Genomic DNA, 109,695 nt, shown 5'->3' with positions numbered 1-109,695 from the left:
GGATAGATAGGATCAGGAATGAGTACATCAGAGTGACAGCACATGTTAGAGGTTCTGGAGATAAAGTCAGAGAGGCCAGACTGAGATGGTTTGGACATGTCCAGAGGACAGATAGTGAATATATTGGTAGAAGGATGCTGAGTTTTGAACTGCCAGGCAGGAGGCCTAGAGGAAGACCAAAGAGGAGGTTTATGGATGTAATGAGGGAGGACATGAAGGTAGTTGGTGTGAGAGAAGAGGATGCAGAAGACAGGGTTAGATGGAGACAACTGATTTGCTGTGGCGACCCCTGAAGGGAAAAGCCAAAAGGAAAAGAAGAAGACAAAATGTCTTACAGAATACCAGCCTTATCCAGTCCATTTTCTTCTTATGAAGCCCCATAGGAACAAAGAAATGTAGGTTTAGTCAGATTATGGGATTGGGAAGGACAAGCATGCTCATTGAACCCATGGGGTCCATAGCTCAGAATCAGGCTGTACTATTATTCTCTGTGCTTCGGCTGCTAAATGAATTGGATATACAAAAAAAAAAAAAAACACTCTCAAACCAGGGAATTTCAGCTAACTGTTTATGATTTCTGTCTTTTCAGGGACTATTGCACAAAGTGTATTTTTACTTTGTCCAGATATGTGGGTAGAGCAATAGTACACGCTGTGTGTGCACAAACTGATCACAAAGCTTAATGTCTTGGTCTGTCCATCAGCAGCTTCTTGCAGAGTGTGGACTCTTAAGTACATAACAACTGTCTTTTTTTCTGTGCACAGCTTTGATGATTTACAGCTTTTCCCCGGGCTTTGTTTTCTGATCGTGTGCTGTCTCCTAAAATGACCCTAAATAATTTTAAGCATTAATCTCCCTCAGCATTTCAACTTTTGTGCCTTATACAGTTTTAGTATGCAGCAGGAAGGTTTATTGTAAGTATTGATTGTCTGCCTTTCTATTTTCAGGGGTTTCTGGGCATTAACTCCACATTTGCAATTTACAAAAGAATCAACTGGACTTGCTTTAGGATGTTTGAAGATATTTTATATCTCATTCCAGAGTCTTCCTCCTGCTCAACACAGGATAGACAACTCCCCATAGTGCAGCTGACATCCAAAATGGTTGTGCATTTTGTGGTAAAAGCGTGAAATTTGGTATACTTATAGCCAAAGGCGTCCTAAAAAGATTTTGATATGGAGGCATCATGAATTTCCAACATGGCGCCCATGGCAGCCATTTTTCAAAATAGCCACCATCAAAAACTGTTTTCTTATGACTGATGGATACAATATGATATTTCAGACTTATTTACCATATATCTTACTTGGTAAATATATTTTGCATAATTGGAAATTGTCATTGAATATTCAAGATGGATGCCATTCGTCAAGATGGCAGCCATCACTTTTATCACTGTCTGATAATGTCAAGTCATTAGTAATTTTTTACGATGCAAAATTCAAATTTGGAACTTTGATATTGGCCAGAAGCTTCCTTCTACAACACAACTGATTCACAAACTGGTGACCACTGGTGACCTATGACCTTGTTTTCTTTCAAGATGGCAACCATATGGCCAAAATCTAAATTATAATTCCAAGAAAATAGAGCAATTATCTATTTTATTGGAATTAAAATTTTGATCCAATACATTCAAAAGTATGTAAAATGAAAACAACTGTGGTGGAAACTTTTTAATACAAAAAAATCATACAATAAATTAATAATTTAATTGAACCAAAGATCTGGATTGTTGTGTCTGTCAAATTATTCAGCGCTTGTGAAGGTGGCCCCAGGATGTCTCGAGGTCATGAAGACACTGCATGAAAATAATTACTGTTAGACCATATTTGGAAATGCTTGCATGACTGTCGGTATCCTTGGAAGAAGTTAGACACGACAGAAGCAGCTGGCCACATCATTTCATATACTGTACTTGAAATTAGAATATTTTTGCATGTTTCTGCACAGGGTCATCCAAAGAATGTCTGCAGCAGATATGTCCTCACAGGGTTCGCGTGACTGATTATATTATGTCATCAAATAGTTTTGTGAAACTGTCGACTTGATATTTTTGGTAACGTCTGGAGGTCATGACGTACCAACTGAAAGCCCGTAAAGAATTGGTTGAAAGCAGATGAGCCGAGGTTAATACCTCCCCCTAGTCACACCTTTAGGGTATAAATGGTGTGTGATTCTTTTCATATTTTGTACCTGGAACTCCGCTGCACCTCTCATCTGTGAAGTTTTTCCTGTACCCAGAATATTCTGTAACAACACCTCAATGGACCATTCATCGTCTCCAGAGCTCTCATCATGCTTAGATAAGTATTTGTTGAACTTGTCTGTTTGTTGAACTTGTCTGTCTGTTTGTTAAAATCATCGATGATATTATTGGACTTATACTCAACCTATTGATGATATCACTGTACTGCTACTCAACCTATGGATGATATTAGTCATCTTCAGATGACTGACCACCTCAGTATCCGCCGCAGAGGGTCACGGGGAGCCGGAGCCTATCTCGGCGGCATAGGGCATGAGGCGGGGGACACTCCGGGCACGACGCCAGTGCACCGCAGAGCACACACAAAGACATACAACCATGCACTACGGGCAATTTGGAATGGCCAATCAACTTGAAACCGGAGAACCCGGAGAGAACCCACGTTAGCCTCACATCTACTTGAGCTTTTGGGCTTGCACTAGGAGGTAGTGTGACTAAGCCACTGTGGCTCTGTAAAAGAATTGAGTAAGCAACAAAAAGCCACACTCTGTGTCCAAGACAGGCGCAGCACGCGGACGACCAACGCTCGGCGCGGGGGGACGTCGGGGGGTCTGGGGGAGGGAAATTTTTTAGAAAATGGGCTTTTCCTGCATTCTGAGGGCAAAATCTTCTGTTCCGTTTACCTACAAAAATACACTAAAGCCAACAGTTGAAGCTGAACTCTCTTTATTTCTGTCCTACTTTATGCAGGAGTGAATGTGAGATTCAACCATTGAAAACTTCATTCACTCTGTGAAGATACAGTCATACAAAATATTACTCAATGTTTACTTGTAAATTTTACTTAGACTAGAAGACATTTTAACTTTGACCACCACCAACACCATTGGTATGCCATAGTTTATTTTATTTTATTTTATTTAATTCAACAACATGATTTTTCATTTCAATTTAAAAAGGCATGAAAAATATCAAGCGAGGTGAAAACACATTTACATGCATCGCTGGTTATTCCTGCCGGTCATAGGGAACAAAAGTCTAAGACTACAAACAAGTATTGATAATATCTTTCATTGACCTTCTGATCGGTCTGTCACCCCTCCTCCCCTCTCTCAGCATTCACCATTTGTTTATTAATGAGGACTTTAACACAAACTCTTCTATAAAACACTGGATTCTTTTGATCGATGGTCCTCACCTTGTCGTACACCAATTCACGGGTTCAGCTTGTAAAAAACAATATTTTGTTTTTCATTGGACGAAAGGAGGTCATGACCCGAGTGCATTTTTAATGATTTTAATGATGTTCGGGTCACTTCAGCTAAATTCCGTCGGCATGCGGAAGTAGCAGCACTAGTGCCGTTCACTAGCGGAAGTAGCAGCGCTAGCACCACTCGCTAAAGGAAATAGCTAGCGACGCTCGCTAGCCGAAATAGCTTAGCGGAAATAGCGAGCGCCGCTCGCTAGCGGAAATAGCAAGCGCCGCTAGCAAGCGAAAAAGTAATAAGTTCTAGCCTTTTTCCGTAAAAATAAGAACGCCACTGTGGCTACACAGTCTAAAAACCTAGTAGCCAATCTGGAATTTACTTCGCCTATGGCGAAGTGGCGAATGGCTAGCGCAAGCCCAGAGCTTAGTTTATTTAGATGTAGTTAGAGAGCCGCACCTGAATGGACAGGATGTGCTTGTGCGAGAGAGCCAAGCCAAGGGTAACGGGGCTTTATATGACTTTCATATAGTTACCCAGATGGTGTATAGATTGCACAGGAATTAAATGGTACTGGATGAACGATCGGGCTAGGGCTTTGTTTTTTATCCGAACCTAGTTGTATCCCATACTTGAATGTGTTTCCTTGTAGTAAAAAGGTGGTAAAAGGATAATCCCTCGGCCTTTACTGCAAACATTGTTTTTCTTGTCTGAGAAAATGTCAAAGAAATTCCAACTTGTGAGTTTTGATGGTCAAGGACCATCAACTTCTTGTGCAGCTAGGACTAACTGGAAGCTCTGTCTTATATGCCAAGAACATACGGCAGAGGCATTGAGATGTCCTTTGCAGTCCAAGTGAGCAGACAAGGGGAGTGAATACACTTCGCTTGCAGAACACTTAATCCAGTTTAATGATCTTGGCCAGCTCCCTTCAACATTGCCAATTGGAAGACTGGATGAGGGTCATGGTATTGAAGCAGCGATGGTTGAGAACGAGGCTCAGTGTCATCAGACCTGCAGGTTGAAGTACAATGAAACTATGTTGAAAAGAGCAAAGAAGCGAGCATGCAGTGAAGGCCCTGATGAACAGTCCGAGTGCAAACTCAGAAGGTCCCAACCAAGTTGGGCTCCTGAGATGAGACAGGATATCTGTTTCTTCTGCAGACAGCCTGCTGGCAATGAAGGCCTTCATGAGGCTGCAACTTTTAAATTGGACAACCGGGTGCGCGCTGCTGCAACCGTGCTTCAAGACACAGAATTACTTGGGCGACTTAATAAGTGACATGGAAGTCCTTAGCAAGCCACCACTCCCAGATAGGTCTTCACTTGCTCCTTGCACACATGAGGAAGCTGACAGTCGCATGTTATTACACGTAGCCCATGCAGCAAAGAAAGGCCATCATAAAATTATGATTCAAACAGTTGATACTGATGTTGTGGTGCTGGCTGTGGCAGTGGCTCACACACTACAACCAGAGGATGAGCTTTGGTTGGCTTTTGGAACCGGAAAGAATGTCCGATACTTAGCAGCCCATGAAATTGCAGCAGGGCTAGGGCCTGAGAAAGCACACACGCTACCAGTGTTCCATGCATTGACAGGTTGTGACACTGTGTCAAGCTTTGTTGGCCATGGGAAAAAGACTGCGTGGGCTGCATGGGCTGCGTTTCCAGAGCTTACACATGCCCTGTTGAAAGTGTCTTCAGCCCCACATAACATACCAGAGGAGGTAATGGCCACAATTGAGAGGTTTATTATCCTACTCTATGGCTGAACAAGCACATGTACAGAAATAGATACGGCAAGGAGGTAGTTGTTTGCAAAAAGGCACAATGCACAATCAATCCCTCCGACCAAGGCTGCCCTAGAAGAGCATGTCAAGAGAGCAGTATACCAAGGAGGCCACGTGTGGGGTCAAGTTCTAGTGTCAACTCCAGAACTACCTTCACCGTGCAAATGGGGCTGGTCAAAGACATCTGAGGGGGACTATGAACCCTTCTGGACATGCTTACCAGATGCAGGCCAGTCCAGTTATGAACTTGTATCTTGCAAATGCAAGAAGGGTTGTGTTGGGCAATGCAAGTACAAAAAAGCTCAGTTACAGTGCACAGCCTCTGTTTCTGTGAAGGTGAATGTGATTAGTCTTCGATCCCTTTGATAGACCCTTTGTTTGGCCTCTCTTAATGAGTCTCGTGAGATGGAAGGAAGCTTCTTAGAAATTCTTAAGTTTCTAATTCAATTGCTGCATCAAGAAAAATGTATAATTCGACACAGTCTAACCAGTCTGAAAACATGGCGGCCATTTTGAATTTCTTATGAAAAGGTTAAATTATGCAGAGGCCACTTACCAAGTACTATGTATGGTAAATAAGTCTGAAATGTCATATTATATCCATCACTAATAAAAGAACAGTTGTTGCTGGTGGCCATTTTGAAAAATGGCTGCCATGGGCGCCATGTTGAGAATTCATGATGCCTCCATATCCAAATCTTTTTAGAACGCCTTTGGCTATATGTGTACCAAATTTCGTGCTTTTACCACAAAATGCACAATCCTTTTATATATTGGAGCTAAGCTGCTGCACTATCAGGACTAGAGTCAGCGATCCACCTGCACCCGAAAGACACAGACCTCTGCTTTGAGGACAGTCATGTACAGGATTTATCAGGGAAGACAGATGGTTTGAGAGAAAAGTTAATGAAGACATTTTTGTCAGCCTGGAGAAACCATCTCTGAACACATTAGGATGATGAAGACACCATCACTGACAGTAGATCAATGCAATATTAACCTCCACCCCCAGAAACTAAAACAACCATTCACAGAACTGAAGGAGACTCTTGGATGAGAGGTGAAACATCTTCAACCAACCTAAAGCAAGTCCAGTTGATTCTTCTTTTAAATGTTATTTTATATTCTTGCTCTTCTTGATTAACTTCGACATGGATGACCCAGAACCTACACAGACATAGATTAGAAACAAGGCAGTCAGAGACAGCAACATCCCGCAACACCCCTGGATTCAATATTTTACCCTCACCTACACATTTTTGTGCCTCTGGCTTCCTGAAAATGTCTCTTTTTGTTTTGTGATTGTATCTTAACAGTTTTCAGAGATGTATACCTAAAAAGTTATAAAAGTGAAAATTTGACCTTGACCTAGTTTTTAAGGTCAAGGTCATAATCTAATTTTCATCCCCCTTGCCTCCCTGAATATAACGCCTTTTGTTTTGTCTTTCTATCTTATCTGGTTCCTGAGATATGTGCAAAAAAATGTACAAAGTTGTCATTTTACTTTGACCTAGTTTGCTCAAGGTCAAGATCAAAGCACCAGCTGAATGGTAATGAAGAATGTCACCTTGTGCCCAAGGAGAATGAACAAAGGATTAAAGGAGATAGATCACGTTTTAGATCTTATCCGGTTCCTGAGACATGTGCAAAAAAAATGTGCAAAAGCTGAACTTTGACCTTGACCTAGTTTTCCCAAGTCAAGGTAATGTGCTTTTTGTTTCATCTTTCTGTCTGCAACAGTTGTGAAGATATTTGGTGGACAAAAGGGACGAATGGACTGACGGACGAACAAACGAACACAGAAAATTACAAGAAATCACCACATCGCGGGATGCAATAAAAAAATGTAGGTTGTCGTCTGCTGGTAGAAAATGGTACTGCATCTCAGATATCCCATTTACTGGACGTGTGATTAAATACAGTATGTAGGCCACAAATATGATACCAAGTTATTGTATATGAGATGACACACTACTGTAGTTTAACTAATAATGTGAGAATACTTATTGCTTAATAACACTCATGAGAAGATTTATTTTTCCTTAAGTGAGAATTAAAATGAAATGGAATGAAATGAAATTTACTTTATTGTACCCCGTAGGGGAAATTATCTTTCCACTCTACGCACACTTTCCACTTTCCTTCAAGACAATCTGTAACATTTTCTCCTCTTCTTTATTCTTTGACAAGCATATGCTGAAACAATCCGTGTGAGGGAGGAAGCGGTTGACTGGTAGACCTGTAATACTTATTTCTCCATCAAGAAACATTGTCTCCGGTCAATGAAACAAAAGTGACTCCTCCAGCAGTTTAAGGATATGAGATGAGAGCATATCTGTGTGTCAGAGACGAACAGACAGATTCTGTTAAGACCCGGCTTCACACAGAAATGGAGAGAGAGAGCAATGTCACTGCAATCTGCTGATCAACAACCATAGAAGGTTTTACTGACAGTCAACCAAGAGGAAGGAAACATGTTTATCTACAGATCTTTCTCACTTTCTGCCACACATTTGCCACCACCCTCCAAAACATTCTTTTTTCAAGTCTTTTACAAAAACAGGAAAAGTAACAAAACCAGTTCTCTTCTACAAAAGCCCAGGAAACCTATTTTCTTAAACACTGGTTAAATGTGAGTCACACATTTAAATGCAACAATTTCTGCCAAAAAAACAACAGTTTTTTCATCTAATTTTTATTCATGTGTTTTGTTTAAGCTCTTCTTGTTTTTGTCAAAGCCAGGTGATGACTTTTTTTATTTTATGAGTGAATATTTAAGCTTGTCCCTTTCCAGAGTTGCGCTCTTCTTAAATGTAGCCGCAAGAGGACAGAAGCCAGTGTCTTATTGTGCCGGTCCCAAGCCCGGATAAATACAGAGGGTTGTGTCAGGAAGGGCATCCGACGTAAAATATTTGCCAAATCAAAAATGCGAATCAAACCTACGACTTCCATACCGGATTGGTCGAGGCCCGGGTTAAACAACGACCGCCATCGGTGCTGTTGACCTACAGGGTGCCGATGGAAATTGGACTACTGTTGGTCGAAGAAGGAGAGGAGGAAAGTGTGTTAGTACGAAGAGAGAGAAGAGGAACACCAAGAGTATAGGACTGAGAGTAGGGACGATGAATGTTGGGACTATGACAGGAAAAGGTAGAGAGTTGGTTGACATGATGCAGAGGAGGAAGGTAGACATACTGTGTGTCCAGGAGACCAGGTGGAAAGGTAGCAAGGCTAGAAGTTTAGGAGCAGGGTTCAAGTTGTTCTATCATGGTGTAGATGGGACGAGAAATGGAGTAGGAGTTATCTTGAAGGAGGAGTTTGTTAGGAATGTCCTGGAGGTAAAAAGCGTGTCAGATAGAGTGATGAGTCTGAAGCTAGAAATAGAAGGTGTGATGTTCAATGTTGTTAGCGGGTATACTCCACAGGTAGGATGTGAGCTGGAGGAGAAGGAGAAATTCTGGTTGGACTTTGATAAGGTGATGCAGAGCATGCTTAGAAGTGAGAGAGTTGTCATTGGAGCAGACTTCAATGGACATGTTGGTGCAGGAAACAGAGGTGATGAGGAGGTGATGGGCAGGTTTGGTGTCCAGGAGAGGAACGCAGAAGGACAGATGGTGGTTGACTTTGAAAAGAGGATGGAAATGGCTATAGTGAATACTTTCTTCCAGAAGAGGCAGGAACATAGGGTGACCTTATTTTGAATTGTTTTCATCTTCATGCAGGTCTAAGCTTCACCTTTTCACAGCTCTATCACATTCCCTCTTAGAAGTTGTTGAAAATAAGAAGTCTATTTCACCTACTGAATTTATACCTCTTCTGTATTTCTCCTCTGCAGACTATGCAGGTAAATATATTGATGTAAGAAGTGGCAGTGATCACCAAATATATGGCCTTCACATGCAGCTTGCAGAACTGTAGCACCTATATGAGAACAGTGATAATAACGTGTCGAAGTAAGTTTAATCCCCGCTGCACCAATAAATGGTAGAAAGTGACCTACAGCTGGTGAGGGAGATAATCTACCGCTCCAATGCTCACAGATGCTGTGAAATCTGTGACAATCTTTCTGTCTGACTCACAGGATGCAGTTTGTGGTGAGCTGAGTTGTTGCTGCTTTGCGCTGTGGTAAACCATAAATGCGTACATGATAGTGAAGGTGTGACAAGGCTTCAATGGTTTCATTTGCATGAGCTCATAAATGTGTACCTGTTCAGGGCATTTTTTAACATACCGACTTCCTTTTGAATATTTTTTTAGAAATTCAACATCAATATTGTCATTAAGATGGGCCAATGTGTAACATTAGTCATGTGAGGAAAAAAGCGTGGGGAATAGAATATTGCACCAACGCATGCAAATGCCTCAATGAACCCAGGCGTGTTAAAAAAAAACCGCTTCGGGTTGATTTTAGTCTGGTTGACTAAGTTTATTATATCAGTGAACATCTACAAACGCATTAGTCTTAAAGGAGGGAAATGTGGTTTGCACCAATTTAGCTGTTAGCTTCTGAGAGAGAGAGAGAGAGAGTGTGTGTGTGTGTGTGTGTGTGTGTGTGTGTGTGTGTGTGTGTGTGTGTGTGTGTGTGTGTGTGTGTGTGTGTGTGTGTGTGTGTGTGTGTGTGTGTGTGTGTGTGTGTGTGTGTTAAAGCACTAGTGTCAAACTCAAGGTCCAGGGGCCAAATGTGGCCCTCCACATCATTATTTGCGGCCCTCGAAAGCATAAAAGGTCAGAGTATCTAAAAATAAATAGGTCAAAAGTGTGCTTTGACCAAAACTACATTTCCCATAATGCAGTAATAAATCCCATTTTAACTCTGACAAAAATGTTTTGAACAAAGTTAACGTCCTAACTTGTGTTTGATGTTATTTTTCTTTATTCATTGATAGTTTGATCCTTGATTGATGGATTTATGTGGGTTTAATAACCTGACGAATTAAAATGATTTATGTTATAACAGAGAAACAAACAAACGTGTTTTTTTCTGTTCAACTGTAATGTTTGTAACGTGAATAAGTAATAAAGTCAGAGTTATTTAACATTAAGGAGTAGTTAAATTTATTTTACATTACACTGAGTTACATTTAATTACATTTATAAGTCACATCTGGCCCTTTGAGGACAGCCATTAAACTGATGTGGCCCTCGGTGGAAATGAGTTCGACCCCCGTCTTAAACCAGGGAAGCAGACGGTTTCATCCATTTTTACATCCCTTTGATATCGCAACTTTATTGAAATGTAATAAAATACAACATTGTGTTTTTTTCCTACTGAGTTACAGAACGAAAAATATGTATTGCTCACTGACAAAGCCACCAATAACGGATTAAGCCTGTGTTAAAGGTGCCTCATCATTCGCCTCTTCACATGTCAGCTGTCCTGTGGAGTTCATTTATTTCTTTGGCTCTCTGAGCTCCAGCGGCCTGACGCTGCTCTCCTGCCATACGCTCCTCCCGCTGTCATCCACCGAGACTCGTTTTCCTCCAGCGACAGAGCGTCGGGCTTCTCAATCACTATTGGTCACTTGAACTGTCTGTCAAACCCATTCTGATGTATGATTGGTTCGTTTGGGAGCTGTCGTCCGCTTGGCCGTACCTGTCTCGCTGTGATTGGCTGACAGGGCTTCCTGCTCCACGCGTCGCTCCCGCCCCCTCATCCAGCTCCCCGAAAGGAGAGGAACCGCTTGAGCCGCATGTGGAACTTCCAATATGGTGCAGAAGCGGGCTGTTATGTGACTACTACGGATTATTTAGCTGCTTTTGTAGTTGGCAGGAAGTCCGATTAGAGAGGCTGGGATCACAGCCGGTGTTTTGGGGGTACGGAGCTCTCGGAAAGGTGGCGCAAGTGATTTCGGAAGTGGAGCGTGGCAGCTAGAGGGAGAAGGGGGGTCTTACGTGTCGGTAACAGATCGCCTGCTTCACTCGATCGCTCCGACCGGGCTGACGGAGAACATGGCGGAGCATCACGCGGTTCCCGAACACAAACACAAATCTTCACTGAACTCCGGAGCGTCGTACTCGGGGAATGGTCGCAGTAGCAGCGCGGCGGCGGCGGAGCGAGCACCCAGCGCCGGGGCTGGAGGAGGTCTGTCCGGCGGCCTGTCGCAGCCGGCCGGGTGGCAGTCCCTGCTGTCTTTCACCGTCCTGTTCCTGGCCTGGCTGGCCGGCTTCAGCTCCAGGCTGTTCGCTGTCATCCGCTTCGAGAGCATCATCCACGAGTTCGACCCCTGGTGAGTCCGTTAACCCATTTAAGTTTCCGGTCAAACATGTCCTCACCTGTGGGCATCGGACAGACCGTCCGGCGGGTGTTCGTCCATCGGGGGGACCTCCGGAGCTCAGCCCGCTTGTTTTCCAACGGTTTCCCCTCCGTCCTGCTAATGACAGCTGCAGTAGTTCATTCTGAAGTGATTCACGGTGAAGGTGCAGAGGGGTCACCGCGGAGGGGTCACCGCGGAGGGGTCACCGCGGAGGGGTCACCGCGGAGGGGTCACCGCGGGCCAGCGGTGACAGCTGCAGGTCACGTGGGGTGAACCCGGAAGCGGGCTGAAGCCCACGCTGACACTGATCCAGGAAGCTTCTGACAGTCCAAGTTAGCAGATTCTGCTGCATCGGATTTGATGATTTTTAAAATTTAACATCACGTTTATTCATAAAAGTGAAATCACACAATAATCACGTTGACACAAAAATCCAAAAGAGATTCACGACAAGAGAATTTTCAATAACACTGTGTGTTTTCTGAACAAAGAAACATCAAACGATTTAACAATTACCAAACTAAAAAAAAAACAACAGACAAAATTAAGAAAAATAAATATCCATTCTCCACAATCATCTCTTCTACAATCATCATGTCTTTTACTTTGTTGCTTAGTTTTTTCAATCTATAAAACTCTTGGTCTGTAAAAACTGGTTCACCACTTGTTTTACTTTTCATATAAAAGCTGACGCGATCCAGTGAGCAGCTTCTGCTGCAAGTCACTGTGTGTTTTGTACTTTTTCATGTTTCTGTTCACTTCTCATAACATAAACCTCAGAGTAGCGTCCTCACTGCTTGGCCAGTGAAATCTCCCAGAGAAATTATTCATTCTGTTTTTATTTGTCCTCCAAGGAAATATTTCCTGGCTCCATCCAGCATTGCATCACTGAAAGCGTTTAATGATTATTCTGGGAACAGCCCTGTGGATTAAACTGCCAGCTTCATGTCTCCATTTAACAAAAGAGAAAGAAGCCTTGAGAGCTTTGGCCAAACCAGAATCCTTCAGGTTTTTGTGTATCACTGTCTGAAACTCTAACATAACATGACATGCAGTGAATTTTTTTTTCTTCACACGCTGCATTATTGCTCTATCATTCTCTCATTGCTATCAGATTGGTAATGTCTGGTAAAGCAGATGAAGGGTGGGTGAAGGGATGTCAGCTTTATGTGTCTGTTTCCTCTGCTGGAGACCATCAGATGCAGAATATTCACAATTTCCTCAAGAAGGATCAATTATTGTTTCACATCTGGGAAAGTCATTTCTTGGTGGTGTCACAAAATTAACAAACTGCAAATATTTAATTTTTACATTAAAAGTGTGACATGTCACATGTTAATTACAGCACTTTAGCCAAGACATCTGCCTCACCTCATGTAAATGTCAGTTATAATTATGCTTACATAAAGTTGTTTCACAGTAGTTGCAGTATAAAGTAGCACAAAGTGAGTATATTCTTAATGGATTACCCTTGCTGTGTGTATGTCTGTGTGTTTACTTGCGTGTTTGTGTTTGCAAGAAGTTCTTGGAGAAACCCAAGGCTGGAGTTTGAACTCGCTGTGTTCTTTCAGATTTTAAATTCACAGGAGCAATCAGATTTTTGGAGGTCATGGAGGGAACATCAAGGGTTGTCAAGCATTCAGGAGGATGAAAGCAGCAGCTTTTACAGCCTTTTCAGATCGCTGTTTGATGACAGTTCCCTTATGTCCAAAGAAGAACTAACTAGTTATATCACTCTTCCGATATCCAGGTTGTTCTTTTTCTATCACCTCACACACTCTCTCTGATGTGCCTTTTTGATGTTGGTTAAGTCTTTTTTTTCTTCATAAAAGCTGGATCACGCTGTTGGTTCTGACAGCGAAGCAGCTCAGGAGTGGCATCAGGCAGCCGGCCGGTCGATGATTGGGAACGCTTTGAGGGTTTAGGGTCAGCTTGAACAGGCTGTGTTAATCATACATGGAACAGCATCGCAGAGAAACATCACACCTTCAGTGCGTACACGTGTGTGTAACTCACTGGAGGTTGATCTGTTGAGCTGGAACTCCAGACGGTTCCTGATCCACCTGTCATCTTGAGCTCAAAGCTGCCACCGTGTAGAATGGCTCCAGAAGAATACAGGCGGTGTAACCTGATGTCTACTGTAGTTGCATGAATGATCTGGTGAGAGTTACATGAATGATCAAAACAAGACACAACTATGGCTGAAGCGAATCAGAACCACTCTTCATTTGTCCGTATTATAATCGCATGTAACGCTGCCTTCTTACTGAGTGGCAGAGTGGATTGAATGTTTTTCCTCATCAAATCAGATCTTTTTTTAGATATTTGCTGTGATCAGCTCATGTCACATGAAATCTTTTCAATTCTGACTTTAGCCACAGTCATGTGATTTAAATTGAATGTGGAATAGAGTTTTGAAGTGATTACAATTCACTGCCCTGAAAGATTCATAATAAATAAAACCATAAAAGCTGACTTTGGTGACCTGATGTGACTGGCTAAAGTCAACAGACATTGTGCTGTGCATAATTAATTATATATAAGTTACGTAAACAATGATTCAGTATGAAAAGAACAGCAAAAGTCACGAGAACACACAAGCTACGTCTTTACTCCACCAACGAGAACAAGATCTGGTCTCACTGATGATGTATCCATCCGCCAACAGGTGGGAAAGAACGACATCCGGTCTCAGATGATGTTGTATCCATTCGCCAACTAGTGGTGGACGGCTCGTATCTTGGATTTTTCTCGTCTCGAACAAGAAAACAAAGCGACGGCTCGTATTTCAAATAACTTTTATGTCGAGTTAATCGTATCTTGAGGTACTACTGTATAATTTTATTAGTATAAAACACATAGTGAAAGAATGTTACACATCTCACAGCTCACTGTTCTTTCAACATAGAGGGGAATGCAGTCTTAAATATTTCATCAATGGGATGTCATATCTGAGGTCCAGCTTTTAATCGAGCTTTTTGAAGCCAGCTTTCTCCACCTTTTGGACTGGCATTACATGTGCTAAACAAATGGCGGCTGCTTTGGTGATGTTGTTCCTGCATTTCTCGTTTCTTATCATACGGAGAACGTCTCGCCAAAGATGCGGTGATGTCGTTTTTAAAGCAGGTTGCTTTGTTCAGTGCTGTGGTTAGCATTAACCGCTGAGCACTCCTCCAGCTTTTCCACACACCTCTTACTGGATCGGCTACTTCTGTCTGAGGTGGTAAAATATATGTTTTTCCTTGTTTTGTACCGTTTGTTCTTTTGTACCACAGCGTAGAAGTAATATTCAGTATGCAAGAGTACATGAAACACATAACATCGGAAGACCTCAGAATGAAATTTGTATACCTTATCAATACTTGTATCAGTTTATACTCTGATGAAGACCTTTTAGTTGTGTAGAGCAGTACTGTGACACGTCCATCTATTAGACTTTGGCAGGTTTTGGCGGTGCTGTCCTGTACTTCCTTGATGTAGTAGAGTTGATAAAGTTGCACACAGCGCTGCTGTACTGTTCTGACCGAAGTCCGCAAGAGTGAACTCTTATCAGTAGTGCTGGTGCCAGTGTTTCTGTCTCCATGTCACGATGGATGCTACAGTACTCGAGTACAAAGCTTTTTTTGATTTGCTCCCATTTGCCAAGTCACTGAAATTCGATGTTAACTGAACATTCTTGTTCATGTTTCAGGTTAATAGCGATTCATTTAGCAGAAAGTGTTTATTTCTTATCTAAGTTTTTATAGTAAAAAAAATTTGTAGTGTTTCTTGAATATTGTCCAGGTGAAGAAATGGGACTCTTGTTCAAAAGCTGAACAAAAGAATGTTGGCATGAGGCCGTTCTGGAGTGGAATTTTTAAATGGAATGCCAACAAATAGAAGACGTGTCGTAGATAACAGCACTGTTGCCATCGAGTGTGATATTTCGTATTTCACTGTGTTGAATGATGCTTCTAAAACAAATGTCATGACAACAACAACAACACAATAGCAATCTGTCCCCATTACATTGCGTCCTGTCTGTTCCTGTTTCTGGGGTGAGGAGCTCGCGTCGTGTCTCCAGTTCTTTGACTTCTAACTGCTCTTGGCTTCTGCGCAAATATTCAAATTGTGGAGCAACCAAATAATTTATTTTGTTATTGTTTTCAATTTATTTCCTTTGCTATCTCTGCTGCTGGCTAAAAGGTGAAACAACAACTGCTACTAGTTCTCTGTTTCATTTCCACAGAACCGAGAGGCTGAACAGGTGTAGCAGCACCTGATGAGAAAATGTGATGAGAGAAAAAATGACTTACAACTTCTCACCAGTGTGATCGTGCTCTTGCCTTCAGGACCGACAGGAATCAAAGCTCATACCTGCTGTGTTCACCGTTAACATTAACTCTCATGAGACTTGTGTGTGGGGAGTATTTTAGGAAATCCACACACCTCCAATAAAGATGCTTCAGTTGTCAGGAAAACTGACGACTGACTGTCTGAACAAAGCCCCTCTAGGTGAAACATTCTTCTACTAAAGTACCGCAGGAACTGTTGAATGGATTAAATGAATTCAGGACCCAGACTAATGTTAAACTCTGTATAAATGGACGTAACTTCTTCATTTGTTCAATACTGGTCTTTAGAGGGAATTGCCAAGCAAAGATCACAATGGATCCTGTCGTCTGTCAACTGCTGTTGAGCTCAAATGATGGAGCGAGTTAGAGCCATTCAATCTCTATTATTACAAGTTAGTTAGATGACAGTCAAAAGTTGTTGTGTTCGTCTCGCATACATTGTGCAGTAAAGTGGCGTCTGCCAGCGGTGTGGAGTCGGGCAGTGTTTTAGCCAATGATTTATGGGTACCAGTCTAGTCAGTGCTGCTGTCCCCCGCTGGGAGCCTTTAGCTGAGAACCCTGCTTGGTCACGGGAGTGATGGCGGTTTGTGCCCCGGGCCTGAAACCTGATTGTTCAGTACCAGTCAGTCAACCAGAAACCAGTGCTTTCCCTGGGCAATGGATCAAAATGTGTGACTTGGTCCTGTCTAAAACAGCTGAGAAGATCAAGGGTTGGGTGAAAGTCATTCATGTAGCCTATTCAGGGCAGGACTGCTACCCCCTTCGTCCACCATGCAGGTCAGTAGAAACACAGTGGAGCCATCTTTTGGGTCTGTTTTATTCGTCATGTGACAACAGTGGAGGTCTGAGGAAATACAAGGCAGAGATGCAGGTCCAATAGTGTCAAATATTTCCTGTTTCAGTTTGAACAAATAAACGGGACTGTAATGAAACATGATTCAACTATCATTGTGTCAGGAGGCCAGTTACCTCACGTTGTATACACATTCACATATATGGACATTTTGATCCAGTATAATTAGATTGCCTGTTATTGAAAGGTGCTTCTGTAATTTAGACCAGTCAGCTCTTTAAGTGTCCGCAGACGTGTTTTTAGGAGGCGGTGTTACCAGCTTTTGGAAGTTTGTCATTCGCCCGTGGCTGTTCGTTTGTCAGTAGTTTGTTTTTTGGTGTTTGTCAGTAGGTTGGTTTTTGAGCAGTATGACATGAACACTGCTTTATAGCCTTAGAAAGCAGGTATATTGTGTAGGATTCTTTTGGTGATTCCTCCTCCTGCTTCATGGTGAACTTATCTGTTCTTCATGTCTGCTATTCTCACTAACTTTGTGCCTCTACACTAAACATTGCTGCAATGTATTCTAAAGCTGCTGGCGTTTTCCTGTACGATTCTGTATGTCCTCTCTAACTCATCCAGTATTGAATATATTTGATGCCTACTTGGACATTACACAAACACAGTCATAAAGGGAGGGCTTAAACAGTTGAAAAAATTGATTTTAGTTGTTTGGTCAGAGCAAGCTGGTTGACAGCAGGAAGTCGTCCTCATTGTGGGCAACATCCCTTTTATTCAGGTTGCAAAATATTAATTTCAGTCCTAATGTTCACAATGGTGGACTGCACAGGGTTAGGAACTTTACTAATAAAGTTGAAAAACACACTTTATATTTAAGAGAATGCATACTTTAGTAATTAATTCATGTAATAAAAGATAGAATAGACAAGGATGACGGGAAACTGTTCTCTAACAGGTTCCTATAGCCTATGATTAATCAACTGTCTTTTTTTGGGAAGTACACTGTTAGAGGAAGATGTTGGTGAAGTTATCTCAATTTATCAGCGTGTGTGTGTGTGTGTGTGTGTGTGTGTGTGTGTGTGTGTGTGTGTGTATTAGCCTCTCAGTCGGTGAGGCTTCTATCACACTGTAGCCTAACAGTTCCTCTTCCTCTCTGCTTTGTGATCTACAACAACATGGCAACTCTTTTTTGGTTGAAATCTGTGTGTGTGTGTTTTTGTGTGCCATTTGCTGTGATTGGTGGCACTCTGGACGTTATTGACAATGGAACCAGATTTCAGTAGAAGCGTACTGTTAGACTGTGATGGTGCAACAGCTGGTCAATAAACCGAGAAGTCTCGTTTGACAGCTGATCGTTTCTTTTGTGTCTTTGTGTGTTTCTGTCTGATTGGTATTTCTCTCCTGTTTTGTTTATGTGTGATAATGACAAAAAATAAATCTGTATACTTTCATGGGTTGTGTTTCTAACAATAATTAGGAAACGGCACCAGCTCACTCTTGTTAACATGACATATTGACAACATGTTTAATTATGTCTCGATTCTTCACCCAACAGTCGAATCAAAACTATGTCTTTTGTGATGACTGCATTAGTTAGAATGGCTGTGATCAGATAGATGATGTACTATATTTTTTCTACCACCTCAGCATATTCCTTCTACATTCAGCAATTAGTCAGGATAGATGAAAACATCAAAAAGCCTGAATTTTAGGACATCAAGCCACAATGAAACTACCACTATGTATTTCTCAGTAGATTTTAGAGGTTGGTGTTTAGTCAACTGTGAGACACTCTGTTGTTTCACGTTGGTGTACTGTAGAGAAATCTCCCTGCAAAAAAAATGGTGTAGCATTTGTGTAGCAAAAAAATCAGTTTAGGAACCCAGACATTCTTCGTACTTGTCCATATGATTCGCTATAAACCCACATGGTTCATGAAGAGAGGCTGACTGCTTGTGGTTTAACAGGTTGTGATCATTTGCGTGAACCTGATGAGGTTTATATTACATCTCTGTAATGGATGGAGTGATGGTTCCTCAGGTTCATGGCCTAGATGTCATGAAGCTGTCATGAGGATATCCTGCTATGGTTCACCCTCTGTTTGTTCGTTGGATGTCTTGATTCACTGCCAACCTAAAAACGCGGACCTCAAACTTCTTTGTCGTCTGCCTCTACACCAAAAGCTGACAAGCTCACAACCGGCTTTGCACAAACAGGAAATCAAACCGCATGCCTGGTTTATTTAGCTGCATTTCCAAATTCATCAGTTTGATGTGACTGTGCTGAGCTTGCAGATTGGCCAACTTTGCATTAAAGAAAGTCTTCTATTACCATTTCAGACTATTTCCTATCTATGGGGAATCAGTGTTGTTGGTCCTTGTGTGCATAAGTAGTGGGGATTTGTCATGGTACATTTGTTGAATAAACAGATGTAATCTGACTGCAGGCTCTTTCCTCATTATTTCCATCTGTGCCTCATGAGGAGTCCCTACCAACGCCGTAAAGACACCAGTAGCACTTCAGATTTGTCTGGTTCAGGTCTGGTCTAGATCTGTGCTGATATGCTTTTATCTAGACCAGGGGGTCCAAACTGTTTTAAAGCAGGGTCAGATTTAGTAATGTGAATGTGTGTGAGTCCCTGATGACAATATTTAAAATAACAATCCACATAAATATTCAGTTACTTAGTGTTTTCATTCATATACAACAGTGAAGTTACCAAATGTAATATTTCAGATGTCACATCAGGAAAAAAGAGTCCTCTGAAATCCCACCAGAAACAAAGAGAAACTTTTCGAATGTCTCCTAGGTGGAAGTCACTTGGTCTTGATTTTAAGCAGTTCAAGTTCAGAACGGACAAAGTCAGCTCACACAAACCTGTGGAGCCATCAGGTCAACATGTTCTTTGTAAATGTGTGTGTATCTGATAACTTTTCCTCAACCAGCTGCTAGTAAGAAGACATGAGCTGCAGGTTTTGAGTTGCCATCAGAGGTGTCCAAACTGTTTCCCCTGAGGACCACGTGCAGAAAAATACATAGATGAACTGCTGGTTGACCACTATAGTTAGAATGAACATGAGTGATAAATTAACCTGCACCCCTGTGCTGCCCCCTCTACACATTTAGTCATAGCAAACTGAGAACTAGTTTTTTACACTGTTGTAAAAAGTAGTTCCCAGTGTGGCTCTGAAATTCCACACATTTGCTTGAAATGGTGTCAGGGTTGTGGCTCCTGCATGTTCAGGTGACAAGTTAGAACAAACTACGGTAATATTTAATTTATCAGAAGTTCTTTTCCGACTGGAAATGTTCACATACATTCTTTGCTAATGTCATCACAGGGACAGCATTTGTTTCATTCAAATAATAAACTGCACGTGTTTAAGTACCATGGTGAAAAGATGGAACCATCCTGACCACGAAAATGGAATCGTTTAGTTTCTTACAATCTGCACTTTATCCTTACTTGTTATGATGTTATGATGTTATGTTATGTTATGTTATGATGTTATTTCTCTGTTCGACTGATGACACCATGTGAAGACATGCACATTATGTCTGAATTACATAAAGACCCTTTTCACAGCAGACTTTTCGAGTTTTCACATTAGCAAAATCAGTTATTAATCATCACATTAATGTTGAAGTAAATGGAATTCAGCCATCTGATTAACACCTGCTGGTTCCACTGTGAAGTGGTAAAATGAACAGGATTGTTGTCAAACGTCTGTGTTTGTAGTTTTATACAGAACGGGAACCAAATCATTTTGAAATTGTTGGCAGATGACTGTTAGAGTCTGGGTTCTGTTTTTTCTGTGGTCTACTGAGGGGTGGCAGTAGCTCAATCCACTAAGTTGCGGGCTGGGGACTGGAGTGTGGTCGACTCAAGACCCGCTCGGAGACCACAATTTGGAGTGAGAACTGGTTGTTGGAAAGGTGCCAGTTCACCTCCTGGTACTGCTGAGGTGCCTTTGAGCAAGGCACCGTCCCCCCAAAAAGTTGCTCATTTGGGGGCACACCAGAAAGGAGCTGCCCGCCGTTCTACCGTATCCACACCTCTATTTGCATGGCTGCAGATCTCATGTGTGTGATCGCGCTTGGGTCTGTGTCTGTCGTGTCTGAAATATATATATACATATATATATTTACAGTGATCTCTCGTTACTCGAGGTTAATGCATTGTAGGATCACCCATGAAAAGCAATTTCTGGATATAGAGACAAACTCTTTATTTTATTATTTACGGTAATTTAAACGTTTGTGAACACTCCCCATACTGATATTAAACCATCTTCTATCTGTATTACTTTTTCCCACACTCTTATAGACTGTGTAAAGCAGTTTTGTGTTTCATGAAAGTGCGCTGCGTTCTGTGAGTCTCAGAACACGTGCGTGTCCACTGGGCTTGCGCTAGCCATTCGTCACGTCGCCATAGGCGTGTAAATTCCAGATTGGCGACAAAGTTTTTAGCCTGTGTAGCCACAGTGGTGTTCTTACTTTTAGGCTAAAACTTACAACTTTTTTGGACTCGCGAAAATCCCTTAGCGATGACAAACTTTTTCTCTCGCTATGCGCTGACGGAAATAGCCGAAGTGACCCGAACGCTCCCGATCATTAAATATGCACTCGGGTCATGACCTCCTCTCGTCCAATGAAAAACAAGGATTCTATTTTTACAAGCTAAACCCACGAATTGGTGTTAGACAAGGAGAGGACGATCGATCGAAAGAAAATGAGAATAGAGTGTTTCATAGTAGATTTTGTGTTTAAATTCTAATTGATCAACAAATGGTGAATGCTGAGAGGGGGTACGAGTGGTGACAGACCGATCAGAAGGTAAATGAAAGATATTATCAATACTTTTTTGTAGTCTTAGACTTTAAATCCCTATGACGGACAGGAATGACCAGCGATGCATGTAAATATGTTTTCACCTCACTTGCTATTTTTCATGTCTTTTTAAATTGAAATGAAAAATCATGTTATCGAATTAAAAAAACTAAACTAAACTATGGCATACCAATGGTGTTGGTGGTGGTCAAAGTTAATATGTCTTCTAGTCTAAGTAAAACTTACAAGTAAACACTGAGTAATATTTTGTATGACTATCTTCACATAGTGAATGCAAGTTTTCAATTGTTGAATGTCACATTTAGACCTGCATAAAGTAGGACAGAAATGAAGATAGTTAACTTGAACTGTTGACTTTAGTTTATTTTTGTAGGTAAACTGAACAGAAGATTTTGCCCCCAGAATGCACCAGAATGCAGGACAACAACCCCATTTTCTGAAAAATTTTCTGGGGGAGGACCCCCGGATCCCCCCTTGGGGGGGGGGGGTGTCCTCCCCACGCGCCCTTGCGACGAGCGTTGGTCGTTCACGTGCTGCATTGCTGTCTTGGACACAGAGTGTGGCGTTTTGTGGCTTACTCAGTTCTTTTACAATGACCCACAGTGGCTTCGTCATACTAGGTCCTAGTGCAAGCCCGGTGTCCACCGTACCTACTGAAAATCTGCGATGTAGTGAAGCAGTGCATCTTGGAGCACGAACAAGCGAGGGATTACTGCATTATAAGAGAGTGGAATATTAATTTCCCTGCTGAGATTATTAAAGCATAATTCTTCTTGTTCTTTTTCTTCTTAAACTGGTTTAATTTAATGTAAACTTGTCCGATGTGGGTGAAGGGAACAAGGAACATGTAGCTTGTTAACGTTAGCCAAGGGCTAATCAGCTCACTGGGTGATTCTTCCCTGTATTTCAGAGAGATGTACTGAACTAGACACAACTAGTGTACTGACTGAAGAGTGCTGGAGAAAATCTTTGTTTGGATTATGTTAAGTAAGTTTCTCAACAATATATACATCTACTTGGTGCATAAAGCCGAAGGGAATCCACATAAAAAGACATTGATTAATTGAACAAGTCCACGGTTAGAGAGTTTCTATGCAGCTTTGTTGTGTTGGCAGTCAAACTGTTCTGGGTGTTTTCGCTCATCTTCCATTCTTATGTAGTAACGATACTGAGGCAGTCACAATGAGCATATTTTTCACTGTGGTCTAAATGAGACTTTCCAGAATGTGGATGAAACATTCCTGACAGTATAGGTTCAGTCAGCCTGAAAAAGACCAGCAGAGCAGAGGAAGGTGAGATAGCTGTTCCAGTGCCGCAGTGACAAACTACAAAAGATTTATTCCCTTCTCATTCTGTTTCCTAAATATTCCTCCCCCATGTTCCTCTCATCAGAGCCATGTCAGAGAAATGTCACACTGATTGAATGCACAAACAATTGGAAACATAAAACTCCAGCCTGTGTTCGCAAATGATTGATATTATAATGCGACAAGAAATCAAGTCTCTGGCGGTCACAGCTAAATATTAACACAATTACACTTTCTTTGTCCCACTTTGTTCACTGTCAGAAGCAAACAAAGGAACTTGTTGGTGTTATGCTTTTCTTCTTCCCTCCTTTCCTCCTTTCTGTGTGAAATGAATCATCCCTCTATCCGGTCCAGCCCTCACTGTGGTGTCTGCTGCTCGCTAGTTCAATCCGTCCAGAGAGTTGCTCAAGCCGATTTCTAACCCAGCAATCCCTTCCGCCTCTTTAACTCTTCTGTTTTTGCTCTTTCCCTCTGTCTCTCGTCTTCCTCTCCTGTGGCCCATGTATCTCCATCTGTTCTCTTTTTGCGTTTTTTTCTTGTCCTTCCTATCACTGGGCTTGGCTGCCATCAGAGAAACGAGACCCATTAGCCAGGCTATGGCAGGAATGGCAAAGTGCACATACGGGGAGGTAGCAGTGTTCATTGTATTCTCTTTTGATGAAGACATTAGTGTGGTTTAAATCAGGATTGATCTGAGCTGCTGATTGGCTACTGCTGAGTTCTGGTACATGGCTAGCTTGACTGCAGAGAATGAACTGCAATATCTCAGGACAACAATGGGGGGTGTCGCTACGAGAAGCATTGCACTTTGAAAATGCTGCTGTAAATTGACATCGTAAAATTGTAAGAAGCATTATACATAACAATTCCATTAGGGCTTTCAGGACAAAAAGTGTACATTTATTTTTTGTCAGCTGAACAAGGCCAAGTCCCATAGATGCATCTGATTTGTAATACCAGATCACAGTAGAGCTCAGTTATATCGTGTTGGTGGCAAATACTTATTTTTGATTGGCAAACAGGTTAAAGTGGTACATCGAAACACTAACATTTATTTCTGGGCTTGCACTAGGAGGTAGTATGACAAAGCCACTGTGGCTCCGTGTAAAAGAATTGAGTAAGCCACAAAAAGCCACACTCTGTCCAAGACAGTGGCGCAGTGCGCGGACGACAGACGCTCGTTGCGGGGGCGTGGGGGGGGGGACACCCCCCCCTGGGGGAGTCCAGGGGGCCTCCCCCTGGAAATGTTTTAGAAAATGGGGTTGTTTTCCTGCATTCTGGAGCATTCTGAGGACAAAATCTTCTGTTTAGTTCACCTAGAAAAATACACTAAAGTCAACAGTTCAAGCTTAACTATCTTTATTTCTGTCCTACTTTATGCAGGTCAGGTATAAATGCGAGATTCAACAATTGAAAACTTGCATTCACTCTGTGAAGATACAGTCATACAAAATATTACTCAATGTTTACTTGTAAATTTTACTTAGACTAGAAGACATTTTAACTTTGACCACCACCAACACCATTGGTATGCCATAGTTTATTTTATTTTTTTTAATTCAACAACATGATTTTTCATTTCAATTTAAAAAGGCATGAAAAATAGAAAGCGAGGTGAATACATATTTACATGCATCGCTGGTCATTCCTGTCGGTCATAGCTATCAAAAGTCTAAGACTACAAACAAGTATTGATAATATCTTTCATTGACCTTCTGATCGGTCTGTCACCCCCCCCCCCCTCAGCATTCACCATTTGTTTATTAATGAGGACTTTAACACAAACTCTACTAGAAAACACTGGATTCTTTTGATCGATTGTCCTCACCTTGTTGTACACAAATTCGCGGGTTCAGCTTGTAAAAAAGCAATATTTTGTTTTTCATTGGTCGAGAGGAGGTCATGACCCGAGTGCATTTTTAATGATAGGGAGCGTTCAGGTCAGTTCGGCTATTTCCGTCGGCATGCTTCGGCTAAATTCCGTCGGCATGCGGAAATAGCGGCGCTAGCGCCGCTCGCTAGTGGAAATAGTGAGCGCGGCTCGCTAGCGGAAATAACGAGCGGGCTATTATTTTTAGCCTTTTTTCCGTAAAAATAAGAACGCCACTGTGGCTACAGAGTCTAAAAACCTTGTAGCCAATCTGGACTTTACTTCGCCTTTGGCGAAGTGGCGAATGGTTAGCGCAAGTCCAGTAAATTTACCAAAGACATGGTTCCATAGAGGACACTGAAGTGTTTTTCTGTGCAGGACTTGAGCCAAATTATACTGTATATGGACCTTGAGATAAATGTCATCATCAGATGGTATAGCTGCAGGCTTTTTGCAGACATCTTCGACCTTCAGTGATTTGTGTGCATTCCTGACAAGTTAGAGAATATATCAACACCTGACTGGAATGAGTCCTTTAAGTGTCTGCAGAAAGTACTGTCCACAGAGCTACCGTACATCCATTTAGAGCAGTGGTTCTTAACCTTGTTTGGGGGTACCGAACCCTGCCGGTTTCATATGCTCACTCACAGAACCCTTATTTAGTAAAAAAAAAATTTTTTTTTCACATTTAAGACATAAGTATATGTTTTACTGGTGTATTTAATGAATTGTGCATTAATTTCACCTTTTTCAAAGAACAAAACCAAGACAGTGCATGAACTCACATGAAATGACCCAAAGCAGTGTGACTTCTGTTGTTGTTATTGAGAGACCGGTTCAGATATGTGTGGCTTCACCTTGGCAAGTGCTACTCTTCTATCATTTTCACAGCAAAGTCTGTTTCTTTTTTTTTACATGCAGCTTGAGGAAGTGTTCCTTTATTTTTGCCAGTGTGAGACTAGAGTTGCTCAACTTGACATTGCAAATCCTGCAGAACGCTGACTCCCATCACGTTCTGTTATACAGTACATGTAAATTCACGTTGCACATATGCATCCGACCACTTTCTTTTTTTGTTCAACATAGTTACTATGTTTATATTAGTTACTGTTATAGTTACTACATAGTATTACATAGTTACTATTTATATTTTAATTTTATACTGTTTATATTCTAATTTTATACTGCTTATATTTTAATTTTTATACTGTTATATTTTTAATTTTTTACTGTTTATATTTTAGTTATAGTTTAGTATATAAGTCCTGTTAGTGCTGCATGTGTCTGTTAGTGTAGTGTATGTCTTGTGGTATGTCCTGTGATGTCAGTGTTTCTTTTTCTCCTGGTGTTTATCCAGTATTTATTCGTTATGTAATGCCTGAGCAGTGGATATGTACTATTTCCACCGGGATTAATAAAGTATCTACTATGAATTAAAATATTAAGAAAGCAATCAGATGACGTACCATCATGACAGGCATAAATTGACTACTGAGTGCGCAAAATCCCATGTAGCACAGGTAGGCTAATCGATGTAGTGTGATCACATGCAGCCAGTGATGGCTAAGGGGGTCATGTCATCACGAATTGACACAAAGTTTCAAACGTGCACAGTGATTTGTGTATGTTCGGCAAAAACACCTGACACGATGTGTCGGGTGTTTTGTCTTGATCTCCGTCTCCGCCGAACCCCTGAGACCGACTCACCGAACCCCTAGGGTTCAATCGAACCCAAGTTAAGAACCACTGGTCTAGAGTTTATTCAGTTCTCTAATGTGGCCTTGATGGACAAACCAGTTTTAATTCTGAAAAAAAATTATAGGCAAATCAGTTCAATGAAACTCTTTCTACAACTGTGGTGGACCTGACAGTTTGGGAGGGTTTCATCAGATAATTCGTCTAACTCGACCTGTACTCGACAGGAGGTGTCTGGGAAGAAGTTGTACGGGCTTCCCTCCTGAGACTGTTGCCCCCAAAACCCAGTCCTGGATAAGGGGCTGAAGATGGATGGATGGATGGATGGAATTCGTCCAACTCTGGAAACTGTTGACAGGACATGGCCTGTCATGTGTTTGTGAAATATATAATTTTTTTTGGGACAAGGCAAAAGAACTGGATAGTCTCATTGTTGAACTCATTGTCAAATGATAGTCATTTCAGCAATCATGTGAAGTCTCCCTTGGCTTTCTTGGTCATAGGTGAGCCAATGGCAATGATGAACCGAGCTGACTTTGATTATCCTCTGTTTCTTATCCAAGGTTGGTAGATTTTCCAGAAGTAGTGAACATTGTGTCATGGGAACCTGCGATGGTGATGGATTTTGTGAAAACTATAATAATCTTATTTTCTTTACTGCTTTTCTTATACTCTTTGGTCAACAATGATAAAATTGGGATGATTCCTGTCACGGTTTCCTAAATAATCAATTAATTAGCTCTGCTGTGGAAATTGCTCAGACAGTTTGAGCCTCCCTGTGGCCAATTAAGTCCTGGTAATGGAATCGAATCTCATTTAGCATTATCCCCAACTTAAATCTAACTTGTTTATGGGCTCCAATATACCTGTGCTTTTTGCCTTCATAGTGTCTTCATTTGTCTGAAGAATTCACGGCTCTGTGCCTCCCAATCCACTAACAGTTTAGCAGCTTTGAATACCAAAGTAAAAAGTGCTTGAGCCCCTCTTTTGGGGGAAGCTTTGTCAGCAGGTGTCTCTGAAATTCACATTCAACTTGAAAGACAATAACAAATAGGACAGTCAAACCCTCGGAAGTTCAACTTATAGAAACATATTGCCCTCATATAACATATAGGCCCCTGACCTATCATTTGGGAAGCAAAACTCCAGCCTTCACATTGACTGTATTTGCTTTAGCTACTCTAGTTGTCAACTGGCATCCTTTTGGACTGATACCCAGTGTGACCAAATTGACTTACATGTTCCACTTCAATCCATAATGGGAATTGTTTTGCTTTTGTTTGCCCCGTTATGGCACGGGTGTCACACAGCAACCTTGTAGAAGCATCGACCCGGCCTGCTGTGGTTCTGCTGCTGCAGCTCCGACTCATTTATTATTAGGAGTTTGACCTTAGTCTGAATGTGGGTGCTGTGTAGTACCGTCTGTATGTAGGCCAACAGAAAGGGAGTGGGTGAGCGGCCTGCTTATGCGGACACATTTTTATAGTCTCAGCAAAAGTTTTAGAGACTGTATATTAGTCTCAAAGGAATGATTCAATGACTCACATCAGTAATACAGCAAAAAGGCAATGCAGCCAATCAACCGCCAACACCCACCCACTCCCAGTCTGCCTCCATATTCATGGAGCTAGATTTCAGGGACCCCATTAAAAAGTACATGCACACACAAACACACCCCTCATGATTTTACAGGGCCACATACACCAGTCCTCAGGCCAAGGCTGCAGAGATATGAGTGAACACGGCCTCACTACTCAGCGAAAAATTTGACTGACTCATGCAGACATTTCAAAGACTTTAAGCCCAAATCAAATCCAGTCTCGATTATGAATAAGTAACAAATTTAGCAGTATGCAAAAAGGTATGTTTGTTTGCAATGGTAAACATTAGTTTTGATGATATCTGGCTGACATTTGTTGTGTCATTTCCGGTCAAAAGCTTTATGATCAGTTTGCCTCTGAATAAATTCTGAAGTGTAAATGAACACATCTGAAAAATCTCTACTAGTTGAAATTCGCATCCTGTTGCAGTTATACACAGATCTACCTCAGGATGTGTGTAGGTCTTGTGCAGTACACAAAATTTCTGCCCTTAAGTTGTGTCCTGACAGAGTAGGGAACTGAAGACGATGTTTACACTGTATGAGGTGAGGATTGGTGGATGTAGTGGGGAGGTTAATGCCCACTAGATTTATTTATACTGCAGTAATTATTGCCTTCTGTAGAATTTGCTAATGATGTATCTGGAGGCGTGTTGGGATCTGTATTTACTGTGTGATGGTGTGATGCTATTCAGCAATCAGGATTGATGGTAGTAACAACATCCATAAAAAATCTGCTAATGCTTGCATAAGATCCTGGGTACTGGTTAGTTGACCCCGTTTTAGAATGTGTTCCATGCAGATCTGGCCATTGCCCCAATTTTTTTACACCGCAGTATTTTTTTTTTTCATTCACCACCTACCCAGTAGTGATATTACGTGAATCTCCTCGTTCAAGATTTCTCTATTTAAGAGCTATACGTTTATTTATGGTCGTTATAAAGAACTCTGGTGAGTTTACCAGTCTGCATGTTGAGAAAGCCAAGCTTAAGATATTCTTAAATGCTGACTTGCAGCTTTACATGGTTTTCACATCTGATGTTTCCATTCAAAGAACTGTTGCACACAAAACTGGGCAAGTAAAAAAGGAACAGTGAAAACGCTTTTAGAACCTCTCAGCGTACTTTAATTTAATTAATACATTCCCCGTTGTGTGCCCTCACGAGGTGTCCATAAAACAGTGTGAATCACACACAGTCACACACCTCTGCTGATGTTATTTTGTTATCACTCAAAACCAAAGTACATGCAAAGCAGATGACAGGAATTTCATAAAATGTAATTCATTATCAGGAACTGAGAAAAAGTGACATCCAACCTGGAATTATCTTTTTATGAGGTGGATGTGGGAGCTCATTAATATTGATGAGGATGGCTACATAAAGGTGAATCCACAATGCGAGACAAGAAAAAAAAAATTTGCGAAAGTTTTTTTTTTCTGTGATTGATCATAGCGAGACATCATTCATGCACGCAGCCTCGTGTTACAGATATGTGAGTCAGTGTGTTGTTGTAGACAGGGGTATGACAGAGTTGTTGGAAACTGCATTTTCAAACCTTAGGAATGTGGTGAAGTTGATTTGTTTGAGGCCATTATGTTTCAGCAGCTACCATTCTTTTTTCTGTGTCATATTTTAGATGTTATATGTTTAGATGTTGATCTGTTTTTATGGCAATAACCTTGGCTGTAAAAACTGTTGTGGTTTCTTGTTTTGGACTCAAGAAATGAACGTAAGTTAAAAAAAAAACTTGTTAAGGATGTCCGACACTTTGAAAAGCTGTACAGTATTTTCCTCACTGTAAGACGCACCTAAAAGCCTTATATTTTCTCAATTTCTTATAATCCAATGTGCCTTGTCTATTTTAAAACTTTTTTCATATATAATTCATTGAAGATGAGTTCCCAGATGCGCCTTATAATCCAGTGCGCCTTATAGTGCGGAATATACTGTATTTTGTATGCACTTGTGTTTAATGTGCGCTTTGTTGTAGGAACTTACACAGAACATCTTTGCCACAGAAGGATAAAGTCAGCTGGTGGACGTGCACTGTGTCATACACATGATGAGGTCAATGGGCTGTACTTTTAGCATAAGCTGTGTGAATAACCCATCATTCATCAGTGTGTTGTGTGTCTACAGTAAATGATAGCTTGCTGAGCTGGTCTGTCTCACCCCCTCTGATCCGTTCTAAAGGCACTCAGATGTGTTGAGCAGCTGGTTGGAGAAGAAGAAGAAGAAGAAGAAGAAGTACACTTTATTAATCCCCGGAGGGAAATTACACAGTCACTCAGTTATATGGTCTTTGTGTTAGTTTTTAACGGCAGTCAGTGTATACACAGGCCCCGTGAAACACAGCACACAGGGGGGTCTGTAAGCATGCAGTTAGCGTTAGTACACACATCAAACATCACACATAGGGAGGCAGAGTGACGGGCAGCGGCTTCAGGAACGCGCCCCAATTGAGCAGCTTGTAGGGGGGACGGTGCCTTGCTCAAGGGCACCTCGGCAGTGGCTGGGAGGTGAGCTGACACCTCCCACCGTCAGCTCACACTCCCTCCGAAGATGTCCTGGCGGGAGCGGGATTCGATCCGCCGATGGTTGGGGCGATCTGTCTACAGGACATCTGCTCTACCGCTGAGCCACTGCCGCCCCAAGAGAAGCAAAAGCAACTCATGAAATAATCATCATGATTGCAATGAGCTGAGACGGCGTTGTTGTCAGGCTGTTAGTGCTTCTGACTGACCAACCAGCACTGCCGAAAACACCACACCAAGCCTGTGAATTAGACTTCCATTAAGTCACAGCATTTCTGTAAATTCTGTTGTCCATAAGTTTGTGCATGTAGACAATTCAATGAAAGGTAAGTTGGAAGGTCCTGGAGGTTATTCACCCAATTATACATTGGGGTTTTAGGCAAATGGTTTCATCAGTAGTTTGCAGTAAATAAATCTCGGTATCAATCAATCAAGTTTTATTTATATAGCGCTTAATCATGGAAACAGACATTTCAATAATAGTTTAAATAGTTCAGTTTAACTGAAGTAGTCTTTCCACAATTTTTCTACTTCAGTCTCAATAATATATGAATGCAATCACTCACAGTCACACACATTTAGAATGTTGTCAGCAAAAACACTGTGCCAACATTCATCGACTTGATTTAGCAGTAGAGTCCTGAAGTTGTTGTTTTTTGTCTTCTGTCAAGGCCAAACTTGTTTGATCTTCAGAATGTTTACCACTGCTGACTCAAAAGCACAAGAACTGTCATCTCCAGTTTCTTAGAACATCCACATAATTGTTGGTATGCTGTTCTATGAAGCCATGAAACCAAGTGGCATCTTTTGGGGCTTGCGTATCATTAGTATGCCTGGAGGAGGAAAAGTGTATTTGAAGAAGGCAGCTGGTAAACCCCAGAAGATTCCAGAGCTGTAGGTCTATCTGAGGAATGGGCTAAAATCTCTCAGGAAGTAAAAGCATTTGCATAATGTTTGCAGCGCATAGAACTCAGTTGTTATTGTTTTATAACTCTGTTCTTGATCACCCTTGACCCAAATTAAGCTGGTCACTGGTGCCAACTGCAGTCCCGTAACCATTAGACAACATCTGTCAGAGAAGGGTTTAAGAACAAAAAACGTCTTCAAAGACCTCGTCTCCTTCAGCGTTAGGAGTTTGCATGAGAGCACCAAACATGGGGCATTGAAGGGTGGAAGAAAGTTTTATTCTCTGATGCAAAAGAATTTAACCTTGATGGTCTTGATGGCTTCCAGCATTACTGACATGACCAGATCCACCTGAAATGTTTTTTACATGGCACAGTGGAGGGGGCGCCATCATGATCTGGGGGGCAAATGGTTTTATCAGTAGTTTGCAATAAATAAATCTTAGTAATAGTTTAAATAGTTCAGTTCAACTCAAGTTTTTTTCTTCCACATGGAGCTTCAGGTTAGGCAGAGGCATCAAAACGGCAGCTGGCTATGTGGAGATGTTGTAGGGGGCATCCCTTGTGACTGATGTCTGTGTAGTAATGACTGGGTTCTTCAACAGGACAACGCTGCAGTTCCAAGGACTTCTCCCAGAGAAATAAAATCACCCTTTTGAATCATCCTGTATGATCTAAATCCAGCTGAGAACAAGGAAAGATTACAAAAATGGACACCAGTTCCAGACCGTGGATGTCCTCTGTGAAGCCATCTTCACTTCTTGAAGCAACATTTCCACTAGCCTTGCAATTTTTCAGCTGGTTTTAAACTTTTGATCAGGTCTGTATGTACAGTAATTCGTCACTTATTAGCACTTCAAGATGCGCGGCTTCACTACAACGCGGGTTTTTAGTAGGTTGTCACGTGATACTGTACGCCTATGCTATTGGCTGACAGCATCCATGTGCGCGCTGCTTCCCGAGAATCACGGAACGCAGGGCAGTTCCGTGTATTAAACAAACACTTTTCTTTAATACAAAGTGTTTTAAATAGTCTATAAAAGTGTGGGGAAAGGTAATACAGATATAAGGTGGTTTAATATCAATATGGGGAGGGTTGATAAACGTTTAAATTACTGTAAGTAATAAAATTGTCGCTATATCGCAGAATTTTGTTTTTCACGGGTGGTCCTGGAATGCATTAACCGCGAGTAACGAGCGATTGCTGTATATATAAATATCAAAATACCTATCGCCTATCTAAAGTAGTGGTTCTCAACTGGTCTGGCTTAGGACCCAAAATTACCCCTTAATGACAAGCCGTGATCCAAATCAAAGAAAATAAAAATCATACTTCTGACTCTGACTTGTTGATACCTACAGCATTCAATTGTCCAGTTTATTAATGGTGGATATTTCTACTCATCAAAATTTTCAACATTTACCTAAATGACCATATCAGTTTAAATGGTTGACTTAGACTGGTTTGTTAATTTTTCTACAAAGTTCTACAGAGCTTGGCTTTAAAAGCTTTTTAAAAAGTTTTAGAAAAAGTTTTAAAGTTTTCTCAAATTAAACTTTGCTTGGACCAGACTTTGCCACTTTCAAAGCAACGTAACAGTAGCAAGCAGCCTTTCTCAGCTACCTGGCAAGTACCAGCAGACAGACCTAAGCTACCGACCAGCTGGGGAAGATGACTGAACACGAACATGTAGCAGCTATCTAGCCTGAGTGCTTTTTTTATTTTGTTTTTTTTTCCTCAAGAGTTGTTGAAGACTAACACAGAGCTATGAAGTGCCAGAAGTGAAAACACCATTTGGATGATTACCTCCATCAGCCAGAGTTTGTTGTAACACAGTGACTCTTTGTTTTTTATTTTTATCCTGTGTTACATTACATATCGACATCAAATTGGTTCAGAGATGCTAGAATGATAAAGCTGTAACATGACTATTGTGAGTTTACATGAAGCAGTGGCACGCATCAAACTGGATGTTGGCCCAGTGATGTCCCGAAACTAAACCAGTACACTCATCAGAGGTTGTAAACATTGTCTGATTTGGGGGAATGGTTTACAGTTCTGAACAAGGCAGTCACAGACTACAACATCCCGCAACACCCCTGAATTCAAAATTTTACCCTGACCTACTTGCATAAGTCAAAGATCAAAGCTAGTTCTCTGATCTACTATCATTGATCAAAACAGTAGCTCTTATCTATGGTCTTACACTGGTCTCACACTGGTCTTCTACCTTGTCTTATCCGGTTCCTGAGTGTATAAAAATTGAAATTTGACCTTGACCTTGTTTTCTCAAGATCAAGGTCACCATCTCATTTTCATCCCCTTTGCTGCCCGAGTGATGTGCTTTTTGTTTCATCTTTCTATCTGCAATGGTTGCGAAGATATTTGGTGGACGAACGGACGAACACTGACAATTATAATACATGACCGCTTTGAAGCGGGATGTAATGAATAGCTCCACATCACGACCTAGAAAATATCATAGGTTTTTGTTTCAGTTGAACATTGTGGCCATGAAAGCATGGTGGGTTCTGATTGTCCACTGTGAAGTTTTTACAACTGTACTGTCAACCAGTCTTTGTCCACTTTCACATATGTCACATTTGTATCCTGGGTTGATCAGAGGTCAATATGTAGTTACAGTGATAGCACCGACTGTCGTCAACAGGAAGTAAATTCTGTTAGTGCTTGATCATGAAATTTTCCTTATGTGGTCTCCCTGTCATATACAGGAAGAGTTTGTACAACTATTTATCTTTAAAGAATGAATTGGTTTGTCTTTAAATTTTCTTGTCCCCCAGTGGCCATAATTATTTATAGTTAATCCATCCATGAAGATTGCAGTTTTTAAGACAAGATCTTCAGGGAGTTCTTGATCAATTCAGCTTAAGGTTTTAGGCTTTGTACTCAAGTCCTTCACCACACAGAAACAAATTGGGTATTTTCATTGTGATCTAGATAAATCCTTAGTGCTCTAGCTCAGGACATTTTTAAGTGCGGCACTGACATAATATTGAACGGAGCAGATCAGTTCAGATCAATCAAAGGAATCAGCCTCACCTGATGAAAAGAGAGGAACAATGACCACACAGCTGAGCTTCGTATAAAAAGCCTTTTCCTGTTTCCAAACTGACTTGAAATGTAGAGAATCAGACCATGAAATAGACGACTGACTCGAGCGACTCTGAGAAGGAGATACATGGTTTGCTTGATTTTAGCCTTAAAAAATTTGTTATCTGAGCACAAAGCAGCAGCTGTTTACAAAACCATTTCTCACCACCTTCAGTGGTTTTTTGTAGGTTTAGAGTTTTTGTTTGTACCAAATAGAAGCTGTGCCCCTCTTGTGGTATATTCCTACTAGCTACAAGACTTGTCTTTTGTAGAACTGTATATGTAGGTTTTGCTTCAGTGGACACATTAAATTCCTAACATTATTTTCACAAGTATGACCCTATAGCTTGCTGGCTGCATCTGAGGTGGAGTAACAGAGGATTTTGAATTCACGGTACTTTTTTTAGCCCATTAATATAGCTTTTGTAGCAAAGGCGAAACTGTGGTTGATTATGTGATTTATAGCCATACTCAACAATAGATGTTAGTTTCTATTTAGTTGACTCTTGTGCAGTCATCCCAATTTTGTCAGAACACTCGCCTGTCACTTTATAATTTTTTTGGAGTAACCCTCATATTTTAATAAAGATTAAAGACACCTTTATTAGTCCCTCATAGGGGAATTTTTTTTTCACTCTTGAGAGTATCATTACACCCATATATATACAGTATAGAGTACAGGCTCGAACGAACATGCACGCACGCACGCACGCACGCACACACACACACACACACACACACACATACACACACACACACACACACACACACAAGGGGCCTTTAAGGCATGCAAATGATGGTGAGAGGTAGAGTGGTAGGCAGCTCTCTTGTGTTGGCACGGTGGCGTCGTGATTAGCACTTCTGCCTCACAGCAAGAAGGTCAGGGGTTCAAACCCCGTCATTTCCAATGTGGCCTTTCTGTGAAGAGTTTGCATTTCTCTCCGTGTCTGAATGGGTTTTCTCCGGGTTCTCCGGTTTCCCCCCATTATCAGGAAAAACATGCATCTCGGTCATGTTGGACCGCAGTGTCAGTGTCGGCGCGCCCGGGGTGCAGCGGCTCTGGACCAACTATCCATCTGGTCTTGAAATTTCGTTGTACCATCTCTGTGTGTGTATAATGACAATAAAGAAAGTTTGACTTTGACTTTTGACTTTGGTGCATCCAAATGATCAGCTTATAAAGGGGACATTGCCTTGCTCAAGGGTACCTCAGCAGTGCTCCGAGTGTGAACTGGCACCTCTTCACTGCTATCTCACACTCTGAAATTTTTTGCCCGAAACGAGTCTTAAACTGGCCACCCTCAGGTCCCCAGCCCAAGACCTAGTGGACTGAGTTACTGCCACCCTGAGCTTCAACAAACTGTTTGACTTATTTTAGCTCTGCATTGGGGAACTTGTATAGATTTCATAAGAGGATTAGTGTCTGCTCATCACCGAACATTGTCCTCGTTCCTGGGCTCAGATCAATCCTCCCCCCCCCACTCAACACTTTGTATCAGTGGCTTTAATTAAAATCTCCAGAACAGTTTTGCTCCTGGGTCTCTCCAGTTCCCGTTTCTGTTGTCTGCTAAATGACACTCGTGTACAAACACTTGTGCCGTAATTGATATTTCAATAAACAAAAAACCCAGTTTATCTGAATGGCATTTCCATTTTCTTGCCGTGAAGTATTCTGTGAGTTGTGTCTGTCCTTCCCATACTCCACAGACTCTGATCACATTCCTTTTCCTCCCACATGGGTGGAAAATAATCACTTGTTGGCAAACTTACAATTCTAAGCCAAGTAATTTAATTCTGATAACGTAGACTCATTTACTACTATAGTACTTTTTGTTTCCAAGGCTAAAAAACAAACAAACTTGGGTTGTACTGTATTGGCTTTTTAAACTGAAGGTTTCCAAACGTAATTTTATACAAGTAGATGGTGTTGTGTTATGTTGAATTAAGTCCAAACATTCCAGAAGTCCAGCTTCTCAGTAAATATTCATCTACTCTCTGAAAGTGCACCGTATAATAATTACAGATTTATTTATATAATATTTAGTTAATTCTGTCAGTTACAATGGCCATCAAAGGAATGAATACATTACAATTCATAGCTGACACAAAATGTGGTATAAAGGTTCAAATGGATTTTTGTAACATGGTAGAATTATACCCAGGACAGAGCTCCAGTCACTTTTCATATGGTTGCATTGGTGTTCCTAGCTTGTTAATTGAGTTACATCCATTGGCACATTTTAAGTGTCACTTTTTATAGTTCCAAAATCCACTAGTAATTGTTTTGACATACATACATTTTTTTACATTAGAATAAATCTGTAAATTTCCTATCTTTTTGTAATTTACAAAATTCAAAAAGAAATTGTACAGTCCAATACTTTTTAATTTTCCAGTTTGGGATCAATAAAGTATATCAATTCAAAGACATAAGGTCTGGGTGAGCCTGGAATAAATGAACTCGAACAAATTCTAAAAATCCAAAGGGTCTTATAAAATGTTTGATTTAGTTTTAAAAATATTTTTTCTTTCTTCTTATTGACTATATGTGGAAGTGTTGTGAGTTTTATTTTATTTTTACTGCCTGTTGTGGACCAGAGAAAGGGACTTACAACTTGTTTGTGTTTAAAATATCAAACAATAATTTGTTAACTTACAAAAAGAATAATTTTCCACAATCCTAGTTTATGTACTGTTAATTATTTATGAAATGTCTTCTGTAAATCTGTTCTTGATTGGTGAGAGTTTTTAAAAATAATCCGATGAAAGCTAGTGTTTGTCGGCAACATGCATTTGCTGCTCCGCTTTAATGGGAAGTGTTTCTTTTTTTTTACTGTCAGAATACGCAATGCTTTATTACATTACAGTTTTGAGCAAATATCTTTTCATGCATGTTTTTTTTATGTGAAAGCCCCTGTGTTCATGCTGAATGGTATGTGTTTGTGGTGGAAGTGTGCTGTGAGTCTTCTGATGCCTCTTCCTGTCACATCCTGAAAGCTGTTTTTCTGCCTGCCTTTGTTTCTCTCCCACACACACACACACACACACACACACACACACACACACACACACACACATACACACGCCTTATGAAACCAGGAGGGAGCACCATCACCCGGGATGCTGCTGCCCTCCCTGTCCTTGGAAAGGTATTAGTCAGGTCATTAGAAGATGACACTATCTTTTCAGCTGACATGTTCAAAGACGACGCAGTAGAGGTCCGTGTGCACATGAGGAGGGAAGGTTTTAACAAAAATCCCATAATTAGAAATGTTAAAACGTACCGGACATTCTTTCTGCGGTCATCTGCATAGGATTCAGCAACCTGTCAGTTTCCCTCAAAAACAAAGCTTTCACCATCTATTTTCCTCCTGACTGTCTCATATATTTTGTATATAATTTTATAACCATTGTAGATACATGATTTACAAATCGTGTATTTATAATGTATGTTTGTATGTATGAACTGTATGTTCACTTCTATTTACTTAACTTCTTTACTTTGTATATTTATCTTATTTGTAGACTGTCTTTTCTATTCTTCCATTCTCTGTGACTACCTTCTGCTGCTGTAATATTGGAATTTTTCCCACTGTTGGACGAATAAATATTTATCTTATCCCAATTATTTTGTACAAATTGCTTAGTGGTAGTGTCCAAGAAAAATGCATTTTAATTAATTGAAACAAGAAAAATCGAACCAAATGGCCAATGGTCAAATCCTTTCAGCCCGAGCTGCTGCCCTGTTTGTTTTGCAAAGCCGTTGGAATTTAGTTTCACTCATCGTATTCCTTCAACATTGTATTCAGAATATCCCCCCACCCCCCCAGTACTGCAGGCATTCGGTGGTTGCTGCTTTCTTTTCCTAATGTTAGTGAATTGCTGTTCTGCATCCAGCAGCACAAGTGATTAATATGGACTGGTAGCACATGTGGGAGAGCACATGTCGGACTTGGTCGATGGAGCTCTGAAATCACAGAATTATTCACCATTATTACGTCCCGCGAAGCAGTGATGTGTTGTAAGTGTTTGTGTGTCTGTCCGTCCTACCGTCCACCAAATATCTTCAAAACCATTGCAGATAGAAAGACGAAAGAAAAAGCACAATACTCGGGCAGCAAAGGGGATGAAAATGAGATGATTACTTTGACTTTGAAAAACTAGGTCAAATTTTCACTTTTATACCTTTTTAGGTACAAATATCTGAAACCTGATGAGATCTAATCACACAAAAAAAAGCAACATTTTCAGGAGGCCAGAGGCACGAAAATGTGTAAGTCGGGGTAAAATGTTGAATTCAGGATCTTGCAGTCTCTGACTGCCTTGTTATCCAATTGGGGCCATATTCAACTGTTGCACTTAGTTTTGCCCCAACGACTCACATGCTAAGCTTGAAGTAGATCAGGTGATTGTTTCTGAAGCAGATGCATTACATGAATTCATAAACATAACACATACAGGTAGACATAGAGAGTCATCCCATAACACACACTATAAATGCATTTCTGTATCTAGCAGCAGGCTTTCGCACGTGATGACCAATCATGTTGTATTTTACAGTGTTGCGCCCTCTAGGGGACAGCAAAGGCTTTTCAGGAAGCCCACAGGTGTTTGTCTTCAAACAGATTTATCTCAGTACAATTAAGCTTTCAAACGTGCGTCTGAATGATTGTCAGACTTGAATTCATCTGGCTAACACACATTTAAGACAAGTTGACTGAGACTGATGGTGTGTTTTTCCGCAATGCTTTGTTTCCCAAGACACATCCAAGTTCTCATTCATTTAAAGTGCTGGATTTGGAACATCTGTCTTGTATTTTCCTTGTGGCAATATATTTAAGTGAAACACACAACAACTCTTTTTCTCACAGGTGATCTCAACAAATGCCTTCTAAATATCCTAGAGCCATTAGCTAAAAGTGCGTAATGTTTCCTGTCCTCAGCAGAACGATGCATCATTTTTGTTATTCATTATCTCCAAGGCATACTGATGTAAGTGAGACACTGAATTCAGGATGGATATTCCTCAACACCTTAGGATTACTTCTGTACTGTGTCACATCATCGATAAACACCAGTGACCCAGCGCCGCTGGCAGCCATGCATGTCCAGGCCATGTTTTACAGATGGTGTGATGTGCTTTGGATCATGAGCGGTACCATGCCTTTTCCAGAACTTCTTCACCTTCATTTAACCAAGAAGTCCCATTGAGATTAAAAAATTTTTTTTACAAGACAGACCTGTCTGCCATGCAAGTCAAAAAAGTGATTTATACACAGGTACAGACAAGTGAAAGATAAAAGCATTGAAACATTAAGACAGACAAATGTCAAACAGTAAAAGAAAAGAGTAAATTGTTAAAGGAAAAACAAACTCCTTCAGCCCATGCTCTTTGGTGTTCAATCAAATCTCTTTTGATGGAGCTGTTTCCACACCCATCACTAGAGGCTAGCAGAATGTGTGTGTGTGTGTGTGTGTGTGTGTGTGTGTGTGTGTGTGTGTGTGTGTGTGTGTGTGTGTGTGTGTGTGTGTGTGTGTGTGTGTGTGTGTGTGTGTGTGTGTGTGTGTGTGTGTGTGTGTGTGTGTGTGTCTGTCTGAACTTTTGTCATCATTACTCTCTCCATTTCCACATTTCTGGCATTGGTCTTCTTCTGCCTACTTTCTCAAGTAACAGATTAATGTTGTGTTGCTGTAAACAACTTGGTGTTCGGTGATATTGAAGTGACTTTATGTGTATGATAGCACGAGAAGTGTGAGAATGATTCTCTATACCAGTGGTTCTTAACCTTGTTGGAGGTACCGAACCCTGACGGTTTCATATGCTCACTCAACGAACCCTTCTTTAGTTAATTTTTTTTTTAATTTAAGGCATCATTTTATGTTTTACTGTTGTATTTAATCAATTGTGCATTAATGTCACCTTTTTCAAAGAACTAAACCAAGACAGTGCATGAACTCACATGAAATGACCTACCTGCAAATCAGTGACTTCTGCTGTTGTTAGAGAGACCAGTTCAGATATGCGTGGCTTCACCCCAAACCAAAACTCTGTTACTCTGATGTTATTTTTACAGCAAAGTCTGTTTCTGTTGTTTTCCATCAGCTTCAGGAAGTGTTCCTTTATTTTTGCCAGAGCCAGACTAGAGTTGCTCAACTTGACATTCAAATCATTCAGAACGCTGACTCCCATCAAGTTCTGTTATACAGTACATGTAAATTCGCGTTAATAATGGATTAAATTTATATGGCGCTTTTCTGGACACTCAGACGCTTTACATTGAGTAGAGAGTAGAGTAGAGTAGGACTTTATTCATCCCTTCAGGAGGGTCCATCAGGGAAATTAGTTTCTCCGTCACATTACACACAGCACAGTACGTACACAGAGAGAAAAGACACAGAGAAAGTAATGCCAACACCAAATAGAAAGAGTAATAAATAGTAACCCACCAGACAGAGAGAGTAATAAATAATAAATAACCTTCTAACTAAAGGAATATACAAAGACCTAAATGGGCTTAAATCGGCTTAGGAATAAAGGGCATGAATAAATAAACCTGGATAGGCATGGGCTGAATAATATATTGTATTAGTGTGAATATTGTTTACAATGTTTGGTGCACTGTTTTCGTCATCCGTCATCATCCAATCACATTGGATCCATTATTCATTCACTCTTCTTTCATACTTGGCGATGGTAGACTACGTGTGTAGCCAAACTGACGGAGGCGTGGCTGCCAATCTGCGCCTACGGCCCCTCCGACCACCACCAAAACAATCACACACATTCACACACCAGCGAGTGCCCCACTGCAGGCAAGGAGGGTAAAGTGTCTTGCCCAAGGACACAATGACAAATGACTCGGCGGGAGCGAGAATCGAACCACCGATCTTGAATCACTGACCTGCTATACCACTGAGTCCGACCACTTTCTTTTTTTGCTCAACATAGTTACTATGAATTAAAATATTAAGAAAGCAATCAGATGGCGTACCATCATGACAGGCATAAATCGACTACTGAGTGCGCAAAATCCCATGCAGCACAGGTAGGCTAATCGATGTAGCGTGATCACCTGCAGCCAGTGATGGTTGAGGGGGGCGTGTTATCACCAATTGACACGGTGTGTCAAATGTACACAGTGATTCGTGTGTGTTTGGCAAAAATACCCGACACATCATGTCGAGTGTTTTGTCTTGACCTCTATCTCCGCCGAACCCCTGAGAGCGACTCGGCGAACCCCTAGGGTTTGATCGAACCCAGGTTAAGAACCACTGCTCTATACTGTTGTACGTGCAGCAAACCAGTGGACCATAGCTACAGTGTAGAGCATATTTACTTTTTTTAACAGTTTGAAAACAGACTGAATAAAGACAAGTTAAACTACAGTATTTTTGGTGTAGCTGAAAAGAGCTTTCTTGCGTTTAATGAGCCTGGATCCTCCGGGTGAGACAGAAAGTTTTAGAACCCATCATCCACAGAGTCAAGTGGGGTTGGTGAGCGCTTCCTCTGTCGGCTGGCTCAACATTTTCCGTTAACTGTAGGCTCTCTGGAATTGTGAATGTGTTGGCACTTTTGTTTCCCCTCGTTTTTCTTGACAGGGACTGAGCCTCAAGAACGAGCATGGACACCTGCACATATAGCCTCAGTCTAACACTCCCTCCTGAGGGAGGAGAGCGAGCCATATGCTCCACCAATCCCTCTGTGTCACAAAGGAATAGTCTCTATTGAACACTTTAATACTCCTGGAAATCCATGGGGACCAGCAGATTAACTGCTGTGCATCAAAACAGTCTGTGTCTGAAGGCCCACGGCAAGATGCAGGATTTGTCCAACGGCAGCGCTTTATCTACCGCCTGTGTCACTAGAAGAGGAACTTACTTTTGTAAAAAAGAAAAAACAAGAACATACAGTCACAAACTGCAACATCCGGCAACACCCCTGAAAAATTTTACCTTGACCTACTTGCATGGGTCAAAGATCAATGCCCTGACTTACTTTCATAGGTCAAAGCACTAACTTTGATCTATGGTCTTACTTACACTGGCCTTCTCCCTCGTCTTTCTATCTTATCCAGTTCCTGAGAGTACAAAAGTTAAAATGTGACCTTGACCTGCACCACAGTTGAACAGATTTGCATGAGCCTCATGAACCATACCGAATGCACCAGTTTCTGTCCGTGGAAAACACTCACTGGTGTGCGAGGGACAACACCCTGAGATGAGGTCACAGTGGGCTGTTGGAACGCATCGGTGCTGAAGGACGACTGGTGGAAGTTGGTCGAACCGACAGTTTGTCACTGGAGTGAGATGCTACTATCCTCGGTTTTTGGTTTGGTGGTGTCCCATGTGTGACTCGTCTTTGTCTCCTTTCTACAGGTTCAACTACAGGTCGACCCACCACCTCACCACCAATGGGTTCTACGACTTCCTCAACTGGTTTGACGAAAGAGCCTGGTACCCTCTGGGTAGGATCGTAGGGGGCACGGTGAGTGTTCCTTTTGCTGGTGTGCGTGTGTGTGTGTGTGTGTGCTTTAAGCACACAGTCTGCATCATATGACACCTCAAAGAAATAAACCACAAGACTTAGTCTCTTCTAAAGTGTTCTGGTTCTCTACTGCTCTGTACTTGTAGAGTTTATTGAAATATGAACAGATTAAAGGTGGACAGGAAAGAGGACCTACTGGAATCCTACACAACTAGATCTAATGACATCCACCAACAGGTTGAATTAATTCTGTCTTAGGTTGCCTTCCTCTTTTGTTCCGTTGTTTGTCTGTGGGGTCAAGAAGTTAATCAAATATTTCATTGGATGAAGGGTTTTTTTCATTTATGTAAAAATACGTTCACATTTTTTTTACTGATTGAGAATAAACTCACATCTCAATTTGTATGCAGGAGATGAAAACATTAATATCTGTCGGTACTAAATCTTAATTCAGTTCCACTCATTGTCCTGTAATCAAATGGAAGGAACAGTTAACATGTTAACAAAATTATGAAAACGCTGCAATTTCATCTAAATCCCAGGTTAAATAAAATTATAATTCTGAGTACATTAGTATTAATCCTATCTAGATTTTTTTTTTTTAATAAATGGAGTTATGTGCTGTCAGACTGCTCTCCAGTATTTTAAATGCAGAAAACATGGTGTGCTGCTATGAATCGTAGTTCTCTGGTGACTCTACTTCATCGCTGGATATTCATTTGTTCTGTGTGGTTGTCCTCAATGTCATGAAAATTCATTGTTGCTTCTTTTTAAAAAAATAAGTTAGCGGGTTGTTAAGTGTTAACTTGTAAGTGTTGTTTTAAGTGCTTGTATTTAAGGTAATGATGCTGTCTGGTGAAATCCTTATTTCCTGTCCAGAAGCTGTGTGTCGTTGGTTTTTATCTCTACTGTAGTCGGTCATTCAAGCTGTTAATGGAGGCGGTTTTACAGTCACTGCAGTGGACTGTTGTTTCAAGCAGCATTTTCATTTGTTTTGAGCACCCGCCTACTTGAAGCTCCGGATCCTTTTCTCATCACATATGCATGAAGATTCGAGATAAATCTGAGTGTTTAATCTTCCTCGTTTTGGGGTTGCCTGAATAACTTTGGCTCTTTCCTGTTTCTAACCCTCAGGTGTACCCTGGTCTCATGGTCACGGCCGGCCTCATCCACTATGTGCTGAACCTGCTGCACATCACCGTCCACATCCGGGATGTGTGTGTGTTCCTGGCTCCGGTGTTCAGTGGCCTGACCTCCATCTCCACCTTCCTGCTGACGAGGGAGCTGTGGAACCAGGGCGCCGGCCTTCTAGCGGCCTGCTTCATCGCCATCGTCCCTGGCTACATCTCCCGTTCCGTTGCTGGGTCCTTCGACAATGAAGGCATTGCCATCTTTGCCCTGCAGTTCACCTACTACCTCTGGGTATGCATACTTAATGAGTCCTTGCATACTCTTCCATTGTGATAGTATTTATAACTGTTCTCTGTTAGAAAGTTAGAAAACCCCAAACCAAAACTCTGTTCTTCTATAATGACTCAGACGTGCTCTGTCTATGTGTGTAGGTACTTCATTCATTAGTGGCTGCTCACAGTCCAGAACAGCACGTCTGTGGGTTAAATGTTGTCTAAAGGGTTAACACGCTGCAGCTAAAAATCCTCATCCTCAGTCGTCTGAAGTGTTGGAGTATTGTAGACTGAGACCAAAGATGTGAAGCTCTGTGAGCTCTAAAAGGTAGGATGGGTTGCCTTCTATCCAATTAGGCTTAAATGTCTCGGCAGTAGTGCAGTTAAAGCAATTTCCTTTTGGGAAAACTCAAGATCCTGCTATGTGTGGATTCTAATGTATTGTTGTGTTGCTGAGGTTTGAGTCTACACCAGTTGTTGTTGGCTAGAGATTTTTAAGGAGCTACAAGACGAGAACATATGGCCCATTATCTCAGGCGTCTGGTGACATCTGGGACATCTGGCGACAGAGGTTAAGAGCATTTTCAGCAATTTAGCTTCAGTAAAATATAAATGATGAACACATTTAAAATGAAGCACTGGCAGATGCACACAAATGAAGAATAAATGCAATTTATAGTGAAAACCTAAATGGAAACAGGGCTCAGTGTTGAAAGAAATTTTCAGTGTCTCAGTCATGGAACACTAAGTCCTGAAAATGGTTTCTTTTGTTTGTCATCATGAACCAGTTTTTAGCGAGACTTCAGACAGGAGCATCAGATTATTGATCCAGGTGGATCAAGCATGTGACTATAGCAGCTGAGGTTATTGCAGATTAAGATTATGAACCAGGAAACGTCTACCGTCCCACTGATGATGCTCTGCAGACACTGATAATAGGTGGTCTGTTACCATAGCCTGGGTTAAAGATGAACATTATATTAAGCCTTTGCTCTAGATTATGGATTTTCTCCCTATGCAGACACACAGGTCCTGGAAATATGATTAGATCTGGGATGTGCTTAGACAGGAGAAGAGTATCTTGAACAAGTAAATGTTTCCCGGTGCCTTTTTCTCTCCTGGTGTCGACCCCGATCGTTCATTCTGTCCATTGGCTCCTTCCATCCATTTATTTATCCAATCTAAGCCAGCCAATAGGAGAGCCCCCAGCTGTGTCTGTGTGAAGTCAGTCCTCATCAGCCTCATTAGGCCCTTGTTAGCAGCAGCAGCGGTGTGCGTTACAGAGGAGGGTGAAGATGTGTGTAACACGGTGCTCTGCTTTCAGTTGGGTATTAAAGAGGGAAACAGGATAAATAATTCAGACGCTCGTGTTCGGTCTGCAGCAAGAGAGCAAATCCTCCAGGAGAGGATTGAGAATAGAACAGAGCAGCTGAGCTTAATGGAGGCAGTCTGTAAAGCTTTTCATGTGTGTGTGTGTATGTGTGTGTGTGTGTGTGTGTGTGTCCATGTTGTTGGTTAATGTTCTCCTCTACAAACTGCAGGTGAAGTCGGTGAAGACGGGATCTGTCTTCTGGACCATTGGATGCTGCCTCTCCTATTTCTACATGGTGAGACACAGACACGCACAATCATTCACCTGAAGTTGTTTACATGCGTGTTACTGTAGATGTTTGCCAACATCCATGTTGTCAACTGAAGCTCTGAAACTAGCCCTAAAGCCTGGGGTTCACCAAACTGATCCAGCAGCGGTGGAGACTGACTTAGGAAGCACATGAACACACTGCTGGTATCAAAACTTCAGCAGAACAACCTTGATGTCCTTGTGGTTGTGAGGGGGTGTTCTACATTGATCTATCGTGTTTGTCCATCACATCTCACTGATGCTTGATTGATTGGTGTCTGAGCCTAAATCAGCACCATTGAACTGTGTTCCTCAAACCCTTCCTGAAGCATTAATGGTTGACGATGGTTCCACCGGTGGAAAACCCAAGAACTACAACTGAGGCAAGCAAGAGTTTCATGTGTGGGGTCATATCCCGTTATGTTTTTGTAATTAGCTGTGGGCCAGTAGTTTTATAAGTCCTGTGGGCTCGTAGATGAACGTCCATATATTGTAAAGCAAAATGTGATTCAACAGACCAGGATGCATTCTTCCAATGCGCCGTGGTCCAGTTTGGATGCTCATGTGGCCATTGTTGGTGCTGTCGGTGGACAGGGTTCACACGTGGTCAAGAAGAATGTCGGAGTGTGCCCTCTTGAGCATAATCCTTGTTCTCTCTTCCCCACTTTGGATTCTCTCATTTACCATTAAAATTTTACACAGGCAATAAATTGGAGTGGTGTCTTTAGCTACAGAACTAAGCTACAGAGTCACACCATGCACTAAACGAAGAGAGACAGAAGCTTACATTGAAACACATGAAAATGTCCATCATGGCATCGCCCATTGATCCTCTGCAAATATGGCTGAAAACCATTTTCACTAGAAAAGAAAAGATCTTGAGCGCAGCCGTTCCCTCATCCACCTGTCAGTCATCCAGACGGCGATGAATCAGCCGTGAATCATTGGGACGGCGTGGACAGTAAGCTGGGATGTCTATTCTCCAGAAGCTGCCAGCCTCGCAGTGAAATGATACTCAAAAAATGATGGGTGCACAGCTTGAAAACAGTGTGTCTGTTGTTGTTAACGTGGGTGTGTGGTGTTAAATTATCTGCATGGCAGTTTAACTGTGTTGCTCATAATGATTTCACAGCTCTCAGGTGGGCTGCGCAGCGTTTTGGACGCAGTCAGCCTGTCTTTTTGCTCCAGTTTTATTATATTAATGTTTTATTCTAACTAGCAGTTTTATTAACATCTTGTGATTCACTGTGCTGTAAATTTTATGAACACAAGCCTGTGCTTCAAAACATCTCTTTACATCAATCATGCTGCCATGCGTGTGTTTCCGTGAGTGAAACCCTAAAAAGACTAATAATTCTTTGAAACATGGCCAGACACAAACTGTCCCTGGACCATCTGTATAATGAGTAATACAAAATAATATATGATGCATTATGCTGTAATTATGAATAGCAATAGAATATCCAGGGTAGTACATACACGACTGAAACTCACAGGTTACGTTAGTGGGTACATCTGTTAATTTGTTCGTTAAAACCAATAGCTAACCAGCTATTCTCAATGCATTAGGCTTGACATTGATCAAGAAGTTGAAAATGAGCATCAGAATGGGGAGTAAAGGCTTTAATTTCAAATTAATTTGAATTTGATGTGGTGGTGGTGGTGGAAAAGAAAAAATATCCAGCTGTGAGAGGCAGCTGTATGGATGAAACCGTCTTCCTGATGTGAGAGGTCAGAGGTGAAGGGGCAGACGGGTCTGAGGCGGTGGAGAGGCAACAGTCGGACAACGACGATGATGATGAAGATGACACCGGGTGCCACTCCTGTCAGCTGAGACCAGGACACTGAGGCTACAGTTGGCACAGATCAATCAAATTTGGACAATAGAAGATTGGAAAGACCTTCCCTGGTCTGATGGGGGGGGGGGGACTGGTGGCCGGTTCAAGACCCGTGTCAGGCAAAATAAATTTTGAGTGTGAACTGGCAGCAGAGTTATGCCAGCTCCCCTCCTGAGAATTGCTGAGGCGCCCTCGAGCAAGGCGTTCAGACTGCAGGCAAATTGGATTCCTTTCATATCCGATTTTGAACGCGGACTGTTTACACTGTTTTTAGCAAGTGTCCAAATGGGATCTTGCTCTGTTCAGAGTGGGGCCACATTGTTGGCCAAACTGACAGGTTGCCTTGGCAACAACGTCAGGGTGGAGACATCGCCCACGCTTCATAACGGGTGCTGGCTCTTGCGTCGCGTAGAGCGACATCACAGACAGTCAAAACCGATCGGTGCGTCTGGAGCTGCTCAGACTCACCAGATCTCCATAAAACACCTCTGGGATGTGGTGGAACAGGACGTTCACATCATTGGTGTGCAGACAACAAATCTACAGCAACTGTTGATGCTGTCATGTCAATGTAGACCAAACTGTCTGAGGAGAGTTTCCAACACCCTGTAAAAAGTAAGACACAAAGAATTAAGGTGGTTCAGAAGACAACGGGGTCCAACTCTTTACGCACCAGGTCTACCTGATAAAGTAGCCGTGAGTGTAATGTTCATCAGTACACTGTGTCTAAATGATACTTTAAAAAGTACCTGCAGTTGAGTCCCAAAATGTTTTTTTTATGGTAAAGCATTTCAAACTATCACTTAGTGATTCCAGCAAACACACAATAAATACATGCACCCTGTATAAATGACTATCCGGTATCTTGGTGCAGGTTGGTTACAAACAATGCAGCTCACTAAAAAAAAAAGAAAAAAGAAGATTGACAGTAAAGTCAGTGGAATGGAAATCCAGGCATTATTAATACAATGTTCTACAGGCAACAACATTCATTTTCACTCTACCACAGCACGGCGATGAAGTCACAGGGCAGGTGAAACCTGATTTATTCGTATCTTAACATTTTCATCAAACACACAGAGGGACATTAAGTCCTGTTAGGAGTAACTCATACATAAAGACAGGGTGTTTGAATGAAAGTTACAGAAAGACTTTGAGTTGAGTTGAGGTCTGTATAATGACTCCAAAGAGGAAGTGAGGTGTCATTTAATGCAGCTCTACAGTTCTTAGATACTCATTCTACAATTCTTATTGTGGATACCACACTATGATTTACATGGTTTCTAAAGTATGTTGGCCACCTGCTGACGTTGATTTGAATGCCCTCCAAATAAAATGCTATTGGTCATTAAACAAGTAAAGATTTATTCATGTGTATTTAACCTCCACTGAGTTTAGGGGACATCAGTCAGCCTTTATTTATATAGCGCTCAGTCACATCAGCAGACATTTCAAATCACTTTAACAGAGAAACCCGACAGGACCCTCCAGAGCATAAGCGACAGCGGCGGAGAAAATGTCCCTCATTGAGGAAGAAACTCCGGGCAGGACCGGGACATCCCTAAACCTCAAAGCCTTCTAAACCCTGGAGACCCCTGGAAGAAGACGAGTCATGCGTCCCCTACACCCCAACAGGCTGGAGTCTCCTCAGCAGACAGCATGAGCTCTCTAGTTTCCAGCATAGGTTATTTAGTTCAGCCCAGATCAACAGCTCTGTACTTTCAAGATTTCTCCGTCTCGAGGTCCGTTCCCTGAACGTTGGCTCACACAGGAAATCGTGTTTGGACCAGAGGAAATTCTTCTAGCACTGCTCCACCAAGCCCTGGGCAGTCTTCAGTGTCAGTGGGTGGAAGTAGCTTAACATTCTCCATATTCCTGAAATATACATCAATCATTGGGTTTCTGTCTTTAAGCCAGCAATCAAAATATAAAGTAACACATGCTAGCCTTGCCTAAATAAACAACATTCCAGCAATTGTCATTGTGAGTTAAATAAGGCTTGAAGGACAGCCTGTCTAAGCAGAGTGTGGTCCATTCTCTAGGACCCTGTTTCCAGCGTCTTTTTCCCACTACCTAGCTACCTAATGGAAAAGCCCTGCATTATTAACATACTTGTGTGTTTCGTGTAAGAAAGAAAACCGTGTTCAGCTTTTAGCTGTAGGGGCTTGTTGGCTGGTTACAGTATTGATCCTTTGGTGCAGAAAGTTCTGCACAGATTTGGCAGTGATCAAATCCCCACCAGTCAAGAAGCAACAATACACTGCTTACATGTGTGCTTACATGTATGTACAGATTAGCATGTGATCTGCAAGAACCCTCAATAGCATGAGTTTAAAGGACAATACTGCCTTCATTAACAAACTGTTTTGTCTGTTTTGCAGGTTTCAGCATGGGGGGGTTACGTGTTCATCATCAACCTTATTCCCCTTCATGTGTTTGTCCTACTTCTCATGCAGCGCTACAGTCGCAGAGTCTATATAGGTGAGATGCAGTACACACACACACACACACACACACACACACACACACACACACACACACACACCTTCACACACATGTAATAAAAACAGGTGAGTTGGGATTTTGCAATAATGCTCATTTGGCATTCAGTGCATTGCTTCCAGGGACAAACAGGGGCCAATGTAATTGCAGTCAGCAGCTCTACACACACGCACACACACACACACACACACACACACACACACACACACACACACACACACACACACACACACACACACACACACAGGAGGTATTTACTGTGTTTTAAAACCAAACTGTCCACATTGGTGGAGGCAGTTCCTCATCCTTGTCATACTTGCGTTGTGTGAACATTGTTACTGATTCTTAACATCCTCCACTAGCTGCTGATGTGATGAGACAGATCTCAGGCCTGTGCAGATCCTTCAGAGAAGGACACCAGGGACATGTGATGAAGTGAGATTAAGGAAGAGATGAGGCAGGAGAGAAGCGAGAAGGGTAAAAAGATGAAGGCTGCCTTTTAAAGAGCCTCGTCACACATCGGACCTCCTCACTGATCACGAACCAAACGGCCAGGGGCCCTCAGCTCCTCACTGATGTTAGAACATCACACCACTGTTTCAGATACGTGCTGTAAGGTTCAGAATCTTGTGTTGATAAAAATACATCAGGACTAGAAGAATGAAGAGCTAGGTGAGGTTAAACTGACAGAGAGAGCCTGCACTGAGCTCCGCTAGAACTTAGGAGAGGAGACGAGAGACGAGGCGGTGTTACTGGTGGATTCAGCTACCTCCAATAGGATGAGAACAGAATGAATAATTTAGCATTAGGCTTGCTTTCCTGTCTTCCTCCATTGGTATCCTCTTCCCTCCCTTCACCTGTGTGTCTCTCTGAAGACCAGCACTGTTTCCTCCGCCTGCAGCAACACAATAATTGAGTTAGCTGAAAGTTGTAACAGCGCTCTATCTCCTGTGATGCCAACCTTGTAGTCTGATTCTCCTCCTTTCTGTGTCCTCTTTGTCACACACCAACACCCTCTCGCCTTTCTGTTCTGTCCAATAAAGCAGAAATACCCTCATTCAATCAGAATTTCATTATTTCATATGCAGCATTTGCTCTGCTGCACAACAGAAAGCTTAGAATAGCAATTCCTCTGATGGGTCCCTCCGCTCTCCGTTCAGGTCATCGTATTGGTTAGTGTCTCGAGAGCCGTGAGCTCTAGCAAGGAAACACCTCATTCATTACCGACCTGTGCTGCCTGACATCTAATCTAATTATTAGATTGTACAATAAAGCCTTTATGTACAGCAAAAACATAGTTTTTTTAGTTTGGATATGTTTCCATCAGAAATGCATCTTTAGGTAATTACTCATAGTACAGAAATGGCCACATTATAGTTTATTTCATCCGTTAATTCTTTCCAACAAGTGAAAGTACAGTGGTGAGAAAATGTTTCAGCTCACCACATCCAGCACTTAACAGTTTCATTCACAAAGTGAATGTAAACCAACAGTAGGGATGGAAGCCATGGCGTTACGCTTGGATTATCTCTTTCATTTTGCGTGTTGTCTCCAGGTCTTTGAATGAACAACCACCAACAAATTAAGAAATATATCACTGAGTCTGTCATTTATCACTAATAGAGTGTTGCAGAATGAGATGTAGGTCATGTTGAACCAGTGTGTTTGTCCAGAAACTACGGTATTGGCCCGAATATAAGACGACCCTGATTATAAGACGACCCCCTTTTTTTCAAGACTCAAGTTGGAAAAAAGACTTTTTGAACACCAAATTTAATTTTCCTCCATCTCCGTACATTAAACTCTGTGACACCATATTTCATAGCCGCTTTGCAATTGTTTGAAGACTCTGCCTCATTTATCACCATCGTCTTGAAGTTTGCATCATAACTTCTCCTCAGCTGCCGGTTAACCTGACCGATTCGACCCACTTTTCTCCAGATTGTCGCTACGTTTCTCCATTTTGTTATCTCTTCTCTTATTTTGTTCCCTTTTCTTTCTTACCGCTAATTTTTATTTTTCTTCTTCGTGACAGGGGTTGCTTTCACCTGGGGATTTAAATTCAGCATTTGGTTTAAAGATATCTGGCGCCACCTAGCGTTGTGAATGGGTATAATGTCTAGACCCCGAATGTAAGACGACCCCCACTTTTTCAGTCTTATTTCAATGCAAACAACACCGTCTTGTATTCGGGCCAGTACGGTATAACAACACATTAATGAACCACTCTGTTGCTGGGTGACCTTTCTGTCATTAGGTAGAACATACATGTTGTATTTGAGTCAATGTCATGTAATCTCCTATTGACCCGCATACTTTGAATGAAACCTAATGTGTTGTAAAACATGTAATCTGTTTCCTCCTGTGTGACTTATGTTGATTAAAACTATCGTAACCTTTAGTTACATCCCGCTTCAAAGCGGTGATGTATTGTTATTGTCAGTGTTCGTGTGTTGGTCCGTTTGTCCGTCCACCAAATATCGTCACAACCGTTACAGATGGAAAGATGAAACAAAAAACACATTACTCGGGCAGCAAAGGGGTGAAAATGAGATGATGACCTTGACCTTGAGAAAATTAGGTCAAGGTCAAATTTCACCTTTTGTACATTCAGGAACCAGATAAGATAGAAAGACAAGGGAGAAGGCCAATGTGAGTGAGACCATAGATCAAAACTAGTGCTTGATCTATGAAAGTAGGTCAGAGCACTAGCGTCGTTCTACAGTCCGAGACATATTCTACCCTGAGATGAAAATTAGAACACTACCTTGACCTTGAAAAACTAGGTCAAGGTCACATTTTCACTGTTATCTGAAACCTCATGACAGATAGAATGCACCAGTTACATGTTGGACCGTGGATCTTTTATTAAATGAATTGAGGGGTGTCGTGGGATGCTGAAATCTCTGACTGCCTAGTTTAATCCTGAACCTTACCACCGGCTGTTCTTAGGTTTTCTAAGTTGTTTGCAAAATAACAGCGACACATTAATGTGGTTGTTAGTTCAGTCGATCTCTTGTGAGTACAAACCTCCACACACCTGAGGGTGAAAGCTGTCAAACAGTGCCAGCAGCCACGGAATAATGTTTAACAAATGTTAGTTTTATTGCAGGACGAATTTCATTGATCATTTACAATTAGACAGGTGCATCCAAAGGGACAACTCTGTGAGGGGGGTCGGTGAAGAGAAGTTTTTCACGGTGCAGATTGTGACACACACACAGTATTTTTCTTTTCAATCTAGCCTTTCCAATAATGTCCTCATCTTAGGAGGACGACAGTCCAGACACAAACCCATTGGGCTTCTGAATTGTAAAGGAAATGTAAAACTATCCAGTCTGGGACGCGTCACGAAAGGAATGCAGGGGAATAAGTGGACCGTGAGTCGTGTGCCCCCCCCCCCCCCTCCCCCAAGGGTCTCATCAGAATCTGAAGTGGTCTGCAAGCGTGTGTTGTTGTCCCAGAACAGTGTCTTCTTTAAAGGTGTGCACACATAGCTTGGTGTTTCACCAATAGTAATCATGTCTTCTCATTTAGAGCAGCGCTGTGGAGAGATTTGAGGTTTGATTCCATGCCTAGACATAAATTGGCAGAGGCTTCCTACCCCTGTGAACAGTCCCTCACGGTGGGATCTGCTGAGGCTTCAGGCTCCTCCGGTTATGTTGAGCATAACCACAGATGAAGACCGGAGACAGGAGGTCTGCATCTATTCCTTTACCCCACACGGAATACTGTTTCCATTTATTTACAAGTATGGTTTCTCACTGCAAAAATGTAATTATCTGTGAATTTATTGTAGAATCAGCTCTTCCACGAACGAACTCAGCTTAAACTTCATTTTAACAAAGCATAAAACACAAGATAGTGATACACGTCTGATCTAGGGAACACAATACGCATCTGATCTTGATCATAATAAGGATGTTCAGGTTGTTGAATGGAACTGACTTTGCTGCAGCAGCGCCGAACCAGCAGGGCTGGTTCCGAGTCTTTTGTTTCTGAGACCTGAGGGTTTGTTTGCCACCGTTTCCAGGTTTAGTGTTGATTGTGAGCTTTTTGTTTGCTTGTGAGTCCCAAGAGTGTAAAACGTTTAAACTCTGGCCCATAATCATTCTTTGACTGTCAGTTATGATCTGAGCTAAAGAGGCGTTTTGTTCTACTTCACTGCATCAGGGACTTTGTGAGCTTGAATTTACAAGAGTCAGAAAAGGACGGGGTTCGACAATTACTCCGGTTTTATGTTTGTCTCGTCTTATTCACTCTTTAACATGATTTTCATTCCTTCTTCAGCTCTTTATTGTTTTATATTCATGTCATGTGACCATGATGAAGCGTAGGAGCCTGTTATTTGTGCCTGACATGTGGTTTGTTTGAACCTCCTCCAGCCTACAGCACCTTCTACATCATTGGCCTGGTCCTGTCAATGCAGATCCCCTTTGTTGGCTTTCAGCCAATCAGGACTAGCGAACACATGGCGGCAGCAGGTTAGTAATCAATAACTTATGATCTGAGTGGAAAATACCACTGGAAGCTAGTAATGCATATTGCACACTTATAGAATAAGGATGAAGAGAACAGATGTTGAAATACTGGAGGTAAACTAGATGCAGTGCTGTGCTTTTTTATATTTCTTTTTAAAAATGTATGGACAAAAAATAGTGTTTGCTTTATGCAATTAAAGGAAAACAGCAAAAAAAAAAGAAAAAAGAAAATAGATGAACTTGCTGGGCAGAAAGTTGCACCGTCTGCACATCCTGATAAAAAAATAATCCAGTGAATTGATGATCAGAACAGATGTCAGGAACTTAATACCATTTTTTGCTTTTCTCTATATTTGCAAACAAACAAATATCTACCCCGTTTGCTCTGTGAATTCTGTATTTCTGAAGGAGTGTTTTTCTCCTGCAGGTGTGTTCGTGCTGCTTCAGGTCTACGCCTTCCTGCAGTACCTGAAGGACAGACTGACCAGGCAAGAGTTCCAAACTCTGTTCTTCCTGGGAGTCTCCGTTGCTGCTGGAGTCGTCTTCCTGTCGGTCATCTATCTCACGTACACAGGTCAGTTCACATCGCCGTCTGGATTGTGTTCAGCAGCAGGAATACTGAGTTGTCACCATCAGGAAACCATGCTGCAGCATTTGGTTTCTTCTCTCCACCATATGAAGCTGCATGTATACACTATGTACACTATACACTGTGTATATATGTATATGTATATATGTATGTATATATATGTATGTATATATAAATGTATATTCTGTATATATATATGTTCTATGACTCAGTATAGACTGAAACATTCACGATCATTGCAGACAGAAAATTTAGCGGTGGAGCTCTGATTTCTTCGTCCTCTTTCTTCAAACAAACTCTAATCAACAACGGGATGAGACTGAGCAGGTGGCGAACACAGAAAGACAGCCCTACATAAGCCCCCTACAGATGAACCCAGTTTGAACTAATTGTCCCAAATGCTTTTAGAATGAGCCCCAATTCCTGTCTGATCAGTTTCTCTTTTCAAGTATAGTTTGTGGAGACACACTATGGCATTTTTATCTTGTGTCTGCAGATTGAGAGACAGTAATTCTACTGAAGGACACACATTTCCACGTGTCACTGTAGCTCGGGATTCATTTCTTCTTCCAGCTTTTGCTGTCAGTAGAACAGCTTTAAATAATTCTGCTTCCTGTCTCTCGGGTTAACATTAGTGGGGATGTGTTGGACGCTTTAATAAAAGTCACTGGAGGTGTTGCTGGACACACAGTTTGATCCTCGCAGCATGAGTGTGTGATGTGTTCTCTGGAGGAACAGGAAGTCTCATGAACATGTGGGGTGTATTCATCGACAGGAGGAACATCACACAACCTGTCAGGTTTTTCATGGCTTAGGTTTGATAAAAAGCTTCTTTTCAGAATTTTATTAACAATATAAGAGTGGAAATGTCTTTGTATCAACAAACCCCATTAAAAGACTTAAACCATGCAAGTCTTGAATTATGAATTATTCTAGTTTCATTTTCAAAGTTGGAAACAGCTTGGCTCGGTAGAATTCCTCCTGAAACAGGAGAAACAGCTTGTTAAGAACTATTTTTAACTGCAGATTAATAATCAGCAAATGTTTCAGTACTTGAGTTTAAAGAAGCTGTAGCACATTTATTAAGGGAAATAAGGGAACATGTGAGTAACGTGTTTTCAGTGTTTGGGGGTGGCACAGATAGAGATCAATCATCTTTGATACCAGGGCTGCGTGATCAATCGTAATGAAAACGTGATCTGGATTCACATGTACACACGGTCTGATGTCGCTATCTGCCTCAGCCTAACACAACGTGGAATTACACAACGTGATTCAGAGAGGAGAGAGACAGAGGGCAGGGAATTTGAATATCCACATCCCATGATATTTAACTGTTGAAATGAGTGCGGTCATGGTAACGAGATCCTGTATTTAAAGGTCAATAATCAATTGAAGTAAAGCCACAGTAGCTGATGAGTAGAAGCAGCGATGCGTTGACACACACATCCATCATGTGTGCAGATCGGACCACCTGCTGCCTCATGGATTATTTTCCATGTTCTCATTTTTCATTGAGGCCGAGCTGACTGGACCTCATTAGAGCTGAACACACACGTTACAGACACAAAGGCATTGATGGAGGCAGCAATAACATTACACACAGCTCACATGTGCTACTGATGTGTGACGACCCTAAAGGAGTGTGTGTGTGTTTCACCTTCAGGGTATATCGCTCCGTGGAGTGGGCGTTTCTACTCCCTGTGGGACACTGGGTAAGTCTTGATGTATGTGCTGTACCTTTTGACTTGATTCAAACTGGACAAAAGTATTAGGACACCCCTCTAAATCTTGGAATTCAGGAGTTCCTTTTAGACCCTTTGACACAGGTGAATAAAATCAGCCCCCAATTTTTTAAAATATATGTGCCGTTATGTATTTATTTCATATATATATACACATTTTTAATTGTATGTTTTATAGTAGTGCTGTTATAAGATGTCATTAAAGTTCCTCTCAGAGTAAGAGCAGGGGTCCTACTACTTTTTTAAAAATACTGTGTTACTATCATTGTTATTACAGGTTGTAATCATATTTTTTTAAATCTATTTTTATATAAAATTATATAAATAAAAATAAATAAATAAAATTACAGGTCGTATTCATATATGAATAGGAACTCACTTGTTTGCACTTGTTTGTTATCAGCAAACCTCCAACAGCAGCCAACATGCTGTTAAAACACTTCCATAAGTATCCCTGGGAGCTCATGAACACCCGTTCTCTGAGGCGGTTCTCAGACCATCCAACGAGCATGTGGATGCAAGACCTGTGTTCAGGGGGTGTGTTTAACCCACTTTTGGGAAATGATCAGTTTTCCTTTAATTCTGGACCAACATTCTCAGCCGCTGTAACACTGTAAACCTCTCACTGAGCCCATGTATTTGAATTTGTACACACAACTATTATTGAAGAAGAAAGTCAGGTTTTGCTGCAGTGCAGTAAAAGTAATGAGGTCGTCTTGTGACCCAAGATGACTCACACCAGCCACAGCTGATTTTCATTCTGTTAAAGGGAAGAAAATGAACAGTAATGCTTTTTCATTTAGAGAAGTTTTACAATTGTGCCTTTTTTCCTCCCCTCACCATCATTATTCTTGTCTCTCCCCATCTTCCGTATTATCCACAGCTATGCCAAGATCCACATCCCCATCATAGCCTCCGTGTCTGAGCACCAGCCCACCACCTGGGTCTCCTTCTTCTTTGACCTTCACATCCTGGTCTGCACCTTCCCAGCAGGCCTCTGGTTTTGCATTAAGAACATTAATGATGAACGTGTCTTTGGTAAGAAATTCACAAGCCTATTGGCTTCTACCCGTCAGCCCCCCCTTTTTTTTTTTGATGTTGTAAATGTGATGAAGGTGTGAAGTCTGTTATATAATTATGGCCGGGGAAAAACCAAATGAATTAATAACGGTAATGGGTGATTTGTCTGTATTGTGTAGTTCTAATAGTGTAGCATCACACTGGATGATCCAGCTTTCTAGAGATTTAATGACTTCTGTATATTGTATTGAGGCCACAGAGACTTTTCAGTATTTTGACTTTCTGAACTTACTGAATCCTCTCTTGTCTTTGTGATGGACTGTTAGGACTCCTCGTAAAAACTTGAAGTGAAACAGCCCATGATGAACGCGTTGTTTGGCACTGCAGGCCTGCATTAACACAAAATCCTCCATCAAAACTTTCTCTGGAGCCATAAAATTCTCATTTCTCAGTGTAATAACTTTTTATGTGACTTGTTCTTATCCCTTTTGTTGGCAGCATCCGTGCTAAATGTACGTTTTAGTTGCAGTGAGCTGCAGCTCTGTTGTCTCTTTCTCTCTTTTGTCCAGAAGCGTCTCCCATCCTGTTAGAATCTCTCCATCGTGACCGTCCTGCTTTCCTGCTGCCTCATTATCTTCAGCCTCATGACCTACTCACTACTCTAGTTATCATTTGTGTGCTTTGTTTGCAAACCTGTTCACTAGGAAAACGAATTAAATTGACTTGAACAGTCGAGTATTTTGAGTGAAACAAATTGTGTCTCTAACACAGTGGTTCTTAACCTTGTTGGAGGTACCGAACCCTGCCGGTTTCATATGCTCTCACCGAACTAAAGATACTAAAGAGTTGGATACAAACTCTTTAGTATCTAACTGAAGACTTAGTATCTTTATTTAGAGACTAACTAAAGATACTGTTTAGTATCTAAACACTTAACTAAACACTACTCTCACCCCCCTCAACGTTTCATTTTTAAGATTTGCCCCAGGATACTCTAAATGAAGCAACAGTTTGTGATGATAATATTGTCTGCGTCTCCACGGTGATGCCCCTCCCCTTGTGTTGTGGAGTGGTTGGTATCAGACAGTAAACCAGAACCCCTCCCTTTGCCCGTGACCCTGGTGCATAAATTATAGCCCTTTTTCATGTGTCGCTCTATTGTTTCTATTTTTGTTGGGGTGAGGCAGTGCTACCCCAACCCCCCCCCCCCCGGGTAACGCTCTCCATCCGATGGGCCGTGCGTCCAGCAGGCGTCAGTGGCTGACAGTCTGTCGGTCGTCCTGCTGGACTGGAGTGAGGATCTGGATGTGGATGTTGTGGAGGAGACGGTTCTGTCAGGTCGTCCATGTCCTGACTGGAGCAGTGTTGCTTTACTCATTAACTCTTTCCTCTCCTGCAGTGGTTCAGCTGGTCTGGTTCAGCTTGTCTGCAAAACGAAAACAGATGAAAGCAAAAATGAAGCCGAGATTCTTTTATTATCATGATGCATAAAAATGCGGTTGGAGTCAGTGCTGTGACAAACTCTTGAATTAATCAGTGTGATGCTGGTGAACCCCTGTTCTGATTGTCAGCAACAATTCTGCCTGCAGAATAATGACTAATTCATGTCAGGGCTTTAATTGAACTACTGTAATTGATTCTTTGTAGATGATCTTTTTCTCTCTCTGTTGGATCCAAACCACAGTTCAACCTGCAACCCAAACAACATTCTGCATTGAACTGCTGATATTTCTGAGCTGCAGCTTGTTGTTAATGGTCAGGTGACACTGGTGCCGATGTGATGGATGTAGAGTGGGCTGAAGCTGGTTGGTGGTATCGTGAGTCTGATTTCAGAGTTGTGTCCTGGGCTGAATCACCCCTCACTTTTTTTTTGTACTTTTGATACTTGTCTGTCACCACATTAGAAATGATTTAACATACCCATGCTTGGTATGTTTATCTTCAGCATAACTTCAGCTATATGAAGAGTTTTTATTTCCCTATAACTTATTATATTGGTAAATTGGGGTAAAATAGACACAGTCAAATTCGGAAATGGAAAAGTTGTATTTTATTGCACATAAAAACCAAAAACCTGCTCATCAAATTGATTTTGAGCTCCATAAAGGTTGCCATAGGCTTCTAACATAATTATATACAGTTTGTGTCACTTATGCCACTCTTCAAGGGAGTTTTTCAAAATAAAACGTAAATCGTGCGCATTTTGCGACGTTTGCATCACATGACAAAATCATGTTACGTGTTTTCATCACGTGACAAAATGCACGAATTGCAAAACATCTTTACATCACGTGAATACATGCGTCCCCGCTTGTACGATGTCGACTACACGGACAGAAACACGGCGTCTGCCGTCTGACAATAAGGAGCCGTTTGAACCGTTTGTCATAGATCAAATGTAAACCATCATATCTCTGGTTTTCCAGGTCAATCGGCTCCAAATAAAAACCAGAAGACAGTTTCACGTCTCTACTGTCACGTAAACATGAGCGCAGGAATCCATATGACAGACTTTATTAAGAACGGTTTAAAAACGTAATGCGCTCTGATCACGCTGTAAGGGTTAAAGTGATGACAGACACTGTTAAACTTCAGACGAAGTCCCGATCGTCCGTCACGGATGATTTCCTTCTCATCTCTGTCTTTCTCTTCCACTCTCCTCTGAACAGTCGCCTTGTACGCCATCAGCGCCGTGTACTTTGCCGGCGTCATGGTGCGCCTGATGCTGACCCTGACCCCCGTGGTGTGCATGCTGTCGGCGGTGGCCTTCTCCAGCGTCTTCGAACACTACCTGGGAGACGACATGAAGAGGCAGAGCCCCCCCGCAGAGGACAGCAGCGACGAGGACGACAGGAAGAACGCTGGAAACCTCTACGACAAGGTGAGCCCCCGCTGTAACGGAGCGCGTGTTGGAGTTAGAGGATTTGTAAAAAGGAAAATATCATCTTTAGAACGAACACACAACATGGATGTGTCATGATCTTCTACACGGCTAACGGTGAAACAGAATGGAGCGGCTGTGATCCATATTTGCACAATCCTTTGTCATGTAAAAATGGTTTCTCTTCCCTTAAACGGGGGGGGGGGGGTCAATCTCATTTTCACCGAGGGCCACATCAGCATAAGGGCCAGATGTAACTAAATGTAACTCAGTGTAATGTAACTAAATGTAACTACTCCTTAATGTAACTAATAAATGTAACTAAATGTAACTCAGTGTAATGTAACTAAATGTAACTACTCCTTAATGTTAAATAACTGAATTTCTGACTGATTCTAGTTCCAAACATTACAGTTAGACAGAAAAAACATGTTTGTTTGTTTCTCTGTTCTAACATAAATCCTTTTCATTTGTCAGGTTATTAAACCCACAGAACTCCATCAATCAAGGATCAAACTATCAATCAATCAAGAAAAATAACACCAGACACAAGTTAGGACGTTAACTTTGTTCACAACGTTTAGTCAGAGCTCAAACTGGCTGAATTACTGCATTGTGGGAAATGTAGTTTTTGGCCAAAGCACACTTGACCTATTTATCTTTAGACACTCTGACGGGCCACATAAAATGATGTGGAGGGCCACATTTGGCCCCCGGGCCTTGAGTTTGACACGTGTGCCTTGAGTTCAGTCTCCCTCAGCTGTGTTTTCTCTGTAGTTTCACCACCTTTGCTGACGTGTGTTTTCAGGCGGGGAAGGTGCGTAAACACGTGTCGGAGCAGGAGAAGGCGGAGGAGGGGCTCGGCCCCAACATCAAGTCCATCGTCACCATGCTGATGCTGATGCTGCTCATGATGTTCGCCGTCCACTGCACCTGGGTCACCAGCAACGCCTACTCCAGCCCCAGCGTGGTGCTGGCCTCGTACAACCACGATGGGTGGGAACAACACAACATCATCCCGCATCCCACCGGCTCTTAGAACAACAGACTTGTTTGCTCACTACAATGAGGAATGAAACGTTCAGCAGTGGCTTAACGGCGCTCAGTAACCTGAGCTCTGTGTTGTTAACGCTCTTCACGCCTTCACCAAAAGGGACTAACAGTCAGTGGAACCTGAAGAAATGTTTTCTGTTAATCCAATGAGACTTTTGGCCCCTGGTCACAGGTGTATAAATGGCCCCCGTCTCCTACCTCACAAATTTTTTTGCATCTTTTATTTTGCTGTTAAACAGTTTTAAAGATGACACTAAAGCTCTTGATTGAACCTGTTTTCGTCTGTAGATGAAGACAAGCGGTCTGAATTCTGTACAAGCCTTCCTGCCACAGCAAATCCTCCCTGACACCCCCCCCCCCACACACACACACACAGATGTCACACAAAACGCTGAAGCGTAATATACTAAATGTAACAGACCAGCATCACATGGATAGGGGGAGTGCAGGCGTATAGCTGCTTTACAAATGTCAGCTTTTACTTGCTGTAGTCTATCACACAAACCATCACACTCTGCAAGTCGAGACTTCACCATGTCCGTGTTGATCTCTGTCATCCAGCTCCAGAAACATCCTGGACGACTTCAGGGAGGCCTACTACTGGCTGAGGCAGAACACGGACGAGCACGCCAGAGTGATGTCGTGGTGGGATTACGGCTACCAGATCGCAGGAATGGCTAACAGAACGACGCTGGTGGACAACAACACGTGGAACAACAGCCACATCGCGCTGGTGAGAGCCTCACACGCCCCCCAGGAGTTTAATCAGAGTCCAACTCCGTCTGAACAGACGTCTGACGGCTCTGCCATCAGTCAGGAGTTTGGTTTGGACAAATTATTCATCTGATGGAACACAGGAACTAATTAATGGATGAAGAGTCAAGAAGCTAATCTAACAGATTAAAGTAGTTTTAATCTTCCAGCAACAAAATAGAAATCAGCAGTGTTTAAATCTGGACGTGTCCCTTTAAAGATAAACAACTACACAATGCATCAGTTTCTGTGTCACGACTTCAAATCAATCAGTCAAACTTTATTTATAAAGGGCTTTTCATACAAATCTAGTAGCACAGTGAAAAAACCAAAAACAGTTTACACAAGAAATATCCCCCCTCTTCCCCAACACGCACGCACACACGCACACACGCAGGCACACACACACACACACACACACGCCACTTTGAAGTTAGGAGACCCCAGAGAGAAGTTAATAGATATGGAGATAAAAGATGACTGTATAGATTACAATTTCAGTAAATAAAAGTCATAAAAGAAATAAAAATGTTAGAGGCTTGACTAAAAACGTAAAAATAAATGAAAAAAATTCTATGAAAAAAACAGCCTAAAATGTTAAAATAAATAAATCTGTAATTAATAACATGAATAACAGTCAATTAAGAGCCAGACTAAAATGTTAAAAGTAGTAATAATTAAAAATGAAGTTAAATTATTCTCCTTTTCCACTATGTTAAAAGCCACACAAGTCTTAATCACATTCAAGGAAACATTTCATTTAACTTCCAGGACAGATGCTGGGTGTGTGGAGGAAAAAGACTGTGTGTGTGTGTGTGTGTGTGTGTGTGTGTGTGTGTGTGTGTGTGTGTGTGTGTGTGTGTGTGTGTGTGTGTGTGTGTGTGTGTGTGTGACCGTGTGTGTGTGTGACCGTGTGTGTGACCGTGTGTGTGTGACCTTTAGAACTGTGTGTTCATTTCTTAAGAAATCAGAATGATTCCAGCTTCCATCCTCCACATGGGGTCTCGTGTTCTTTCAGCTCCGTTTCGGTCTTTACCGCCTCCTGTGGGAAACATCTGTCCGTCTGTCAGCGAGGGCTGAAAGCCACTAAAAAGGTCCGTAAAGATGAGAGGAGCTGCAGATTCAGCAAAAAACTCTCTGTGGGTTAATCGTCATGACTCTCTGTCATCGTGTGTGGAAGATACAGGAGTACAAACACTGGAAATACAAAAAAAAACCCACTCTGGAAAGTTCTCCAGGGAAATCTGTTATGGCTGTTATTGTTCTTGTCTTGTTGGTGAGTTTTAATGATGCTTCCCTGCCTCTGCTCCCCCCGGTCCCATCATTACATCATATAACTGCAGGTACTGGGTTTGTTCCAGCCCCCATGTGGAACTCAGGGATTCAAAGTTATTTCTGTGATTATTGCTCCACCCAGTGGACACGCGTGTTCCTCACTGCATGACAGTGGCTCCACACGGAGGAGCTGGGGTCGTACATGATTAGTCCAGTTAAGGTCATTACTTCCTCGTCCAGCACGAGATCAGCACTGAAAGGTCAAAGGTTGCAGTGCCAGCACGTTGTTGCTGTTGGCGACGTGCACAGACGCATAAACTCAGACACTTTATGAATCAAAAAAAAAAAAAAAGGAAGTAAGGCTGATAAATGAGAAACGTCGTGAGCTTCTGAACAAACATGAAACTATTCAGAGAGAAAAGCGTTTTGTTTGTAATGATGATTTATCACAAGATAATCAGCTGATTGGTAGAACATAGAAGTGTTCTCCCCCGCTGCTGTCGAGCCCTAAACCCGCCGGGTGTTTGTGTTCCTGCAGGTGGGCAAAGCCATGTCCTCCAATGAGACGGCGGCCTACGAGATCATGAGGTCTCTGGATGTGGATTACGTCCTGATCATCTTCGGGGGGGTGATCGGTTACTCGGGTGACGACATCAACAAGTTCCTGTGGATGGTGCGCATCGCGGAGGGAGAGCACCCCCGCGACATCAGGGTGAGACGCGTCACATGACCTGTGTTTCAGCAGCAGCAGCTGGAGGGGTGCACAGGAGTGTTTGATGTGCTGTCTGGTTGGGGGGGCGGGGGGGAAATCAAAGATCAGTACCTGAATGTGCTTCGAGTTAAACTGCAGTGTGGATTTCAACCGTGGATCAAAGTGTGTCGCTCACCTCTTTCTTCCTCCTCGCGTCTTCCTGTCAAACCAGGAAAGCGACTACTTCACCCCCCAGGGAGAGTTCAGGGTGGATAAAGCCGGCTCCCCCACTCTACTCAACTGCCTTATGTACAAAATGTCTTATTACCGCTTCGGGGAGATGCAGGTACGTCTCCTTGAATGGTCACTCCTCTCTTTACTGACAACAGTTAATGTGAACGACCTCAGCGGGGCCTAAATGTAGGATTTGAAATGAATCCGTCTTCATTTTCTGTCCAGTTGGACTTTCGGACGCCTCCGGGCTTCGATCGAACGCGCAACGCCGAGATCGGTAACAAGGACATAAAGCTGAAGCACCTGGAGGAGGCCTTCACCTCCGAGCACTGGCTGGTCAGGATCTATAAGGTCAAGAAGCTGGAGAACAGAGACCGGCTGGAGCACAAGCTGAGAGGCGCCGACGCCACCAAGCAGAAGTACACCTCCAAAAAGGTACAGTAGGTCCAAAAAGGTACAGTAGGTCCAAAAAGGGACAGTAGGTCCAAAAAGGGACAGTAGGTCCAAAAAGGTACAGTAGGTCCAAAAAGGTACAGTAGGTCCAAAAAGGTACAGTAGGTCCAAAAAGGGACAGTAGGTCCAAAAAGGTACAGTAGGTCCAAAAAGGTACAGTAGGTCCAAAAAGGGACAGTAGGTCCAAAAAGGTACAGTAGGTCAAATTTTTAACTTTTTACACTCAGGAACCAGATAAGATAGATATTCAGGGAGGCAAGGGGAAGGAAATTAGATCACAAGTTTGACCTTGAAAAAGTAGGTCAAGGTCAAATTTTGTCTTTCATACCCTTTCAGGTACACATCTCTGAAACCTGATGAGATATAATCACAAAAATGTGTAGGTCAGGGTAAAATGTTGAAGTCAGGTGTGTCGCAGGATGTTACGGTCTCTGACTGCCTCGTTGGCTTCTGTGTTCAAAACTTTGAGTTTTGTAAAAGTTCAAACGGGGTCACCACTGGGGTCCTGACAGCCACGCGGCGTCAGACGGGATCGTGTGTGTGAACGCGGACCTTCACCTGGGCTTTGGTCTGTTTCTTTCCTCAGACGGCCAAGAGGAAGCGGGGGTACGTCAAGAACAAGCTGTCCCTCAAGAAGGGCAAGAAACTGACCAGGAAGTCTTTATAGAGCGTCTCCCCCAGCGTGACGGCACATCGAGGACGGAGAGGAACAGACTTTACACACAAACATCCAACAACAACAACAACAATCAGCAACCAATCCACGTCAATCCACCCGTCATCCCACACGCCCCCGCGTGGAGGTCCAGGAGCCGCAGCATCACCGAGGGGGGGGGCGTGGAGTGCCAGCTGACCTTTGACCTGATGAGGCAGCTCATCAGAGACCCTCTCCCCCCACACCAGTTTGATCCAAGGAACATTTTGTTTTCTAATTGAACTTGACAGGGGTAGGAGGGGGTAGGGGGGTGGGGGGTATCAGGGTCTGGCTTTGGGACTGCTCTATGCATGACACATCGCTCATCACCATTCGTTCAGATGCAGAGAACAGCCAGCAGGAGGTCGACCACTGGTGCTGAACCCTGATCGCACACGCACACACACACACACACACACACACACACACACACACACACGCACGCACGCACGCACGCACACACACACACACACACACGCACGCACGCACGCACACACACACACACACACGCACGCACACACACACACACACACACACGCGCACACACACACACACACACACACACACACACACACACACACACACACACACACACGCGCGCACCAGCTGAAAGAAGATCCCTTTATAATAACTGTGCTTGTTTCCGTGACTAGTCGAGCAGTACTACATGTCGGAGCACACACACACACACACACACACACACACACACACACACACACACACACACACACACACACACACACACGTTATGAAATAAGCTCAGTAATAGAATCCGCATCATGACTTCCTGGTTCTGCCTCTCTGTCCGGTGGAATCTTCAAACCTTGTTGGTTTTTCATTGGCTCCTCCCTTCATACGGTTTGAATTCACACAGTTTGCCTCTACACTGAGGAGCATTAGCCCTACAGCCCCCTGCCCCCCACCCCCCTTGAAGGCTTTTTATGAGCATGATTTACAGGAAGCCCGTGAGGAACAGAATGTCACACGTGAGGCAGTGTTGAGGCGTTTTTATGTCCTCTGATTTAACCTGGACATCAGACCCATCATCACCTAATAAAATAACAGGGAAACGACCAAAGTTGTAATGAAGGGCAGTCATCCGTGTGTGTGTGTGTGTGTGTGTGTGTGTGTGTGTGTGTGTGTGTGTGTGTGTGTGTGTGTGTGTGTGTGTGTGTGTGTGTGTGTGTGTGTGTGTGTGTGTGTGTGTGTGTGTGACCACTGCAGCAGCTCCTGGTGTGGAGCACAAGATCCATCAGTCTGTGATAAATGAAAGAACAAGGCTGAGGGAAGAGTGTGTTTCTGAGCTTCGGGGGGGGGACCTGAATGTAGACACATGAACCAGTAAACGCGTGTGTGTGTGTGTGCGGCAGCAGCAGAAGACTCCACACCAACCGCTCTCTTTCCTTCTAACTGTATTCATCTCCTGTCGTTTTAACGGTTACTTTAGTTTAAATCCATCTGATTCCATTTGATTTAAGCCATTTATTCCCTCTGTTGATTCTATCCTGTACTCAGAAACACGTCCATCCTGTGTGAGCCTCTGTCGGAGGAGAGGATGTCATTGGCCTTAACAGGAGAACTGAAATCACATATCGGTTCCAGAGCTGGACAGTTTATCAGTGTATTTATTCCAGGGGTGACGGGGGCCGCGATGAGTGAAGAGTTGTATCCTGTCACAAATGCAAGGGTTTTATTTGATTTTGTAAGTCGATGATTCTTCCATCAATTGTAATGATCTTGATGCAGGTGAGAGAATGAAACATGCCTTTTTGAATAAAGAGGTTGACATAAAGGTCTGGGTTTCACGTTTTTTTTAGCTCAGATTCATCTTGGTCCTTGTTTCCTTCCATTTTCCTCGGCTTTAAGGTGGGGGCTTCAAATCCTGGTGTCCACAGAAAACTCACTTTTAGGAATGAATTTTTATTTTTAAAAAAGTTGCCTTCCTGCGTTTCGAGGTAAATATATTTATCAACCCAACTCTGAAGGACTAACGAAGCAGTGAATGTAGCTCTTAGTAACACATCTGAAGATAAGAAATTAATTGGTTCCAGAAGAAATTTTGCAAGTAGAAAATTACATAAGTAGAGACGCGTTTTCCATGCAAATGCCCTAATCCGTTCCAAGCCCCCCAAAATTCAGACATAAATGTTTTTAAAGCATAAAAATGCATCAAAACATGTAACAAATACATGTTAAGATTAGATTATTACACAATAAATGAGAGTCGTGCATAACGTAAAAAACAGAATAGAATAAAGAATAAAAATGATGGTCATTTACCTTTTAACTGCTGTCCTCATTGTTTTTTGCCCTCTTTGGTTTATGCCCTCTTGCCCCACCATGAACAACAGAGTGAATTCCAGTCCTCCTTCTGAACTTCTCCAACCACCCACGTGATGCCTTAAACTCCTTAAACTTCCTTTAGTTTTAATAACGTGGTGATTGTAGATGCATTACGGACATATTCTTTGGAGAGATCAACCAAACGCATCCCTTTTTCAGGCTTTTCTATCATCTCTTGCTTTGTTTGTACGGACAAAAAAACTCTTTTCTTCATCTTTTCTTTTCCTCTTTTCTCCGTCACTTTCTTGGGGTCCATAGTGAATACTCTAAAAGTTAATATATTTACGTAAAACTATCAGAACACCTCATGGGTCGAGGGCCGAATGACGAGGACGCTGCATAGACACCTATGTAGCTCCACACAGAGGTCCCTCTCAGCCAATGGGATGCCAGGATGCTAGGTAATAGCCAATGGCAGAGCAGCTATAAGAATGTTGCGTTCAGGAACCTGTGGGAGCTGCGAGTATCAGCCCAAACTGTGTTTTTACCTTTCGTAACTCAACATTTCTTTCGTAACTAGAGGCAATATTTTCCTGTTGAGGCGTTTTGTAAGTAGAAAATTTCGTTTGTAGAGACATTCGTAAGTAGAGGTACCACTGTATTTTTCATATACTATATAATATTTATATACTATATATGTATATGATATACTGTATATTACTATGTACAATAATGCTGACATGACATAATGAAACATGATCTTTATCGTCTGGAGCAAGACAATGACCCCACAATGACCCCACAACCCAGACAGACCCACTGTCTGTTTACACACCCGCAAAAACATTCATCCAACAGTTGTAATATCTTTATCAGAAGTATTAAACTGTGCACTGACTTGGAAATATTCCAGTTTGTGTTTTTCCCATTTTAAGAAAAACAAGGTTCTGATGGCAAATTCCATATAAACGTATATAATAATAAAATATAAGTTCCTTTATATATATGGATAGGTCTGAAGTAATGGAAAAGATCTGATGCATTGAATGAAAAAATATTTCTGTATTACATTTTCTATTTACACTTTTATGAGACGGCCCTTTTGTGACCCAATAAGGTAATGTGTGTAGTCATTTTAATAGGTCCCTGAGGGTTAAAGATGAACTCCACAATTAGTGTCATCAGTTCGATAGCAGAACAAATGTGAACTACGGTTCCTTATGACTTCTGGTCTGAAGTTATGATGGTGAAAAATAACCCAAAAATATGTCCTGCAGAACATTATGTTCTCACAATGGAGAGCAGATATTATTCCTGGGAAACAAGACGCCATCATTTCATCCTGCATCAGTTTGGTCAGAATTAGTGGATTCATTCAGGCTAAAAATGCTAGGTAGTTCCCTCACGGTGTGACAGTTAAAAAACAGAGACATTTACCATTAAAGGATGTTGTACAGTTTATATCTCAAATGTTACCACCAATCTAAGAAATACACACAGTAAAAACAAATACACTTTGAACTCATGCAACTGCATTGACGACTATTCATAAACTACGGCTCCTGAGTGGAAGCTCCAGTAGATTCACACGTCACTGAACGTAGGCAGAACTTCTACGGCTGCAAACAGTTACGATGGACAGAGATGATGAACGGGTTTGGCTCCGGACGGGACGACGGGGACGAGGCAGGAGTTCTCAATCGGGGACGTCTGAGGCGACGTGGGCCACATCAAGGACCCCGAGGGGCCCGATTCTCAGAATCAATTTGTGTTGTAACTGTTCTCAATCTTCATCTTTTGGTCTTCTCCAATGTTATATATTACTATCTAGATTCAGTGGGAGTTTCTCAAACAAAGAGAATGTATCAGCTGATCCAGACATCCTGTGTCGTGATCACCAGCAAAACACGACCAAACGGGACAGTTTGTGTTCAGTATGTTTGTAGCGGAACATATTTCAGGATTTATAGTCGTTTATTAGTAATAGGATTTCAAATAATTGCTTTCATAGTCAACATATAATTAGGTGACAAATCCATAATTCCCTGATTGGTAAATAAACTGCATAGTGAGTTTGGAACAAAGCCGGCGTGGAGCTGCTCCTGTAGGGTCTACTCTGACTCGTCGACTTACCTGTGCCCCTTTACAGCACAAACGGAAGACGAGAGACGTGGTTCTCCAGTTTTAGTTTAAAAACACTGAGTGTCTGACTTTAAGATGATCCAGAGACATTCCTTTTAGATAACCACCACTCTGTTTTGTTGTCTGATTAAAAGCAAAGAATAACACCCAAACACCACCATAGAGTAAATCCACAGCTCCTCCAGCACAGATGACATCTTCAGACACCCCGGGGCTCAGAACTGATTGGAGACCTTCTTTACATCCTTTCTGACATGAGATCTTCACCATCTTCACTGTGAGCAGTGAGGGCTGCAGAGATTAAGTTCTTCACCATCTCATCTAAAGGCTAATGCTTTTAGCCGAGACAGAAAAAAAAAAAAAATAATTTTTTTCTGAGAGCTTCTGAACTACGCTGTGCTCGCTGTATGGAGAGATGGGCTCTTGTATTTTTACATTTCAAAGTCAGTCTTCATGTCTTCCTCTGCAGATAAGGGGGCTCCAGGAACGAGGCCCTCAGAAGCTCTGACAGACGTCCATCAGATGAGGATGAGAAGAGGAATGCTGACAATATTTTGGGGAGAGATGATCTTCTTTTGTAATACGTGGAGATGAAAGTCATCCCAGAACTTCTATCCTACTTCTACCACGACGGCTGTTTCACAGCGGACTAAAACGCATTGAACAGTAATATTGAGTACTGATGATTGGCAGTCAGTGAGCTGACATGTAAGAATACAGGAGGACAGGATGGACTCCATCCTGTATCAGTTCAGAATTTTAGCATGAATGTTTAAAGTGTCATTTCTGCCAGAGGTTGGTGACAGTCTGACGTTTCATCGGGGGCATTTAATCCTCCTCTTCCTCCTCATCCCCACCAAAGGACAGAAGGCTGTTATTTTTTACTTTCTTTCCAGACTTCTCCTCCTTCTTGTCCTCGTCTTCTTTCTCTCCTCCATCAGTCTTCTTCTTTTTGCTGGTGCTAGCGGTGATGCCCTGAAACTTGTCCGAGGACGAGCGCTTGGCGGGTTTCTTGAAGAGGATTTTACCATCAGGAGGAGCTTCATCATCTGTGAAAGTGATGGGGGAGTTTTCATTTCACACACTCGACACACACCATGCTTTAAAGTCAGGAGGAAATGTTTTGTGCATTTTTCAAACACTGTTCTTGTATACAAATCTCATTTCATATGTTTTCAGTGACTAAACAAGTTCTCAAGTTGAATTAAAATATACAATAATCCTAAAGACAGTTGTGGATTATATGAGAGATACTTTGCATTTTGATTACATCATCACTCTCCTTAAATGGCCCGTCATAGCAGCCTTAAACCTCCTTACCTGTGACCTCACCTGTTCATCAGCACGGGCGTTATAACGCTCACCTTTGTCTTTGTCGCCTTTGGAGCGCATTTCGTTCTTGATCTTCTTCACGTCGTCTTCGCTCAGGTCTCCACTCTTCATCACCACCACCTGAGGCAGCTCATCCTCTCGGTCACTCCCGCCATCATCATCATCATCGTCCGCGGTGGGCATCACCTGCCGCTGCAGAGGGAACATGAAGGCAGGCGTGACGTCACTACTGTCCCCCCGCATCAGCCCAGGTGTCCGGGTGCTAGCACAGTCACACGGTAGCCCCTACCTTCGTGTCGACGGTCGGTCCCTCCTTGAAGCCCACGTCATTTTTGAACTTCTTCAGGAAGGCCGGTTCCGCCGGCTTCACCCACGACACGCCGCTCGCCTTGTTTCTATTCATGTTCAGCACAAAGCGGCCTCCGGAGCGAACGGGCGGCAGCGTAACAGGCTCCGATCCACCAAAATACAGCGTACGTCATCAACAAGCGCTGCCGCTGGTCACGTGACTAAGAGTTCCTTGTGATTGGTGGATGTGGGAATCGGGAAGTGCAGTTGGAAATTGTGGGACCTTCAAAATAAGTTCGGTAAGGGAGTTGGAAGCAACAATTTATTACAATGTGGAAATCATCTCTAGTCCCAGACGAACATACGGAACGTCACAAAACGTTTTTAAAAGTTTATAGTGTTGAATGAAGGATAAATCATAAACGTGTCACCCCTCCCACACTCTTTCTGTCTCCATCGTCTTATTTTGAAAGACTGCGGTCCACTTCCTGTGTCGTCTGTCCTCTGGACTCCTGTCAGACCACCGCAGAGGGTATCCACTGCCGTACCGTCTGCTCGTCGGTTCAACATGACTTCCGGGTGTGTTTACGCAGTGGCGGCGGGGTTCCTGGGGGCTGCGGCCTCTTTGTGCGCCAAGCTGTCCCTCGGAGCGGACTACCTGAGAGTCATGTGTGAGTCTGGGCTCCGTGACCGGACCGGGAGTCCCGGTGGAGCCGCAGCCTGTGGCTGGGTGAGACCGACAACACAACAACACAACACAACAAAATAACAACACAACACAACAAAATAACAACACAACACAACAAACAAACAACACAACACAACAAACAAACAACACAACACAACAAACAACACAACAAACAACACAACACAACAAACAACACAACACAACAAACAACACAACAAACAACACAACAAACAACACAACACAACAAACAACACAACACAACAAACAACACAGCACAACACAACAAACAACACAACACAACAAACAACACAACACAAGAAACAACACAACAAACAACACAACACAATACACAACAAACAACACAACAAACAACACAATACACAACACAATACACAACAAACAACACAACAAACAAGGCGTCATTCTGTTTTCAGTTCGTTCAAGTATGAATCTTCTTCCTCTTTTCCTTTCGTCTTCTCCCTCCAGGGTCTCCACAGCCAATCAGTGTCCTCCATCTAGCCCTGTCTTCTCATCCTCTTCTCTCACACCAACTACCTTCATGTCCTCTTTCTCTACATCCATAAACCTCCTCTTTGGTCTTCCTCTAGGCCTCCTGCCTGGCAGTTCAGAACTCAGCATCCTTCTACACGCTTCTTCACCTCTTTTCCACACTCTCCATTGCTCTGGACTGTTGACCCTAAGTACTTCAAATCCTCCACCTTCTTGATCTCTTCTCCCTGTAACCTCACTCTTCCACTTGGGTCCCTCTCATTCACACACATGTACTCTGTCTTACTGCGGCTAACCTTCATTCCTCTCCTTTCCAGGACAACAGGTCTAATAATCTCTTTCTGCTTGGTCAGTTATATATTACTCTTTACTTTCCAAATTAAAATGACTACAGATTGTAATAAACAAACAATAATTCTTCTGTCATCTATATGATGTTTAGGTTTAATTACATCCTGCTTCAAAGTGGTTATGTATTGTAATTGTCAGTGTTTATGTATTCATCCGTCCACCAAATATCTTCACAACCGATGCAGGTAGAAAGATGAAACAAAAAGCACATTACTGGGGCGGCAAAGGGGATGAAAATGAGATGATGACCTTGACTTAAGAAACCAAGTCAAGGTAAAATTTCAACTTTTGTAAACTCAGGAACCGGATAAGATAGAAAGTCGAGGGAGAAGGCCAGTGTGAGTAAGACCATAGATCAAAGCTAGTGCTTTGATCAATGACAGTAGGTCAGAGCACTATCTTTGATCTTTGACCTATGCAAGGAAGTCAGGGTAAAATTTTGAATTCTGGGGTTCTAGTTGTTAATTGTTTCTAAAGATCAGCGTATGACTCCAGTTCTGACTGTATTTAGCCGTGATTGTAAAAGCTCAAATATAAGTGAAAATGGTACAAAAACAAGGTTTATATTTATTGTTTAAAATGTGATATGTTTCTTTCCATAAACACATTCATTCTGACCCCCTTGCCTGAACACAGGTCTGTTCTTCTGGCAATGGAACCAAATAAAGTTAACTGTTTTAACTGAACTCTGTTTAGAGACTTGCTGCCAGAGTAACGTTCAATAACCCCACATTTATAAACATGTATGAAGTTTACATGTTCCGTCTTATCCGTTTCAATTGAAGTCAATGTGCAGTGAAATAATCCCACTGTGTTTTATTAATTTTTCAGAAGGTCTTAACTACTAGTATGGAAGCGTACTTTGGAGTTACGCTTCCAGACTTCCTATCATGCTGTTCAAACTTTCTCTTGTCGGGACCTTATAAAACACAGATTACTGTATGACTATTAAATCTGAAGACAGCCTCCTCCTTTTCTTTGAAACCAGTCCAGGCACCTTTTCAGCCAAGAGGAGTAGCTGTTAATTCACTGAGGAAAATAAACTATAAACGTTAAAGTCAATCCGTTTTTGATTGATCATCACATTCATATTGAAATTAAAGTTGTTCCTTTTCCTGCAGCTTCACCCCCTCCTGCGGCTGCTGTGTGGGGGCCTGCTGTTTGCCTGTAATGCCGTCATGTGGACCTTCTTCTCCAAGGCCCTCCGTCACTCCCCCTCCTCAGCCAGGGCCACTGTCACCGTCACAGCATCCAACTTCATCTCCTCAGTGAGCTCTCACACTCCTCTGTCATTGGTTCATTCTGAACCAGTGGAAGCAGTTACTGGTCTCCAGCTTGTCTGTTTGTTTGTGTCCAGGCCGTCCTGGGGAGGGTGATTTTTGGAGAGGCCCATTCGGCTCTGTGGTGGGGGGGCATCTCTCTCACTCTGTGTGGTCTGCTCGTGCTTCATGGATCCTCGTCTCAGACGTTCCCGAGGGAGGAGGCCAAAAAGGATGAGTGACGGCTCCTGCTGGTCAGTTACTGAGACTCCACCAGTTCCTGCTGGTCAGTTACTGAGACTCCACCAGTTCCTGCTGGTCAGTTACTGAGACTCCACCAGTTCCTGCTGGTCAGTTACTGAGACTCCACCACAGCTAGAACTGAATTTCTGAGAGACTTTGAATGGAAACCTCAGTGCCTGATACAGAGTGAAATTAAAACAGCAGATTTTGTTGCAGAAACCTGGTGGTTCATCCAACACAGTTGACTGTTCAGTGTGTATCACCTCCATCACACCTTTTTACCTGTGTGTGTGTGTGTGTGTGTGTGTGTTGGTGGACTTGTCAGAACGATCACACACACTACTGGATTCCCAATTCCCAATGACTGAGGATGCACTGAGGCTCAGATCCAGGGATCATTTCTAACTATGCCAAAACTACTGAACACTTGTTTGAGGGAGGGAGGGGTCCGGGTCAGGCCAGTTCCCTCTATTTGGCCTATCTGCCTCTGTCTCTTTCTCTTACCCTGTCCTTATCTTCATTGTATTTCTTTCCCACCCAACCGGTCGAGGCGGACGACGACCCTCCAGAGTCTGGGTCCTGCCTGGAGTTTCTTCCTCAATGAGAGTTTTCCCCACCACTGACGCTTATGCTCTGGAGGGTTCTGTTGGGTTTTTATGTTAAAGCGCTTTGAAATGTCTGTTGATGTGATTAAATGCTTTACAAGAAAAAGAAAGAAAAGAGAACATTAATGGGGGTGTTTGCTCCTGGGTCCCATTCTAGTCGCTCGTCTCTGAAGTATCATCCAGGAAACAGGGATGTTTTGAAGTGGTCGTGATGGTTTGCATGTTAATTTATCAATCTCCTTAAATTTAAATGTGTTGTAGCATCTCGGTGTAAAATGATGAGAACTAAACTGTTTTCAGTAATTCTAGATGCTGAATCAAAAGTCCTCACATCGTCCAGGAAGTCTATCTCTGCTGAGGAAGGGTTCCAGACTTCCTGAAAAATTCGTGTTTTGTGATTCCTTTGGCATAAATTAGGTATCTACCAATCCATCCAGACGAAGAAATGTACTTTATTAATCTCCGTGGGGAACGTATTTTTTCACTTTTTACTATATATTTTTTAAACGTGTGTGTGTCCATCGAGGTTTTGTAATGTGAAACTGTCCAGATGACTTCAAATTGCCCCTCATGCCAAGCTCTGATCAGTAACAGAAAAAACATGAAAGACAATACAACTCATGGAGATATTTGGATTTATTTAGAAATAAAACATTTACCCACAGTTAACAGTGTTAAAATAATGTAAACTTGAATGGTCCCATGATCCATTTAAAGGTTAAAGCCCTTTTATTCAGCACCTTGATAACATAATCTCTTCCACCGCCTCTGTCCAAATGTGCACCTGAGGAACAGATGAGTGCTTTAAGTGTGTCAGTGTCACCCCACCCCCCCATATCAAATTTAAAACGTTATCTGTGAATGACGGTTAAGGCTGAGGAAGTGTTCACCAACAGGAAGGCATTGGAGGACAGACTGGCTGGGGCAGAAAGTCGTGCTACGTTAGTGGGGACCTCATGACACGGTCACCTCCAGCTGGAGACCCTTCTGTGGGGTCATCAGGAGCTCCGAGGTGCTCCACCTCTGTCAGTCGTCCAATAGAAATTCTCCCTAACCAGAAAGCCCTGAAAAGTTTGACTCCATATCCCAGAGATCAGCTTGTACAGTAGCAATGCCAGACTGCAGGCGATCAGGTGAGAGGTATCTCTATGACATCCTCCTCGATGATCTCCCCCTGTGGGACAGTGATGTGCTCTTGGGGGCTCTTCTTGCAGCTCAGCCCAGCGAACGGGCTACACCAGGACAGAGAAAAGGGGCCGCCGAACGCCATCTCCATGGCCTTCCAACACGGCACCTTCCCCCATTTCCCTGTCTCCCCTTTGAGACGCTCGATTCCCTGGAGAAGACACAGCAGTGAGGGTGGTGGAAGGATCCGATCCAGGAAGGCCTGGATGTGGGTCTACATGCACAATCACATCTACAACATACAGCTGGTGACACACACTGCTACGACACTGTGGTCCTGCTGCTTGGACCCGTTTCTCATAAACATCTGACTAATGCTGAAACAAAAAGTTCTGTCTCAGAAGACTTGGATGTGGTCAGTTCTCCTCTCTAAACTCCATTTGCCAGCATCTGCTGGTTGGTTTGTCAAAAGGATCATGCTCAAGTACTAGACCGTACTTGGGTCCAGTAGTTCAGAAACTGTTTCCACATTCTTTAACTTTGCAAGACAGGCTCTTTCAAGAGCAACTTCACATTTTACCTTTATCACACAAAAATAACCAAAGACATTCCCTTTTTACCCCTTTAGCGCAGCACTGAGCACCTTCCTAGCCCCTTCAACAGTCCATCCTACTGCCCTCATGTAACTAATCAATTTTTTGGAAATCGTCTGCATGAACATTTGTGACAAATCCATTCAGCAGATGTTGAGATCAGGCAATTAAGGACCATGGATATCTGTAAACAATTCAATGTTAATTCATCTCAGTTGCTGAGATGTTGAATCCTGGCGTGACGCTTTGCCACCCACACCCACAGACTGCAGTCCACACCCCCACTCCATTTCTTTTGACTCAGCTCCAAGATCGTATGCATACGGCTACTGGACTTGTCTTAAAATATTGCACATTAAATTCTGAGCCTATTTTTTAATTAATCCATGAAGGTACGTCGAGGAAAAATAAAGTATGCGTTTCAGAATGTATTGTACACTAAGACCCCGTCCACATGGTGCCGGATTGTTTTGAAAACGCAACTTTCTTGTTGTGGTTACGCCTTCTGTTCACAACACAGATATCTGGGACAGAAATACTTTTTGAAAAAACCCTGGCCAAGGTGAAATATTTTGAAAACGGCGGGTCTGCGTTGTCGTGTGGACGCTGTATCCGCTATTTTTTCTATCCGGGGGGTGTGTCAGTGGGACAAAAACCACTGTGACGTCAGTGTGTGTGACCCGTGTCTACATGTACACACAGAATGGATGGAGTTAAAACCAGCTATTTTCTGACGTATAACAGCTATACGTTGAAGACACATTGATTAACATGCTTGACACTTGAATATTTGTTCGTCTGTGACTCATGAAGAAAGAAACAAAGTTTATATACATTCTTTCATTCATGTTACTCGCCAAAGACGCCGACGCCAGTTCTGGGTCAGACCGGGATGCGCTGTGTGCTGGTGGGAGAACTCGGTGATGGACGTCTTCTTGAGAAACGCAATTATGCGGTTACGTATGGACGGAGATTTTCTTGAAAATGCCGTCGTGTGGACGCAAATCGTTTTCTATGCGGGTTGAAAAAAGTTGCGTTTTCGAAAAGTTCCGGTACCGTGTGGACGGGGCCTGAGATTTATTCTGCTGTGCAGGATCGTAACTCAGAAAAGCATGCAGGCATGCAAACTGCAACCAGATACAGAACGACATGATGGCATTCTTCGGCATATTGCTGTACTTGCACACATTAAATATTTTTTAAATAGTAGACACTACTGTAACCAACTCTTTCAATGCACATACGCCTTCTGACATTTAAATGCTTTGTTCTCTTGTATAGTGTTTGAAACATGCCCTTAATATCATAAAACACTGCACACAATGACACACATGCATGTAGAAATAAAGAATAAACCACTCTGGAAGATGCAAACATATTACATGGTCACAACAGCGAATGCATGCTACTGCACGTGGAGCCCACTCATTCATTCCTAATGTTTGGTTGAGTCCGAAACAGAAACATCTCGAGGAGCCTGTTGGCCTTCAGACCGTCTACATGCTTGATGCGTTCAGCTCAGACAACCTCTGGCACAAGCTTACCTCTCCTCTAGTCTATAAGGAGTTGACTGCTTCGCAAAGCTTTCAGCAGAATGACTTATCAACCAAAGCAAATGCATGAGTGGAGAAAACATTTCATGGAGAAGAGGCAGATAGAGAGAGAAGCACAAAGAGAATTTAACAGCAAGGGTGTGTTGCTAGGGAAGTACAAATATTTTCTCTTGACAGGAAAAAAGCACAAGCCCCTTCACAGTCCAAGTGAAATACATTCAAAAAAAGCAAGCAAACAGTTTGTCCAATTGAAACTGAGAAGTGTTTATTGTCCCTGCATGTGCTGAAATATCATCAGAATATTTAGAAAGAATTCAAATTTCTGTAAAAAACAAATCGTCCCCACCGTCACTCTGGCTAGCGGCAGTAGTCGACACCATGGTACCAGAGTTTCACATACGTCACAAAATCAGTCTTCATTTGATCCATGCATTCAGATAACACATACAATAGCATGTACACAATGAATAGAATAAAATGCACACATTAGAACACAGCAGTTCACAAAAGAAAACTTGAAATGTGAGTACAAAATTAGCCTTGTTAGTATATGTGTGAATAAGAGCCGTTAATACTGTGATAAATACTCTGAAGTCACCTGGAATAGTGCAGAATTGGTCCTTCTAACATCCTGCTGCTGCGTGTGACGCATGCAGAGCTTTGCATGGTTAAACACGGCTTCTCTTTGAATCCACACAGCATCCATACAAGCCGTCTCCATGACATCCAGGTTTAACACATACTAGTGACCTTTTTTGTAGGAATTTCTCCAAAATGACTTCCCAAATAATGATGAGTTTCACTGAATGCGGCACAAACTCACAACATCACAACACCATGTGGGCTTAGAGCACTGACAAATGTTCGTGCACACTCACACACATACACACACACTGGAGCGTGGGTGATCAGGCCTTTGGGGGGGGGGGGGCACTCAGCTCATGTTACAGTGAGGTGGCCTACATTCTAAGTCATGCGTGCTCTCTTGGGCCACCTTCAGGTGGTCAGTTGTGTGACCCGTGTGTGTGTATGGTGGTTGTGGGTTTGCTGCTCAGGACCCATCACTAGACATCTATTCCCTCGCTCTCATTTCCTGTCATGATTTTGGGTGTTTCGTCTATTGAGGTGTTTAAAACGAAGGTGCATGCAAAACAGCATGAAGCACACAATAAACAACACAGTCCTCTTACTGGGTGTTTCAGGAATAGACGTCTGGAACCATAAGGGTAAAGTGTGTTTCCTGAAATTTAGTTAACACTTAGAGTAAAGCAAGAGTAAACAAGAAGTAAGAAAAGACGTTTCTGAAACAACAACAGAGTCATCACAGTGTTTGAGAACAGAATTCACAAGGTCAAAGTAGTTTCTTTTTCTCTGCAACTCCACTCACTCAAGGCAACACAAACAGAAACACGTGGCACACACTGTCTGCAACACAAAAAGCAGATGGAAAGCTGTTCATGGCTAGCGTGTCAGATAGAGTCAGTCACTGTCGGAGCTGAGTAGGACTTTCCCCACTTCTGTTCTGTTCGCGTCATCTCCTTCCCGGGGCTGAGCGCTCACACCACATACTGGTAGGTCTCAGCTTTCCCGTGCTCAGGGGTGGAGAAGGGACTAAACCACAAAAAGGAGAAAGGGTGTCCAAATACCGCCCTCATGTTCATCCACTTAGTTTTTTTAGCCCATCTTCTCTCTTCCTTTTTCAACTGCTCTATGCCCTGAAAACGAGAGACAACCAAGCTTCAGTTGGTGGACCTTTGTGACCCTGTTAGTAATCACAAATCACACTGATGATTTTTCAGCGCACTAAAAATATACTCATACAAAAAAATCTGAACATCCTGTTGGCCACAAACCTAGCATTACAAGCTTAAAGAACGTGGAACACTTCTCTAAATGACTTCACGATGGGGCAGTCAAATGTCTCCTGTTCATATAAACTAGAGTTGCAGACAAAAAGAAGAAAAGCATGAGAAGGAGTTGGTTTGGTGAGTTCCACTAGCCGCCAAGAGAAGTTTAGAATATCAGAGAGCAACAGAGAGAACAGTGACTCCTTCTAGTGATACTCAAAGCCTTTCATTAAATTACTTTTACATCTTTCAATCACTGAAAGTGGAACTCCACCATATTCACACCTTGACTTGACATGGTGTCAATGAAAATGTCTGGGTCAGCCTATTACTGTGATGTACAGGTAGTCCCCAACGTACAAACATCCTATTTACCAACAGTCGGAGATATGAACAAACGGGCGCCACCATGTCCGACTACTACAGTTCCCCTTTCTACCACAGCTCTGCCTCTCACCAACAATACCCCATCCATTCACTCTAAAGGTAAGCTACATTATAGTACTACATTATGCTATTTTATTAAGTGTTGTTTTCTTGTCCTATAATTGTTTCTGGTCAGTCTTAGGGAATAGTACTTTAGTATTTAGGGTAGTAATGACATTTAAATGATCTCAAATGGAGATTACAGATTGAAATTTAACTAGAACCAATGCAGTCACAGACTGCCACATCGCGCGACACCCCTGAATTCAAAATTTACCCTGACCTACTTCCATAGGTCAACGATCAAAGCTAGTGCTCTGACCTACTGTCATTGATCTAAACACTAACTTTGATCTATGATCTCATTCACACTGGCCTTCTCCCTCGTCTTTCTATCTTATCCGGTTTCTGAGTGTACAAAAGTTTAAATTTGACCTTGAACTAGTTTTCTCAAGGTCAAGGTAATCACCTCATTTTCATCCCCTTTGCCCCCCGAAGAATGTGCTTTTTATCTTTCCATCTGCAATGGTTTTGAAGATATTTGGTGGACTAATGGAGGGACAGACACTGACAATTACAATACATCACCGTTTTAAAGCGGGATGTAATAAATAATTTGTGAACAATTCAGCTTACGAACAGCCTCTAACAAGCAATTGTGTTTGTAGGTTGAGGATTACCTGCACAAGGAAAGATACTCTTGTCTCTCTATAATTCTTTAAACCAATCACAATTCTCTCATGCAGCCTGAAGTCCAGCAACATTGCCTCTGTGAAATAGCAACAGGCAAAGAAACACAGAGGGGAAGTCTGATTGAACTGATGGAACACAGCCTATTTCCTGTGAGTGACTGTTTGTTCGTGTGTTCACAGGTTGTGGTGTTGAGGTAAGGGTCTAAATGAAGGGAACAGCTGAGCCTGGCAGAGACTGGACTGAGTGTTTGTGGCGCGTTCTCTTCGGATCCCTCTTAGAAACACTTGAACAGACTGGAGGTGAGACTGAATAGATGTGATCAGGACTCATTAGTACTGGTGGGCGTGAGGCTCATGGAGCTCTAACACAGGCTGTGACACAGAGGAACCTCGATCAGATCAACTGATCCAGCGTCAGTTCAGTGTCTTGTATGCAAGACGTGTTGCTTGGCAACAACCAGACCAAATCAGGCTTTACCGCGAGTCGCCAGAAATCGCATTCATTAGTCAGCAGAGCAACTTTTAAAGAAACACAAATTACTGTCACCTTCGGGTGGGCGGATGGTCACATGACCCAGCAACCAGACCTATTGCTGTTTAAGCAGTTCACCACTTTGTCGCTCGGCGCATCAATACAGACAAGAAAACATCTCCATGTAGTGTCCATGCAAACCACAAAACAACACTGCTTGAATCACCCAAGTGCCCAGAAAGCAGTGCAGCTGTCACCTGTTTAATCCCAACGCAGTAAACATGATGTTTACAGGGGCACCTGGACTCTTGGTACCAAACAGTAGGACATGAAAGCACACTTCACATGTCATCCTGGCAACCATCGATTTCTCTTATTTGTGTATATTTAACACATTATAGTTCAGCAGAATTATTGTTCTCAGATCAGCGCAGTGATTACAGTAAATGCAATTTAAAGCACTCAGTATTGGTGTTTTTCTTTTAAGGAATAACTCATTTTTAAAATGTTTTCAAAGGTAAGAATTTGCTGCAAATGAGAGACGTCCATTAGCTTTTTAGCAGTTTGAATAAGACGGTCAAAGCTGCTAATATTAAAAAGCAAAGGAGGAACAGGAGAATTGAGGGAAGGAGGAGGATTGTTGGTCACGAAATGGGTCACTTACGGTTTCGTCGGTACAGATGGAGTGGACCTGTGTGCCGAACATCACAGAGGTGAAGATGAGGAAGAGGAGACCTTCAAAACACAGGAGTATGAGGAGGATAACTGTTGCTGGAGGCGAGAAGGAACTGCACTCTGGGGTAAGGAGGGACATGGAGGAAGAGAAGTGAAGGGGCAAAAAGAGAGTGCTATGAGGAGCTGTCATGTACTACAATCAAAGTGCACTCCGATGATGAGGATGCTAAATATTATTAAAGCAGGAAGGCTGATGAGTGTTTGGGATCGGGCGGTTCAGCTGGGTTAGGGTTATTGGCAGGTTGTGCATCTACTCGTAAATCATATGCAGACAGGAAACAAACAAGAGGGCTAAAATAACACCACCCCGGATCAAAAGTAACCCTAAGTGAGTAACTTTAACATCATCAGAAGCAAATGGCCCCAGGCAGAAGACCGCTGTGCCCACCATTGCTTTAGGTTTATGGGAATGAACAGAAAAGTATTTCCCTGAATTCAATGATGTTTGGCTGTTACAGCTCTAAATCACTGACCACAAATAAGGTACAAATTTAAAAGATTAATGTTCAACCCTGCAGAACAGCTCCTCTGTTCTGCAGGGTTAGTGCCACTGATACAGTATCCAACCAACAGTGAAATACCGTCCCAATCCCGCTGACTATTGTGACGTCAGAATGAAGCTGACTTTAGACATTTGTCATGAAGACAGTTCATCCTATTTGACATTAATTTGGTAGTCATTATAAATGCTTGAATTATGGCTAAGAACATGTTTTGTACATCACGGTGTCTGACAGTCAGACTATGAGCACTTCCTGTTTAAGTTCAAATGCATTTTTGAGGCAAATCTGAATTAACTCCAGCCAAGACTGAGGTTTTCATGAGAATGGACAGAAAATCTGAAGACATGATGCAATAAAAACACAATGAAGGCATTAAAGCGGTCTGATTTCATGCAGTCAGGTCCTGGTTACTGACTCTATTTCATTAACAGAGATCTACCTCTGGACTACACTATGGGTTCAGCTGTGACACTTATGCTTTTAGAAGTGAATACACAGTATGTTCATGGTGGGTTGGAATTTTAGAACTGTAGAACACACATAACCTCTCTGTCACCTCTGAAGAAAAGGCTCAGAGAACAAACACAGACAGGAAAGGAGCTTTCAGTGTATGAGAAATCCTCTCGTTTCCTTGCTCCATCCTACATTCTCATTCTTAAATGATGTGTCATCATTGGTTGTTATTCTTCAGCTGTGAAGCTTCTGTGTCTCAACTTCAACGGACCAAAATAAAAATAGTGGAGACTGAACCTGATGGGCGACCTGGAGGATAAATTGAGGATGCAAGATATTTGTCATGCTGCCTCCTGAACTCTGTGACACAGTGGTGAACATGAGGATGCACAGACACAAAACATGGGTCAGGTCACGTTCAACACGGATCTGTAGGGTACAGCAGGAAAACAACGCTAGAGAATTTAATGTTAGAAGAAACTTTTGTTCATGTTTTTCACTGATGGAGAAAATTTATCTGTGTATATCTGTGTTTATTTATTGTTTTTATTTTTTATATATCATTATCCCATAGCGCTGTTTTAATGCTAGAAAAGTTCTTTTGACCCACCAGCACCGTATGTTCCCAGGAAAACATGAACCTTGTATAATCTGTTCAGAATATATTTACATGGATCAGCTGTGTATTAATGCCTGACAACTTATGATACTGAGTCACTAAGATGAACTGTAACAACCCAATAAACACATTCTGGTTCACATAACGATGATTGATGTGAATTATATCAGTCCTGTCATTTAATCCAAATATTGTACATCCATGTATAGTTCATTTTCACTACCCATTTTGAAAGGTTTATACATTATAGATATACTGTATTTAAAATTTAGTATTTTAAATTATTTTATTCCAACGATACAAAGATATTTCAAAGAAAAATGTGCAGGTCAGATTTAGTTTAGTTCAAGTTTTAAAGGCTTTTCTTTTCACGCATGCAGGGATTGAAGGCAACATGAAGGAAACACACTCACTTGTCCAATCATCTTCAAAGCAGTTGAGGAAATGGAAGACCACCATGACCAGAGAGTGGAGAGAGATGAGTGCAATGTACATCTAGGTAACAAAAACAAGGAGGGACGTCAGGAACAACACGTCAACACCCACACACCCACACCCACAAACCTGCTGGTACCCCTCTGTTAATGATAGAAAAATCCACAATGGTGATTGAAAACACTTGAAACTTACAAAAGTAACAGTAATTAAAAATGTATTGGAAATTAAACAATCAAAATCAGTCATTACTTTTTAATTGTCGTTCAACATAATTTTAAAAAAAAAGAAACTACTGAAACATGCCTGGACAAAAATGATGGTACCTCTGTAAGAGACTGAAAAAAAATTGACATGAATGAAGAGCGACATGAATAACTCAGGTGTGTCCTGTAATTGGCATCACAGGTGTGTTGAATCTCATAAGTAGTCAGTCTGCCTATTTAAAGGGTGATACTCACTGTGCTGTTTGGTGACGTGGTGTGTACCGCACTGAACATGGAAAAGCGGAAAGCAAAGGAGAGGGTTGTCTCAGGAGCTTAGAAAGAAAATTATAGACCAGCGTGTTAAAGGTAAAGGCTATAAGACAATCTCTAAGCAGCCTGATGTTCCCGTGACAACAATTCAGAAGATCCACGGGACTGAAGTCAACCTTCCTGGACGTGGCCACAAGAGGAAAATTGATGATACATTGAAGAGATGGATAGTCCAAAAGGTATCCCAAGAGCCCAGAACAACCTCCAAAGAAATTAAAGATGAACTCCAAGGCCAAGGTACATCAGTGTCAGATCGCACTATTCGTCGTTAAAGTGTGAGCCAAAGTGGAGTCCATTGGAGACGACCAAGGATTTCAAAGCAAATCATAAAAAAGCGAGACTGGTGTTTGCGGAATGTTGACAAGCCACAAAGCTTCTGGGAGAATGTTCTTTGGACAGACGAGACAAAACTGGAGCTGTTTGGTAAGGCACATCACCTCTATGTTCACAGATGGAAAAATCAAGCATATGAAGAACACTGTCTACTGTGATACATGGAGGAGATTTGGTCATGTTCTGGGGCTGCAAAGGGTGTCTTGAATCTGTGTAAGGTAAAATGAAATCTCAAGACCATCAAGGCATTCTGGAGAGAAATGGGCTGCCTAGTGTCAGAAAGCTTGGTCTCAGTCGCAGATCATGGGTCTTCCAACAGGATAACGACCCCAAACACACAGCTAAAAACACCCAAGAATGGTTTAGAGAAAAGCATTGGACTATTCTGAAGTGGCCTTCTACGAGCCCAGATCTAAAGCCTATTGAACATCTGTGGAAAGAGCTGAAATATGGGAGAGGACAACTAGAGAAGTATTCTCACGAGGAGTGGGCCAAAATACCTGTTGGGAGGTGTGGAGGTCTCATTGACAGCTACAGAAATGGTTTCATTACAGTGATTGCCTCATAAGGTTGTGCAACAAAATATGAAGTTATTGGTACCATCCTTTTTGTCCAGGCCCGTTTCATTAGTTTGTTTTTTTAAACAATTCTGTTGAACGACAATTCCAAAGTAATGTCTGATTTTGCTTAATTTTCAATAAATTTTTATTTATTGTTACTTTTCGAAGTTTCAAGTGATTTTGGTGACCATTGTGGGTTTTTCTTTCATTAACAGAGGGGTACCAACAATTTTGTCCATGTTTTCTTTGTCCACACTTAAAAATGTGTTCCCAGCGGTTTATTTTTGCAACCATGAAAATATCCAATGTACCCAAAGAATATGATTTTTGCTGGATTTATAATAAATTTAATACAGAAACTGTTTTCTTTCAACAAAACTACATAAATCAGCTATAACCAAGACGGAGGAAACAGTGACTGACAGGGTACCACATAAACAGTGGCAGGATGCACTTGTTTACTGTCAACAAAGGCAGCTAGAAGAAAAGGGTCTTGTTCACTAACCGGGTCATGATTCTGGAAAGATTCATCGCCTTTTAAATGTTTCAAAAGTAAATTTTTAATTTCTTTTTTTTTGTTTGAGAAACACAACAGTAATTGGTTCTTTTATTCTGGAGTAGTCACATTTCTACAGAAATCCACTATTCACACCAAAACAACCTGGGGTAGTGCTTTAAGGGGAAGCTTTGCTACAGGTTAGGGGAACATGTTGATTTTGAAGTGTATTCTTTGTTTAGGGGGACTAGTTCAGTAATACAGATGTAAGTGTGAGCACAGACTTAACTTCTTCCTCCCTAGTTTGAAGGCAGCAAAGGTCAAGCAGGTAAAAGGAGAGAGGCAGTAGTTTGAGCAACAGCAAAGCAGCAAGTCACAGAAATCAATTGACTTTCATATTTCATTACAGTAATGAAACAACCTGGGGCAGTGCTTTAGGGGAAGCTTTGCTACAGGTTAGAGGAACATGTTGATTTTGAACTGCATTCTTTGTTTAGGGGGACTAGTCACAACCACGCAACCAGGAAGGAAGATAACACACAGCATCGTCTTCAGAACAACCACCCCCACACATGGATTCCCAAAAATGATTGAAACCCCTGTGGTGTGTTACAGCAGTGGGTGGGTGGTGTGATGGAACACTGGACTACTGGGGGTGGAGGTCTGGCAGTAACTTTCTGGTTTAATGGGTGTTTATGGTCAGTCTACGACAGGCTGTTTCATCAACTTACTGTGAAAAGCACAAAATACTTTTGATTGTTCTCCCCAACGCAGTTGTTGACCCAGGGACAGTGGTGGTCCATCTTCCGTATGCAACGTTTGCAAACACTGTGACACAAACAATAAGATGAGAAAAAGATGAGGTGACACTATGTCAGGTCCACAAAGCAACCAAAGGGGAACAGTGCAAAAAAACACCAAAAAACACAAGGGAGCAAAACGCACACGTTTCACAATATAACAGCTTATTGAATTTAAAAGAGTCGGACTTTAATTACTGCAACTAAAGGCTCCCACTGTGACCATGGGACCGGTTGAACGTCCTTCTGCCCCACCTGCAGTGGTGTGCTCGGTCAGGCTTGATGCTGCAGCACTTGGGACATTTGTAGACAACCTGTCCTGGTTTCAGCTGAAGGCTCTCTATGTACTCCTTGGTGGCATTCCCTTTAGGCACTGCTCCCTAACACAAAACATGAGCGCACCAGTTGAGGACTTCAGAGTCATTTGTGACATATTAATGCTGCATCCTACTGCTACTCAAACAAACTCACAGATTACACATACTGTACTTTTTTATGTTTTGCTGAAATAAACAAGTTTCTATTGAACAAAGCAAAACTCCAAACTCTTAATGACAATGGGAGGTAAAACATGACAATCTGCAGCCTAATTTTAAAATTTGTGTATAACACCAAAGAAGTCCCACATACAGGGTCGGTGCACATGGCCCTGAGGTGTGAGGCAAGGGCAAGGAAGGCAAGCGCATTGAACAGGGCACCGTTCACAATGCTGTAAGTTAGACTTTTGGAGGGCAGAAGCATCACAAACAGCACCACAAACTCTGCATAGAACACCAGCATCCAGGTGATGACCGCGCACACGATGCCACAGGCGTCCCTGATGAACCACATGGCAGAGGCAGAGGAGGAAGTGATGACATCTTTGGAGATAGGAATGCGCTGCTCGGTCTGTAGGTAGTTGGTTCCTGCCCCTGCCCCACTCTGCCCACGCCCGTGCTCTGTGTCCCTGCATCTGTGGACCGGGCTCTTCATTCTTCATCTATGATAGACAGTTGCTGCTGGACCCACTGTGCCTTCAAGCCCCGCTTTCAGTCATGGCATGCTGGAGAAGAGCAGATCATAGGTTAGACAAGAGTTTGGATATATATACACATACACACACAGTAATCCCTTGCCCATTTGCACATCAACACTCACGACTTCCCCTCATCGCGTATTTTTGGTGGGCAGTCACGCGATACCATACGCAAATTCTATTGCTTGACGGAAGTGCGCTACGTTCCGTGAATCTTGGACTTCTCTGAGGCACAAAAGTGCTTTAAACAGTCTATCAGAGTGTGGGAAAAGGTAATACACATAGTAGGTGGTTTAACATCAGTATGGGGAGGGTTCATGAACGTTTAAATTACTGTAAATAATCATCTTCTTTTCCTTTCAGCTTTTCCCTTCAGGGGTTGCCACAGCGAATCAGTTACCTCCATCAACAGTAAAAACATTGGTTTAAATTGCCGTAAATAATAAGATAGTTTGTCGCTATACTGCGGACTTCGTTATTCGCTTGTGGTTTTTGGAATGCATTAATTGCAAGGAACAAGGGGTTACTGTGTGTATATAGTATATGTGTGTGTGTGTGTGTGTGTGTGTGTGTGTGTGTGTGTGTGTGTGTGTGTGTGTGTGTGTGTGTGTGTAGCTCAGGCTGTTCCAGTCTCACGGCTGAATTCAAAACATCTTTATAGCCATGTATAGTATAGTATAGTATAGTATAGTATATATACTATGCTATAGTATATATACTATATAGTATAGCCATGTAAATAAGCTATGAGTATTGCCTTTATTATTTTCCTATATGATAATAATGGCTTATTCAGTAAAAGACGGCTTATGAGACGACTTAGTGCTGTAACGAACAGCTCGTTGGTTTTTACGGAGCTGACCTGAACCTGAACGCAGCGCGAGTCAAAACAATGTAATAAATGTTGGTCACAGTTAGCTAGCTGCTCAGCTAACGTTGCATTTACGATCCTGTTCGCATCGTCCTATCAAAGCTCTTCCCTCAGCCGTAAAGCGGAGTAAGCCCCGAGGCGTCTGCCTGTCTTATTCCTGATTAACTATCGTTACATCCCGCTGGACCTCACCTGAAACGCGAACAACCCTCTCGGTCTGGACGGCTCGCTGTTGCTGCTAGTAGCTTCCGTCGGTGTCACGCATCCGCCCCGCCCACTTCCCCCTAAAATGAATACGTAATGACGTAATGACGTAACTTCCTGTGCGTCATTTCACTATAGTGTCACATTCTGTTAATGATCAAAAGGAACGATTCAAATGATGTATTAGCAGTGCTGTGCGGTGAGGTTCATGGCTGGTGAGGCACTGATTTCATCATAATTACATTTAAAAAAAATATGAACCCACTATTTACACATACAAACTAACACAATTAGCACATTTGATCAAAAAACGTTATGTTGTTTCCTACATGTTTGTTCATATGTTACGTTTACTTATAAATGAAGTCCATGTGCAGCTCCTTCTGAACAAAAGCATCGAAAAAATGTTGAGTCGAGATATGTAATCCTCCGTTTTTATAGTAAGGCAAGGCGAGCAGAAAACAAATGAATGGCTGCACTTGACTGCAGATCGTAGTTTACTGTCACTTCTACGGCCGAGGAAGAGGAATCCTTGGCCGGATCCCTGGGATCACCAGCGCCCCCTAAGAGGAGGCTGGAGAACTGCGGGCCTCACGTAGTGCCTTGTCCCAGCGGTTTCAGGACCGCTCAACTCATGAAAGACATTACACACGTACAGTTGTTGACAAAAAAAACACTGTACATTAGCTAAATTATGGGAATTTAGTTCATAGAGCAATAGTGACATATAGACAGATAGCATTACGGGCACACTATAGCATGCCAGCACAGCTAGTCGAGCCATGGGCGCAGATTCATAAAAATAGCCTAAAATTGGTGACGTTAAACGGAAAATAACTTTATAATACACATCACTGGATAAATATCCATCCATCCATTTTCTGCCGCTGTATCTGCCGCAGCGGTTCACAGGGAGCTGGAGCCTATCCCAGCTGGCATGGGGTGTGAGGCGGGGGACACTCCGGGCACGACGCCAGTGCACCGCGGAGCCACACAAGAAGACAGACAAGCACACTCACACTCACTCCTACGGGCAATTTGGGACCGGCCAATCAACCTGAAGTGCATGTTTTTGGAGGTGGGAGGAGGCCGGCGAGCCTGGAGAGAACCCACGCAGACACGGGGAGAACATGCAAATTCCGCACAGAGCGGGACTCAAACCCGGAACCGCCGTGTTGTGAGGCGACAGCACGACCCACTCCGCCACCGTGCTGCCCCACTGGATAAATATAACCATTTAATGTAATTCTTCCAGGTGAGGCAGGTGAGGCACGGCCTCACCTGCCATCATGAAAGAAAAATTGTCACTGTGTAGTAGTTAGAATAGAATAGAATAGAATAGAACAGAATACAATAGAATAGAATAGAAAGCCTTTATTGTCACTATACATGGTATAATGACATTTTAGCAACTCCTCACAGTGCAATAGTGTAACAGTAGAAATAGTAGAATAAATACAATACAAATACAAGTACAGTATATACAAACATTATGCTGTATGCCGACTATTTACAGGTGTATACATCGAGATACGTGAAGCGCCATGCCCAGCACGGCGTATTGCATGTTCCCAAATTGCACAGTATGTGTGTGTGTGTGTGTGTGTGTGGGTGTGTGGGTGTGTGTGTGGGTATCAGTGCATGCTTGAGTTAAGCAGAGTAATGGCTTTCGGGAAGAAGCTGTTGTGGAATGTGTTAGTTCTAGTTTTGAGGCACCTGTGTCGTCTGCCTGAGGGCAGCAGGTCAAACAGGCCTGAACTGGGGTGGGATTTGTCCTTTGCTATGTTCCTTGCTCTGCTGAGGCAGCGGGAGGAGTAGATCTCCGACAGGGAGGACAGAGAGCAGCCAATGATCTTCTCAGCCGCCTTCACGACTCTCTGGAGCCTCTTCCTGTCCTCCATGGTGCAGCTGCCGTTCCACACTGTGATGCAGTAGGTCAGCAGGCTTTGGACTGATGAGCGGTAGAAGGCCAGCAGCAGGGAGGGGTTCAGGTTGTATTTTTTGAGAACCCTCAGGAGGTGGAGCCGCTGCTGTGCCTTCTTGATGATGGCAGTGGTGTTGTCCGACTAGGAGACATCAGAGGAGATGAGGACGCTGAGGAACCGGAAGGTTTGAATCCTCTCCACACACTCACCGTCGATGTAGAGCGGGGCTGAGTCCGTGCTGAGCCTCCTGAAGTCCATGATGAGTTCTTTTGTTTTGTTGGTGTTCAGAGCCAGGTTATGCTCTGAACACCAGGCTACCAACTTCTGGACCTCCTCACTGTAGGCTGTCTCGTCACCCCCGGAGATGAGACCGACCACTGTACCGACCACTGTGGTGTCGTCAGCAAACTTGACTATCAAGTTGCTGTCGTGGGTCGGACGGCAGTCGTGGGTGTAGAGGCAGTACAAGAGGGGGCTCAGCACGCAGCCCTGTGGGGAGCCGGTGCTCAATGTCCGTGTGGTGGAGAGGTGGGGGCCGGGTCTCACAGTCTGGGGTCGGTTTGTGAGAAAGTCCTTTATCCAGGCACATGTGAGAGGAGGGAGACCGACGGTGGAGAGTTTATTGTTGAGGATGTCCGGGACTATAGTGTTGAATGCAGAACTATAATCCACGAACAGCATGTGAACATAACTCTGCTGCTGCTCCAGGTGCAACAGCGTTGAGTGGAGGGCTATGGCGATGGCATCCTCAGTGGATCTGTTTTTTCCCCCATAGGCAAACTGGTGTGTATCTAAGCCAAGGGGGGAGAAAGTCCTTGATGTGCTGGAGGACTAATCTCTCGAAGCACTTGGTGATTACCGGGGTGAGGGCTACAGGGTGATAGTCATTTAGGGTGGTGGCTGGCATCTTTTGGCGTTATTACACGCTATTATAGTTATTCCAGAAATGATTCTGTCTGTCTGTCTGTCTATCCATCCATCCATCCATCTATCTATCCATCTATCGGTCTATCTGTCCGTCCGTCCTTCTATACGCTCATCCTTTCATCGATCTCATTATCTATTTATTAGCTTGTGTTGAACTATAATTTATAACTTCATAAAGTCAATAACATGGTGCTCTTCCAGTGAAGATGTGAGGGCTAGTTTTTAAAGTGACTATCCATATAAGTATAATTGAGCCTATTGAAATATTATTTATTTTTAGTTCATTCCAAAATGCATCATTCCAAAATACATGGAATGTATGACATTTAAATCAGATGTGTCCCAATTACTCTATGAATTTTAAAAATTAAGACCATCACTAGAGGGTAGTGGTGTGCAGAGAAAAAGTTGATCTGAGCACATGAGTCCTTGTTCATTTTCATCACCACCCTACACTGATTATTACTGATATTAATGCATTGAAAATATATGATAATATTTCGTGAGGGGAACTGAAGGAAGTGTATTTCAACATTTTGCACATTGATAGATAGATAGATAGATAGATAGATAGATAGATAGATAGATAGATAGATAGATAGATAGATAGATAGATAGATAGATAGATAGATAGATAGATAGATAGATAGATAGATAGATAGATAGATAGATAAACTATAACTAAAATATAAACAGTATAAAATTAAAATATAAAATAGTATAAAATTAAAATATAAACAGTATAAAATTAAATTAAATCCATTTAACCATGTGCTGACCTCACCACCTCCCCCCCGCTCCTCCTGAGAGAGTCATTGTACCCCCTGATGGCACGGGGCACGAAGGAGGACCTCAGCCTCTCTTTGGAGGCACTGTGTGACAGCAGTCTGTCGCTGAAGGTGCTTCTCTGCTGGGAGAAGGTGGTGTGTAGGGGGTGGCTGGTGTTGTTCATGATAGCCTTAACTTTAGACATGGTCCTGCTCTCCAGAAGCGTCTCCACAGAGTCCAGGCTCAGCCCGACCACTGAGCCCGCTCTGCGGATGAGTCTGTTCAGACGGTCCATATCTCTTTTCCTGGCTCCCCCACCCCAACACACAATGGCGTATGACAGCATACTGGAGACTATGGACTGATAGAACATGAGAAGGAGCTTAGGACAGATGTTGAAGGAGGCCAGCCTCCTTAGGAAGTACATCCTGCTTTGCCCCTTCTTGTACACACAGAGTTGAGTGACCAGTCCAGTCTGCTGTGTAGCTGCAGTCCCAGGTACTTATAGTTTCCTACCACCCCCACCTCACTGCCTTTGATGATAGATAGATAGATAGATAGATAGATAGATAGATAGATAGATAGATAGATAGATAGATAGATAGATAGATAGATAGATAGATAGATAGATAGATAGATAGATAGATAGATAGATAGATAGATAGATAGATAGATACTTTATTAATCCCGGAGGATCACTGGCTGTGGAGAGGGAGGTGCCCGCCGGAAATCCAGCACCATCTCCTTGGTCTTGAAGACGTTGAGTTGGAGCTGGTTCTGTTGGCACCACTCCACGAACTCAGCCACCAATGCCCTGTACCCCCCCTCATCACCCTCCTGGATACATGCCACTATCGCAGTGTCATCGGAGTACTTCTGTATGTGGCATGTATCCGAGTTGTGCTTGAATTCTGATGTGTAGAGGGTAAAGAGAATGGGGGAGAGAGCGGTCCCCTGTGGTGCCCCCGTGCTGCTGGTCGCCATAGAAGACAAACAGTACCCCATACGGACGTAGTGGGGCTGTCTGTTAGGTAGTCCGTAATCCAGCTCACGAGGTAGGGGTCCACAGCCATGGAGGTCTGTTTATCCTGCAGGAGCTGGGGCTGGATGGTGCTGAAGGCACTTGAAAAGTCAAAGAAGTCCAGGTAGGAGAGTATGCGGTGGAGGAGGTACAAGACAGCGTCGTCAACCCCAACCTTGGCCTGATAGGCGAACTGGAGAGGGTCCACCCTGCACCTGTGGATGTATGAGCTCCAAGACCAGTTGCTCTAGGGTCTTCATTACGTGGGAGGTAAGAGCGACCGGTCGGTGGTCGTTGAGCTCAGTAGGGCGTCCTTTCTTGGGTACAGGGACAATGCAGGAGGTCTTCCACAGTGACAGGACTCTCCCCAGCCGCAGACTGAGGTTGAACAATTGTTGCAGGAGGTCCCCTAGTTCCGAAGCACAGGCTCGAGGAGTCTTGGGGAGACCTTATCTGGTCCAGCCGCCTTATAGGGGAGCCTCATCAGCGTTGTCATCACCAGGTCTGCAGTGATGACGGTCTCGGTGGTGGTGGGAGCAGGAGGTTGTGGCGAGGTTGGAAGTCCAGTGGTTGAGGTGGGGCCGTTGAGCTTCGCAGTTCTTGGAGTGGGCTCGGGAGAAGTGGCAGGGGTGGAAGGAGAGGAAGCACAGGAGGAGGGAGCATAAGTGGAGCGGTTTGCAGAACCGGAAGAGGCCCGGGACGAGGAGCCGGGAGTGGCGGGGGAGCTGAACCAATTGAAAAAGCTGTTTAGTTCATTCGCTCGTTCAATATTCCCCTCCACAGTGCTGCGCCCTTTCCCATGACGGTGATGGTTCTCATCCCATTCCAGACCTCCCGCACCTGGTTGCGCCCCAGCTGCTTCTCCAGCTTCCTCCTGTACGCCTCCTTGGCTTCCCTCAGGCAGAGTCTCACTTCCTGTTGGGCCTTCCTCATTTCCTCCTCGTTCTTGCTCCTGAACACCTTCTTCTTCCTGTTCAGGACAGCCTTGACTTCCTTGGTTCCCCATGGTTTGTTGTTGGGGTAACACCTGATTGTCCTGACAGGGGCCACGGTGTCCACACAGAAGTTCATGTAGTCTGTAAAACACTGAGCTGCCCCCTCAATGTCCTCCCCGTGTGAGCCCACGATGACATCCCAGTCGGTGGTCTGGAAGCAGTCCCTCAGTATCTCCTCCCCTTCCGGGGAGCACTTCCTGACCTGCCGTGTTGTTGCTGGCAGCTGTTTCACCAGCGGAATGTAGGTGGGCTGTAGGTGCACTAGGTTATGATCTGATTTACCTAGTGGAGGGAGGGGGGTGGCGGTGTATGCCTCCTTAGCATTAGTGTAGAACAGATCGATGGTTCTGTCCTTCCGTGTGGGGCAGTCTACACACTGGACCATTGTGGGGAGAGATGAGTCCAAGGTGACGTGGTTAAAGTCACCGGTGATGATGACGGGCGCCTCCGGGTGCCGGGTCCGAAGAGCAGAGGTGATCCCACAGATGGTTTCTCGTGAAGTCTCAGGGTCCGCCCGTGGAGGGATGTAGACGGCGAGGAGAATGACATGTGAGAATTCATGCGCCAGGTAGTAGGGTCTGATGCTAACAGCTGTTAGCTCCAGATCGCGGTTACATAGTGTTGATTTCACCATCACATGTCCCGGATGGCACCATCTATCGTTGGCATAGATAATTAATCCACCTCCCTTCTTCTTACTGGCGGTGCTCGTGTCCCGGTCCGCTCTTACGGAGGAGAAGCCGGGTAGTGCGACGTTAGCGTCTGGCACGTCGCCAGTTAGCCACGTCTCTGAGAACACCAACAAGCTTGTCTCCCGGTAGCGCTGTTCAGTCCTGCACAGCGCCGTTAGTTTGTCCAACTTGTTCGGTACCGAGTTCACGTTCCCCATGATGACGGAGGGGACGGAGGGCTTGACTCGCCTCCGGTTAGCGGCTATAGCCGTTAGTCTAGTCCTTTCAACGCGACCCGCTCGGCATCCGCGATATCTCCGTCGGAACTCAGCGGGGATGAGATTGCGTGTTGCTGGGTCTCCTTTGACCCTCATAGACATCAACTCCTCCCTGGAGTACACTAGCATATTACTATACATTATCTAAATTTATGTTAAAAAAATACATGCAGAAACATAGAAAAAAACGCAAAATTATGCATAACAAACTTAAAGTCCAGTGGATCGACTCAACAGCTTTTGGATAACCATGACCTGGATGACTGAGAACCTACACAGGCATAACAAACTCACTCTGAGCAAAGGAAACTGCAGCCTGCTCGCACATGCGCAGAGATGCGATGCATTGCTTAGCTTTTTTTATATTGAATTGTCCAAAGCACATACATCATTTTTACAGAAAAAGGAAGACAGAAGTGCATTTACAGTATTTTATACCAACATACAAGAGTGGTACATCGTACAATTTCCATTCACTTTCACATCTCACTACTCCTTGGACATCATTGTAAAGTTCTGTTAAAATGAAGTGATCATGTCACTGTGTTTTCACTGAAAGGCATCTACAGAGAGTGGAAACTTGTGTTGGAGACTTCGTATGGATTCTTGAAAAAACCTTGTGGAAAAAAAAAAAAAACAGTCAGGACTAACACCCCAAAGCTTTGAACAACATTTGAAATATATTATGTGAGAAAATGTAGTCATGGAGCAGTCAAAAAAAAAAGTACAGGCTGTTATTCACTTTTAACCATCTATGACATGTATTGAATAAAGATCAAATGTTAACCCAAGCATGATATTTGTCTTGTTTTTCAAGTTTACAGACCATAATATATCAGCTGTGACCCCCTACCCAACCCCCACCCCATAATGACCTGAAAGCTGGAATACATTCATCCTCCATATGTTCTCTAAGCAAAAACAGATAAACAGAACAAACAGTGCCCGCCAGTGAACATCATGCTTTTACAGTCTGGTCCCACAGCATCAGCCTCAGGGGAGACTTTGAGAAGAAAACACAACAATTTACAACATATATACTTCTAGAAAAAAAATATGAGTGATGGACTTATCATTTCTGCCAATTTTATGTATTAATAAAATAGAAACTCATAAAACATACATTCAAGTGAAAATGAATATTCATTTATTTGATTTAAAGCCAACACCAGTAAGTAACTGTAAATTTTTAAATATATGTATATATGTGTATATACTGTATGTATATATATATATATATATATACCTGTATATGTATATATATATATATATATATATATATATATATATATATATATATATATATATATATATATATATATATATATTTATATATTTGTGTGTGTCTATGTATATACACACACGCGCGCGCGCACATACACACACACACACACACATAATATTGTTTTTTAAATCAATGGCTGGTAGATCTGCAAAAAGAGAAAGAAACTCTCCATAAATTCTGCTGGTCAGTCAACAAAAGCATTCTCTCATTTTCTATCATAATCCAGTTCTCCATTTATTGTAGTCCTCACTGAGAACAGCCACTAAACCATTGAGATCAGTGGTTTTATAAGTGCTCTCGATCGATTTCTCATAGGGGCGTTTGAATGGCCTGCGTCTCTCAAGTACACATCAAAGATTTGTTTCACTTCCTACACAGTAATGCTGTTGCCTAACCTCTAAAACAATATTTCAGAAGCTTTTCCAATCAGAAAATATCACATATCTGATTTTGGCAAGAAAAAAACAGAAACAATTTAAACTCATATTAATAAAAAGTCCAGGCCTCATTCCACTGCACTAATTTAGTCATTTTCTGTCTTAATCTTTTTTTTTGTGCCATTGAACGTCACTGATTGAACAGAGCTTCAGCACACCAGTTCATGTCCGTCTCCTTCACTGTATTTCTAATTCATCCACTGGTAATCATTACACATGGATGTCTAGAATACAGTTTGATAAGTAAAAGCACATGCTTACATAATCAGTTGAATGAAGGCTGTTTCAGGGATCCATTTCTATTTGTGGTGGCTGACTGTCACAATGTCATGGCTAACTGGGCCTGCATTCAGGCTCATTTGTTCTCATTTTTATCATGTGACCTTTTCTATTTTCATGCAGAGATGTTTAGTATTTATGCCGAACTAATTTTAGACAGAAACAAAACATTAGCTTCAGCTATTAAAAAGCAAACAAATAAATAAGTCAGTCTTGTTCTGGACTAACAGTGACTGATGCAATTGTTCTATCAGTTTAGTTGTGGTTTATTTCAATGTCCAGATCAATCGATTGTGAGACTTCATTCACATGTGCAGGCGGCATGAATTCTATGGAGGTAGCATGAATTGATTAATAAAATGAATTGATTATGATGTGTTAATGCTAAAACATTTAGCTGTTGTTGGTGTATTCTGCTACGATATAGACAATGAAGAATCATAAGAGTGTAAATTTCTTGTGGGTTAAAGGTGAACTGAAAGTATGAAACACATGGAAGTATTTGATTTTGTACAGGGCAGCACAGTGGAGTTGTGGGTAGTACTGTTACCTCAGAGAAAGAAGGTTCTGGGTTTAATTCCTTTCTGTGTGGAGTTTGTTTTTTCTCCCCATTTTTGTGTGGGTTCCCCCTGGGTGCTGTAGCTTCCTCCCACCTCCAAAAACATGCAGCTTAGGGGAACTGGTCACTCCAAATTGTCCGTGGGCATGAGTGTGAGCGATTGTCTGCGTTTGTGTAGCCTTGCGATGCACTGGCAACATGTCCAGGGTGTACCCCGCCTCTTGCCCATAGACTGTAAGTAAAGTAGAACTTTATTGATCCCTAAAGGAGGTTCCGTCAGGGAAATTCATTTCTCCGTCGCACAACTAAGCACAGTGAGTACACAAAAACACAGAAAAGGCACACAGAAAGCACCAGCACATAGAAAGTAGTACCAGCACCAAATAGAAAGAGTAACAAATAACCCATCAAGAATATATAAATAGAAAGGCATGAATAGGCATAGGAATAAAAAGGCATAAATAAACAGGTCTAGTTAGGCATGGGTAGAGTGAAGTGTCTATAGCAGTGGTTCTTAACCTGGGTTCGATTAAACCCTAGGGGTTCGGTGAGTCGGTCTCAGCAGACGGAGTTAAAGACAAAACAATTTGTGTCGATTGGTGATGACACACCCCCCTTAGCTATCACTGGCTGCAGGTGATCACGTGATGCTACATCGACTAGCCTACCTGTGCTACAGGGGATTTTGCACACTCAGTAGTGGATTCATCCCTGTCATGATGGTACGTCATCTGATTGCTTTCTTAATATTTTAATTCATAGTAACTATGTTGAGCAAAAAAAGAAAGTGGTCAGACGAACATGTGTAACCTGAATTTACCTGTACTGTATAACAGAACGTGATGGGAGTCAGCGTTCTGCAGGATCTGAATGTCAGGTTGAACAACTAGTCTGGCTCTGGCAAAAATAAAGGAACACTTCCTTCAGCTGATGGAAAACAAGAAACAGACTTTGGTGTAAAATGACATCAGAGTAACACTTGTCAAGGTGAAGTCACAAATATCTGAACTGGTCTCTATGACAACAGCAGAAGTCACACTGATTTTCAGGTAGATCATTTCATGTCAGTTCATTCACTGTCTTGGTTTTGTTCTGTGAAAAAGGTGACATTAATGCACAATTCATTAAATACACCAGTACAACATGTACTTAGGTCTTAAATTTAAAAAAAAAGAAAAAAAAAAGAATTTTTACTAAAGAAGGGTTCGGTGAGTGAGCATATGAACCCGGCAGAGTTCGGCACCTCCAAGGTTAAGAACCACTGATCTATAGTGTTTGTATTGTTTTTGGTGTGTGTGTCATCCCTCAGCTCTCGTGTGGACTATCTTCTTTTTCATCTCCCCCATATCCAGATGGGGGAGGCTCCAGCATAACCCATGACCCGCAGTTCTGATAATAATACTAGGCAGTCAATATCTGGTGTGACACCATTTATCTTTACCCCTTCATGACTGTGCGAGTGTGCTTGATGCTGCTGCTGATGATGCAGGAGCTGGAGCATGTCCATAAGAATTAACAGAATACACCTGTGTTCTGTGTCTGTTTGCCTGCCCTCACCATAACCACACATCCATCATAACCTCAATGCCCCCATCACCCCACCACCCCATGGACCAGACTGTTCACAACACCAACACTTGCAAACGCTGGTCTGCAGGGCTCACCAGACTGTGTGCCATCTGCCTGGTGCAGTGTAGCCCTGGAATCTAATGTGAGGTGAAGATGAGCCTTTGCCCACTGGAGTCTGTTATGGACGGATGGCCTCAGTATCGCTCAGGTGGATAACAGATGTAGTTGTCCTGAGCGTGGCTTATGATAGCCCTGCAATAAACTTGTGACCTGTCCAGACTGTACCGAGCCTCATGATCGAAGTCAGCTCTGATAAAAAAAAGTGTTCCTGTCTCACAGTGTTGATGAAAATTTTACAAAATGATGCAGAATCTCTGGCTTTACCCAGATCTGCCTCAGAACTTTTTCTAAAAATAAATGAACTTCAATATTTGGTTACTTAAAAGCCAACATAGTGGCTTGTGGTGGGGTGGATTGTGTTGGTTGCTTATAGGAAGAAGGGCCTGGGTTCAAATCTACATGAGAACCTGGGACTCTTCCTGGGTCTCCCTCTGGGTTACAGGTGGTCATGTGACACTCTAGGTGTGAATCTTCCTCCTCTTTTCTTTCTGTGTGGCTGATGTCCTGGTGACCTGGACAGGATCACTTAGGGCGGTGACTTGGGGTGACAGTGGCTCAGCGGTAGAGCGGGTCGTCCAATGATCAGAAGGTCGGCGGTTTGATTCTCGCTCCTGCCCAGCCACCTGGAGTGTGAGCTGACAGTGGGAGGTGTCAGCTCATCTCCCGAGCACTGCCGAGGTGCCCTTGAGCAAGGCACCGCCCCCCTTTACAAGTTGCTCATTAGGGCGCACCAAGAAGAAGCTGTCCACCACTCTGCGTCCCATTGCATGCTTACAGGCCCTTTGTGTGTGTGTATGTGTGCGTGCATGTGTGTGTGTGTGTGTGTGTGTGTGTGTGTGTGTGTGTGTGTGTGTGTGTGTGTGTGTGTGTGTGTGTGTGTGTGTGTGTGTGTGTGTGTGTGTGTGTGTTCAGGGCCTGAAGACATTAATATATTTACATGGGATTGATAACTAGAATGTGCTACTAATTTCCCTTCAGGGATTATAATCAGTACATAAAATAAATAATTATAAAATCAACCCCACTTGCTACCTGCTGTCAGCCACTAACAGGATAAGCCGTTACAGAAAATGAATAAATGACCCATTTCCCATTTTGAAATGCTATGCCTGAAAAGTTTCCTTCCCAGTGGGGGTCTGTGAAGTCAGTCATGGTTATTTTCACGTCAATTTGTAGAGCCTTGTTGCCTCACACTGGAATTTGATTGAAGTCAGTGAGAGTTCTCCATCCAGGAAGTTCCCATCATCATCTGACAGTTTATCAACATGAACATGTGTGTACAATTATCTATATATTTACTTGTCACAGAGCAGATGTGTTCACGTTTGTCTTTTAAGCTGACTATTGCATGTATACAACAGCAAAATCTGGGCAGATCCTGGATCAGATCTATTGAGGGATGACTCAAACCCACATCTTTGTGTTTAAAGAGACTTAAAACTGGCACAAATGTTTGATTTGAACCTCTGTATTAATCTTGCAGAAATTTTGATATTTCATAAATGCCATTTAAAGGTGTTTCTCTATTTCAGGAAAGTACTCAACTGCCATTACCTGTCCCACACATTGACTATGTGAGACACCAGTGTTGTGTGTTGTATTGTTGTAAGGAATGGCGAGTCTGATTGGCTATCACATTGTCTGTTAACTATATGTGCCCGTTCACTCACAGTGCAGGGACGCCTGCTTTCCAGATTCTGAAGGCCCTGGACAAATTTCAAACAACCTGCCAGGTTCAACCTGGCAACACAAGCTAGATGAATTCTTATTGGACAGATAGATAGATACTTTATAAAACCTCTCTAACCCAAAAATAGAAAACCGACCCAGTCTTTGCCTATGTCATATTATATCCCAATGTTTATGTATATTTATACATATATTTCAATATATTTAAGAAAAATGCATCATAAATATTATCATGATTTCTGGTTATGTTAGGTCAGAAGAGAATGCATTGCTGACCCTGACTACCCACCACCACTAAAAATTAATTCCCATGTACTTATAGTTTGTGGGACTGATTGACCCACAGTTCAATACTATCAGCATATACTGGTATAATTGATTGATACTGGTATTAGAATGTTTGACACATTTTGACCCAAGCTGAATAGTGTAAAAATAATTCATTCATTCACTTATTTTCTGTACCCGCTTCTTTCGCTGCCGTGGGTTGCGGGGTTGTTGGAGCCTATCCCAGCGGACTGGGGGCATGAGGCAGGATAAACTGCGAGCATGACGCCAGTGCTTCACGGTGCCACATGTAGACAGACAACCACACACACACACACACACACACACACACACACACACACACACACACACACACACACACACACACACACACACACACACACCTATGGGCAATTCAAGACTGGTGAATCCGCCTGAATTATATGTTTTTGGAGTCCTGCACCACGTGGGACTCAAACGGGGAACCGCCTCACTGCACAGCAAGAGCGCTACCCACTGCGCCATCGCTCCACCGGTATTATTCCTTCTTATTAACAAACTGTGGTATTCTGAAGCTGACTTGACTTTGTATTCATTTTGTGTCAAATGCATCAAGTGGTCATCCCTGTTGGCATCACAATGTCTGACAGAGCAGAACAGACAGAGCTATGGTACCATGTTTATCTGAAGCAGCTGCTACTGAAGTCATTTTAATCACAGCTGACATCATTGCAGTGTGTCCTGTCTTTGTTCTCGTCCCACATGGTGTTCACACCCTGTTCAGTTAAGCAAAACCTGCAAATCCAACCCCAGCATGACTGTCACATTTTTACCAGCCATGTTGCATGTTACACTCGGATGTTGTACTGTCCTTAACACACCAACGTTTCTCCCTACTGCCAATGTTGAGGAACTGCATTCTAGTCTAGCAGTAGTTGATAGTGTGTCAAAACTTGTAATATGTGTTTTTTTAACACTCATAACAATTCTTAATGTTTTCTTTTTCGACGGACCTCCCATTAGAACTCCATTCAGTGGCTCCTCTTGTGAACCCTATTCTATATGCATTTATCCGTGTCCTCAAGAGTATCTGAGCCCATCAATATATGATGCAAAATTCTTATTTACATAATATAAAGCACAAGAAAAACTCCACGCAAATTTATAGCCTGTTTTTCTTATTTGTGAAATCGGCTTTCAGTGATAGGTTATAGAACTGCGTAAACTTTCCTTCACCTCGAGGAAGAGGGACACTCATTTCAGGACACCGATGTTCAGATCTTGGACAGGGAAGATAAATGGTTTGGGAGAGGAGTGAAAGAGGCCATCCACATCAAAGTGGAGAAGCCATCTCTGAACAGGGGGGGTGGTCCAAAAAGATTGTGCAGATTGACCCAGGTGATGTGTCTCATGCCAGTCACCCTCATTAGCATACAAAGGTGAAACTCACATTTGAACGACCCCCTTTGACACCCCCATCAACAGTCGTTAAGGAGCCAGACAGGTGTCAACGACGGTCGTTGGAATGTGAATAGCACTGACCACACCCCACAGGGTTAATAAGCCGGGACATGATCAGCCGCCCTCATAACTTAAAAAGTTTCTGATAGTTCTAATATGAGATCATGTTCATTATCTCATTGTTCTAAACACATTTTGCAGTGCAACGCAACGGGCTAAAAGCTTGAACGTAACACATTTGAAACTTATAAAGTTACAAACATACGTGAGAGCTGTATGCGCTGCCGAACATTCATCAACTGGAGATTCTGGCGAGCAAAGTTTTTTTATGTACAGAAGAGATTGAAGGTAAGATCGAAGTGTACCACAGTTAGGAATTACTGTATGAATATCTAAGTCACACCATGAATTAGTGAAGATATGTGTTTACATGTTTTATTACCATAGTTGGTATATCCATTTTTTGTCATTTAGTTTACTTTGATAGAAATGTATTATAAATTATAAATAAATATTAAAAAATACTATTATAAATAAAATAAGGCCACTGATTACTATGCTTCAAGAATCCTTCCGAAAATGCGGAGTGTTTGAGGAGAATTTGTCAGTTGACAAAATGATTGTGTGGTATTATGGACATAACACTATCAAGCAATTCATATGGGGCAAACCAATTCGATTTGGGTATAAATTTTGGGCATTGTGTGTGTTGTCAGGATACTGCTACAGTTTTGATCTGTATTGGCAAAGGGTCTGCTAATGAAGAATACAGCGATTTGTTACTCGGGTCTAAGGTGGTACTGAATATGCTCTCGGTTGTAGATAACCCATTCTCTTATAATGTATACTTTGATAATTTTCACTGATTATGCGTTGCTGGTGCATTTGAAGACTTTGGGATTCAATGCCACGGGAGCAATGTGGGAAAACAGGATCAGCAAGCGCCCACTGAAGGAATCAAATGCAATGAAAAAAGAACCGAGAGAAACATGTGATTACAGGTTTGATCACAATGAAGAAATTCCCATTGTGAAATGGGTGGACAACAAATGTGTTACAATTGGTACAAATCATGACACAGGAAATGTCCCTCAACCAAAGAACATATTGTAAAAATTGTACTGTAACATTAGGTGTGGAATGTTTTGTTCCATATCATTCTGAGGAATGAGCAGCTTCTGAACATGTTAAATTAAGTGTTTTTTGTTCATTTGTCAGTTTTTATTAAGTAGAAACTGTTTATATTTATTGTCTTCTGAAAATGGAAAAATTCTTTTATTTGGCCGGAATGTATACATATCAACCCAGTGTCCTCATTTGAGGACAGCCTGTATTTCTTTTCTTACTTGATATAAAGGAGTTTTTGAAGTTCCAACAGGTTTGTATACCCATTTTATGCAAATGTTCTGAAAATCATTACAAAAATCAAAAAATTGTTAACTTGGGTTAAAATGGGTTAAAGAATGACGTTACAGACCGATCATATTCCATAATGCGTGAAGATGGTCCTCACATGGCAGCTGGAGGTAGTCTTACCAGTCTTACTTCATATCAGAGGAACATACTAATGTCATACTGGGGATTAGAAGAGAAGGCATTTGCTGCTCTGCATCGACTTGATGGATTGAATGAATTCATCAAAGGTCACGTGGGAGTCTACCGGGGGCTACCGGTTTATCCTAAGACTGAATGAGGTTTGCAATGACTAATGGGAAAAGATGGCGCAAAAACATGCATCGCAATCCCGAATACGGTCAGAAAATCTGGTAAAAAATATTGTAGGATTCAATAAATGGTGGGATTGACAAGGGGATTCTTTCTTGACATTCTAACAGCTGTAGGCAGTAAGTTATCATAAGTGAAGAAAAAGTCAGTATCAGAATAGGAATGTGTGTGCGTGCGTGTATGTGTGTGTATGTGTGTGTACGAGAGCTGAAAATGACAGCAGCGGGAAGTAGAGCAGGCTGTAGTGATTGTGGGTCAATAGAAATTAAAGTTCCATTCAAAACTTTAGGCATTAGGCAATAAGTGTCTTAACAATTAGACTGATTGCAAATGCATGTCTATTAGTTTGACAAAGTGTAGCGCTAATAATTAAATACCTGCCATATTATTCAGAAGGAACACTTCATGTATTTTGACAGTCTTTTGTAGCGCCTGTATTTTTGAAGTCAAAACCTGAGACGATGGCAACAGCAGGTAAATTTGATGCAGAGGTGCACAATTAACTTCAATTTTTAACATTATCAAAAAAATTCTGAAGTTCAGTTGTTTATGTGTAGAAAACAAGTAAAGAAAAGATAACAGGACGTTCACATGTTAAAGAATTAATGACAATATTTTAAAGCAGTGCATAACAGACCAAAACCTTGGGACTAAAGACAGAGAAGAAAGAAACATCATCCAATGAAACTAAATCACCATGTGTGAGTCACTTCTTCTTTTCCTTTCAGCTTTTCCCTTCAGGGGTCTCCACAGCGAATCAGTTGCCTCCATCTAACCCTGTCATCTGCATCCTCTTCTCTCACACCAACTACCTTCATGTCCTCTTTCACTACATCCATAAACCTCCTCTTTGGTCTTCCTCTAGGCCTCCTGCCTGGCAGTTCAAAACTCAGCATCCTTCTACCGATATACTCACTATCTCAAATCACCATGTGTGAGTAAACTACCAAAATCAAAGATGTAAAGTGTTGATTGTGTCCCAGCTGGCACCGTCCAGCACCACCTGATGGTCCATGTGGTGACGGTCACATGTGATGCCAATGAACCGTGTCAAAATTTGAATAGGGAAAATCCCATCACATTGCAAGTGTAAACTCCTTCATATTGTAGATCTAAACCATAGCATGATTGGAGCATATTTGATTTTAACAGTCAAGAATATTTGAACACTTTGATCAGAAATCTTTTTTTTTCTTTTACCTGCTGATTTCTGCTGATACTTGGACTTTTTAACTAAGCTGACACACACAACATATAGTATAGACATGTTTATAGTTTCACATTATCAGAATGGAAGATTTACACTTAAAAATGTTTTTGAAACAATGGGTTTGATTTGTTATTTAATTTCCAAGCAGTCAGTGACCATTATTTTTCTGTGGCTGTAATAAAAACTTGTGGTTGAAAAATGAGTTCAAATCTCTAAACTGAAAGACAATTAAAGCTACAAGCCACACTGAACGGACCCATGTATCATCAGGGTGTGTGAGAGAACATCCAATCATCTGCCTCCTCTTTAACTCCAGGATGTGAACACCACCCTCTGAAAACAAAGACAGTTGGTAACAATAAACAATGGGTCATATGGGTGTCTTGGGGTGCACTCATGATGTACCATAAAGATACGACCAAATATAACTGCTTCTAAAAAAAGTCCAGGCTTCATAAATACTGTTGTGTACAAACTTCTACATTCCACACACTTCCTGGCAGCACTGCAAGCCACTCAGAACACTGTGCTTTACGCTAGACTAAACATACGCTAGGCTTAACATAGCAGTACATTCAGTTTAAAGCATATAGCAATGTTTCTTTCAATTGCTATTGATATGATAGTTAACATAGTATTGTAACGGGTGTTGTTTGGACCCAAATGCAGTACTCTTTTGTAGAGGAGATAAGATGTAGCTTACTTCAGCCGAGGCAGGACGCCCTGAGTTCTGGAGAGCAGGCAGCACGAACTGTGAGGCCGACGAAGAGTGAGCCGAAGAGAGGTCGGGGCAGGCAGGGAGGTCGAAGCATGGTGAACAGTCCGTGAAGGCAGAGGTACCGTTTAGGAACAGGCAGGAGAAGAGACGAGGCCAGGCGGAGGAGTCGAAACCAAACGAGCAGGCAGATACCAGAGGTGCTGAGGCGAAGCACGAGGTCAGGGACAGAAGGCAGGTGAGTTTACCGGGAGGCAGACGAGGATGGCAGGTCAGGGACAGGCAGAGTCGATACCGGAAAATCAGACAGGGAAAAAACGCTGGAAAGTCTCGCATGACGCTGAAGAACAATCTGGCATGGAGTGAAGGTGCTGGAGAGACTAAATGCAGGCGTGATTGCAGTGATCAGAAGCAGGTGAGCAGCATGGGCTGAAGCAGTAGGCGTGGCCGGCAGGTAGAGTGGAGCAGAGTGAGGGAGAGTGGAAAAATACTGCAGGGGTGTGACAGGAGGGGAATGAGAGGCGGAGACTGTGACAGAACCCCCCCCTCAAGGGACGGCTCCTGACGTCCCAAAACTGCCGCAGAGGAACCGGGTGGGTGGAGGGGGCCAGGTGGAGTGCTAGAATTCTTCAGAGGCCTCTGTCCTAGTCTCTTCGTCCGCCGAGAGAGAACTGTCCCCCTCCGAGGCTGAGCTGACGTCATCCCCTGTAGATGCCCCAGATGCAGGAGGAGACCGAGTGTTGCCGATGGAAACCCCCTCGTTCAGAGACAGTGTTGGAAGGCTGGTTGGGGTGTAGGCGATGAAACTCCTTAATGAGTCTAGCATCCAGGATCTGACGGGCCGGGACCCATGACCGTTCTTCCGGACCGTACCCCTCCCAGTCGACGAGGTATTGTAGGCCCCTCCCACGGCGACGAGAGCGTAGCAGGCGGTGCACTGTGTAAGCAGGGGCCCCGTCAATGAAGCAAGGAGGCGGAGGTGGCTGGGAGGCAGGTTGCAGAGGACTTTCCTGGAACGGTTTGACCCTGGAAACATGGAAGGTGGGGTGAATCCGCATGGTGCGGGGCAACTTGAGCCGAACAGCCACAGGGTTTACTACCTTCTCGATGGGGAATGGCTCAATAAACTTGGGGGCCAATTTCTTGGACTCCACCCTCAGCGGAAGGTCTCGGGTCGAAAGCCACACCTTCTGTCCCACCTGGTAGGGGGGAGCCTGGGATCGACAGCGGTTGGCGGCTGTCGTGTACCGGTCAATGGCTCGCAGGAGAGCTGTCCGAGCCTGCGTCCAGGTCCGACGGCAACGGCGAATGAAGGCCTCCACGGAGGGGCAGACCGTCTCTTTCTCCTGTGTCGGAAAGAGGGGTGGTTGGTAGCCATAGGCGCACTGAAATGGGGATAGGCCGGTGGTAGAGCTGATGAGGGTGTTATGGGCGTATTCCACCCACAGCAGTTGAGTGGACCAGGAGGCAGGATTCTTTGAAGCCATGCAGCGGAGCGCTGTCTCCATCTCCTGGTTCATCCTCTCGGACTGGCCGTTGGATTGAGGATGAAACCCGGAGGACAGGCTGGTGGAGGCTCCCAGGAGGCGGCAGAATTAATTCCAGAAAGCAGAGGTGAACTGGGGTCCTCGGTCTGAGACCACGTC

General features: G+C 42.7%; 4 protein-coding genes across 7 annotated transcripts; 2 read left to right on the top strand and 2 right to left on the bottom strand.

Moving 5' to 3' along the window:
• Positions 1-10,388: 10,388 nt before the first annotated feature.
• stt3b (STT3 oligosaccharyltransferase complex catalytic subunit B) lies at positions 10,389-67,965 on the top strand. Its single transcript, XM_068323253.1, has 16 exons — positions 10,389-11,431; positions 42,838-42,946; positions 44,081-44,368; positions 45,891-45,956; positions 50,190-50,289; positions 54,696-54,794; positions 55,219-55,365; positions 57,047-57,095; positions 58,009-58,163; positions 60,815-61,026; positions 61,835-62,022; positions 62,641-62,812; positions 64,646-64,819; positions 65,031-65,144; positions 65,258-65,467; positions 66,072-67,965. The coding sequence occupies exons 1-16, from the start codon at positions 11,154-11,156 to the stop codon at positions 66,150-66,152; spliced, it is 2,442 nt and encodes an 813-aa protein (XP_068179354.1). The 5' UTR covers positions 10,389-11,153; the 3' UTR covers positions 66,153-67,965.
• A 1,941-nt stretch (positions 67,966-69,906) lies between these two features.
• On the bottom strand, positions 69,907-72,437 carry kiaa1143 (KIAA1143 ortholog). The gene is made up of 3 exons (XM_068322823.1): positions 72,226-72,437; positions 71,969-72,128; positions 69,907-71,653 (listed from the first exon to the last, which is right to left on the bottom strand). Exons 1-3 carry the CDS (start codon positions 72,337-72,339, stop codon positions 71,433-71,435), a joined length of 495 nt encoding a protein of 164 aa, XP_068178924.1. The 5' UTR covers positions 72,340-72,437; the 3' UTR covers positions 69,907-71,432.
• Positions 72,438-72,656: 219 nt separating this feature from the next.
• LOC137600920 (transmembrane protein 42-like) lies at positions 72,657-76,362 on the top strand. Its single transcript, XM_068322825.1, has 3 exons — positions 72,657-72,954; positions 74,895-75,041; positions 75,131-76,362. The coding sequence occupies exons 1-3, from the start codon at positions 72,793-72,795 to the stop codon at positions 75,272-75,274; spliced, it is 453 nt and encodes a 150-aa protein (XP_068178926.1). The 5' UTR covers positions 72,657-72,792; the 3' UTR covers positions 75,275-76,362.
• A 136-nt stretch (positions 76,363-76,498) lies between these two features.
• zdhhc3a (zinc finger DHHC-type palmitoyltransferase 3a) lies at positions 76,499-90,240 on the bottom strand. 4 transcript variants are annotated; one of them, XM_068322819.1, is made up of 7 exons: positions 90,137-90,240; positions 88,689-89,100; positions 88,314-88,438; positions 87,990-88,086; positions 85,312-85,393; positions 83,253-83,383; positions 76,499-77,216 (listed from the first exon to the last, which is right to left on the bottom strand). In XM_068322819.1, exons 2-7 carry the CDS (start codon positions 89,028-89,030, stop codon positions 77,010-77,012), a joined length of 984 nt encoding a protein of 327 aa, XP_068178920.1. In that variant the 5' UTR covers positions 89,031-89,100; positions 90,137-90,240; the 3' UTR covers positions 76,499-77,009. The 4 variants fall into 4 exon arrangements, with proteins under 4 accessions (XP_068178920.1, XP_068178922.1, XP_068178921.1 ...); XM_068322821.1 differs by having other exon boundaries at positions 83,253-83,323; XM_068322820.1 differs by having other exon boundaries at positions 77,074-80,866.
• Between the last annotated feature and the right edge of the window lie 19,455 nt (positions 90,241-109,695).

The sequence above is a fragment of the Antennarius striatus genome, chromosome 9 (genome assembly GCF_040054535.1).
Source record: "Antennarius striatus isolate MH-2024 chromosome 9, ASM4005453v1, whole genome shotgun sequence".
NCBI lineage: Eukaryota > Metazoa > Chordata > Actinopteri > Lophiiformes > Antennariidae > Antennarius > Antennarius striatus.
Note: the sequence above shows the minus strand (reverse complement) of the source record. Positions and strands in the feature narration are given on the sequence as shown.

Excerpts from the sequence above, each read along its gene's own strand:
- stt3b (XM_068323253.1), top strand. The coding sequence starts at position 11,154 with ATGGCGGAGCATCACGCGGTTCCCGAACACAAACACAAATCTTCACTG. Across the intron at positions 44,369-45,890 it reads AGTTCACCTACTACCTCTGG|GTGAAGTCGGTGAAGACGGG; the intron begins GTATGCATACTT and ends TACAAACTGCAG. Across the intron at positions 54,795-55,218 it reads CGAACACATGGCGGCAGCAG|GTGTGTTCGTGCTGCTTCAG; the intron begins GTTAGTAATCAA and ends TTTCTCCTGCAG.
- kiaa1143 (XM_068322823.1), bottom strand. The coding sequence starts at position 72,339 with ATGAATAGAAACAAGGCGAGCGGCGTGTCGTGGGTGAAGCCGGCGGAA. Across the intron at positions 72,129-72,225 it reads GACCGACCGTCGACACGAAG|CGGCAGGTGATGCCCACCGC; the intron begins GTAGGGGCTACC and ends TTCCCTCTGCAG. Across the intron at positions 71,654-71,968 it reads CAAAGGCGACAAAGACAAAG|ATGATGAAGCTCCTCCTGAT; the intron begins GTGAGCGTTATA and ends TCACTTTCACAG.
- LOC137600920 (XM_068322825.1), top strand. The coding sequence starts at position 72,793 with ATGACTTCCGGGTGTGTTTACGCAGTGGCGGCGGGGTTCCTGGGGGCT. Across the intron at positions 72,955-74,894 it reads GAGCCGCAGCCTGTGGCTGG|CTTCACCCCCTCCTGCGGCT; the intron begins GTGAGACCGACA and ends CTTTTCCTGCAG. Across the intron at positions 75,042-75,130 it reads CATCCAACTTCATCTCCTCA|GCCGTCCTGGGGAGGGTGAT; the intron begins GTGAGCTCTCAC and ends GTTTGTGTCCAG.
- zdhhc3a (XM_068322819.1), bottom strand. The coding sequence starts at position 89,030 with ATGAAGAGCCCGGTCCACAGATGCAGGGACACAGAGCACGGGCGTGGG. Across the intron at positions 85,394-87,989 it reads AGTATTTTGTGCTTTTCACA|ATGTACATTGCACTCATCTC; the intron begins GTAAGTTGATGA and ends TTTGTTACCTAG. Across the intron at positions 83,384-85,311 it reads CTTTGAAGATGATTGGACAA|AGTGCAGTTCCTTCTCGCCT; the intron begins GTGAGTGTGTTT and ends TCCTTACCCCAG.